At 40.7% G+C, this 123,814-nt stretch overlaps 2 protein-coding genes and 1 non-coding gene across 11 annotated transcripts; 2 read left to right on the top strand and 1 right to left on the bottom strand.

The window, feature by feature from the left end:
- Nucleotides 1-17,348: 17,348 nt before the first annotated feature.
- On the top strand, nt 17,349-114,222 carry CNOT1 (CCR4-NOT transcription complex subunit 1). 9 transcript variants are annotated; one of them, XM_020963517.2, is made up of 49 exons: nt 17,349-17,597; nt 32,716-32,990; nt 48,309-48,416; nt 49,274-49,372; nt 50,363-50,431; nt 50,516-50,570; nt 51,757-51,960; nt 54,435-54,603; nt 56,206-56,332; nt 56,469-56,579; nt 58,259-58,429; nt 58,868-58,995; nt 62,977-63,217; nt 65,337-65,456; nt 66,348-66,470; nt 66,708-66,859; nt 77,616-77,766; nt 78,926-79,127; nt 80,291-80,419; nt 81,794-81,918; nt 82,223-82,509; nt 83,078-83,156; nt 86,682-86,918; nt 87,018-87,158; nt 88,628-88,807; nt 91,157-91,273; nt 91,816-91,926; nt 92,381-92,458; nt 92,701-92,878; nt 93,744-93,874; nt 96,569-96,865; nt 97,349-97,489; nt 97,592-97,696; nt 98,441-98,560; nt 99,784-99,975; nt 101,236-101,378; nt 102,260-102,368; nt 102,481-102,650; nt 102,990-103,221; nt 105,665-105,913; nt 106,705-106,868; nt 107,116-107,233; nt 109,506-109,607; nt 109,961-110,134; nt 110,426-110,575; nt 111,329-111,509; nt 112,146-112,278; nt 112,636-112,770; nt 113,110-114,222. In XM_020963517.2, the coding sequence occupies exons 2-49, from the start codon at nt 32,889-32,891 to the stop codon at nt 113,186-113,188; spliced, it is 7,119 nt and encodes a 2,372-aa protein (XP_020819176.1). In that variant the 5' UTR covers nt 17,349-17,597; nt 32,716-32,888; the 3' UTR covers nt 113,189-114,222. The 9 variants fall into 9 exon arrangements, with proteins under 9 accessions (XP_020819176.1, XP_020819171.1, XP_020819169.1 ...); XM_020963512.2 differs by having other exon boundaries at nt 102,990-103,242; XM_020963510.2 differs by having other exon boundaries at nt 80,291-80,434; nt 102,990-103,242.
- Nucleotides 78,063-78,198, top strand: LOC144456061 (small nucleolar RNA SNORA50). Its single transcript, XR_013484967.1, has one exon. It is a non-coding gene; the product is annotated as a small nucleolar RNA SNORA50 (small nucleolar RNA).
- A 611-nt stretch (nt 114,223-114,833) lies between the features above and the next one.
- Nucleotides 114,834-120,600, bottom strand: SETD6 (SET domain containing 6, protein lysine methyltransferase). The gene is made up of 9 exons (XM_020963518.2): nt 120,506-120,600; nt 120,271-120,357; nt 119,828-119,972; nt 119,589-119,730; nt 118,142-118,336; nt 117,405-117,525; nt 116,207-116,387; nt 115,948-116,090; nt 114,834-115,809 (listed from the first exon to the last, which is right to left on the bottom strand). The coding sequence occupies exons 1-9, from the start codon at nt 120,530-120,532 to the stop codon at nt 115,495-115,497; spliced, it is 1,356 nt and encodes a 451-aa protein (XP_020819177.1). The 5' UTR covers nt 120,533-120,600; the 3' UTR covers nt 114,834-115,494.
- Nucleotides 120,601-123,814: the final 3,214 nt, after the last annotated feature.

Here is a 123,814-nt window from a genome sequence, read left to right as displayed (position 1 = left end):
TTGTAATTTAATCCGGGTGTGAGCTACTTCCCCCCATAGATGCCTGTTAACAGCCTCTCCATGTCCTCTCCTCCACTGGGATTCTTAGAAACATCTTTTATCTACCCAGTGTGCTAGAAGGCTTCTTCTGGTTTGATTGCTATTTCAAGGACACCAGTACAATACTGAAGCTCTGTGTGTTATCTTTGCCATTTGCTACATTCACAGCCAGCCAGACCCCTTTCTTTCGTGGTTACTTATGTCCCTCATAATATCTTTTATGCCACCTCTTTCCCATAAGCCATTGTATAGGCTATGTAGCCTGCCGACACCAACTGTCCATCTTTTCATTGCCCTTTGGGTCACCTAATATTTGTGATCTTCTGAGAGTGCAGAACTCACTGACTTGCTGCCATATTGTATTGTAGGGAAAATATTGGTATAGGATGTATACTGATTTGGCTGTTAGGGGGAAGTAGATGAAAGGTCATCAGCTACGCTAAGTCCTTCTTTTGTCTTCTTCCTAAAGTGATAGACCAAGAGCATGATGGGAATTGAGAGGAATCCTTATCACAGCTCCACTCAGTTTCTTTGTAATTTTACTGAGAACTCCGGGAATGATTTTCAAGGACCCAGGTGGGCAACCAGGGCAGCAGTTAAAAGGATTTTTGTCAAATAAGAGTAGAGTTTAGAATGGGACGATTCAAGTGGCAACAGAGGAGTTGAGTTCAAAAGACAGCTTTAAGTGACTAAGGCTTCTCTAGCTATTAGTGGGCAGGTTGGCTACTATCTGGCTAGGTGTTGTCGGCCGAGGTCTTCATCTCAAAAGAGCTAACAAAGCCCCTGGGGCTAACATACAAAAGAGCTGATAGACCCTTCCCCCAGGGGGAGAAATAGGATACAAAATAGCTGGAGAGTAGCAGCAGTTCAGCAGAGACAGCCAGCTGTGATCAGTAACAACAGCAGAAATTATCTCAGCCCGATTATATTACTAGAAGAAATCAGCACCACTTCAGGAAAGCTACCAGAAAAAGGATCATGGTATTTCCTGGCCACATGTTACCTACCTTTATGTTCTCTGGACAAGAGTATGCCTGATGTGTGTTCCTGATTTTGTGGTGACCCACAGGAAAGTGTACACCTGTATGTAAGGAGGAAATCTTTTTAGTCATTGATTAAATGTCTTTTGCTTTGAATTGATATTTCCTCTGTTTGAGTATTAAAGAAGTAGATTGGCAGAGGCTTGTAGCTATGATCTTTGAATGGATGCTGCCCTCCACTATTCCTTGCATCTGGAGTAGCTGTCAGGAAACTCACATGTGAAGGGAACCCCAAGTACTACACTGGTGTTAAGAAAAGAGGGATTTTTGTAGTATGGAGCAGTTTGGGACCTTCTTATGCAATTTTGGACCTTCTAGTTTCTGCCAAACTCATTTGTCAGTCATCTGACCTACTCATTCAGCAAACCTCCTAGGTTACCACCAAAATTAGACTCCAAAATTATCAGACACATAAGCCTTTCTTTTCCCAGTTGGGAAGACTGCAAACCACTCTCCTTAGGGCCCTGTTTTCCTGGCACTCTAACAGTCTATTATGTTTAAGAGTCACTTAGATATTCACTGCTTGTTCTTTCAAATGGTGGAGGAAGTCAGGAAGGAAACTTACGTTCTGGACTTAATATTGACCAACAAGGAAGAACTGGAATTTCTGAGGAAAGTGACCACTCTATTTCCAAATTTGTGACAGAAGAGAGGAAATCCAGGCATTAGTCAGATCTCAAAGGGTTCACAGAAAGGGCGGCTTGGATCTCATGGCCCGAAATCATATAAGGGAAACTAGCTGGGGGCGGGGTGGGATTGGAGGTTCATAAGATGATAGGAGCATAGCTTTAGATCCAGAGGTCATCTGGTTCACCCACGCCCATTTTACTGAGGCTCATGAAGGTTAAGTGACTTGTCCAAGGTCACATAGGTAGTAAGCATCAAAGGCAAGATTTGAACTCAGGTTCTCTGGCTTCAGAACCAAAAATAGAAATAATTCTGATGTGGAGGAAGAGGAACAGCCGTCCAAAGACCATGGCTGGCGCAGAGTAGGCACTTATTTGCTGAATCGAACTGAATTAAAGGGACCTCTGTATTTGTGCAGGAAATTCATCAACTAACTTATTTTTTTCAAGAGACAAGAATACAATACGGAAACAAAAATGAGAGGATGAAAATAAAAGTGTGTTACTTCATCCGTTGTGAGCTGCCTCTCCTCCCCAATTCCATACTTCAAGTCAACCCAACAGGCCATCTATTTACTCTGTCCTTGATCTGGTCTCAGAGATAAGACTTCTTCTGGAAAACACCAATCAGTCAATCAACATTTGTTAAGCACCTTCTGTGTGCCAGGCTCTGTGCTGATCACAGGGGATGCAAAAAGAGGCAAACAGAGCTCATAATCTATTGGATGGGGGAGGCCACAGCAAACAAATATATACAAGTACTCTATGTACAGGATAAATAGGGGAGTAATTAATAAAGAGGAAAAGAGGGACTTGGGAAGGGAAAAAATAGTCCTTGTGGGGAGACAACATAAAACAGATATTTTAAAAAGTACACTATATACAGAATAAGTAGGAAATAACTAACAGAGAGAAGGCATTAGAATTAAAAAGGGTTAGGGAAGGCTTTCCTTAAAAGATGGATTTTAGGGCAGCTAGGTGGCCCAGTGGATAGAGTACCAGCCCTGGATTCAGGAGGACCTGAGTTCAAATGAGACCTCAGACACTTGACACTTACTAGCTGTGTGACCCTGGGCAAGTCACTTAACCCCATTGCCTAGCCAAAAAAGAAAAAAGAAAAAAATGGATTTTACTTGGGACTTAAAGGAAGCCAGTGGAGAAGGGAGAATGTTCTAGGCATGGGTAGCAGCTGGAGAGAATGCCCAGAAATGGAGTGTCTTGGTGATGGAATGAACAAATGTCACAGGAGCTGAGAATACTTGTGGCAGAACAAGGTGTTAAGAAGACTAGAAAGGTGTGTGTGGGAGGAGGGAGGAGTTGGTTAGGTAGGGCTTTGAATGCCAAACAGAGCATTTTGTATTTGATCTTGGAGGCAATGGTGAGCCACTGAAGTTTATTGGGTAGGGAGGGAGGGCTGCTATGACCAGATTATTATTGGCGGGTGAATGGAGATTTGATTGACGTGGGGAGGGACCTACAGCAGGCAGACCTGCCTGTAGCTATTGCAATAGTCCAGGAGGTGACGTGATGAGTGTCTGTGCTAGAGTGGTGGCAATGTCAGAGGAGAGGAGGGGACATTCATGAGAGAGACCTGGAGAGAATACGCCTCGGCAACAGGTTAGATAAGGGGGATGAGAGATAGTGAGGAGCCCAGCCCGACTCCTACGTTTTGAGCCTGAGGAACTGGGCAGATGTTGACTCCCTCTACAGCCAATAAGGTAAGTAGGAGGGGTGAGGATTTAGGGAGAAAGCTAATGAGTTCTGTTTTGGAATTGCTGAGTTTGAGATGTCTACTGGACATCCAGTTGGAGATGTTTGAAAGGCAGTTGGATATTTGAGATTGGAGGTCACCGGGGAGTTTGGAACAGGAAGGGTGGTTTTGAGAGCTCTGTAGGAGCTGATGAGATCACCAAGGGAAGTAGTATAGTGGGAGAAGAGAGGAGGGCTCAAGACAGAACCAGGAGGGACACCAATGACTAGAGGGTGTAATCTGGATGAGGATCCAGCAAAGGAGACAGAGAAGGAGAGATCAGAGAGGAAGGAGGAGAACCAGTGGAGAGCAGTATCCTAAAAACCTAGAGAGAAGAGAGTATTAAGGAAGAAAGAGTGATCAACTGTGTCAGAGGCTGCAGAGAGGTCAAGGAGAATGAGGATGGAGAAAAGGCCACTGGAAGTGCTGGTGGAATGATAAGGCTAGAATCTCTCTACTTGTTCCTTAATCCTGTCTCCTCCAGGAATTTGTCCCTTCAATCACCCTCCCTCTCTCTGCTTGTATAGGCATCTCAAATACAAACATTTCCAAAACCAAGTTCATTGTCTTTCCTCCCAAGGGCACCCCTCTTCTGGGCTTTCCTATTTCTGACAAGGGCACCACCATTTTAAAAAAGGTTTTTGTTGTTGTTCAGTTGTTTTCAGTCCTGTCTGACTCACGGTGACCCCATTTGGGGTTTTCTTGGCAAATATACTGGAGTGGTTTGCCATTTCCTTCTCCAGCTCGTTTTACAAATGAGGAAACTGAGGCAAACAGGGTTAAATGACTGGCCCAAGGTCACACAGCTAGTAAGTGCCTGAGGATGGATTTGAACTCAGGAAGGTGAATCTTCCTGACTCCAGGTCCAGTGTTCTATGCACTATGGCACCACCTCGCTGTCCAAAACATTTATTTATTAAGCACCTACTATATGCAAGGTATACAGAGACTGTTTAGCTCAATGGAAAGAATAGTGTGCTAAGTCTGGAAGATCTGGGTTGAAATCTCACCTCTGACACTAATTATCTGTGTGGCCCCTATATGTGTCAGGCATCTCCCTGAAATCATCAACTCAGTCTGGTTGTGGTCAGCCTTTGCTGGAGGAAGTTATATTTGCTGAGAGCACTGATGCATTGTGCTACCATGGCCACCAGGTGGCACAGTGGATTGAGGACCAGACCTGGAGTTAGGAAATTCTAAATTCAAATCAACATGGGTGACCTTTGTCACTTAACCTTTGTTTGCATTAATCCACTGGAGAAGGAAATGACACATCACTGCAGCATCTTTGCCAAGAAAATCCCAGATGGGGTCACAAAGAGTTGGACACGACTGACCAATAATATTTGGAAGGCTAAACGGCGCTGGGCCTGGAGTCGGGAAGACTCATCTTCCTAAGTTCAAATCAGGCCTCAGACACTTACTAGCTGCGTGACCCTGGGCAAGTCACTTAATCCTGTTTGCCTCAGTTTCCTCATCTGTAAAATGAGCTGGAGAAGGAAATGGGAAACTATTCCAGTATCTTTGCCAAGAAAACCTCAAACAGGGTCATTAGAAGTCAGACATGTCTGAAAACAAATGAACAACAGCAAAGTTGAAATCAGGCCTCAGACGCTAGCAGCAAGCCACTTCACTTAGGTTTGCCTCAGTTTCCTCAACTGTAAAGTGGGGATCATAATAGCACCTACCTCACAAGGTTATTGTCAGGATCAAATGGGACATCTGTAAAACACTTAGCAAGGTGCGAGTATGCGGGTGAGCGGGTGTTTCTTTCCCACTCCTCAGGAGTCATCCTCAGTTCTTCCATACTTACTCTCTTCTCCCTCGGGTACCAGGTCTTTCTGATTCTACCTCCTCAATATCTCCCACTTCCTCAGGGGCTGCCCTTTCCTCTAAGTTATTGGTAGCTTGTATTACATTCCAGTCTGCTGCCTGGTTTTGCTGAAGTCTTTGGCCCAGGGATGTCTTTATTTCCCCAGGTACCTGTGATCCTGTGCCCTATCAGATCAGATCTTTGAAGTTATCAAAGAGGGACCTGACTTCTTTCTCTGTTAGGTTGGTCAATGAGTGCCCCTATCCCAATTCATTTCTTTAAGCCGTTAGGGTGTGATTGAGCCCTGGCATCAGGCTCCTACTGACTGCAAAGAGCCAGTTATAAAATTTTCAGTGTGAACATTTACACCTCAGAAATTAGCAAAGGCTAGTACAGGTTAGGGCTTGGTTTATTGTTTTGTTAATTGGTTAGACTTAAGAAAGTGATTGGAGAACCGATGCAGATTAAATTTAAAAGTGTGTCCTGGATACATCCCCTTCCCCCCCACCCCCAGCAGACTGTTAAACATTTACCACGACCCACATCCTCCTCTCTACACCTGAGTTCAGGTCCTCATCACTCTTGCCTCCACACTGAAGTCACCCTGCCTCAAATCTCTCCCACCACCACCAATGCTACCAGCTTGACCTTCCTAAAGCATAGAGCTGATCACATCATGCCTCTGCCCTAGAGCCTCCTATGGCTCCCTATGGCCTCTAGGTTTACACACAAAGTCTTCTGTCGGCATTGAGAGCCCTTCAAAATATGATTCTAAGGGCATCTAGGTGGCTCAGTGGATAGAGCACCGGCCCTGGATTCAGGAGGACCTGAGTTCAAATCCAACCTCAGGCACATAATACTTAACTAGCTGTGTGACCCTGGGCAATTCACGCAACCCCCATTGCCTAAATTTAAAAGAAATGACTCCAGCTGGTAGAGAGGCCGATTGAGTTGTGATCTATGGGAAAATTGTCCTAACAACAAAAGCTCTCTGAAAGGAATTTGTTGCCTTTGGGAAGTAGTCGGTATTCATTTGGTCATGCTATAGAGGGGATTTCTGTTCAGACAAAGGTCGGGCCAGATTGCCTCTTCCAAATCTGGGTTGGTCCCTTTCAGTTCTGAGGTTCCTCCCAACTCTGTGATTCTTTGGAAGGCAGAACCTGCTTCCTATGGAATGGATGAATAAAACTGTAGTCATTCCCTGAAGGAGCTTATAACCAGTTGGGTAGATGACTTTGGGTTACTAATAAACAAATGGAATGCTGCCCTAACAACCACTCATCAGAATGCAATGATGTCTACTTTCATATGATCATACACAAAAATACTGGCATAAATATTCCTTCTGGTCACTTGAGAGCATATCAAGGTTTTTCTAAATACTCTGATCCAGATGTTTCAGCAATAATCCATTTGCTGTAAGTAATCACGACCCAATTTTAGACAGTGTTATTTCTCAAACTACTAATCAGAGGAGGCTTTGGGAGGACATCAGTAAATCAGGGCGCTGCCTGAGACAGAGGCCCGTGAGTCAGTGTAGAAAAGAGGGGAGGGCCAGCTAGTTAAGGCAACAAGCTTTTATTAAACACCTACTATGTGTTAGGTACTGTGCTAAGCATTAGGGATACAGAGAAAGACAAAAGCACAGTCCCCACTCTCAAAGAGGTCACAGTCTAATGACAGACACGGTGCCAACAACTACAAACAAACAAGGTGTATTCAGGATAAATTACAGATAATTGCAGAGAGAGGTAACTAGTATTAAGGGGGAAAAGAAAAGGCTAGTATTTTAGCTAGGTTTTGAAGGAGGCCAGCGAAGTCTTATAGCTGAAATGAGGAGGGAGAGAATTCCAGGCATGGAGAAGACCAGAGTCTGGGGTGTTCAAGGAACCTCAAGGCTGCCAGTGTTACTGAATCAAAGAGCAGGTGGGAGGTAGGGCGCGTCATAAGGTGTGAGAAGACAAGGAAGGTAGAAAGGAGTCAGGTTATAGAAGGCTTTTTTTTTGTAAATAGTATTTTATTTTTTCCAATTATATGTAAAGATAGTTTTCAACATTCATTGTTAAAAGATTTTGAGTTCCAAATTTTTCTCCATCTTTCCCCCGTCTCCCTCCCCAAGACAGCAAGTAATCTGATATAGGTTATACGTGTGCAATCACGTTAAACACATTTCCACATTAGTCATGTTGTGAAAGAAGAAACAGAACAAAAGGGGAAAAGCTACTAGAAAAACAAATAAAAAGTGAAAATAGTATACTTCAATCTTCATTCAGACTCCATAGTTCCCTTTTCTGGATGTGGATAGCATTTTCTACCACGAATCTTTTGGAGTTGTCTTAGACCCTTGCATTGTTGAGAAGAGCTAAGTCTACCATAGTTGATCATCACACAGTGTGGCTGTTACTGTGTACACTGTTCTCCTGGTTCTGCTCATTTTGCTCAGCATCAGTTCATGTAAGTCTTTCTAGGTTTTTCTGAAGTCTTCTTGCTCATGACATCTTATAGCACAATAGTATTCATATACCACAACTTGTTCAGCCATTCCCCAATTGATGGACATTCCCTCAGTTTCCCATTACAGATGGCTTTAACAGCCAAACTGAGGATTTCATCTTTGTTCTTAGCGGTAATAGGGAGTCACTGGAGTTTATTGTGTGAAGAGGGAACAAGCATTTATTGAGCACCTACTGTGTGCCAGACACTGTGCCAAGCACTTTGCAGAGACAACGAGCAGACTATCGCAGTAGTCCAGATATGAGGTGATGGCAGTGTCAGAAGAGAGAAGGAAGCGTAGTATAAAGATGTTACAGAGGTAAAATCAATAGGCCTTGACAACAGATTGGATATGGGAGGTGAGAGAGTGAGGAGTTGAGCATGTTATACCCAGATAGCAGGCTTGGGGGATTGTGAAGATGGCAGTGCCCTCAACAATAATAGGGTCCTTAGGGAGAGGAGTAGTTTAGGGGAAAGATAATGAAGTCTGCTTTGCATGTCTAGTCTGGTATGCCCCAGTAGCCAGAGCTGGGATCAGAATCCAGGTGTCTTGCTAGCAGGGAAAGAGAGGGGAGGGATTTCTGGAGAAAGCCCTTTCTCCACTAAGCAGGCTGTTTTCCCTTTCTACATCTACACAGAATTTAGAGCTAGAAAGAACTGGGCAGGCATGGGGAACCTGCCCCCCTCGAGGCCACGATTCAGTCAAAGGGCCACACTGGAGGACCCTGAGGGCCACATTTGGCCTCTAGGCCACAGGCTCCCCACCTCTGATCTAGGCCAACACTTTCATTTGAGAAATTGAGATCAGAATGGGGGAAGGCCTTTGCCCAAAGTCAAAGAGCTGAAAAGAACCTTTGAGCATAGAATAGTAAAATGGTGGCAGGACTTTAGGCACACCCATCTTTTCTAGGGCCTTCATTTTACAGATGAGGTATCAAAACCCCCAAGAAGTTAGGGGATTTACCCAAAGCACTGGTTGAAAAAGCAGCATTCAAACCCAGTTCCTCTGACTCTAACTCTTGACCTCTTTCCTTGACCCCACTCTGCTATGTACCCCACTGTCCCCCTCTACAGACGAGACTAGTACTAATAATAATACTGCAACAACCACAGCAAGGACTTTTATATTTCTCCCACTTTTCTTCCAAGAATTTTTATGGCTTAGATCCTCACCTGAACTAAGAATTCTGCCATTAGCTCCGCACCCACCCCCTATTAAATAACAATTTGCTCCTCACTACTTATCTCCCCTCCCAGCTGTTGTGAGTAGCAATTAGTGAGGTTGGAAGGCACTTCTAGATCCTTGGATGCAAAACTAATTATTAAAAGAGAGACCGAGTGAGTAATTAACAGCTGGCTGACACATCCCGAATACCTTTGAACCTCAAGACACATAATAGGTGAGTTATCAAGTGATGCAAAGAACCCTGTGTATAAGCCTTGGGAAGAATGGTTGGTCTGGGGGTAAAGGGTAAGAGAAAATTTCTGCTACTGCTCTCTTTCCCTGGTTTTCCAGCTAGAGCTGAAGGGCCTTGGAGTCCCTAATAGTTAATCGCAGTATTCTCCCCACTGTCTTTTGGATCCTAAAGAAGTCCAGCTGTTTATCTAGTGGGCCCAGCTGGAACAGCTCAACTGGGGAGGCGTTAGGAAAAACTGGGGGGAGGGGCCACCAATGCTCTTTAATCTGGCTCCATGGGGGTGTGTGGTGTGGTGTATTGAGCGGATTAGGGAATGAGAATTAAGATGGGAATTCCTTTTACTCTAGACTCAAAACAATAGAGGCATTACTTCTAGCAAAAAAAAAAATAGGTTTTGAGTAGAGAAAAGTATCATGACTTATATTTAGGGGAACCTGGGTTTAAGACCTGCCTTCTTTGCAGACCTTTTAAAGTCATTCTTAAATCACCTCAGAAGACTTCCATTTTCTCTCTCTGTATAGTAGAAGATGGAGAAAGAAAGGACTGGGTAAAACTATCTCTAAGATCCCTTATGGGGTTAACATTTTATGATTCAATTACTTTCCCTCTCTGGCTCACAGTTTGGGAGATGGGAGGAGAAAGAACAGCAAATTATCCCAATTGACCTCATAGCTGCAATCCATTAAAAGGCAGAGTTCTTAACTTTTTTTTTTCCTGGACCCCTCTGGAAGTCTGGGGAAGTCTAGGGACTCCTTAGAATCATGTTTTAAAACGTGTACAATAAAATACATAGGATTACAAAGGAAACCAAAGGTTAGGGAAAATAAAATTATAATTTCTTTTTTTTTTCCCCCTTCCAAGTTCAAGGACCTTCTAAAATCAGGGTCCATGGACCCCAGGTTTAAAAAAAGGGATGGAGACAAATCACCCTCTCACAACCTCTGGTAGAATCAAGTGATGCTGCTGCTCTCTGTCCTGCTGCATGTTGGATAAAACCCAGGCCTGGGCTGAGAACCATCTTTAAACAAATGTTGGCCAGACAGGGGGTGGGTAGACCCTCGGAAAGAATAATGGCAAAAGTCAAAGGGCAGCTGACCTCAGGATATAACAATAATATTACCATTGGCTTCAGCCCTTTCCAGCCCAGGACCTCAAAGGTTTTAAGTGATTTTTAACTCATTCATCTCCAGTCCTTTTTGGATTAAGACGTGAATTCAGAAAATTTGATTCAACAAAAATGTATTCATGGAGCACCTACTTTATAAAAGGCACATCTTGAGATGCCAAGGATGCACTTTTGAAAAGCTAAAGTCTCTGCCTTCCCTCAGATCCTTGTCCTATCATTCTCACCTTTCCAAAAACAACAAAAATCAAAAAACAACCTGATTTAATCCCATGATCCCTCATGGTCCACTAGAAATTTATGTTTCATAATCTCAGCTAGGCTGTCACTGCAGCAAGGCAATTATGCTACTCTTACTTAATCAATTCTCTATTACGAAGCTATTACAAACCTTTTCATTTCTCCTCAATCTTCACTCCCTTTCCCCTTTTCAAGCGAGAACCTCACCTTTGCTTCACTGAGAAGACATAAGCCATTTGCTGAGAGCACCCTCTTTTCCTTTTCTCCTTTTCTCATTTCACTTAGAAATCTTCCCCCCACAATTTCCTCCTTTTCTCCAGTTTTTAATAAGGAGGTAGCCCTTCTCCTTGCCACAGCAAATCCCTCTGCATATGTCCTTGATCTCATCCCTCCTGCTTCCAATCTGTTCTCAACTGCTAAAGTAATTTTCCTAAAGCACAAGCCTGACCATGTCACTCCCTGTACACGCAATAACTTCCAATGACTTCCTATTATCTTCAGGATCAAATACAAAATCCTCTATTTGGCTTTTAAAGCCATTTACAACCAGGCCCCTTCTTACCTTTCTAGCCTTTTTACATTTTACTACCCTCCATGAATTCTCCACTCTAGCCTCACTGGTTTATTTTCTGGTCCTCCATCAGCCCTGCCTCTATAGCTTTGCCCTGGCTGTGCCCTGTTGCCTGGAATGTTCTCATCCTTACCTCTGCCTTGTAGCTTCCTTGGACTTCTGCAAAATTCAGCTCAAGTCTCTTTTCCCCCCACTTCTCCCCACTGGGGGGTGGGGGGAACAAAATCTTGATAAGATATATGCATGGCCAAACAAAACAAATGGTTGCATTTGCTATGTCAAAAATGGATGTTTCATTCTACATTTTGAGTCTAGGGAGCATGCTTGGAAATCAGTTCTATAGAATCATGGCTGGTCATGAAATCTTTCCAATTTCTTAATTTTTTTGTAATTTTATGATTACAATATAAATTGTTCTGCCGGCTCTGCTCACTTTATTCTGTATCAGTTCAGGCAGATCTTCCAGGTTTCTCTGAACTCATGCCTTTCTTCATTTCTTATAGCACAATAATATTCCCTCACATTCCTATGCCTTTGTTCAGTCATTTTCTCCTTGATGGACACCCCCTTGGTTTCCGGTTCTTTGTGACTATGAAACATAGCAGTGTAATCTTGGAGTCATACTACTTCTCTGAGCCTCAGTTTCTTCAGATGTTTTCTAAGCTCAAAATTTATGATGCTATAAAGTTCAGGTTCACACAAATGTAATTCAGTCTAGCAACAGGAAATCAGAATGAAATGACCAAAAGAATTAGCTTTTTGAATGGCTCGCAAAGATTCTGGTACTGCTTTTAAGATTTTTGTCCTGAGTCCTTTTGTTCCTTCTCCTTTTGATGTCAGTTCCAGAGGAAATCCTTAAAACTGTTCTTAGCACATAGCAAGTGCTTAATAAGTGCTTACTACATTTACCATAGATAGTATAGATTTTCCTGAGTGTATCTTATGCACAGCAAGCAAGAGAAAGAATACTGGACTCAGAATTAGAAAACCAGGGTTCAGTGTTCTGTCACTTTGATCATAGGCCAATCACTTGGTTTTTCTGAGGCTCTGTGGAGCAGTGGGTGGAATGCTGAGCCTGGAGTCAGGAAGACTTGAGTTCAAATTTGGCTTCAGACACTGTATGACTCCGGGCAAATCATTTAACCTCTGCCTCAATTTAGTAAAACAGTGATAATAATAGCACCTACTTCTCAGAGTTGTGAGGATCAAAGAAGTTAATATTTATAAAGTACTTTATGGTTCCTGGCACAAAGCAGGCTCTATGTAAAGGCTGATATTATTTAACAAACATTAGTTGTCAGTCAACAAGCATTTATTAAGTGTCTACATGGTGCCAGGCATTGTGCTAAGTGCTGGGGATACAAAGAAAGGCAAAAAAAATCAGTCCCTGCCCTCAAGAAGCTCATAGTCTTATGGGGGAATCAACATGCAAACTACTATATATATTATAAATTGGACATAATACTCTGTTCTATACAATTTCTTCCTAGACCTCCCCCTTTAAGGACTGAAAGGGCTTCTTTCCTGTGATTGATATGTTAATTCTAAAATGGAAAAGAGGATACTTGCCCTGGGTAACAGGTAATGGAGCCAATCAATGATTTGGGCTGGTTACTCTATTTAGATAGATTGGGTTAAAATAGATTATTAATCTTAATCCATTTCCCTAAGAAATTTTCCTTTGCTTTTGTACTGTCTACTTTCCCAAAGGGAAAAGTCTGATGAGAGCATTAGCCTAGAGAAAATATTATTTTTTGATATTTTCAGTTGAACTGAAAAGGTTTTGAATATGCTTCCACAACGTGATAATACTTGTACTGTCTATTTCACCATTTCGAGGCCCAAAGATGTTAAAGCGCTGTACAGCTGTGAGCTCTTAGTATCTATTGTACCATCCATATACTTGAAGGATTCAAGATATCCATTGTCAATGGTAGAGAGAAACAGAGTACAAAGTCTGGAGTTTGGAAAAGAACATAGACAGCCTTCTTCCCTCTCCTGCTTCCTCTCCTCAGCTCAATTCTGTTTGTTTGCACTGGATTCTCCCATCCACCATTAGTCATTAGTGTCCAGTTAGTGATTGTATTTAAACTTCTTAAATTTCAAACTTCCACAGAAGGAATCCAACTTCAATCACTATTTTTATGTGCTAACACTCAAAATCAAAGTAAAAGCTCTTAGTTAAGCTGATCCCAGATTATGCTCTGCATTCCCACAGGATGTTAGAGGGATGTATACATCTCTTTTATGATGCTTATTATGAAGTTATCATTAAGCAGGTAGGGGGCAAAGTGAATGGAGTTGTGGATTTGGTGTCTGAAAGACCTGAATTTGAATCCTACCTGAGACATTTAGTGTGTGTGAGCCTGTATGAGTCACTTAGCTTGTGACTTAGCTTACTCATCTATAAAATAATAATCATAGCACCTACCCGAGGATCAAATGAGAAAACATACATAAAGCACTTTGCAACCTTAATGCATTCTATGAATGCCAGATATTATTATTCTTTTGCCTGTTTCATTTTTTGCTGTAATAGAGTTACTTGCGTCTATCTATATAGCTGTGGGACAGCTAGGTGCCCTCAATGCATCACACTCCCTCCTGCCTCTAAGACTTTGCTCATGTCTTTCCGCACCTATGTTTGGAAGGCCACCCTTCTTTCCCCTCAGCATTTCTATCTCCTCTTGCTAAAATCCTTCCCATTCTTCAAGGACCTACCCAGCCCTGCTCGGATGCCATCTTCTCTATGAAGATTTCCTAGGCTTTCTTATCTTCCTATTAAATCTCATTATAGTTTAGACCCTTTCCTCCTGAAACTTATCTCACCTTCTGTGTGTTATAGCGAATTATAATTTATACTTTTCCTTTTATGAAGGGGATCCAGACTTGGTCAATATCTGCTATCTGTTGGCACTTGGAAGCCAGGTACGGGGTCTGATTTAAACTAACAGCTCTACCCAGCTGTGTGTTCCCTGAGGGCAGGGACCTTACCTTATTCTTCTAGGTTTCATTCTCCTACAATATTATCTATATCAGCAACTTAAATCTTAAACAGATGAGTCTTATCCTCTCTAGCATTTAGCTTATCCATCTATCTATCCACCCATTCTGGAATGGTCTCTTTGAGAAAGAAGGACAAACAATAACAATAACAACAAACATTCAACAGATATTTATTAAACATTTGCTTCATGCACAACACTATGCTAGTTGCTCGGAGATATAAAGTTGAGATTCCATGAGGTTTCTATTTTCATGGAGTTCACAGTCTACTACCTGGGTAAGACACCCTCTTGGGAAATTAGCTCAATGCTTTGCTCCTAGTATGGGTACACCACGGCCAAAAAATTCATTACTTAGCTGGTCATCACCTGGCTGGTGATGAGCCTCATCCTACTTAGCCAGGCTGGTCCTTGGACAAAAGACACTCTTCATCCCAGGGCTCAAATTGGAAACCTCTGCAACTTGGTAGAACTTCCCACAACTTATGTTCCATTGGTCTAGCTCTTGAGAAGCCGGGGTGTGGGGTGTGTGTGTGGGGGTCACATTCTGCCATTTAAAGCCCTTTACAAACTGGAAGCTAGGTAGTATAGTAGAGAGCACACTGGCCCTGGAGTCAGGACCTGAGTTCAAATTCAGCCTCTGACATTATGTGATCCTGAGCAAGTCACTGTTTGCCTCACTTTCCTCATGTGTAAAATTGGCTGGAGAAGAAAATGGCAAACCACTCCAGTATCTTTGACAAGAAAACCCCAAATAGGGTCCTGAAGAGTCAGACACGACTAAACAACAAAAACAATGACAAACGGGCACCTCGTTATTTTTTCAGGCTTCTATTTCATGTAGTTGGCTTCATGCAGCCGATGAGCTAGCTCCAGTAAGCTGCTTGCTGTCCCTTACAGAAGACAGTCCATCCCCTTTTTCTGTACCTCTGTGTCAGCTCTTGCCCTTGCCTGGAATGCTCTCACTCCAGGCAGCTCAATTCTACCTTTCGCAGGAGGCTTTCCCCTACTGTCCTAGCCGCCAGCGTCTCCCCCTCTGAGATTGCATTCCATTTCCTGTCCAGGTATGTTTTATGTATCTAGTTCTGTACACATGGTCCCCCCCATTGGAACGGAAGCTCCTTGGGAGCAGAGACTGTTTCTGCCTTTGTTGGTATCCTCAACATTTAGCATAATGACAAGTACACAGGAAGTGTTTAATAAATGCCTGAGGACTGACTCTTGCCTCTGCCCCGTGATGAGACATCAAAGAGTCATAGTAAGTACTTGATAAATATTTGTTGAAGTGACGATTGTGTACCAGTTGTCAATTAATGAATCTGCTAATTAATCTTGCCTACTTCTGAACTGTTTGTATATCTGGCTTATTGTATAGAACATAAGACTTGACGTCAGAAAGACCTGTGTTCATAGCCAACCTCAAGCATTTCCTAGCTGTGTGGCCATGGTCAAATCACTTCACTACTGTCTGCCTCAGTTTCCTCATTTGTAAAATGGAGATAACAACAGTACCTACTTCTCAGGGTTCTTCTGAGGATCCAGTGAGATAATATTTGTAAAGTGTTTTGCAAATCTCAAAGCACCACATAAATGCTATCTGTTATTATTATTGTTTCCAGACTAAAGAAACAAAAGGGGGTTGAAAGCAAATTTCAGGAATTTTCCCCAGTGAAGATGTATAATGAAGAGATTGTACCCGGACTCTGTGGAAAAGGGACTTTTGGAGTGAGGTTAGGGGTGGGCTGTTGGGAGGAAAGTCTCCTAAGATAGAACCCTCCGTGCTCAGTCCTGTGCCTTGTGCAATGGTTTGGGAATGGATGACTACAGCCACCCTCGCAACAAGGAGTGATTTCTACGACACTTCCTTCTCAGGAGCAGAAGTGTTTTGTGGCCGTTGGCTCGTAACAGCCACCCTTCTGAATGCCAGCTTTACAGAGGGGTGGAAGGCCGGCGGCTCATAAAGGAAGTGGGATGGTCAGGGAGAGAACCCAGGGTTTGGTGTTGGGGGTCTGGGTCCAAATCCTAGCTCTGGCTAACTCGCATCTGCCGGGACAGGTCACCTAATCTCTTCTTACTCATCTGTAAAGTAAAGGGACCAGTTGAATTGAATCGGATTTAGGGGGTCTCTGACGTCCTTTCCAGCTTTGAGGTTCCACAGTCAAAGGTCCCTTCCCAGCCCGGTGACTTTGGGCAGGTCCCTTCGAACCTCAGTTTCCTCTTTTAGAGAACAAGAGGTTTTGACCGCCTGATCTACAAGGCTTCTTCTGCCTCTCTCAGTCGGTATTTCTGAGGACGCTTGGGTTCCCATTACAAAGAGGAGGCCTTTACTGATGTCCTGCACCCCACCTACACCAGATACGGGGAAGACACGTAGGTCCAGGAGAAACTAGAGCAGCCTGGAACCTTTCTCTTTAAAGGCCAGGTGTAAAGCACAACAGACTACAGCTCCCAGCGTGCCTCGCTCCAAGGACTACTCTTCCTACAACTTTTAACCTCTGGGAAACTACGCCTCCCAGAATGCAACGCGCAAGCACGCGTTCTTCCACTCTCCCACGCCCGAGGTTGCGTTGCACTACGGGAAATGTAGTCCGGAGGTGGGGGGAGCAGTCAAAAGGAGGTATTTGTAATGGGGTTGCTTGGGAGTGGAGATGGCCCTTATCACTCCAAGAGAAGAGGAAGAGGGGAATCCACACTGTCTCTTGAATGGGGACACCTGAGCTATATTACTTTCGAAAGAAGGGAAAAGAGAAAAGCGCTATTGGTGCAGAAGAAATTCCCGCCTGTGGTCATTTTATTCTCCCCACATTCCGCCCGCCCCCCCCCTTCATTTATTGTTGCTCAGGGACGCAGCGCCGCCATCCTATTGGTCGAAGCTCTCTAGAGCAGGCGGGATGTCCGAGAAGCCCCAAATCGAAGCATAGGCGCACTCTCATTGGTCCGATTCACGAGCGCAGGCGCGAGCTGCCTGACTCCAGCTCCCGAGGGACGGGTAAGCGGCCATTGGCCAAGGCCCACGAAAGATTAGTTTGGATTGGTGGTTGATAGAAAGAGCCGGGCTTCTTCCTTACTTTCCTCGAGTGATAGCATGTGATTGGTTTAAATCCGCGGTCCGGGGTCGCTGATTGGAGATAAGTCACAGGTCTGGAACCGTGATTGGTCCAAGTACAGGACCTCCCGCCCCGTGTAGGCAGCGAATGGTGAAATGGAAACGGGGAGGGGAAAGGCCGCGACGTGAGCGCGCGACCTCCGGCGCCATTTTGTCGAGAAACAAGCGGAGTTAACCGAAGAAGAGAGAGAGAGAGAGAGAAGAGAAGAGAGAGAGAGGAGAGAGAGAGGAGAGGGAGGGAGAGAGAGAGAGAGAGAGAGCGAGAGAGAGAGCGAGAGGAGAGAGAGCGAGGGAAGGGGGAGGAGGGACAAGGAGAGGGAGAGCCCGGGACCCAGGAGCCTGCCTGTGTCCAGCGCCCCCGGAGCCGCCTGAGGTGAGCCCGGCCGGAGCGGGGCCCGGCGAGTCGCCCGCCGCGTCAGCTCCGGAACGCGGACGCGGGCTGGGGGAGGGGTGCGGGGGAAGAGGGTGTCCCGTGGCCATGGGAGGCGCCTCTTCCCGGGCCGCGGAGGGAGGCAGGCAGGCGGGCGGGGAGGGCTGGAGCGCAGGGCCGGGGCCTGGGCCGGGCCGCGCCACCGCCTCGGGCCCGGGACCGAGGGGGGCCGCCCCGCCTCGCCGCGCACGTTGTCGGAGCCGGGGGCCCCGGCGGGCCGAGTTACTCCGGAGAGGAGGGCGGGCCCCCGCGCCGTCCTGCTGGACAGCCGCACGTCCACGCGCGCGCGCGCGCGCGCGAACACATTCACACTCGCATATACACACACTCACACGTGCCGCCCCCTCCCCTCCCCGTTGGGGGCGCACCGCTGCTCCCCTCCTCCCGCCGTGCAAGCTGGACACTTGTAGGCCTCGTTGCGATCGAAGCCTCTTGCTGCCCCTCCTGGCCGGAGCGCCTGCTGGGTGCCCACCCTCCTGGGGCCTTCTGGACCCGCTCCACGGGGCGGGCCAAGTGCGTACTGTGCGCCGGTCCTTGAGGTCGCTCTCTGGACCTTGCTTTATAGTAGTCAAGCCAACTGGCACTTGGTGCCTACTGTGTGTGTTATTCTTCAGGTCTCTTTCTAGACTTTCTTTTTTATAGTAGGCAAGTGAGCTAGCACTTAGTAAGGGCCTACTATGTGCCAATCCTTAAGGTCCCTGAAGAGCTTTTTATAGTAAATAAGCCCTGGCACTGAGTCAGTGTCTACTGTGTGCCAGGCCGTGGGGATATGAAGAAAAGCAAAAAAGGGAGACCCCTTGGAAATAAAATTGCTTGTCATCTACTTGACCGAAAAGCAGCCTTAATTCCTTTGCCAAGAAACTTTTCCCCCCTTTCTTGTAATAAGTGACCCAGGTGAGGGGAATCTCAAAACCTACCCCCCCCCCCGAATCTGAGTGATAGCTCCTTTCTCTGCTTACTAGGCCCTCATTAGGTTACTTGGGTTTGTTTTAGATTTAAAAAGAAATAGTAGATACTTTGGTTACAGTGAGTAAGAATAAGAAAACTTAAAAAATTAAAACTGATAATTTTTGGAGAGGCCAGTTTTCTGTGATCCAGATTATAATTATTTACATTTCAGAAACTGGCCATACATAGTATATTAGCAGAGGTTAAATGTGACATAGTTACTGTTAATAGCTGGCATTTCAGACCGAAACTTGTTACAATGTTTTTTTGAGGAATACTGAAACTAAAACTACTTATCTACAGCTTCAGTAGGTTTTAGGCCTTTCATTCTTGAATATCTCAACTCTGATTTTGGTAAACCTGCCTTGAACGTATGGTTCTTTGGCAACAGCATTTTGGGTCCTGGACTCTTTATAAGAAGTTTAGTAAGTTTTGGGTACCAAAAGTGGAACATCTGCAAGGGGTAACTGAAGTTGTTCTCTTGACTTCCAACATTGTCAGCTTCAGATTGAAGGCAGTTGAAACACACACATCCCTTGAATTTTTTCAGCATTGTGAAAATGCCAAATTTGTTATTTAAGGTATACCTTAAATGAAGTAGCCACTTAACACCCCCCCCATATCATTAACTGAATTAAAAAATATAGCCTCTTTCTCTAAGTGTAATTGCAGTTTTCTTAAGGCAAATACTGAATTCTGGATCTTATTGCCTAGTTTTATACTTCCTAAAATTTGTGACCTCCCAGAATTTAGACAAGGTGTCAACCTGGAAGAAAGTCAGGAAATATGTAGCATTCTTTCCAAAAGAAGGAAATTTACTTGGTGTAATACTAGTACTGTGTTTTTAGGCAGCTTTTTTTTTTAAACAAAACTGAGCATTTAAAAATGCTTGTACTTCTGGAAGTACCAAGTGGTAGGCTGCCATTTTGAAATGACACTCTAGGAGCTTGGTATATTTCTTTATGGTAATAGAACAAAATGATTTTTCAGGAATCTTTAAAAAATGTATTGACTGATGTACTGACATTCTAAATTTCTGCATTTACTCTACATTCCTGACCTTATTCTAAGTCCTCAAACCAATCTGAATTTCTTGCTGGGAAACTTCAAAATGGCATCTTACTGAGACTTGTGATCAGTCTCAGCTATGAAGGTAGAAAAACCAGGAATGCTGTTTCTGCTTAAATCTTTAATCTCTGTTTAACTTTTTAAAAGCAAAGGTTAAGGATAAAATTGATAGAAGTGCTTTTTTTTCTGCTAGGCCATTAAAATCAACCAAATTTTCATTTGCATAGTCTCTCAAGTGTGCATCATATTTTAAAGTGAAACCAAATAAACTAAACTTGGCCTTTGAACAATGTTGTATGTAAGGAAGCTTGTAGTTATAAGTAGACTCGCAAGGATTTTTGGGCAAATGGCTACAATTGAAGAAAAGCAGGAATGTGAGGAAATTTTGTTGTGACTGTAGTATAGTTACTACTTAAAACTAGAGTAAATATTTCTGGATTCTTTCAGTACTTGTCACAGTTAATAAAAGTCTCCTAAAGTGTTAAATGGATCAAAGGATCTATAACTGTAACAAATTGCAGGGAAGCTTTTTTGGTGCAGAATTTCTAGCTGAAATTTATCTATGTATTCTCAGTTTTTACTTTCTGCAGCATTTACTATTCTGCAACAAATGTATTTAGGAGGCTTCAGATTAACAGCTAAACATTTTCTCACCCAGACAACTAATTTAGTTGTAGATTAGTAAGTGGTTATTTGTGAGTTAGTAAGGATGTAGTAGTATGGGGAAAGGCTTTTGAAACTCTTATGCCAATAGAAGAGGTATGAGGTTTGGATCAAGATAGACATTTGGTAGTTTTGAGATGCAGTGCTATCTTAAATTTAACTTAAATTTCATTTTTTTTGTGGTTTAAAATATGCTTTTAAATTTGTTTGCTTTAATTTTTAATACATATATTGGCACCTGAGACAAGAATGGGAGCCTTTACAATGCAAGGTGACTGGTCCATATATTATATTGGTACTTTATACTTAATATAATTTTTGCCAGATACTTTAGATTGTTTTGGAATACTAATATGCTTGTGACTTTTATATTGCTTTATAAATGAGTCGCTCAAAAAAAGATTCCCACCCCCATGGTCTTTCTGTCATTTTCTTAGGAGCAGACTGGTATTAAATTGTATTGCTCTCAGCCTTTATTACTGACCATGAATCTGTGAAGTTTTATCCATGTGAGTACTTCCTTTTATAGTGCAGATTGAAACCCTTTCCTGCCTCCACCTTCTTAGCCTGTGAAAGTCTTGTCCCTGTGCTCTGGCAAACCCTTCAAGAGAGGTTGAGCTGATGTGCTGGGGGCCTTCCTGTAGTTCCTTTGACTCTTGGGATGGCTCTTTTGGTTATCCCTCAGTTTTTGCTTCTCTGGGTACCCTCACCTTTTGGCGCAGTGCCCCCCACCTCACTAAAGGGCTTCATGACTTGTTGATTGATTGTCCTAGGTCTTCCTTTTCAGTCAGTGCTGTGACACCCTTAACGGTTTACACTAAGGTTCCCCCAGGATTCTTTGGTAATATGCTGCTGCTTACTCTCATCACGTGTCTCTCCATTACTGTTTGGATGACCTACAACTTTAATAGTTTTAAGATAGTGACTTTATTAGGGGCAGCTAGGTGGTGCAGTGGAAAGAGCACCGGCCCTGGATTCAGGAGGACCTGAGACCTGCGGTCTCAGACACTTAACACTTCCTAGCTGTGTGACCCCGGGCAAGTCACTTAACCCCATTGCCTAGGCCAACCCCCCCCCAAAAAAAAAGAGATAGTGACTTTATCATAGAATTGTATAGCATAACTGGAAATCTATTGATAAAAAGATGGGCCTTTGTTTAAGGAGAAGCTTGGGCTCTTTGAAATTGTTTGTAGTTTCCCAACTACTGTCCTGTTTATCTTTCTTCTCTTCCCAGTTCCTTCATTTTCCATATAGAGTGTTTGTCCCGGAGGTATATACTGCTCAAACTGCTCAATGAGTTGCTCATTATAATCTGGATAGTAGATGTCATCTTCATCTACATGTTTTTTCTTGTATTGATAGTTAGAACTCTGAGCCATAATGGATCTTAGGGGCTTTGAAATATTCTGGAGCTTGGCATAACCAGCCCGATGTGATTTTTGTAAACAGCCAATTGTATTCTCCCATTATATAGAATGTACTTCAATTTGGACTCTGCTGGGTATTAACTCTTGTTCTCTGTGGTGTTTTGTGTTTATTCCCTGAAATGCTGTTCTAGACTAATGCTAATTTCTCACCTTATTCCTCTCCTTGTTATTTAACTTCACTGGGCCCAAGTTTCTTTATCTGTAAAGGGAGAGGTTATACTAGATAACCTCTGAATTCCGTTTAGCTCTAAGTCTGATACTATGTTGTTAGCCCTTCATTCTCCAGGAGGACCAATGACATCAGGAGGGTGATGTTTTGATTTATATGTGAATTGGATTGAAGTGAGGCAGAGCTTTGAAAAGCCCTCAGCTTCACCCTCTCCTCCAGAGTCATCAAAGTCCAGTGGCAAGACAGAAATCCAGATGAATGGTGATAGCCAGCATGAAGTGGGTGATACTAGGATCCTTCTTCCCAATATATTGTCCAAGGTACCATTTTTAAGAACTGATATCACCCTAGTTTATGCTGTTATTGTTCTCGCCACTTCTCTTATTCAATCCCCCATTCCAATAGTCTTTTTTTTTTCTTGGCTAGGCAATGAGGTTAAGTGACTTGCCCAGGGTCACACAGCTAGTAAATGTTAAGTGCCTGAGGCTGGATTTGAACTCAGGTCCTCCTGACTCCAGGGCTAGTGCTCTATCCACTGAACCACCTGGTTGCCCCCCCAATAGTGTTTTAACTAGTGCTTGTACAGAAAAGGACAACAAGGTAGCAGGATGGATGTAGCACTGGGCCTGGAGTTAGGAAGCCCTACTTTCAAGTTCAGACTCAGGCACTTACTAGCTTTCTGTTGCTTAGCACATACAACCCAAATTCTACCTTGGTTTTTAAAGCAGGGGTTCTTAAAAATTTTTGTGTATGTTTGGGACATTGGCTGTCTGGTGAAATCTATGAACCCCTTCTCAGAATATTTTTAGATGGATAAAATAAAATACATTGGATTACAACGGGAGTCATTTGTATTGAAAGACAAAAAAGAAGTTCATAGACTCTGGGTTAAGAACTCTTTGCGTTAGCCCTCCTACAGATCTGAGCTGATCCTAATTCTGGGTTTCTCTCTCACTGCTCCCTTTCACACTCTGCTTTAGCCAAACTTTTTCCTCCTCCCTGTCATTGTTCATGTGTTGTTCTTTCTGTCTAACATGTTCTGCCCCCCCACCTGTTGAAATCCTACTGATCTTTCAAGGACCAGCTCAAATACAACTTCCATGACCAACCTTTCTTGTTCCTTCCTTGTCTCTTTCAAACCAGACATCAGCTCTCCTTCTATGGTCCTGTAGCATTTTGCTTGTATCTTTTGGCCCAGTCTATGTTATATTGTTTTGAGGACAGTTCACAACGCCTCTCACTGACCTCCTTGAAGACAGACTTTTTCCTTTTTCTGTGCCCATGGAGGCAATATAGAAACGATGGTGTTAACTTTACCTCCTCTGAATATTTCATACTACCTGTAGAGACCTTATTCCCCCCAGTAAGTGTGACTTTAGTTGGTACAGTGTCTGAGGGCAGGTGCCTTGCTTAGATCAAGAGCTCAAATGTTTGTTGGATGTCGTTCTGTTTTGGTGAGAATGGTGTTCTCTAGTAGGAATCAATGCATTTTTGTATTAACCTTTTTATGAATGGCTTTTCCTTCCCTCCTGTTGTGGTGGTGTAAATTCATTGATGGCTTTTGGAGTAGTATGACTCTGGAAGTTAAAGTGGGAGCAGTGACATATGAGTTGAAGGTAAGAAAGAGTTGAGTTGTTGAATGGTTATAAAACTGATCATAAGGCAATATGTCCAGGTTTCCACCTAGACAAGAACACATTTATCATCACTAAACTGAAAGATTTGGAGTGTAGTGGAGTGGGATGGTTAACTTGCCTTCAAAGCAAGTTTTGAAGATGATGCTTTTATGTTACTGTGCGCCATAATGCCTGGTATTATAACACATGCAGCCAATCCTTCTGTGTAGAATGGAGAGTAGAATTATCTGGCATTGTGTGCATCCTTAAAATAAAATAAGAATTGTATCTTGTTATTTCCCTTTTTGAGTTCTACCTTAGCCACTGATCTGGTGCTATCCCATATCTTGACTTATACTAGAAAAGTTCACAAACATGCTAATGTGTGAAAAGACAGTTTCTTAAGATGAGTATGAGCATTTAATGCTTAATTTTGTTGTAATTTGTGATTCCTCTAAGAAAGAAAGTAGATTTTCCTTTAAGGTAGAAAAGTTATTTAAGGAGAAAGGATTGCATTCAAATAATAATAGTAATGTAAGAACTTAACAGATAAGCCCTCCTGAGGCAAAGTCACTAATGTTTACTTGGAGTGTGAATTCTAATCCAGAGCTTCAGACTCTGTTATTTTCTATTGTTCTGCTCTGCTTCTCCCTATGTGGATTTCTAGGGTGACCACTCTCTTTTTTAAATTAATTGAAGAATGCTCTACAGTTATTGACAGCTTACAGTCTTAATACATATTATGTTGTTGGAAAATCTAGCTTAAAAAATAAATGCTGGAAAACATACTATTTAGATGTCCATTTCAATATTATAGTGAGGTCTTAGAGGTTAGAATTGTTGCAATTCCTCTCCCCCCCCCCATCCCCACTTATCTTAAGAGGCAGGCTTCTTAACCTTTCTGGTGTGCTCTTAATTTCTTAATCTTTAAAATGTGAGAGAACTTAAGTAAATTATCTACTCTGTTAAATAAAACTGATTCCTAAACTCCATTTACTATTGCAGATACACTGATAAGCCTTTTAGTCTTTCTTAGTTGTCTGCAGCACAGAGGTTGAGTCACTTGCTGACTCACTTAGCCATATATGTCTGAGGCAGGACTTGAACCCAGGTCTTGACTCTGAGACCAGCTGTGTCATCCTGCCTTGTGTTGTGCGAAATATGGTAAGATTCACAAAGCACCACTAGATTGAATAATTTTCCATCCAATTGTATAATCTGGTTTGGTGTTAGTAGAGCTTGAAATGAAAAAAAAATACTGGTTTGTAATTTTAGTTGAGCAAAGCAAAATGCTTAAAATGGCATATTCTCTTTGCTGTATAGAGCCATTTCTTGATTATTCACTTTAGTGGCATATTCCTGTCAAATTCTTAATTTCAAACTAACATTCCTGCAGCTAAGCATGTTTATTCTTTTTTTTTTTAATTCCTTTTTTTTTTTGGCTAGGCAGTAGGGTTAAGTGACTTGCCCAGGGTCACACAGCTAGTAAGTGTTATGTGTCTGAGGTCAGATTTGAACTCGGGTCCTCCTGAATTCAGGGCCGGTGCTCTATCTACTGTGCCACCTAGCTGCCCCCAAGCATGTTTATTCTTTATAGCTCCTTCCCTCATCTAGAAAAAATATAAGCTATTCAGTGCCTTTCGTGTATGAATGTAAATTATTTTGGCCAGCCATGTTTGAGTTATTCATAATTATCCTTCCATTAGTAATGGAAAGTTAAATCTAGGAACCACCTTGATAGCCAGTATGCATTTAAAAGGAAAAAAAAAAGGAATGGAAACTGAGGATTATAGGGATTTTTTTTTTGATTATAGGGATTTTTTTTTAAAGTAGTTTTTGTGCAGGACTAAAAAGTTGAAAGTGTCACAGTTATACCATTAAGATGACTATTTAATAGATGAGCCTCAAAGGACTCATACTGCCTTTTTTTTAGAGCTATTGTATAGTGCCATTTTTATTTTTAAAGTAGTAACTTGTTTTACACATTTCTAGGAATGTAGATAGAGGCCTTTTCTAAGTAGTCAATCTTAACTCCTCAACATCTTACATGTGTCTCCTTTTCTCACAGCGTAACCACCTTGGTCTACATTCTCATCACCCCTGCACTGTATCTTCCTAATTAACGTTCCAGAATCCAGTCTCTCTTTAGTCTCCATGTAACTACCACATTGTTATTCTAAAGCACAGATCTGATCCTGTCTACTCACCTGCTCAAGAAGCTTCTGTGGTGCCCTGTTTCCTCTAGGATAAAATAACACACTCCTGGTATTTAAAGCCTTTCAGGATCTGGCTGTAGCCTCTTTTTCAGACTGATTCCATATTTCTATCTCCCTCCAGTCTCCCTTCTCCAAACACACATGGGCACGGACACACACACACACACACACACACACACACACACACACACACACACACACACACACACACACACACTGATGCTCCTTGTATGTGATGCCCCCTCTCTTCTCAGCGCTGTTCCCCAGACCTGGAACACTTCGCTAGCTCCACTTGTAGCTTCCTGCAGAGCTTAATTCAGATATCACCCTAGTTTTAATAGTCCTTCTCCCCCCCAATCACTTTGTATTTATTTTCTATATATCTTATTTGAATGTATATCTCACACATTGTTTGGCTGTTTTCATTTTTGAATTTGTATGTCCAGCATCTAACATAGTGCTTGACAGATAAGGTGTTTTAAAAAATGCTTGTTTATTGATACTTTGTTTCATGTTGAGACCCAGAACTTTAGTGGTGATTGTGGGAATGAATGGACTGATTGAGAGGAAATTTTTGAAGAATATGGTGTATGAAAAGGATTAATCAATTAACAGACATTAAGCCAGGCATTAGTAGAGGCTGGGAATACAAATTCAAAAGTAAACTGAGCCCATGCTTTCGAGATTCCATTCTCCTCAGGGTGCTAGTGCAGGGTGGTGGTTGAAGAAGTACAGGATGTATACAAAATAAATACAGAGTGATTGGGGAGGGAGTCCCTAACAACTGGGGAGTCAGTAAAAGATATTCGCAGGAGTCAGTGCTTGAGTTACTTGAATCTAGAAGAGAGGCAGTAATTTTAAGTGAGACAGCTGCACTTAACGCCTGTGATGAGGAGGTAGCACATTCTAGCTGTGGGGAGCAGCTGGTGCCGATGCCTCAAGACAGGAGATGAAATGTTAAGTGCAGAGGGGAGAAATGGCCAAGAAGACGAGAAAGGCCATTTAGAGCCAGTGTTAAGTGTTTCTGAATCTCGAGTAGAGGAAATAGGGAGCTCCTGGAGGTTATGGAGTAAGGGAGGACAGTTTCACCTGGTGAAAGGTGCACTTCAGGAATATTCCTGGCACTTGTGTAGAGGGCAGGCACCAGACCAAGATTTTTGTTTTGGGGGATTAAGAGAATGGCTTACCATCCACTGACGTAGGCAGGGAAACTTGGAGGTGGTGTTTGGGGGTTGGAGAGAGATTAGAGTTAGAGATATTAGACATATCCTTAAAGTTGAAATATTTATCATCGACACTCAATGCTTACTGACTGACATTAGGAATTTGTTCTATCTGTAGCACCCCCACCCCAAATAACATTTTTGGATACATGAAAATCAGAACTGTAGATTAAATGAGACAGCATGGTGTAGTGGGTAGGGCATTGACCTTTGAGTCAGAAAGACTAGATTTAAGTCGTCCTCAGACACTAGCTCAACTAGCTTGTGATCCTGGGCAAGTCAACCTCCTGTCCCTATCCACTTCTCATCTTCTTTAAGCTTTTTATTCCATTGGTCTTCTCTTCTGTATTTTCTCCATTGATCATGTCAGTTTTCTTAATAAAATGGAGGATTGTATTTGATAACCTTTAAGGTCCTTTCTAACTTGAAAGTTATGATCCTGTGGCCAAACTTGAAGGATTTTATCCTAGATTTTCATCTCTCGCCCCAGCTGCAAAAGTGAGAGAAAGGAGAGAGATCTATTTCCCTGGATGAGTACATTTCTTATTAGCACATGTGATTTGTGAGAATTAGAACTTTATGAGCGATATGTACCCTAATGAGTTGTAAATGAAGCTTGTGAGCGAAATTCAGAAAATAGCCCGGACATTTAGGCTACAGGTGATTTGTGTGTGTGTGTGTGTATGTGGGGAGCAGGGTAGGAAGAGAGTTAAAATATAGGTGTAAGACCAACTAGATTTTGGCCTAACCAAGAGAGCAAACACAACCTGCTGTAACTGTTAACTGTTGTAATGAACTAGAGATATGTATAGTCCCTTTTACCTAACTAATGTAATTGTTGCTTCTGGTTAAGGAAATATTTTTCAGAGGTTTAGTCAGTCATTTCAGTCATTTCTGGCTCTTTGTGACCTCAGGGTTTTCTTGGCAAAGACACTGGAGTAGTTTGCCATTTCCTTCTCCAGCTCATTTTACAGGTGAGGAAAAGTGACTTGCCCAAGGTCACACAGCTAGTTAGTATCTGAGGTCAGATTTGAGCTTGATTCTTCCTGATTCCAGCTAGGTGGTGCAGTGGCTAAAACGTGGGTCCTGGAGTTAAGCTCTATCCACTGTGCCATCTAGTTGCCTTTTTCAGAGGTTACATCCATTCTTATGTTGAGGGCATGTAAGTATAGGTTGGGAAGTCCTCAGATGCAGTTTGCCAGCTGTCCCTTTAATAAAACATGTAGTCTGTTCAGGCATGTTGAGCATTTCACTGACGTATTTTAGTTTGGTGTGATGTAAATTTTATTTATGCAAATAGGATTCATTGGCTTGGGTGTTCTTGTTGAAAAGCAGACACATTTTCAGGTGATCCTATATCAAATCAGTTCCGAAACCTTCATGTTCAAGTTGAATGATAGCCGTCAGTGTCTTAAAAGGGTTATTTATTATTGTTTCTAGTGCCTGTACAGCCTGGGTGGCTGAGTAAGAGGATTTTTTAAAAAAATAGGTAAAGCTTCTTGAAAAACTCTCTGCCTGATGATTTCAGTGTCACGCCTACCTACTTTTGTTGCTAGTTGGCTTCCCTGCCCCTATCATATGCTGAAACTATCTCAGATATCACCAGTGAATTCCTAATCCCTAAATCTAATGATTCTTCAGATTTCTTCCTGATTTCTCTGTAGCTTTTGACACTGTTAATTATCCCCTTCTCTGAACAGTCTCCTCTCTTCTTGGCTTCAAACACATCATCCTTTTGGTTTTCCTCCTATCTCTAATCCACTTCTCATCTTTTTTAAGCTTTTTATTCCGTTGGTCTTCTCATCTGTATTTTTTCCATTAATCATGTCAGTAGCTCCCATAGTTTATTTATAATTTGTATACAGTTGATTGCTAAAACTTTTATCTTCAGCCTAACTTCTTTTCTGAGCTCCGGATAGATTTATCCAACTGCCTATGTAGCATAAATACTTGAATGTCCAAATGTCCTACCAAACTTACCACACTATTCATACTCTTAACCTCACTATTACTGTTACTGACAGGACCGTTCACTCATTTTCTTGTGTTTAAAACTTTGATGTGATCCTTTTCATGACCAGCGTGGGTTTTATTTCTTTTCATTCTGTTCTCTCTCTATTATTTGTCCCATCTTTTTCTCTATTCCCACTCTTAGTCCCTTCCTTTCCTGTACTCGGCTTCTTAACAGGTCTTCCTGCCTCTTCCCCAGCTAATTTCTTCCTCACGCCCCCATTGTACTAACCTTCCAAATGTAATTTCTAGTTGTTCTGCCGAAATATCTTCAGCGGTTCCTTTTTGCTTAACAAGTAGAAAGTTCATTCAAGGTCCGTGTCGACCTGAAGCCAACTTCCTAATACATTTATGAATTATGGTTGTATATGTCATTTTCTGTTAGACTAAGCTTCATTAGGTTGTAGATTGTCTTATCAAAACTCTGCATTTCCCTTGGTACAGTGCGGGTGCTTAATACGTGCTCTTTGAATTAAATTGAATAATAGCGAAAAAGAGCTTTGCCAGCATAACATAGGGATAGTTAGGTGGCACAGTGACTAGAGTGATGGGCCTGCAGTCAGGAAGACTCGTCCTTCCTGAGTTCAGATCTGGCCTGAGACGCTGTGTGTGTGACCCGGGGCAAGTCACTTTTAATCCTGTTTGCCTCAGCGTCCTCATCTGAGCTAGCACTTTTATCTTTCTCATACTCTCCATTCTATGGGATATTTATTTGTGGATATGGCTTACATTTACTACTAGATTGTGAGCTCACTGAGGACAGGGTGCATGCCTTAGTACCTTGTACGTAATTGAGTTGCAAAAATTAGGATGAGTCTGTTTCAATATAAGGAATCTGTTTCCTTGTCTCATTTTACAAGGCTGTGTTTTGGATCCAGTGAATTATATTGAAGGAGAAAATCTATATAATGAGTTTCATGAGTCTCCATTTAGTAATGAAAATACTGAGTATCTTTCCTTTGGCATGGTATTCCTTTATACAACAATTTTATTTTAATACCTGTAGAGTGGATGTCTTAAGAAAATGACATTTCGTTCAAAATCTTGAACTGGTGATTTAAAAACCTCTTTTGTAAGAATACTTCTTATCTGTAGATAAACTATCAAAGCAGTTTCCTAGCGCTGTGAATTATTTTGTAGGAGAATTGAGAGGTATATTAGAGAGAGCTGGGGAGCCCAAGACCATTTTAACTTGTAGGAGATGGCAAGATATTGTTTGGCTGGGAAAGATCTGATTTTAGTAATGTTGAACTCTGCGGGGAATCTTGGCCAGGTGGTTTCTTTGGCCTATCATAGTCTTTGCTTTGAAGTGGCTTGAAGCTTGATGTATTATTAGTTTGAAATTTCATGGGCCATCTCTGCTCCAAAAAATAGATCCCTTCTAGACAATATAGACCCTAGATTACTTTGAGCTGCTGCCATAAGCCTATCTTCATTTAGATGTGGCAATTTACAAAGCATACTATAGTGCACGTTGGTTTTCTGTTCATATCCTTGTGAATTCAGGAATCTGAAATACATTTCCTCTTCTCTACTTATTTAAAATAATCTGATATGAAGTTCCGAATGTAATTTCCCATAGAAACATTGTACCACACAGTAGTTAAGTTTTACTGGTACAATGCTTTATCCAGACTTTTGTGAACTGCTCTGAGAATTTAAGGTTTCCAGAGATATGCCTTTTTTTTTAAAGGCAGTTGGGGTTAAGTGACTTGCCCAGGGTCACACAGCTAGTACGCATGAAGTGTCTGAGGCCGATTTGAACTCAGGTCCTCCTGACTTCAGGGCTGGTGCTCTCTCCACTGCGCCACCTAGCTGCCCCTTAGAGATACGTCTTTAACGTTTCGTATGTAACGTTTCTAGAGTTATGTCTTTGAAGTTTCACAATGGGTCTAAAACCAATTTCTGAGCACGGCCTGTCTTGGTATTGCTAACTTAACAATACTGATATTTTTATATTAGGATGTCTTATTGCATTCCAGTTTAGAGGTAGCTAGAAACAGTTGGAGTATTTATTCTCTTAGGCAGCAATGCTTTGTACACCACCCTGCATTTATCCTTGTGCATATCCATCCCCCCCCCCCCAGTTTCCACCCTTTACTCTGTGTAAACAAACATTTGCTTTGTGTCTACTGAACAATGTACTCTTTCTAATGCAGCAGTAAGCTTCTATTATGAAGCTTGGGGATTCTTCAGAATTAGTTTGTAGGGATTTTTTTTTAGCTAATCCTCTACTCCCTCCCAACTTTTCATTTTATAGATAAGGAAATTGAGGCCTAGAGTGTGCAAGTGACTTGTCCAAGGTTAAACTGTTCATTAGTGATGGAGAGCTAAGTCTGAAACTCAGTTGTGCACTCTGCTTCATTGTCTGCATTTCTGAGTCAGCACTGGATGAGACTGCCCCCATCAAAGTCATTAAGACTGGATTCTACCTTTTAGTCTTTGAGCTAGTTGTATAAAGTAGTGTGTAAAACAAAAGCAATAAAGACGTGCCGAGTACTGTGGGAGCCGAGGAAATGGGTGGCTAGTGAATTCTCCTAGAACTTGGGCAGCTCTGTACAGGGCACTTTCTGTGATGCTTCAGGATGCTGGCATTAAACTGATGAGTTTCCTTTGAGTTTAGCTGTTCTGCTCTGTTCTACTGAATAGCTTCTATACGGTTAGAAGGAATGTGATTCTACTGTCCTACATGCGACTTTAAAGGAAACAACAATCAGAACAATCTGACTCTCAGGAAATGCTTTGGTAGCCAAGTACATTAGATTATATATTCTTTGCTTTGCAAGGTTGAAAAGAGGTTTAAGTAAAAGTGGAATAAATGGGTCTCTTTTTTTTTTTACCTCTAACAGATTAGAATAAATGTTTTCCTATTATGTGTAAATTGTAACAAAAATGAGTTAACTTGTTAACATCATGGAAAACAATAATCTTGGTGAATGGTAGGGCATTGTTTGGTAGAGCACTGGAATTATTACCATTATTCAATGATATTTCAAATTGCTTATGTCTCAGCTGAGTCCAAAGTGCTTAATGCTAGAAAACCATGCCAGACTATCATTCTGCAGAAATCCTTTTTATCAGGATTTGAAAAGAAAAGCTAATCTGGTTTCATTTCTAATTTTTTTTCCTTGTACCTGTCCCATCTTTGTTATCTTTTATCTAGATGTGTGAATTTAAATAGCATTTAAGTGTCGAGCACAGTACATGTGATATTGTTGTTATTGGTCCTTCATTCAGGAAGAGGATCATGACATCTGGGAGGTGATGCCATGACAGCAAATGAATTGGGTTTAAGTGAGGGAGGGCTGTGCAAAGTCACCAGCCTCACTCTCCTCTGGAGCTATCTGGGTCCAGTGGCTAGATATAGAACAGGGGATAAAGATACGTGTATAAAGGAAAACCTTTTCTACACTTACAGAGCTTAAGTTTTAAGAGAGGGATTCTACACATATAGGGAAGTGGTACCCAGGGGAAAGGCATTTTGATTAAGTTTACAGGGATGTTGAATGGAGTCACAGGGTAGTAGATTGACATATCCTTAGGAGGAGCAATGTGATCCTGATTCTGGAGCTGGAAAGGGGTCTGGGGAAACAGCTTGGTAGCTTGCTTTTGAGAAGCTGGCCAGAGAAGTAAAGTGTACTCAATTTTTTAAAAGATTTTTTTTGTGGGCTACTTTTATTTCTAAAAAATTAAGTCATTTGGAATTTTGAATCTGTTTCAGGTGCCATGTTTCAGAACAGAATAAGATCCTTGGTAAAGAAGAACTGAAGAAATTCTACAGAAATCAGATATAGGCTAATTACAAGAAAGAATTAACCTGTCTCTGAGGTGACTAAAGGGGAATAATGGTGATTTTGCGCCGGGCTCGGCCGCCTGCTTCCGCCCCAACCAGCAATGAATCTTGACTCGCTCTCGCTGGCCTTGTCTCAAATCAGCTACCTGGTGGACAATTTAACCAAGAAAAACTACCGAGCCAGCCAGCAGGAAATACAGCATGTGAGTAAATCCACAGGAGATTGTGCCATTTGACAAATGAGGGGGAAGCTGAAAAGCTCTTTGTGTCTGCTTACCTCACTGTTCTTATGTGTTGTAGGGTACCACTGCCAACTTTTTTCCTAGTTTGCTGCTTACAATTCAGACTGAAATTCAGTGATTGAATCTCCTTTTGGTTTCAAGGGCCAGTCTATTAACTTTGATTTTAATAGCAATTTACTTGGTAGTACTCTTAGTGGATGTTAAATCATAAATTATTTTTAAGGGAGTTCTCTCCATGTCCCAAGATGTACACATAATCGTTTTCTTCAGGTATACATCTTCTGAAACTTGTTTTCTAACTTAAGACTTTTGAATTTGCCTTATTCTGAATTTAAAAATCTTGAGATGACAATTTCTATTTTATGTTTGTTATGTAATTATTATAGACAAAAGTGCAAGAGCTTTTGGGTTTGGGTAGTTATTTTGGCTGCCAGAATCATTTTGCTCTTTGGCATTATATATGATGGGGTTGTTTCTAGCTAAAGCAATAAAATTGAAAAAAAGTTGTTGAACTATATTAGTTCCTAGAATTAGGATTAGTCACTATACCTGTATGTAGCACTACGTTTTCTGTATTACTGCATTTAATCACAGAATAAATTACACTATAAGTGACATTTGTATGAATATCCTGTTTTGAACCTTATGGATGTAGCAAGCAGATAAAGGTGAAGTGAATTGCAGATTTTGCTAATCTGACTAGCATTAGAGCTCATTTTGATTTTTGTGGCCTTTTCTTTGAATGATACCTATACAGTTCTGCTAATGAAAGTATTTTCAACGTGTTCTGTTTGCAACTAAATTTTTCTTATGGTAGCTGAGCAGATTATAGCTATATTTTCTTGATCCTGTGTATGTCTGGTATTAGGGGATGTGGTTATTCCAAGTAAGTGACAAATGAAATATTCTTTGAGTGCCAAAATATTTTTTATTGGAAATCTTCCTGAAACTTTCCTGCCTTAATATGTTCAGTGGGTGCTGGCTCATTTTTCTTCATCTTTTGGTTACGTGACTTGGAGTTTTCATAATAAATATCCATAATAATTAAACTGTCCTGTAATATAGTGATACCTTCAGAGCCTATTAAGATATACTTAGAAAGGCATGGCATTTCACAGAACCACAATATTGCAGAGTTGGAATTTAGTCCAGCCTGTACTTGAATAAGCATTGCCTCTATGTCTTATCAGATCAGTGATACCAAGCCTTTGCTGCGAGACACTGTGTGTGTGTGTGTGTGTGTGTGTGTGTGTGCGCGCGCGCTCGCACGCTATTTGGGACCATTGTATTTGTTACTAATTTTTTTTTAATATTAAACCTCAGTCTACCTCTTTGTAAGTTATTTATTGGGGCAGCTAGGTGGCTCAGTGGATAGAGCACCAGCCCTGGATTCAGGAGGACCTGAGTTCAAATGCGGCCTCAGACACATAACATTTACTAGCTGTGTGACTCTGGGCAAGTCACTTAACCCCAAATGCCTCACAAAAAAAAAAAGTAAGTTATTTATTGTTCCTGATTTAGCTCTGTGGCCAAGCAGAGCATAATCATTAGCTCAAACCATCTATATGAAAAGAAATCCCCATTATAACATACCCACGTGGTCATCTAGCCTCTGCTGGAAGTTCTCCAAGGAAGGAGAACCCACCACCCCTTGGCAGCCCTTCTTCTGGATGGCTTTCGCATCCCCCGGGGAGTCTTCTTCAATTCAGTATCCACAGGCCTTTCAACAGAATTTGATGGTGTATGATCACAAGGCCCTTTACCATCTTTTTTAACTTCTTCTCGATCCTTTCTAGCTTAATAATGCCTTCCTGACATCTGGTCTTACCACAGATCGATGGATGGTGAGATGTGGCTTTCTGTAATTTTGTGCCTTATGCCTCTTGCCATGTAGACAAAGACAGTATTTGGAATTTTTGGTTCATTTTGAGCTGGTAGTTGACTAAAATCCCTATTTTTCAGATGAGCTGATGTCTGTCTAGCTAGACCATCTCCATTTTGTACTTGTGAAGTTTATTTCTTATTTTGAAAGCAAATGTAAGGCTTTTTTATTCCTATTAAATTTTATTCAGGCCAGTATTTTAATTCTAGCATGAGTTTCCTGGGTTCTGTCATTGAATATGTGAGGCATTAGGGTAGAGGGGACAGTTTTGAAGTTGGAGGATCTAGGTTCAAATCCTGCCCTTGTTGCTTACTAGCTTATGTGATCATGAACAGATTATTTAATCTTACAGCCTATAAAAGTTATTAATATTTGATATATCTCTTACCTCGCATAATTGTGAGGAAGGTGCTTTTACAAGTCATAGTATTATAGAAATAAATCATCCCTTCTGGTGTCCTCTGTGATTTTGAGAAGCATATAACCATCCATGCCTTTATGCAAGTTGACATTGAGCTATTACTTAATAGTAATAAGCTAGTATTGATGTCTATTCTTTGGGTCTGGCTATTCAGCCAGTTCCAAATTTACCTTCTTCTGCTAGTCCTGAAGAAAGATGAAAAACTGTGTTAAATGCTTTGTTTGAATCTAGGCAGCTCAGCGTGCTAGAGTAGAAGGATGGCTAGAACTGTAGGGTTCAGGTACTAGTTTTCCTGATTATTAGCTGTGACATCAAACAAATCTTTACCTTTCTGAGACTCAGTTTACCCATCTGTAAAATGAGGTTATTGGACTAGATGACCTGAGGTTCCTTCTAGTTCTACACTTACAGTCATTTACCTACAGGGTACTTTTGGTTTACCTATCAAGTACCTTATTAAAAAAGGAAATGAAGTTAGTTTGACATAACCTTTTCTTGACTCTGCCATCATTTCTTCCTTTTTTGATGTTCGCTAGTCATCACTTTTATATGTGCTAGACTTATTTCATGAATTGAAGTCATGGTTACCAATCTAGTTCACAGACCCAGTTTTTCATATTTCGCTAGTTCTGTGGCACCTCTACATGGTCTTTTAGAGGTCCAGGACAAGGACCCAGCGGTCATGTTCAGTTCTCTGGGATACTGTAGTCAGGGCTTCATGATGTGAATTCATTAAGGACAACTGGATGCTCTCTTATACGTAGTGAGGTAGTCTGGAAGGTCATCTGCTGATGAGCCATTTTTGTTGTGTTCTTCCCATACCAGAGTAAGGGTTGAGCATTTGAGTACTTGTGCCTGTATTCTCATCTCTTTTAATTGTGCTGTCTGCTCTGAACAAGATAGCTCTTAAAACTTGTTAATGCTCCTTTGCCAGCCTCAGTTTGTTTTGAGCTTTAGTGCTTCTGATTTTCCTTGGCTTTGTTAATTCTCTGTTTTGTTGTAGCTTTTCTGGTCTGTCTTAGTCTCAGTGTTCATGTGTGTCTTATCTTACCACCTTCTCGGGGTTAGGAAAAGTCATTGAAGTGTGCCCTCCATCCTAGAAAGTGTGGTGGAGGCAGGAAGACTGTCGGTGAAAGTTGAAGTGCGTGGTTTGATGACAGTTATTGTGGCTTTTTGTCTGTTTAGTGGTAGAGCAACTCTTCCCAAACTACCACTTGGTACCCCAGCTGCCAGTCAGTTGCACAGAAAATAAATGGTATAGCTCATGCTGTCAGTGTTTTGCTTATACAGTTGTCTTTCAGGGTTTGGTTTTTTTTTTTATCTCTTTAGTCTATTTTTCCTCATTTGTAAAATAGGTCAATACTACTCAACCTGACAGGGTTGTTTTGAGGAAAATACTTTGTTGACCTTAAAGGGAATATTATTTCAAAAGGAACCTGAAGAGAGAGACAGACAACACTAGGCAGAGATTAAAAACTAACAAGACACAATTCCTTCTAACTTCCTCATCCAGAACGGATCTCATTAGGTTTCTCTTAAAATCTTTCCTTCTTCCTAACTTCCCCATACTGTTGAGTACCACCATCCTCCCAGTCAGCCAGGCTCACAGCCTAGGTGTCATCCTTTACTCTCCCCTACCTCCACTCCCATACCCAATCTGTTGCCAAGGCCCGTTGATTTTACCTTCCTGGCATCTCTCTTATATGTCCTTTTCTTTCCTCTGACATTGCCCCTATTCTGGTTCACCTCACAGCTGGACTATTGTGGTAGCTGCTGGTAGGTCTGCTTGCCTCAAGTCTCTCCCCATGTCTGTCCTGCACTCCGCTGTCAGTGATATTCCTAAAGTGGAGGTCTGATCATGTTATATCCCCCCCCCTTCCAAAAGTGAACTCCAGTGGCTGGTTTTCCATTACCCAGGATCAAATAAAATATCTGGAATTCAAAGCCCTTCATAATCTGCCCCAGTCCCTACCTTTCCAGCCTTCTTACATCTTTCTCCTCTCTCTTCCCCACCCAACACCTACACCTTCTGCAGTCCAGTGACACTTGGTCTCTTGTTATTTGAACAACATACCCATGCCTTCTGATTAATGGACATTTTCACTGGCTGTCTTCCATACCTGGAATTCTCTCCCTCTTATTTCTGTTTCCTAGTGTCTAAAAATCCAGCCTTTTGCCAGGGAGACTTTCCCAATCTCCCTTAATATTAATGCCTTCCCGTTCTTGATTATCTCCAATTTATCCTGTATATAGCTTGTTTGCATATAGTTGTTTTTGTGTTGTTTCCCCCATTAGATCTTGTGCTTGACAACAATCCCTTTGTGCCTTTCTTTGTATCCCTAGCACCTAGCATGATATGTGGCACACAGTAGGTGATTATTAAATGTTTACTGACTAACAAAACACCACTTCTGGTTACTACTTCTGTGTGTATTGTCTTCCCCTATTAAAATCTAAGCTGCTTTCATCAGTGTTTAGCGTAGAGCTTGGCACGTAATAATCATTTAATAAATATTTTTTCTTTCATTCATTCGATGCAGAAGAAAGTGTCTTATCAATTTGGCTTTTCTTGCCTTTGGACTTTATTCCATTTATTTATTCATTTTATTTATTTATTCACTCATTCACTTATTTATTTATCCATTCATTCATTCGTTTATTTTTGTTGCTTTTGGATTTTATTGTGGAATTGGTCACAGTGATCCCGAGATGGCATTTGACATTCACTTGGGTGGGGGAGAGCATAAAAAGAAGTAACACCTAAGCTTTATTGTCAGATAATTGTCCAGTAAAGACCAGTGTATAATTTTTGGCAGTCATTTAGGAACTGAATCTGAAAGAGTTCTGTGGTCTATTAGTCTGTTGATTAACTTCACCAATAAACCTGTAGCATGGCATCCTAAAGAGCTGTATACTCTGGTGTCCCATGAGGATGGTAGGAAGAAATGGGTTAAGGATAAATGAGATAACAGTTGTTTTTCTGCCAAGGCAAGTGGTTTAAGTGATTAAGAGAACAAAAGAATGATACACTCTTTCTAAACCATTTGAAAGTCTCTGAATGATCCTTGATAAATAGAAACCCCACTAACAGTTTTGAACTGGGTTCCTTTTTCCAGGAATAATTTTACATGTGTATCCCTAGGCCCTGGCCACCTCTTCCAGAGCTTCATTCAGACCCCCCAACCTCTTCATCAGATTGCTTTTACTTGCTACATAAGTTTTTAGGGTGGATGGAAGACTTCTGGAAGTATATCATGTTGAACACTTTGTACTTGTAGCAGTTAAAATCAAATTCAGCCAACTTGTAGGCAAATGGAAACTGGTAGGGAGTGCTCATTCTTAATATGGGTAAGAGTGAATGGTTAATGGTAGAAGAATGTATCCATATTCTGATATTGCCTATATTACTTGTTTGTGATGAAGGATATACAGTAAAACGTGAGAGACTTTAGTGCATTTTGTTAGGGATGATACATGGATTCACTGAGAGTCTTTAGTGAAATAATTCCCCTGGTGTTTTGGAAGTTACCCCTAGGTTTGCAAAGGCTATGCCAGTGGAGTATGACCCTGAGACACTGTAGATAATGGAGCTGGAAGGGGACATCTAGTTCAGATGCTTCATTTTATAGCTGTGAGATTGAGTCCTGAGGAGGTTATGCTCTTCCCAAGCTTACCTAAAGTAGCAGGTGACAGTGAGGATTTTAACTTGACATAATTGTGCCAGCACTGTGTTTCCTTCAAGGCTGGATGTCGTGTGCGTGCATACGTGCATGCGTGTTGTTCTAGCCACAACAATTTATGAATACTGTCTTTGTTCACGGTTTTCACAGATTTCGGGGGAAGCGTTGTACAGAGAAAATAGCACTGAGTGGAGACAGTAGACCTGAATTCATATCCCATCTCTGTTTGTTTTTGGTGAGGCAGTTGGGGTTAAGTGACTTGCCCAGAGAGTTACATGTCTGAGTCCGGATTTGAACTCAAGTCCTCCTGACTCCAGGGCCAGAGCTTTATCCACTGCGCCACCTAGCTGTCCCTCATATCCTATCTCTGACCCTCATTACTTGTAAGACCTTGAGTAGGGAACCTCTAGATCCCAGTTTCCTTCCCTGAAAAATGAAGGGGTGGGACTGGATGGCCTGAACTCTTCTAGTTGTGAATCCGTAATCCTTTGATTTAGAAGTGAAGCAGAAAGGAATCTTAGATATCTGGTTCAGCTCCTCTTCTTACATGCAGAGGAGGAAATTGGCTCAGAAAAGGTCAAGTGTCTTGCATGAAGTCACACAGGTAATAAATCTGAGAGAACATTCAGGTCCTCTCAGTCCCAAGCTGGAATTTTATATTTGACATTGAGTTGAATAAATTTTTGACATGTTCTTTAATTTTTCATCATGAAACTGCTTTTTAGCGTATTTGAGATTAAGCATACTTTGACTAGTCCATTTTCCCCAAGTTTAGCCTTGATTATATAATCTATAAGGTTTTCATTGGTGTTTAAACAAGTTAAGTTTCCATGGCCATTGAAGGAAGCTTTGCTCTGTCTCTTGGGTAACTTTCTTAACCAATTTATTGCCTGTGACTAGATCATGTTGCAACATTTCACTCCTTTTGGAGAGGTTCCCATTTGGGCTGAAACAATTCTGTTTTACAGTGTATTGGTGTATTTATTGGAGTTTATCATTCCCTCAATAGGGACAGGATTTCCATGCCAATGAAAGTTAAAAAAAAAAAATCTCCCAAACCACACACACACACACACACACACACACACACACACACACACACACACACACGTATGTAATATCCTGATTATACCTGGTTCTTAAGGACATAACTTGAATGAAAAACTGAATTTCATCAGTAAAAATCACTCTTTCCAATCATCAGTATTCTAGTCTTTGGTTCTTCTTACTATAAGGCTACATTGCATTGTAGAAGCACCAGTAACAATAACTGCAGAGGCCAGAGGCCTCTGAAGAGCCTTGCTTGTTTTCTGAGGATTAATTAGGCTTTTTGCAACAATAGTTTGTTCTTGGCACATTTTGTTTCATTTTCAACTGCACTTTGTGCTTTGGTGTGACTGATCCTGCTTCATTGTGGGCTTGAATGATCCTTGAAACACTTGACTTATCTCCACCAACAGTCAGTGTAACACCATGTCATTGAAGTGTGCTAACAGCTGCCACTACTTTTGCAGTAAAAATGCAAAAATTTGGAGTCGGAATTAAAACACATCACAAAAGAGAACAGTGAATGCTGGTTTGTTGCATGATATTCAACATTCATCTAACAAAATTGAGGAAAAGTGGGGAAAACCTATTCATTCTAGTCTCATGCCATCAAGCTCAAGCTATTCTCAAGCCTAGTGTCAGAAATACAGACATCATGATCATCATTTCAAGATAGTGAAATCAGAGCAAAAATTATTGTTTGGCCCAGGTAACTTGCACACTACATCTGAGACAAGGTACAGAGGGACAAGGTGGGTCCATTATTGATTAGAAGGAGGGGAATCAACTTAGGAAAATTGCAAGGCTCCTTTACTGACAGCAAGCTTCTCACAAAGTGAAGACCCATTTTTATTTTATTTTTTAAAAAATACTGACAGTCAACCACTTGATCTATGGCATTGAGATATGGAATACAACTGCCTCAAAAGAGTTAATGTGAGTATCCATACTGAGGGTGAAGAAGTAGGTGTGAACCGTATAAGCAGTGGGGAGCTCAGGAAAACATTTGTAAAAGATATTATCAAGGATAATATGAAAGGAAAAGAAAATGGTCAAGAATGAGGTACAGGTGGACAGCCAGAGTGCCCCATCAGTAACCTTCCAATGTTGGAAGAAAAGGATGAAGGCCTTCAGCCTATTGTATCAACTCCCTCTGGAAAACTTAGTGGGAAGCCTGAAAGAGTTTCTTAGGATTGGGAGTGCAGTCTTTTTTTTTTCTTTTTGAATAGATTAAATTGTAAATAAGCTCTAGCAAAATAATGAGTTTAGAATAACACAGTCCTCACGTTTTTCAAAGCCAAACTTCCTCAGAGCTAATTTTAAACTTTAAAAAAAAAGTTCTTTAGAACATCTATACTAGATAGGAGTGTTTATATAAATTAATGATTTATTTTGTGTCTATGGCAGAAAGCAGTAGTTTATTAAAAATTATTTTCCAAAAATTGAAATGCATGTCATTAGGAAGTAAATCATCTCCAGTTTAGCAGCTTACCTGTGAATGTTTGGGTACTATATTTTCTATACATAAGTCAACCTTATCAAAATGCAATCCCTATAAATAACACCACCAGGATCCATATACTGCTCCCTCCCCTTGATGAGGGTAGGGTAATATTTAAAGGCTCAGTCTAATGTCTTCTTAAAGAGGAAGAATGTCATGCAGGAGAGAGGGCTGGCACTGGGAGTTCAGGAGATTTGGGTTCAGATTCTACTTGTCACATAACTTAGGTATATGTCTATATGTGTTTTTATACAATGCCTTTTATTTTAAGCAATGTTTTTTCAATAGGCATCAATGGAGGGAGTTTCCATACTAAGCATCCTTATACTGATTAAATCAAAAGGTCAGCTTAAATATCTCTCACACATATACAGACTTTAAAAACTAAACATTAAATGTGTGTGTGTGTGTACCTAACAACTTGTTGAAATCTGTATTTGTTTTTGTAAAATGTCCAGGATATAAAAACTACTAAAGTTTTTAAAAACTCCAAACTTGTTTATATTTAATGGTCTTCATCCTACTATTCTGAGATTAGGAGGTACCTAAAATTTGCAAATGATTTCTAGTTTTAGAATGAACTAGTCCATTTCTTTTTTTGGTTAGGCAATGGGGTTAAGTGACTTGCCCTGAGTCACACAGCTAGTGAGTGTTATGTCCTGAGGCCGAATTTGAACTCGGGTCCTTCTGACTCCAAGGCCGGTGCTCTATCCACTGTAGTCCATTTCTTTAAAAAAAAAAAACTTTTTTTTTCTCAGTTAACATGTAAAAATAATTTTAACATTTCATTTACAAAATTTGAGTTTCAGATTTCTTCTTTCCTCCCCCCTCCTTGAGATGGCAAGCAGTTATTGTAGATTATACATGTGCAGTCATGCAAAACATATTTTCATATTAGTCATGTTGTGAAAGGAAACACAGACCAAAAAAAAAACCCATGAAAAAAATGAAGTGAAAAGTAGTATGCTTCGATCTGCATTCAGACTCCCATCAGTTTTTTCTCTGGAGGCATTTTTTCATTATGGGTCCTTCAGAATTGTCTTAGATCATTGTGTATTGCTCAGAATAGCTAAGTCATTCACATTGATCTTATACGGTATTGCTGTCGCTGTGTATGATGTTCTCTTGGTTCTGCTCACTTCACTTTGCATCAGTTCATGTAAGTCTTTCCAGGTTTTTCTGGAAGGAAATTCGTTATTTCTTATAGCACAATAGTATTCCATTGCAGTCATATACCATAACTTTTTTTGAGCCATTCCTCAGTTGATAGGCATCTTTTCAATTTCCAATTCTTTGGCACCGCAAAAAGAGCTGCTATAAATATTTGTGTGCAACTAGGTCCTTTTCCTTTTCTTTGATCCCTTTCAGACACAGACCTTGCAATATTTCGGGGTCAGAGAGTATGCACGGTTTTATAGTCCTTTTGGCATAGTTCCAAATTGCTCTCCAAAATGGTTGAACCAGTTTATTTCTATAGGTGCTTTTAGTAAACTAAATTATCACTTCTGTAATCCCAGATGAACCAAAGTATTTAAGGGACTTTGCTCAAATTCTTTTTTTTTTTCTTTTTGGCTAGGCAATGGGGTTAAGTGACTTGCCCAGCGTCACACAGTTAGTAAATGTCAAATGTTTAGTCTGAGGCAGGGTTTGAACTCAGGTCCTCCTGACTTCAGGGCCTGTGTTCTATCCACTGCGCCACCTAGCTGCCCCTCAAAACTCTTTGATACACATTTATTGAATAGTAACTTTCATGTTAGGGCAGAGTTGCTGATTGTATTTAGCGATAGGGATTGGACCTGTCATTTTTTTAATATAAGGGTGCTCCCCAAGTGATAAAATGCCCTTTAGCAATTCATATTTTTACCTCCTCTGCAATAGCAGGAACTGATTAAAATGTAATAGGGGGCAGTGAGAGAGAATATTTACCAAAATAAATAAAAATACTATGAATGTTACTATGTGGTTTTCCAAGTCAATAATTTGTGGCCCACAGGTACGTAACATAGAATTTAGTGACTTTGTTGCTATTTGAGTTTGACACCACTAGCCTAGACCATTCTGTTTAAGTGACTTGTCCAGGGTTACACAAGGCAGTATGTGTTAGAGGTGGGGCTTCAGTCTAGTTCTTCTTGGTGAGGCCAGTTCTCTTTCTACTATGAAATAGGTGTCCAACATTTTGGCTATTAAAAATTGGCCTTGGGGGCAGCTATGGTGCAGTGGATAGAGCTCTGGCTTTGGAGTCAGGAGGACCTGAGTTCAAATCCGGCCTCAGACACTTGACACTTAACTAGCTGAGTGACCTTGGTCAAGTCACTTAACCCTGATTGCCTCACCAGAAAAAGAAAAAAGAATTGACCTTGGAACTGCCGAGTTGTTGAGGGGATTAGCAAGAAGTAGTTTATGATATGTTGCAACCTATTTGCAAAATTTAACCAAAATTTGCTTGAACATATTATCACATGTAGTAAACATTAAAAAATTAAATTTTCTTTTGCGTGATGATATCTGTTCAACTTCATCATACCTTGACAATCTTCATGTTGGTTTTTTATTTTTATGTTTTTATCCACCCTAGCATAGTACTCAGCGATTATCACGTTAAGAAAATACTTGGTAGAAGTATGAACAAGCGACTTGTAATCAGTTCTGATCTGACTTTTAATTGCCCCTTTTGGAGCTTTGAATAAATTGCTTAAATTCATTCACTTGTTAAGAGTAGCTGTAAATGTAACTTGTTTATAAGTAGATGTAGTGCATTTGGATAATGAATGAAGGAGTTGTCAGCAGTCATTCAGTAAGCACTGGTTATGACATAGCCAGGATCCTAAGTGTTGAAAATCCTGAGAAGGCAGCAAAGTCCCTCCCCTCAGGGAAAGGGACTACCACTGGAAAAGGCCTGAAGAAGGTAGGGGGACTGAAGTGGTGGAGGAGAGCAGGGAGAACACTCCAGGCTGGAGAGTCAGCCAGGTGCAAAGGCAGATGGAGTGTTAAGGGATCATAGAGGCCATCAAGAGCGCTAAGGTGCAGAAGACTGCAGGGAGAGGATGGGGCCAGGTTACAAAGAGCTGCAAATGCCAAGCAGAGAATTTGATATTTGGTCCTGGAAGTAATAGGGAGCCATAGGACCTGATTGGGTAGAGGATGACACAGTCGCACCTAAACTTTAGGAACATTACTTTGGCAGCCAGATGAGTATAGATTGTAATGGGGAGTAACTTGAGAAAGAGGGACCCAATTGGAAGACTTCGGCAGTAGTCCAGGTGAGAGGTGGTGAGGGCCTGAACTTAGGGTGATGGGTATGTGAGTGGAGAGAAGGGGAAATGTATGCGTATGTATAATACATATATCTGTAATATATATGTGTATAATGCTTTGTATACACACATACGGTGTTGTATAGGTAAAAGTGACAAGATTTGGCAACAAATTGGATTTGTGGAGTGAGAGTGAGTGAGAAATTGAATATGATACTGAGGCTGATGATCTGGATGACTGAGAAAATGGTGACACTCTTGTCAATAACAAGAAATAAGTTGGGAGGGTTTGGACACATTACATTTGAGAGGCTTATTAGGGTGTTCAGTATGAGATGTTCAAGAGACAGCTTAGGAGGGAGACCAAGGCTGGATGTGTAGATATGGGGATCGTTTGCCTAGAGAAGGAGCTGATTAAATCACCAAATGAGGTATCATATAGAGTGAAAAGAGAACGGTCCCAGAATAGAACTTTGGGGTGCATACATGGTCTGAGATAGAGATGAAGAACCAGCAGAGGAGACTGAAGTGAAGTTAAGTGATTTGTTAGTTACTAAGGCAGGTTTCAAACTTGGGTTTTCCTGATTGTAAGTCAGCATTAACCGATATATCACCTAGATGACTCTCAGCAGCTTGTTTTTGCTGGCCTTGTAGTATAATATTTCTCAAACCTGTGAATGAAATATCAGTGGTGTCTTTGTCCAGTCTAAGCTTCTGGTTCAGCTGCTAATATATGAACAGTAAGATTAAAGTTTTTCTTTCCTTTTGTGATTTATTCAACTTTGAACATAGCACATCTCCTTTGAAGATATGATTGCTTATTGTACCAGTGATTATATTTTCCCTTTCTTTTATACCAAAGTATTGTAATGATTTACAAACTCATATTGTGCGCTCTTTGCTCATGATAACAGTGAGGTTGATATTGATAGTGCGGTTATTTCCCCTTTTTGGAAATGAGACAGTGAAATAGTAATTTGCCAAGGACACAACTAATAAGTGTCAGTGGGGGTCTCAGTTCCTAGGACGGTAGATTTAGAGGTAGAAGGAAATATATGTGTGTGTGTGTGTAGTTTAGTAGTTTTTTAGATTACAGTCCGACTCTGTGTGATCTCATTTGGGGTTTTCTTGGCAAAGATACTGGAGTAGTTTGCCATTTTCTTCTCCAGCTCATTTGACAGATAAGGAAACTGAGGCAGACAAGGTGAAGGGACTTGCCTAGGGTTACAAAAATGCTGCTGTTGTTTGTCCTTTGGTTTTAAAGAGGACCAATGAAATCAGGAAGGTGATGTCTTGACCTGCAAGTTAAGTGAGGCAGGGCTGTGCAGAGTCACCAGCCTCACTCCTCCAGAGCCATCTGGGTCCAGTGGCAGTATAGATCAGGACGACTGGAGATGGCCTCGCGTGCAGTGGGAGACTTTGGCCATTTTAAGCTTAGATTTCTCCCGGGTCTCAGCCTGAAATGCAGCGTAGTTGGTAGAACTTGGGTGAAATCTAGTGCTCTTCCTATTTAAGGCAGAGAGACTCCAACCGATCTTTCTGAGGAGATGAAGTGATCAAAGAACCTTTGTTATTGGCCTTTACAACTAACTTGAATATAGTGCAGGCTTTACTTGTTGAACTTGAATTTTTAGCTCCCATGTTTTACAGAACCATACAATTCACATCTAACTTCATTACGTTTTCTATAATAAATAATGGGAGTGTTTATTTGGAGACTAGAAGCAATTAATGTAAATTGGTTGTTAGAAGGGAAGAAATAGCCTACTCTCTTGTTTTCCCAAGATCATTTTCCTTGATGTAGAAAGACAGGAAAAACAGGTGTGTAGTTCAGCATTCTCTTGGTGACTTGTTGACCTTGGAGATTGGAATTCTAGAATTGATTTAGAGATTTGCTAGGTTATTTTCCTTTTTTGATATTTTTATAATATAGTTTGGTCCTGGTTAACAGATGAGAAACTTATGAATATATATAATATGAAATATTTCTAATGTGTTGAATGTGAGCTAGATGGTTACTCTCCTGTCATTGTATATTAGGCTGGATTTCTTTGGAGGGAAGACTAAAATGAGACAGTCATTTAATGTTAGGGTGAATGTAGTGTAAAGGTCAGCAGTCATTTCAGAGTGGGGGGGGGAGAGGGGAGAATGACAACTAATTTGCATGCACACAGCTTGTCCTGTTGGTAAGTTTCCTCTTGCCTTTGATCTTCTTCCAGTCTAAGTTCTTGGAATAGATAAGTCTCTTGTTCTCTCCAAACCTGATAGTAGTTGACTCGGGAGCTTTCTGAATATTAAAGTTCAGTGTTCCCCTGAACTTGGGTAGAATAGCTGAAAACTTCTAGGAACAATGTTTTTAACTGCCTAGGTACTAGTGGCACTAGGGGTGCTCCCCCATCCCCCCAAGAAGAAAGAAAAAAAGCTACTCATAGACTGTTAGGGCTACTTGCCCTCTCAGATGGCTGAGATGAGTTGGGAATCAACTCTTTTCCTTCTAGTGGAGTGGAGGACTACCTGAGGTTCTTCAGGTCTTACCATCTTCCATGCCTCTCTCTACCCTGCCCAGACCCTGGGCACTGCCATCTGATTCACAAATGCAACTTGTATCAGCCTTGACATTGGCCTCACCACTGCACCCTTAAGGCCCTGAAGCCAAACTTCCTTTTTTTTTTCTTTTTTAAAAATTTGTGGTCTCTTCCAGTTTAGAGCATGAGCTTCTTTTTTTCTCTTTGTATCTCCAAGTGCTCAGCTTAGTGTTTGGCACATAGTAAATGCTTAAATGCTTTTTAATTCATTTAAAACTGCTATATTTGGACCAATAGCTTCTTTCTTGAGGTTTTTTGTTTGATTGTTTTTTAGTTGAGCCTGACTCCTCATGATCCCATTTAGGATTTTCTTGGCAAAGATACTGAAGTGGTTTGCCATTTCCTTCTCCGCCTTATTTTATAGACGAGAAAACTGAGGCAAATAGGGTTAAGTGACTTGCCCAGGGTTGCACAGCTAGTAAGTATCTGAGGCTGGATTTGATCTCAGGTCTTCCTGACTCCAGACCCAGAACTCGTATCTACTATGAAATCTATTTGCTTCCCTTTTTGAGGTAGACAATTAAAAAAGTTAGGACAGATTACAGGGTTGGGAAGGCATTTAATTTAGCCCGATTTAGAAAAATTATGATATTATTTAAACATGGCCCATGTGAAATGTTGCTGGTTTAAAGTTTCCTTTACCTTCAAGATTAGAGTAATTGTGCTATACCTGTTTATTAAAATGATTTTAAGGTTGTGTCCTAATTAGCTTTTTCCCCTTTTGTCAGTGATAATTGAATGATTTAAATAGATTTCATTATTTATAAAGTCAATAGGACCTTCAACTCAGCTTCTTCTATAATTGGTAATTTATTGTAGATTAGGAATTGTTTGTGACTTGAGTTTTTAAGCAAAGAAATGTATTCTTTTTCCTCTTCTAAACGAAGGCATGTTCATTGGTTTCTTCAGATTGTGAATCGACACGGCCCGGAGGCAGATAGGCATTTATTACGCTGCCTATTTTCTCATGTGGATTTCAGTGGCGATGGTAAAAGTAGCGGCAAAGATTTTCATCAGGTACTTTTTGCATATAATCAAATTGTATATATTTCTTTTAACCACACAGTTTTCAATTTGGGCAGAAAATATTCAGTGACAGTGACAAATCAAGTAAATGCTTTGAAGATAATCCTCTTTAATAACTGGGAGGGGATTGGTAGGGAATTTTAGTTCATATACCTCTAAGACGGTGGTGGTAGTGGCTAAAGAATAGACAGTGATCTTGTCTTGGATATTTTCAGGGGTCCTGAATCTAGTTCAGAGAAAATATGTTCTTTTGGGGCTTTTCTTACCTGAAAGTAGAGTAGGTGCTAACTGATTCTGTGGGATCATTCTAAGGAATGTAGGACTCTTCCCCCTCCCCGCCCCCCCCCATCACAAGTTAGGAATCTTTAACTCCTCTTGTTGAGGATAGAGGGAAGGCCCTGTTAAGGGAAGAGGAGACTTTACCTACTTGAGGCCAGAGACCTTCTGCCTCTGAATTACCTTTCGTGATGAATCTGAAGTGTTGTTGTAAATAATCTTTTTGCTTAATAAAAGTATTATTGCATGGACTTACTGGCATTTGTACTGGTTTGTAAACATTACATGTAAATACTAAAGATTTGTCCCTCATCTCTGTATTAAGAGAAACGTTTGCTCATCTGCTTAAGATTAGTATTGGTCATTGCATTTATTTAGCAGCCTTTATAGTTTTGTTTTTCTAGTATAGAGTATGTTTTAAAGTTGCTTTAAGTAATGAGGAGAAAGTATTCGAATAGATTTATATACCCTTTATTTTAAAAAATTGTGAAAAGATCAGGTGCTTATATTATATAAGCATTTGAATAATAATTTAAACAATTTGAATAGTTACTAATTATTCTTTTTTTTAGACTCAGTTTCTGATTCAGGAGTGTGCATCTCTGATTACAAAGCCAAATTTTATCTCGACGCTGTCCTATGCCATTGATAATCCATTGCACTATCAGAAGGTTTGTAGTCCTTATAATCTTTATCCTGTGAACTGGATAGTAGGTTTTTCAGAAGAGCCATTTTGTCTTTCTCAGATGTTCTGGTTCAGAGTTGGGGAACCTTCGGCCTCCAGGCCACATGTGGGTCTTCTAGGTCCTTGGGTGTGGCCTTTTGACTGAATCCAAGTTTCACAGAACAAATCCTTTTATTAAGGGGATTTGTTCTGTGGAGTTTGGACTTAGTCAAAGGGCTGTACTTTGAGGACCTAGAGGGCCACATGTGGCCTTGGATCTAGTTTATTATCTCGATGGTAAAGATCTTAGTAAAGATTATAATGAATTAGCATTATGCTGTTTTTAAACTCCAAGTGATACAGGATTTTAGAATTTTGATCTTAAACATGACCCTTAGGGGTCATGTGGGCAACCCCTTAATCTTCTAGACTAGGAAATTTTATTCCTGGACAATAATGATTCATGTTCCTGAAGTCACACTAGTTCTGAAAAGACCTGGGATTCAAACCCAGTTTTCTTATTCTACATTCAGTGCTTTTTCCCCACAACTTTCTTAACTAGCTTTCGTTGTGGTTTAACTGTTGCCATTGTGACTATGCCCCTCTGTAATGAAATGCAGGCAGTTTATGTGATAAGTTAGACTTCTACAAAGTTTGGATCATGCTCTGCAGTCACTTCCTACTGTAAAGAGAAGAGGAAACTTGACTGGCTTTAAAGAGTTTTGAACTTCTTGCCAGAAGACCTGGACTCTAACATTTTTTTAAGTTTGTGACCCAGGGCCATATTTATTACCTTCATAGTTTTTTGCAGAAGAAATGTGACTGATTGAAAATTAAGGATAGTAGGCCGTAGATATGAGTTGTGGTGTGTTTTGCTGTGGGCAGGCCCTCTGTAGAATTGTTTTGCTTATCTTCACTGATACCCGGATCAAGGAATAGATAGAAGTTTTGGAAAACTTAATAAACTCATTTATGTGTCACAATTTATTGGTTTCAGAGTCTAAAGCCTTCACCCCACTTATTTGCCCAGCTGAGTAAAGTTCTCAAGTTAAGCAAGGTTCAAGAGGTAGGTGATTTTGGACTGTAAAGGTGGGTTAAGTTGGAATTAGCATGTCAAGGTTTTTACCTTAATCTCATCTTCTTGTTTCAGGTCATTTTTGGTCTTGCTCTCTTGAATTCTTCCAGCTCAGATCTACGAGGTTTTGGTAAGTTCAGTAAAGTCTTCAAAATGCTTTAATGAAGTTAGAATTCACACTCTTTTAAAGTAAAATAGAACTTACGTAGGCCCAGGTAACCAGGTGTTTTATTTTCTGTCTAACTTTGGTTGCCTGTTGGATGTTGAAATAATAAGTAGTCACCTAATTGTCACCTTGTGATAACCCTGGTTCTTAGCAGTAGCACTTTGAAAGGAAGTTAGGCTGTAGAAAATGTGGGAAGATGATTTTGAAAACACATTTCCACATGTGCTTGCTGATTATTTGGAGCCATGGTACTTAGAAATTTTTCTTTAAGTGTGATAGACTGCTTCTTATAATTGGTGCTTGCATACTTTGAAAAGCCACAACCATGACAACTTTTTTTTTTTTTTTTTGGGAGGCAGTTGGGGTTAATTGACTTGCCCAGGGTCAGACAGCTAGTAAGTGTTAAGTGTCTGAGGCTGGATTTGAACTTTGTCCTCCTGACTCTAAGGCCAGAGCTCTATTTACTGCTCCACCTAGCTGCCTCATGACAACTTCTAACAACAGTTTGAATATTGTTTAATTGATATTTTTTTGTTTTTTAAATCAGTCATTCCCAGATATCACCTACCCCTCCACCCTTCAGTAAACTCTCCTTTGTGATCGCTAATATCTGTATAGTGCTCACTGTGTGCCAGGCACTGTGCTGAGTGCTTTATAGTTTTTATCTCTTTTGATCCTCACGACAGCCCTGAGATAGGTGCTCTTGTTATCCCCGTTTTACTTGTCCAGGGTCACAGCAGCCAAATTAAAACTCTAGTTCAGTCTTCCTGAATCCAGGCCAAGCCCTCTATCCACTGTGCCATCCAGCTATCTCAAAAGAAGAAACAATGAACTACAATCAGCCAACACAGTGACCCTGTCTCATGATAACCTGCCTTTTCTTTTCCTTTTCTTATTTTAGCTTGCAGTATTTGTGTCTGTGTGTGTGTGTGTGTGTGTGTGTGTGTGTGTGTGTGTGTGTGTGTGTGTGTGTGTGTGTGTGTGTGGACAGAGGGGATGGGGATTTTTAAAAAGTATGAGTGACTGCCAGGCTCAGACTGTGGACGTTTTAACATAGCTTCATTTTAGAGTGGGGTGCTTTTTAAAATTGAATTGGTTCTGTGCCAGTGTCAGGTTTGATTAATGGCTTATTGTTGATTTCTCCTTCTAGCTGCCCAGTTTGTCAAACAGAAGCTTCCAGATCTTCTGCGCTCTTACATTGACGCAGACGTCAGTGGAAATCAAGAAGGTGGCTTCCAAGATATTGCCATAGAGGTCCTGCACCTGCTCCTCTCCCATCTCCTTTTTGGGCAGAAGGGAGCTTTTGGGGTTGGACAGGAACAAATCGACGCTTTTCTTAAGACACTGCGTAGAGGTAAGACCCTTCCCTCTGTCTGGTGGACTGCTATGAATGGCAGTCTTTAGGCACTTTCACTTTAGCTGATTAAAAAGAATGTATTTCATAGGTGGGCCCTACAAAAGGAGACATTCACCCTTCTGCTCTTGTTAAATGTCCTGTTGAAAGCATTGCATAGCATTTTGTGCTAGAAATTCTTGATGGTGTTGTTTCATCTTCTTTACCTATTTTGTGATTCCCATTCTGGGGTCTTTTCACTTGGAGAAAAGGTTAAGTGATCTAATGAACCCTGTGTTGGAACTAGAATTCGTATTTTAGCTGGAGGAATGTGGTTCTCCAGTTAAATCTTTTAGGATAAGAGCAGCAGAGGTCTTTGAATAGGTTTAAGAGTACTTGATGTGATGTGAACATTGGGAGCAGCTGTAGTTAAGCCCAAACAAGCCCGACCTGGAAGTGGAGTATGAGTGCAAGCTGAGAGGTCGTCATCAGTTCTGAGGCTTTCTGCGCATTGTGTTTTTCTGTTAGTAGTTTAGGATAATTGAAACTGAAAGTAATAGTTTTAAATCTCAGAATATGGCCCTGAATGCTTCTGCTTTGGAAAAGAGCCTCTTGGTGACGGGGCATAGGTGTTGTCATTGATGTTGGCTTTTCTTGGTGTCTCTTGGGGCTTGTAGGCTCCATTTGACTTGTACTATTTCATCTCCTCAGTTAAAGGGAAGCAAATAGGAGCATTCATAGTTCTCTACCAGCTGTTGAATTGGAAATCGATTGGTAGTTCTCTTATGGGGAAAACCAAGTGATATCTTAGTTTTTGTGAATGTTATCAAACTAACACTGACTGGTCATTTTTAATCTGATTAATGTGAAAGCTCTATTAAAAAGTACTGTTAGGCTAGAGTAGTGCAAAACAAAGTCATATTTCTTCTCCAAATTGTGCCCTCTCTGAATTGTCACAGTCCTCTCGAGGACTACCATCCTTCCATTAACTCAGACTTACAACCTTAGGGTTATCCTTAGCTCCTCTCTCTCCTCCACATGTGCAGTGTAGTCCCAGATTTTAACATTTCTGTTTTCATGGAACGCTGTTTTTACAGCATTTTTCACACATCCTTCTCTTTACTCTTTACCTCCTCAGTTTAGGTCGTTGCCACCTCTCATCTAGAGCATGGTCATGGTCTAACTGGTCTGTCATCTACCCACTCAACCACCAAAGTGATTTTTTTTACAGCATGGCTTCCTATTTACCTCCAGGATCAAATGGAGACTCTTTTATTTGGCATTTACAGCCTGGCCCTTTCTTACTTTCCAGTCATCTTAGACTCCCTGCTGTGTGCTCCAGCTTATTTGCTGTTCCTCTTTCATGCTGGTCCATTTCCCATTTCGATGCCAGGTGTCCCCATTCCTAAAATGCTTTCCTCACCTTCACCTCTTTTTCCCTGGCTTTCTTCAAGATTCATCTCAGATCCTGCCTTCTTCAGGAAGCCTTTCCTAGGCCACCTAGCCTGGGGCCTTCTCCATATACTCCTATTTATCTTGTATTTACCTGTTGTCTCCCCCATGAAAACATATACCATATGAGGGCAGGGCCTGTTTTACCTGACTTTGTACTTTTGATCACAGTAGCTATGTACCATCACAAAGCAGAACCGTGAGGAATGCGTATGAATGCTTAACAGGGTGCTTGACACATAGTAAATGCTTAACAAGTGCTTTAGAACTGACTGACTGACGTGAAGCATGGAAAGTAGGAAATAAGGTATGAAAATGAGCTCAGTAACTCATCCTAGGATTGATCAAGACAGGGCCTTGCTTTGACAATGAACCTGTGAATGACAAGAGCCAAGTTTTTGTGGGAAGTGAAAAATGGCTTGCTTAATATTTGATTAACATAAAAATTCTCTGGTGCTGCAGCTAGGTGCCACAGTGGATAGACCTCTGGGCCTGAAGTCAGGGAGACTCAACTTTATAAGTTCAAATCTGACCTCAGACACTAACTGAGACCCTGGGCAAGTCACTGTTTGCTTCAGTTTCCTTTTCTGTCAAATGAGCTAGAAAAGGAAATGGCAAACTACTCCAGACCTCAGACGGGGTCACAAAGTTTTGTACATAACTAAAAATGACTGAACAACGACAAAGCACTTGTCTAAGGTGGCTGGGTGGCTCTGTGAGTAGAGTGCTGGGCCTGAAGCTAGAAAAACCTGAGTTCAACTCTAGCCATAAGCAGCTAGCTGTGTGATCTTGGTCAAACCCTAACTACTGCTTGCCTCAATTTCCTCAACTGTAGAAATGGGGATAATAATAGCACCTGCCTCAAAGGTTGTTTTGAAGGTCAAATGAGATAGTATTTGTGAAGTGCTTAGCACAGTGCTGGTCACATAGTAGGTTTTATATAAATACTAGCTATTATTATTATTATTATTATTATTTATTATTATTATTATTATTATTATTATTATTATTATTAGTTTTTAACCATCCTTCTTCTTGGACAGATTTTCCCCAGGAACGTTGTCCCGTGGTGCTTGCACCACTACTTTACTCTGAAAAACGGGACATTCTAATGGACAGGATCCTGCCTGATTCTGGAGGGATAGCTAAAACCATGATGGAGAGCTCTCTGGCAGACTTCATGCAAGAAGTAGGCTATGGCTTCTGTGCAAGGTTGGTAGTATTAGTATTACTGTAAAAAAAATTGCCTAGAAATTTCACTATGGGTTTCTTCTTTTTTTTCCCCAGTGTGGCTTTCTGAAATGTGTTCCTGCTATTATATAGTTTGCCACCTATGTCTTTACTTTGATCATATTTTTAAAAAACAAAACCAAACCACTGATACCTTTTCTATTTCTAAATATATCCCTTTCTATTCCAGAGAGTCAGCCTTTATAATAAAGAATAAAAAAGGGGGGAAAAGTTTCGGCCAAACCAACCAGTCTCTGAACAAGTCTGACTTTATTTGTGTTATTTCATACGCTTAATCTAACTCCATCTCTGCAAAGAAGCGGGGAGGAGGTGTCTTCTGTCTCTGTTCTTTGGTGCCAGATTTGTTATCAGTTCACAACGTTTAATTGTAAATATTTTGTTGTTGTAGTTTCTGTTTGCATTGTTTTAGTCTGTGTGTGTGTTTTTTTCATGCTTCTGCTTCTCTTTGTGTCAGTTCATGTGAGTCTTCTTTGTATTCTTGAATCATTGCTTATAGCTAATAATAATAATAATGATATAATAATGATAATAATAATAACTAATATTTCTATAGTGCCTACTGTGTTCCAGGCACTTGCTATGTGCTTTACAGTTATTACCTCATTTAATTCTCACAACAGCCCAGATAGGGGGATATCATTCTCCCCATTTTGCAAATGAGGTAGATAGTGTGGAGGCTGGATTTGAACTTAAGTCTTCCTGACTCCAGCTTGGTGTTCTTCTCTCCATCGGCCGGCTGCCCCCCACCATAGTAATGTTACATTATAGTCACGTACCTACCATAATTTGTTTAGCCATTCCTGAATCTGTAGCTGGCCAAAGGATTTCCGGCGGCCCACAAGTTGTGCAGGCCTGGTCTCTGAGCATCTACCTTTTTTTTTCTTTTTGAATGTCCGTGACCTATTTCATTCCAGTGTATACAATGAAACCTTTGGGTAGAGGTTATGAACAAGTTAAACAGCTTCTTTCCGTTTCAGATTGTTTTCTAGATGTCCACCAAGGGGGGCAGGTAGGTGGTGCAGTAGATAGAGCTCAGGCCTGGGAGAAGGGAGGACCTGAGTTAAAATCTGGCCTCAGACACTTGAAACTCACTAGCCGCTTAACCCTGATTCCCTCACCCCCCCCCTCCAAAAAAAGAAAAAAAAATAGATGTCCAACAAGAGTACATCAGTATCCCTCTCTACCTACGATAATTCCCAATGTTAATTATTTCCATTTGTGGTTATGTTTTCTCTCATGATGAGTTCAGTAGATTTTGTACTCCCAATCTAGCAATATTAAAATAATATAAAGTGGTTCAAATTACCTAGGCTATGTAATGTATGCTAACATCCTTCAAAAATTATTGGTCATGCTTTTTCATTTATTTGACTATTACAGAATTAACCAAAAAATTCCATGGTTAGACTGTGCCACTTGAGAGCAGGGGCTGTCCTTTACCTTTCTTTGTCTCTCCAGCACTCAGCATCATGACTTGCACACAGTAGGCAGTCAACAAATGTTTATTGACTAGCTCGCTTTTTAGCATGCCATCCTGTTTTAAAGGTAATGTTTTTCTTTCAGTATTGAAGAATGTCGCAATATAATCATGCAGTTTGGTGTTCGAGAGGTCACAGCTGCCCAAGTTGCCAGGGTTTTGGGAATGATGGCTCGGACTCATTCAGGGTTGACAGATGGCATTCCATTACAGGTGAGTGTCAGAGACCAGACATTTTACCAAATGACTTGTAGTAGTCTAGCTTCTTCATTGTAATTAAATTCTTCTGTGACTATTATTGCCAATCATTTCTTATATTTGTTTGTTAACGAAAGTCCACCCTTTTCAGTCTATCTCAGCTCCTGGCAGTGGAATATGGAGTGATGGAAAAGATAAAAGTGATGGAGCACAGGCCCACACCTGGAACGTTGAAGTCTTGATTGACGTTCTCAAAGAGTTGGTGAGTTTGTTGCCATTCTGCTTGTCAAGTGTTGTGCGAAGTCGATTCCGAAGGGAAGCGATAACCAGCTGTGTTCCTTCCCAAAGCAAGTTTTCCCTTTCACATTTCCTTTACTACATTCACCTAGCAAATGAAATAGAAAAAAAGTCAGGTAACAATAGGTAGGACTGTCAACAATGGAATAAGTTTGTGGAGCGGTGATTTCAAAGACAGTTGGATAGCAGTGATCCCATTCCTTCAGTATTATAGACCTTTGCAGACTTCTTTTGGGCACTAGAAGATAGTGCCCAGAAAAGAGGATGAGAAAGAAACAGAAGCAGTCACCTAGGGAAACCTTCAAAGGAATTCATTCTCTGAAGAAAGATTGAGGTTTTTGAGGATTGAGGTTTTGAGGATAGGGATGCTGAAATTAAAAAAGGTGCTAGTTTGCCAATATAATAAACGTCCATTTGAAGATAATTGAGGATGTGAATGGAGTTTTCTCGAGGATAATATCCAAAGTTACAAAACCTATACTTCAGTTTCCCTATTAGGTTAGCCACAGACTATATTACTATACCTTGAATAGTCAAACTATGCTGGAATGTAAAGGACCTAAACTAAATGGCATTTTAAGTATAATTGAAAGGAACTATTGAACTACAGGAAGATTTTGGACTTCTTGGCACCAAAAAAAGTCAGGATGATGGTTTTAGGTTGTATCTTAATTTAGATTTATATTTCAATTAGGTTCTTCTGTCTATCCCTTTTCCCTCCATTACGGCATACACCTGTTGGCCAGCTTTTTAAACTTATTTCTCAAAGTTATCAAACAAACTTTTCGTTTTCATCTTGTTAGCTGTGTAGCAGCAGTTTTCTTGTAAATTGAGATGAAAAATAGTCATCTGGAAAAAAGGCCAATTTCACATGAAGAGTTTGTACTTGAATTTTTGTTTTTAAAAGAGTATTAGTTATTACTCAGATTACATTAGAGCCTTAAGCTTCTGTTTGATATGACCATCATTTAATTCAATATAATATATGCACTTATTTAAATGCTTGTTATAGTCTTTGGTTAGAAGGATTATGTAATGTGTAATTTATACCAAATGTTGACTAGATCTAACACCATCATTTTGGCCGTTGGAGAGCTTTATGATATGGTTAGTCATCATAGATGTCTTGAATTTTTTTATTCTTTGTATCCTTCTGCTCAGGGTAGAGGTGGTAGATCTTTGACACGGAGAAAATGGAGGATGCTCAAAGCATGTGAATGGGAACTATGAATTGGAGAGTCACAGCTTTCCTATAGCCTATTCCAGTAATTTGAAAACTATCTCCTACTAAAGTTGAGGGCTCCCTCCTTTAGCCTCTCTCTCTTTTTTCTTTTTTTCTTTTTCTTGCAAGGTAATAGGGTGAAGTAACTTGCCCAGGGTTGCACAGCTAGTAAGTGTCAAATGTCTGAGGGCAGATTTGAACTCAGGTCTTCCTGAATCCAGAGCCAGTGCTCTATCCACTGTGCCATCTAGCTGCCCACTAGCCTCCCCTTAGATTGAATTCACTTGGTCTGGTAATACTGTTTTAATGTTACTACTATAAGAAAAAAATACCCTGCAAACCTCCCCCAACTCCAATTTCAGATGGTGGTAGCAAGTTGTGTTGTAGGCTTATTTGTTTATATCTTTCCCTCCTGGTTTTAGAATCCAAGCTTGAATTTCAAAGAAGTAACCTATGAATTAGACCACCCTGGATTTCAAATTCGTGACAGCAAAGGACTTCAGAATGTGGTATATGGCATTCAGAGAGGTCTAGGCTTGGAAGTCTTCCCAGTGGACCTTATTTATAGGCCTTGGAAACATGCAGAGGGCCAGGTAAGCCTATATTACCTAATTTTTGCAAAGAGAAAAGTAAAGGCAGTATTTAACTGATGGATAAAGTATTATGTGCCTATATTACTTGATTCTTGTTATAAACTAGAAATGACCTTTCTTTACTTTAAGAGAATGTGATAGCATTTCTATATAGCTTCAGTTTGAATATAAGGCATGCTCAATCTAGATACAACCATCTAGTTGTTTGCACAAGAATCCCAGCAGCAAATCACCACAGGGCTTTCCTTTGGACATCATAGCTGGGTTATTTGTAGAAATGTGAAGAGTGTCTGGAGAGACGCACATTTTTCCATTTTCTTATACTGTTGAGTATGGCATTGTGGTGCTGCATTTCTGTAAAAGACACTTCACTTTGGAAGAGTTCAGTCAGCAAGTCCTAAATGAGGTACCATAAAGTTTGTGTTTTTCTTGTTCTAGCTCTCCTTCATTCAGCATTCACTGATAAATCCAGAGATCTTCTGTTTTGCTGACTATCCCTGTCACACAGTTGCCACTGATATCCTCAAAGCACCACCAGAGGATGACAATCGAGAAATTGCCACATGGTAAATCTTATCTCTTTTTTTCCTACAATGGGGATTGGATCTCTCTCTCTTTTGAAATGGATGTCTTTTTAATAGCCAGCAAATTCAATGCATTGTGTACTGGCAGTAATGAACCGACATAACTTTGTAGTCTGTCTGCTGTTATATGCTGTTTGTAAGATGGGCTTTGTAATGAGTGTTCCTTTTGGCTGTTTCTTGCTGGTCCAAGAGACAAGTTGTGTGATATTTCCTTCACATTTCCTCTTTTGAGCTTTGTATCCAGATCTTTGTTCTTGAAATACCTGATGTCAGGCTCGTTCCAAAGTTGGGAATTTGAGGATGTTTACAAGTGGTTATTTAGGTGTGAAGCCAGGATTTCACTTCCTGAAATAAAGTGTTAATTACTTCTTTTCTCCTTTTCCCTCTTTATTTGTTCTCCCCTCTCTCCCTTCATCTTCCCTTCTCTTTTTTGAGGTGAAGACAGAATAGCAGCAATTCTCATTTGATTAGTAGTAACACATAGGTTCACTTCAGCTAAAAAGATGAAGCTGCTGATTTATCTTCTATGGAGGGGTTGAGACATATTTTCTGCTGGTGAAACATGGATTGTTTCTCTTGTCCTGCCACTTAATTATTTCTCAACTTACAAAAGTAGCTACATTTTCTTGCTTGCTATGTTTAGAAAGGTAGCTTCTCCCCTCTTCCCCTCCCCCCCCATAGGAAGAAACTTGTGTCTTAAGGGTGTGTATAAAACTAACCTTTTAGGAAGGATTTCTTTGTATCTACTAGAATCTTCTTTTAAGTTAAAGGGGTTTTGAAACTTAGGTCATCATTCATTTTATAAAATGGATGAATGGGAAACTACCTTCCTTTTTCTCTCTTTGATGGAGTTTGTCATTCACTCATATCTGTGTTTAAAGCTGGTTTTTAGGTCAAGTCTGCTCAGCTTATATGTGTAGTGTCCTGTTCCCTCCCCGTTTTCCTGTAACGTTCAAAAATACCAAGGGCCACATAAATAAAAGGCAGCGCATAAGGGACAATTATTTATAACATAGCAACTTTTTTTTTAAAGCAGTTCTAGATTTTAATCACTTGGGGATAGGAACACTTATCTCCTCCCTACCTTCACTCCCCAGGAAAGATAATAATTTCACTGTTTCTTTGTGGAAAAATATAGGACCAGCTTAAAGAAATGGATGAATATTGCAGCTTTTTTTCCCCCCATAAAATTATTAATTTAAGTTTGAGAGCAAAGTTTCTTGAAATCTTCTTTTTCCATTTTCAGTAGAGATGCTTTACAAAGTTGGAACTGTCATGTCATATTTTACAGAGGAAAAAAGGTTTCATAGAGTTGTGTTTTCATCTTGAAGTTGTTAGGATGCTGACCTGAAGATTTAAGCGCTGTTATGGGTATAAACAGGTGTCACTCCTTTTGGCAGTGAAACCTGTGTGATAATGCAGTAAAACCAAAAGATTTTCTCACCTTGGATTTAAAGTTTGCTTTGATCAGTCTGTTTCTTGGATTTTTGCCTACCACCCTGGTTGATTTTAAATCTGAGAATGCCATGTGGATTTTAATAGGTACTTTCTCTATAAATTCATCATAAATCATTGAGACTTTGTAATCATATGCTTTAGATAGAGGTTTAGAAGCCATGCAGAAGCTTATATTTTTGGTTAAATAGGGTCCAGTTCAGTGCTCATATATAATTCAGAAATCTTTGCGTCTAAAATTTGAAGTGATGTTTTCTCAATTGTGAAGTTTAAGTGTTCCTGGATCTTTCTTTGTACCATCAAAATTATATTTCCTGGTGTTGTTTACTATTCTGTCTCTGCTCTTTGTCAGTACCCAACATATTAACACTTTCTGTTACCACTACATTTTGTGTTTTGACCTTTTGCATTAGTTTCTTAAAGTTATGTGATTAAACAGCGTGCTGCCAAAATGTTTATAGCCAGAAACACAGGTTTATTGAATTGCAAGGAGGCTAATGCTTTTGTATTAATTCAGTATCATATGAAATAATAAAAAATGCTGTCTTTCATAGAAAATTAGAATGGATTCTGGGATAAAAACTATGGGGTTGTTTGTTCCTAAACTCAGGTCTCCAGAAGAGAAAGTACAAATTTGATTTTCTTATGCAGCAATAAATGTAAGAATTTTAAAGGGCATTACTGCAGCCAAGCCCTTCTAATTTAGAAGTTTATCATTTCTTATAGAATAGAATATGAAACTTAACTTTGCTGTGATGAAGAGATTTGCTCTCCAAATAGTGTTTAAAAAAGAATAGTATTGCTGCTTATTAGAAAAACCTTTTTATATGTGTTAATTTTTTTTTGTCCTTTTTATATATGTAATATCATTTTTATAACTTCAGCATATCTGCCAACTAAAAAAATCATTAATCATAGCCACGTAAATTATTTTATAAAATTATCATTAATGTTAGGATAGGTCTTTAGTGTATGTACATGTTAGTATAAGTACTTAAAAATTTTTACAGTTACTTTCCAGTGATAAGATGCAACATGATATAAAGAGAGTGCTGGACTTAGAGAAAAGAAGACCTAGGTTCATATCTGGTCTCTGCTGTGTGAACTGGGCAAACCACTTAAATTGTCTTAAGTCTCAGTTTCCTCTTCAGTATAATTGTGTGTGTGGGGAGAAGATGGTGTTACAAATCGATGAACTCTGAAGTTCCTTCCACCTCTAAATCTGTGGTCCTATAATTCTATCATAACTTGTCCTTTGTTATTAGTAATTAAAGTCAAGCAAAACAAATGACCATAATCCCATATTCACGAAGTGCCTGCTGTATGCCTGGCACTGTGCTAGGTGTTAGGAGTGCGTATATATAAAATGAAAAGTTCACTCCTTGTAAGTATCTTACATTCTAATGGGGGAGACAAGTACAACAATATGTATACAGAATAAATAGTAAGAGAAAAGTACAAATAAACTCAAAGCACTTAAGTATAAGGCAGTTTGGGAGGGTGGGCGTTAGTAGTAGAGGTATTGGGAAAGGCTTTGTGTAGCAGATAATGTATGAGCATGAGGAAAAAGGTGACTCTGAGGTAGAGATTCAGATGGCCTACATTCCAGGGATGGGGGACAGCGAGGGCAAATGTAGATGAAGGTAGCAAATGGAGTATTGTGTGTGAAAGGCCAGTTTGGCTAAATTGTGGAGTTTGCGAGTAGAAACGATATTGATAGTTGGGGGCTAGGTTGTGTCACATTTTAAGAGCTGAGCAGAAGACTTGATTTTTTCCTAGAAACCATAGGCAGCCACTGGAGTTGGTTGAGCAGGATTTGCATGGTTAGATTTGCAATTAAAGTCACATTGTTAGCAGTGTGTAGGGAGAACTGAAGTGGGAAGAGACTCAAGGCACTGAGACCAATTGGAAAGCTGTTGCAAGAATGTAGGTGAGCAATGATGACAGGCTGAACCAAGATGATTATTCTAGGAGTGGAGAGAAGGGGTGGGATTTGGGAAATATTTTGGAGATAGAGAGGGCAAGATATGGGGCAACAGAGAGGTTGAATAATGTCAAAGTCAGAAACTTGGAAGATGGGAAGGATATTGGTAGCTTTGACTGAAATAGAACAGCTTGGAAGAGGGACGGGATTTGGGAGAAAGATGTTGAATTTGGGTTGTCTTTGGGATGTCCAGTTTGAAATGCCTAAAAGGCAATTTCTGATGAGATACTGAAGCTCAGGAGAAATGTGGGGCTCATAGAGATTTGGGGATCGTTGGTATAGAGATGATTTTCATGCCGTCTTTCAGTGGTGAAATGTTAACGTAGGTTTAACCAAAATAGTTGCTTAAGAAATAAGGGATTTTGGCCACTTATTGAATAAATGAATGAATAAACTTTAAGGAGAGTAATATTTTTATACCATAGAATGTTGATTTGAGTAGCTGAAAAATGGTGGTTTTAAATTGGAAAACTAATTTTTTATATGTGAATTCTCATATGCCATCTAACTTCTGTTTTGGTTAGGAAGAGCCTGGACTTGATTGAATCTCTCTTGCGACTGGCAGAGGTGGGGCAGTATGAGCAGGTCAAACAGCTCTTCAGCTTTCCCATCAAGCACTGTCCGGATATGTTGGTATTGGCCTTACTACAGATCAACACTTCTTGGCATACACTGCGCCATGAACTCATCTCTACCCTGATGCCAATTTTCCTTGGAAATCATCCTAACTCTGCCATTATTTTGCACTATGCCTGGCATGGGCAGGTAAGAATTCACTACTTTGCCAATCTGTTTCACTTAGTTACTTTTTCCAGAGGAAAAATTCTCCTTATCTTTTAAAAGGATTCTCCATTCATGACCTGAAACTTGGTGGTACTAAATGACTTAGGAAGACTTCCTGCATTCACAACATAGACTTCCAGCTCTGTGATCCTGGGCAGGTGGCCCTGTCTTTGCTGGGTCCCTACCACAGCTCTAGATCCGATGTCATTTCTCTGATGATAGAATATTTTTCAATATGTTTGATAGGCAGAGCATTTTCTTGAATATTTTCTTCTGATTCATCCTTAATAGTCCATGTTTCTGGTATTTGTACTTGCTTCCAAAAAGCTTGTACCTCTTTCTACAACTTGTACCAACTTCCTTGTGCTAGCTTATTACCAAATAGGACCCACCCACAGTTCTAAAACATGTGTTGTGATTCTACCTGTTACACATGCATGCACGTTTTAATTTTTGAGCCCATTTCTGAAAACAAGATTGTGTAGAGTATGGAAGTCATGTATACGTTGTTGTTTTTTCATAGTAATTACCTAAAAAAAAGAGCATTTCTCAAAGTAGCCAGGAAATCTTGTTACTATTAGTCAAGCCTCTTAAGCTATTTTTGTATGACACTTCTACTTTGAGACACTGAAGACGGTCTTTATAAAGATAATTTTTTCCAGAAGTACATTTAGTTTCATTTAGTTTAATAAATAACTACTGTTTCAAGGCACTGTAAATAATTATGTAAACTTTAGTTTGCTTACTGCTTTATAATCAGTGATACTTTACCCTTAATGTGTCTGCATTCTGGTGAAAAAGAAGTACAAGATATCTTTTTTTTTTCTTTGAAAGTCGTTTGTTTTTACAAAATTGTCATTGTATTAATTTTTCTCTTCATGTTCCACTCACTTCAGTCTGCATCAGTTTCATCTGAAATTGTGCCCTTCATCATTTCTTACAGCATAACAGTATTCTATCATATTTGTGTGCCATAAGTTGTTCATCTGTTTCTTAATTTACAGGCTCCCCTTAGTTTCCAGTTCTTTGCAACCACCAAAAAAAATAATCTGCCATAAATGCTTTTGTATATATGAGTCGTTTTCCTTTTATCTCTTTGGGGTGCAGCTTTAGTAGTAGGGTAGCTGGGGCAGAGGTAGGTGCAGTTTAATAGCTTTATGGGCCCAGTTCCAAATTGTTTTCCAGAATGGATGGACCAGCTCCACCCGGAATGCATTCACATGCCTGTTTTCCCATGGCCCCACCAGAATGTGGTGTTTTCCTTTTTTGTCAACTTCATCAGTCTGATGGGGGTGAGGTCGAATCTCCTCAGAGCTATTTTAATTTGCATTTCTTCTCTAAGTGATGTAGAGAATTTTTTAATATGGCTTTTGATAGTTTGGATTTCTTCTTCTGAAAACTGTATTTATAACTTCTGACCATTTATCTGTTGGAGAATGGCTCTTATTCTTAAACATCTGAATCACTTCCCTGTTATCATAGAAATGAGGGCTTAATTGGAGAGAAAAAAAATCGTTACAAATGGAGTAGTGTCTTCTAGGTCAGTTTAGACAGGTTAACAAAGTTTCAATATAAATAATTAAGGTATTTTTTATAATTTAAGAGCAAACACTTTAAAACAGTATTAAGAAATAATATAGACACTATTTGGACTAGCTTTGATCAACCTTTAATTTTTTTTAGATTGAAAAAAATTTTAGGTTGTATTTTTCTGGTCGTTGAGAATTAGAAGTTTGTTATCCTGAGATTTGTGGTACTTGAGTGAATTTACCCCAGGTCCCAGAATTTTCTGTGCCTTAAAATTGCTTCTGTTTTACTATTGTAGTAGGCTTCCTTTTAGTTGAGTTGAAACTTCTTTAAGTAGAGACTCGGCTAAGATGATAGAATTTATTGTCTTAACTAGGTTTGAACCAGTTTCTCATGATTCTACTAAGTTTCTGATTTTTACCAGACTGTTCATGAATTCTGAACTCTTTATTGGGCTGAGTTATCCTGTGCTCATGGTTTTAACGTGTAAATGATCTCTGGTAAAAACTGAAATGGAGCTGTGTGATAGTGTTGATTAAATGGCCTTGCTCCTGTGCCTCTTCCCCTCCTGTAGGGACAGTCTCCCTCAATTCGACAGCTTATCATGCACGCCATGGCAGAATGGTATATGCGAGGGGAGCAGTATGACCAGGCCAAATTGTCACGGATTCTTGATGTGGCCCAGGACTTGAAGGTGAGTTGGGGGTGATACTCTGTCATTGCTTTTTTTTGGTTTATTATACTACTCACATTTGTTACTCAATTACAAACAATGCCTCTAGGAATAATTGACAACATAACATGCTTTGACCATATCAGGCTTTAGATTTTTTTTCCTTGTTAGGTCAGCCAGCTTGTTAATTTTTCTCAGCAGGTACTGCACACTTAGTTTTAGCAAACTTTTCTTAATTGTCTTCAGGTGATGGTAGTAGTGTGCCTCTAGAAGGTCTAAAGTTTTTTAACCATTCATTGTATTATAGCCTCTGTGGTCTTTAAGCCATCTGAAGGTTTTCAATTTTTGGCTATTATTATGTGTGATGTTTTTGTTACTGTTTCTTTGAGGCGTCTGTCATCTTTCTATGGACTTTCATTTATTTGGGATGCAGCTTTTGGTAGCATAGCTGGTCTGATAGGACCAACAGGGCCTTCTGAAAGGTAGTTATATTTGTTGCATCATTATTGCTCTCTGGGTGTGCTTTATACTTCTGATGTTTTAGTTGAGCTTTTGTTAGAATAAGCTTGTGCAGAGATGTTTTAGATGGGATATAGATTATGGCTTCAATTTATCATTTGAGTAAAAAGTTGTCTTATTACTCTATGCTGTCAGCTGCAGGTTTTCAGGTATTTTGGAAAGCACAAGGTCAAGTTTAGTTGGAAGGTAGTGTCATGCTTTCACTTTTAGAACGTTAGTTCTTATTGTAAGCAAGACAGTGCTATACCACTAAATAGTACCAAACTATTTTTGTTGTTGCCAAGAAAATAGTAGCAGCATGCTTTAGACTTGTTTGTGAAAATTAGAAAGAATAAGACAGAGAGGGAAAGTTACTGATCTTTTGACTGGTAGTCTCTAATTTTTTTTCTTTAGGCCTTGTCAATGCTGCTAAATGGTACTCCATTTGCCTTTGTTATTGACCTTGCTGCACTTGCCTCTCGTCGGGAATACCTCAAACTTGACAAATGGCTCACAGATAAAATTCGGGAGCATGGGGTAAAGCAGGATTTTTTCTTTCATTTCTGAATTTTAATTCTGGTGATGAAAAATTGCTAAAGAAGTGATCTAGTTATGTAGCACTGAAGATGTGGAAAATGTTTTTGGTCTGATAGTTCAGTCCCCCATCCCTTGTCCCCCTAAAAGCTATTGAGCTGTTGTAGCTTAGCGCATTATCTTTTTGTCTGATAACAATTGAGATGAAATTCAAATAGACTGAGACTTTCTCTTCCTCAGGAGCCCTTCATCCAGGCGTGTATGACTTTCTTAAAGAGACGGTGCCCTTCCATCTTGGGTGGCCTTGCCCCAGAGAAAGATCAGCCGAAAAGTGCTCAACTTCCTCCAGAAACACTGGCAACAATGTTGGCTTGTCTGCAAGCTTGTGCAGGGTAAGAGTGTCTGTGGAAAATGTATTTGAAATATGGAGATGTAACAGGTTGTAATGGTGGTTGGTTTTTATACATCAGTCAGTCCTGAATATATTCCTGCTCTCTAGGTATGAACTTGTTAAACCATTTCTTGTAATGGAGACTAAAAAAGAGCAATTCAACAAAGTTGATATACACACTGATAATATCTGAGTGTAGCTGATAGTATTCTACATCCTACTCTTCTGTGCCTAACCATGATTATAATAAGTGTTTAGTATTTCTTTTTTTTCTTTTTTACAGTGTAGTAGTAATATCCATTAAGTTAATGTACAATGCTTTGTATAGACATTCCCCAATTTTTAAAATTACTTTGATATTTTGTATTAAAAAATGTTTTGTTGCGAACGTTTTGGTTTACGTTGGAACTTTTGGTCTTTGACTTCCTTGGTCTGTGCTCTGGGTCAGATCTCTTTGGATCAGTGAGGACAGGATAGCCATATTGTGCAGAATCATTATAACACCTCATAGCTCCACCAGCAGTGTGGTAGTGTGCCTGGGGTATAGCAGTCCTTCCAACAAAAATAATAGCTTTTCTTGAAAAAAACTTTGTGTAAGCAGTTTTATTATACTAAGGTAAAACCTAGTCTTTCTCTGTACTACATTTCCTTTTGTCTTACTACTTCTACAGTTTGAAAGCAAAGGCTGTTCTTATAAAATCCGAGGAATGAATTACTGTCTTCATCCAAGATATATTAATAATTAAATAGTATTTTGACTTTTTCAGGGCTGAACTTCTTTTACTTTTTTTTGCATTATGTCTAGGACTATTTTCAAAATAAATCATAAGTTAAAGAGAGAGAGAGAGAGAGAGAGAATGTGAATGTGTGTGTGTGTGTGTGTGTGTGTGTGTGTGTGTGTGTGTGTGTGTGTATGTGTGAGAGAGAATTGGGGTTAAGTGATTTGCCCAGGGTCACACAGCTAATAAGTGTTAAGTGTCTGAGGCTGGATTTGAACTCAGGTTCTCCTGTCTCCAGGGCCAGTGCTCTATCCACTTCACCACCTAGCTGCCCCATAAGTTAAAATTTCACAGTGAATGGGGCAGCCAGGTGGCGCAGTAGATAGAATGCTGGCACTGAAGTCAGGAGGACCTGGGTTCAAATCCGGCCTCAGACCAAACACTTGACATTTACTAGCTGTGTGATCCTGGGCAAGTCGCTTAACCCCAATTGCCTAAAAACCAAAAAACAAACAAACAAACAAACAAAATTTCACAGTGAATATTAAACAGACTTTTTGAGGACTTCGGCCAAATCTCTTGAAAATGATGATTATCAATTAATCCTACATTCTCATTGTAGTAGGCTTTGCTTAGAAAACTTTGATCAGTTCTGTTTATTTAGTTTATATTTGGAAGTAATAAGATCTTTTTTAAAGAAATCTATAACCTGTGCATTTCATCAGTTTTTGAATATCTCTTTACCAATTACTCTGACCTTATAAGGGTTCTATGTCTTAAAAGGTTCTTGCTTCTTATCCTTCTCTCCACTTACGCCAATTAGTGATCACCTGTCATCTAGAGTTTTGTGTTATCTTCCTCAGTTGGTCTCTGCCTTTTGTCTTTCCAGCCCCATTGGATATTATTCATCCTCTCACGTTCTGCAGTTCAGCCAGACCAACTCACCCCCCCCCCCCCCCCCCCCCCCCCCCCCGTTCTTGACCCACAATGCTCTATTTGCTGTCTGTCTGCATTAGCAGTGGCTGCTGCCCATGCCTGGAATGCAGGTCCTTACTCTCACTCTCTTTAAGACACGGTTCATATATTACCTTCTACATGAAGCCTTTCCTCATTGCACAGATGCTAATGCCCATACTTATAAACCACCTTGTATTTAACTGCTTTTGGTTTATTTGTATTTTTTTCTCTTTTTATTCTTTATACACATATATGTACTTGTCTTGCCCACTAGAATTTAAGATACTAAGGAATAGGGAATGTTACATTCTGTGTACTTTTATCCCCAGCTCTTAGTATGTGTAGTATGTACTTTATAAATGCTTGCATTGATCATAGATTTGTAGCTTGAGGGAACCTAAAGATCATTTAGTTTAGCTGAGTTCCAGAGTCATTCAGTGGCCTGCCAGTGATTAAATGGTCAAATTAGCATTCAAATTCAGATCCCTGGCTTGAGATTTAGCACTGTTTCTGGTACATGTTCACAGTTACTACTTATGGATCATAGCTCTGGGGACATTCGGATGATAGAATCATAGATTGAATTGTAGGGGACCTTAGACATCATCTCTCTAACTCTTTTTTTTTTTTTTACTGATGAGGAAGCAGGCCTGGGAGGGTTTAATTGATCTACTTAGCTTCTCACACATGACCAAAAAGCAAAACCAAGATTCAAATTTAGGGGGTCTTCTCCAAATCTTATTTTTTTTTAATTTTGTCATGCATGCTGCCTCCTAATATAATTGATTTTTTTCCTCATTTTGACATGCTGTGATTGGGTAGAAAGTATTTCTACTATGTTATTTTGGCCAGTCATTATGCCTTTTTTTTTTTATCCTATATGAAAACACTAGGGACCTGCAATATGCATAATTGAGTTTGTTGATGTAGTTACAGCACATTTATTTAGCAGTTTGAACTGAATTGGAAAAGGATTCAGGAATTGCCAATATTGGCTTGAAATGGTTCAGTTTAGGACAAGCGATAACATTCATGTTAATTTTACATCTTTATTTAAAAAGATGACTTGGTTTTGCTCTGTTACTTTGTTCATATTTATACATTTGGATTGAAGAACTCAAATTTAGTACCTGAAATTCAGACACTTTTATGTTAAATGGGACAGTGGATCTGTCCAAGGCAGATCCCAGATAGAAATACTTAATTTTTTAATGAGTACCTGGCATGAGAGCATCCTCTAACACATATTGCATATTCCCTTCTCTTTCCCATCTTCCCTTCAGTATGGTCTGGTGCAGCACTGCCACCTTTTGGGCAATGTAGGAAGTTTCCTCACCTATTAAAGCCTCTTCTAAAAATGGACTATTAATCCCATTTTTATTTTAAGGCCACAACTCATTCCCCTCTTGGCAGTCTTCCTCAGGAACGTTGGTGAAATAGGAGAGTTGGAAAGTACCTCATTGACCATTCTAGTCCAACCCATATACGAAACAATTCTCTACTCTAATATACCTGACAAGTGGTCATTGTCTTCTTGAAGAGCTCCAAGGAGAGGGAACCTACCACTCCTCTAGGCAGCAAATTCTGCTCTTAGACAGCTGTAATTGTTAGTAAGATTTTCCTGGCTTTGTCTTTTTAAAATGTCCAACCATTATTACTGCTTGTGCCCTCTGAGGCAAACAAAAAAACCCCCTCGAATAGTTGGAGACAGCTGTGATGTATCTCCCCACCCCTCTTCTTGGGGCTAATATGCCCAATTCCTTCCACCCATTCTCAAAAGACTTGGAATTCTGGGCCCTTCGCCACCCTGTTTAAACCCTAATGCCCAGCTCCTTCTGCTTCATATTTCTGTTTTTAAGAAGCAGAAAGACTAAGCAAGGCTAATGATATGCCTTCATTGCAATAAGGAGTAATTTGGGGGAGGGGGGCAAGGCAATTGGGGTTAAGTGATTTGCCCAGGGTGACGCAGCTAGTAAGTGTCTATGTCAAGTGTCTGGTCTGATTCTGGATTTGAACTCAGGTCCTCCTAACTCCAGGGCTGGTGCTCTATCCACTGTGCCACCTAGTTGCTCCAAGGAGTAATTTTTGAAGTAGAGTACTATAATGGAGAATGAGTACTATAAATCTCTAAAGCCCATGAAAGTATACAACTTCATAACACAAAACTTAGTCTTCTTTGTAGATGGGATTCAAGAGAGTTAAACCTAAGTTCTATCGTTGGAAGACATATTCTGTATTTTCATCCCTAATTCACAGTAATTTATCTAATGTATGGGTTAAATAGGCCTTTATGGATTAGCCTAGAACCCTAACTACCATTTCATAATGTTTCTGTAGAGGAATTTTCTTGCATGGTGTATGTGTTGTCTCCCCCATTGAGATGTGAGGTCTTTGAGGGCAAGGTTTCCACTGCTCCAGAAGACCTGAGTTCATATCCAGCCTGACACTATCTGTGGGCAAATCATTTAATCTCTTGTCTGCTTCAATCTCTTCAACTGTAAGATAAGGGTAATAATGGTACCCTCCTCCCAGGTTTTTGTGAGGATCAAATGAGCTAAGGTTTGTCAAATGCTTAGCACAGTGCTTGGCACATAATAAGTGCTGTACAGATACTAGTATGGCTGTATCCCCTGTACTTAATTATAAGCACAATGTCTGACACATAGTATTACTTAGTAAATGCTTGTAGACTTGACTTGAAACAACTTAGAAAATTTTAAGAAACAACAAAGTCTGAAAGTTAGAAATTGTCTGTATCTAGTAGATCAGATTCTCTTCCACTCCCATTACTTTGTTTTCTAATATATGATACTAGACAGTGAAAGTAGACTTGCCATAGAGCAGGAAGGCCAGATAGCGTTCTTATCCACAAGGTTCCAATATGTGGTGTCACTGTACCCTTTAATTTTGGAGCTAAAAAAACCAAATGCTAAATGATTTATTGGTCCAAGGGTTCCCTTTTAAAAGACATACGTTGAGCTTCATGTATCAAAGAAATCAAGAGTGCATTTTTCTCTTCCTTTCTTTTCCTGACTTCTGTCCTCCTTTTCACATTTTTCTGTGGAGAGCCAGACCAATAACGGTTGACACACAGTCTGCATTCTTTATGACTTAAAAGCCCTAAACATAAGTTGATGTGAGTTCTAGCTTTTCTACCTAAACCCCATCCCCTTCAAGCATTTACAAGAACTGATATTTTAAATCTTAACTCCCTGTACAAGGATGTGAAGTATAGTCTATGTAAGCAGTTTCTAGAATGGTTTTTAAATAAAGAATTAGTGGAGGATTGCCTGAGTTTTAGAAAACAAAACAGTCTTAGGGTTTTGGTGTTCAGCATTTAAGAAGGGAATAATAAGAAGGACTTTTCTCCTTCCAAATCTACCAGTCATATGTTTCATATTAGAGTTTTGTCATCTCTCTGTCATGATAACTCATATTTTGTACTCATACAAGGAAGAAAGCATTTTGTAATCTGTTAGGCATTATTAGCTACTACTCTGCTATAACAACAATGGTAGCTAGCATTTAGTTAGCAACTTCAGGTTGGCAAAGCTCTGTATTTGTGTTAATTATTCCTCACAGCAATTCCATGAGGTAGGTCTGTCACCCCTGTTTTTCAGATGAGGAAACAGATGGAAAGAGGTTTAAGTGACTTGCCCACTGAGGTGGGAGCTGAACTAAGGTCTTTGTGACTTTGGTTTCAGTACTCTTACTTACTTAGAGAGAAAATGGCAAACATTATGTCCCATGTATGAGACAGATTCATACCTGCTATCTTGATTTGCTTAGGTGCCACATTCTCATAGAAAACAAAAAGTAAAATATTAATGTTTAATTGTACTTTAGTTGATTTTAGGTTTTTTTATTTTCTAAATTTTCTAAAGCTTTCTAAGCTCTGTTCTGGTCTAGTCATTGTGCCTTTTTATTTGATTATGAAATATTTGGTATGTTTTTTTTTCTTTCGGGTAAGGCAGTTGGGGTTAAGTGACTTGCTGAGGGTCACACAGCTAGTGTCAAGTGTCTGAGACCGGATTTGAACTCAGGTCCTCCTGACTCCAGGGCAGGTGCTGTATCCACTGTGCCACCAAGCTGTCCCTGATTGTTAAATATTTGGAGCAAATTTCTATAATCTTCTAAAATTTTTGGAACATTTGTGTACTGAACTTTGCTTTATTCTCATTTGTTTTAGCTTTTCTCAGTATAATCTTAAAAATTTTTTTCTTTTTCTTTTTTTTAAATTAAAATCAGAAATGTTTCTTCTCTCCCTCCTTCCTGGACCCCCACTAATTTAAGAAAAAAAGAAAAAGAAAACCTTTGTTGCAGAAATATAGAGTCAGGCAAAATAAATTTCCAGTTGACCATTAAAAAAAGTTCTCATTTTGTACTCTTGTATCTTTTACCTCTCTGTTAGGAGAAGGGTAGCATATTTTATCACTAGTTCTCTGGAATAGTAGTAGGTCATTAAGCTAATCAGAGTTCCAAAGTCTTTCAAAGTTGTTTGGCTTTACAGCATTACTGTCTTTTTTTATAAATTATTCTTGTGGTTTTGGTCCCTTCGCTTTGCATCAGTTTATGCAAGTCTTCTAGGTTTCTTAGAAATCATCACTTTTCTCAGTTCTTACAGTACAGTAGTATCCCACCACATTTGTATGCTGTAATTTCTTTTTTTATTTTTAGTTTTCAACATTCACTTCCATAAGATTTTGAGTTCTAAATTTTCTCCCTCTCCCAGATGGTATGCAACCTGATAAAGGCTCTACATATGTATTCATATTAAACATTTTCACATTAGTTATGTTGTAAAGAAAAATTAGAACCAATGGGAGGAACCACGAGAAAGAAGAAACAAAACAAAAAGGAGAGAGCAAGCAGTATGTTTCGATCTGCGTTCAGACTCCAGAGTTCTTTTTCTGGATGTGGATAGCATTTTGCATCATGAATCTTTTGGAGTTGTCTTAGATGCTTGCATTGCTGAGAAGAGCTAAGTCTATCAAAGTTAGTCATCGTACAATGTGGCTTTTACTGTGTACAATGTTCTGGTTTTGCTCACCTCACTTTGCATGAGTTCATCTAAGTTTTCCCAGGTTTTTATAAAACCATCTTGCTCATCTCTTTTGGGGGGGGGATTTTTTTAAAAAAATTATTTATTTTTAGTTTTCAGCATTCACTTCCATAAGATTTTGAGTTCTAAATTTTCTCCCCTTCCCAGATGGCATGCAGTCTGATAGAGGCTCTACATAGACATTCCTATTAAACGTATTTTCACGTAACTCATGTTGTAAGGAAGAATTAGAACCAATAGGAGGAACCACAAGAAAGAAGAAACAAAACAGAAGGAAAAAAAGAGCAAATAATATGCTTCAATCTGCATTCAAACTCCATAGTTCTTTCTCTGGATGTGGATAGCATTTTCCATCATGAGATTTTTGGGGATGTTTTAGATCCTTGCATTGCTGAGAGGGGCTAAGTCTATCAGAGTTAGTCATTGCACAACGTCGCTGTTACTGTGTACAATGTTCTCCTGGTTCTGTCATTTTGCTCAGCATCAGGTCCATACAAGTCTTTCCAGGTTTTCTTAAGTCTGCTTGCTCATCATTTCTTATAGCATAATAGTATTCTATTACATTCTTATACCACATCTTGTTCAGCCATTCCCCAATTGATGGGCACCACAAGAAGAGCTGCTATAAATATTTTTGTACATGTGGGTCCTTTTCCCATTTGTATGATCTCTTTGGGATATAGCCCCAGGAGTGGTATTGCTGGGTCAAAGGATATGCAGTTTTATAACCCTTTGGTCATAGGTCCAAATTGCTCTCCAGAATGGTTGGATCAGTTCACAGCTCCACCAACAATGCATTAGTGTTCCAGTTTTCCCACATCTTCTCCAGCATTTATCATTTTCCTGTTAAGTGTGGTGTGGTACCTCAGATTTGTTTTGATTTGCATTTCTCTGATCAATAATGATTTAGAGAATTTTTTCATATGACTATAGATAGCTTTAGTTTCTTCCTCTGAAAACTGCCTTTTCATTTCCTTTGACCATTTATCAGTTGGGGAATGACTTGTATTCTTATAAATTTGACTTAGTTCTTTATATATTTTAGGAATGAGGTCCTTATCAGAGACACTGGCTGTAAAAGTTGTTTCCCAGCTTTCTTATGCTGTAACTTCTTCAGCTATTCTTTAATTGATGGGTGTTGACCCCATCAGTTTCCAACTCTTTGCTACTACCAAAAAATCTGTGAATATATTTCAACACTTTGTACAAAGTTTGTTTTACTTAGGACTAACCCTTTCCTTAACATACTCTTCCTTTAATTCCCCATTGTCCCCTTTCCCCCTTCTATTTCCATGTTGAGTGAAATTATTTCTGTATCTAACTCTGTGGGTATTTTTGTGTTCTTTCCTCTTCAGACCAGTTCAGATGAGGGTAAGATTCAGATGTCGACCATACTACTTTCTTGGCGTTTGTATAGACTTCTTTTTATGTGCTCCATTTATGTGAGATACTTTTCCCTAACTTCCCTCCCCTCTTCTTCCCATTGTATTCTTTTTTATCTCTCTTTCCATTCTGCTTTTAATATCAAAACATAACCATTATTAGTCCTTCTAATTATACTGCCGATATGATACAGTAATGATAGTAGGTTTCAGGGGGGACGTATGTTTTGTCTCATCCTATTAGAGTATAAGCAGTTTATCCTTGTTTAGTTCCTCATGACTGCTAATTCATGTTTCCCTTTTTATTTTTTCTTGATTCCTCCATTTGACCTTCATAGTTTCTGCTTAGCTCTGGTCTTTTCACCCGGAAGGCTTGGGAGTCCTTTTTCATTATAGGTCCTTTTTTTTTCCTCTTTAGGATTTTGTGCTCATTGTTTCTTGATAAGTGGTTCTTGGCTATAAGTTCTTATATCCTTTGCCTTCTGGAATATTGTCTTCCTAGCTCTCTAACTCCTTTCTAGTGATGGCTGCTAAATCGTCTGACTGTTGCTCCTTGGTACTTGACTTCTTTTTTTTCTGGCTGCTTGCAGTATGTATTCTTTGACATGGAAACTCTGGATTTTGGCTATGATGTTCCTGGAAATTTTATTTTAGTGTTTCAGGGGGTGACTGATGAATTAGTTCTTTCTAGTTTGCCCTCTAATTCTAAGAGATGTGGTCAGTTTTCTTTTATGATTTCTTGAAACAGGACATTTAGATGCATGTGGCGTGCCCCCCCCCTTTTGTTTTTGGTCATTTTCAGGTAGTCTGATGATTTTAAATGCTTTCTCCTTGATCTGTTCTCCAGGTCATTTATTTTTGCTATGAGATACATTACATTTTCTTGCATATTCTCAAGTCTTTTGACTTTGTTTAATATTTCTTATTGTCATATAAAATCATCAGGTTCTATTTGGTCCATCGTAATTTTCAAGGAGTTTGTTGCTTGGGACAGATTTTGTACCTCTTGTAAATTTCTAATTCTAATTCTTCCATAGCTCTCCTTTTTTTCCAGTTTTTTCCCTCTAGTACTCCCATTTCATTTATACAAACATTTTTAAATGGTGTATTAGCTCTTGCTTTATCTCTTCCAGGAATTCTAGTTGAATTTGTGCCCAAGCTATATTTTTCCTTGAGGCTTTGCTTGTAGGTGTTTTGGAGTCATTCTCTTCTTTTGGGTTTGTGTCTTGAGTGTTCATCTTCATGGTAATAGCTTTTTATGGTGAGATTCTTTTCATTTTTTTGTTTGCTTGCTTGTTCTTCCAGCCTAATTCTTGATTTCAGACTTTATGGTTGGGCCAGTTTTTGCACATGTATGGCAAGAATGTTTGGGCTGATCTTGTTGCTGCAGGTTCAGAGTGACTGAGCTGAAAACACCCTTTTGGTTTGGGATTCCCACCCTGGTTATTCCCCTGCAGGATTCAGATTGGATTAGAAGCTGGAGTCAAGTCCATCCCCGCACTGTTGTTTGAGTAAGCCCACGGTTATGGCTGACTTCTGGACTCATTCCTTGCTCAGCACAGACAGCTAAAGCCTGGCTTGCTCTTTGCCCAGGAGTGTCCTGTGTGAGCTCAATCCTCTCGTAGCCTGCCCAGCATCTGGCCTGTAATGGGTAGTGAGGCTGCCAGGTGGTACTCATTAACACCACTTGCACTTGTTGGGGCAGCTCCTACCTGCCCCAGTGCTGCTTGCTCCTGTGGACAGCCTCGGTCTTTTTTCAGGCCCTGGGCTGGGACACTGGGTCATTGGCTCACTGTGACTTGTTCTTGGATTTCCCCATCAAGAATGTGGCCTTGTGCATTTCTAGATCTGTCTGGAAGGGCTTTGTAGAGGGAAGCTTGCTCTGTATTTTCTTGCTGTTTGGGCATCTTGGCTCCACCCCCTTTTAAAAAATGTTTAAGGTCTTCCCTTTATTTTGTGGAATTATTTTTCATGGCTAATGCTGCATTTGGAAATTAAAGTATCTCAAAGGTTCATGTAGTTTAAAGTTTTGATAGCCATTAAAGGTAGTTTATTTAATACAGCAGTTTAAGCTAATAAAGCTTAAAACTGCAGTAAAGCTTTTGGGTCCGTATTGTTACACCCCTCCTGCCCCCCATAACATTTCTTCTCCCCCGGGGCATCGACCATAGCTAACGATCCCAATTCTCCAGAGAAGGGAAGGCATTGCATTTTTCTCAATTATAATAACGTCCTCTTCAGTTTATTTTTATTTAAAGTATCATCATTGTTTATGTTGTTACCTGAACTGTTTAACTTCGCTGAAGTAGCTTTGGAGACTCAGAGGGCTAATAATAGGCAGACTGCCTCACAGGTGTTTGAATTTGTTATTTTAGTCATAGAATCTCCACTACTTTGGTTCCATTGTCTTTATACTTAAATTATAAAGGTCAGTAATTTATTGATATCTCAAGAAGAAGTGTAGCTATGACTTGTTTTTCATAAATCTCCTTGTACTGAGTCATAGGCAAGGCCCATGCCAGAAACCCATTACTTGATCCACTTATTCTTGTTTTTAGTGTTTCAGGAAACCAAAGAAGTATATAGATGTGTTTGGAATGTTATGTGTTGTATTTGACTTTTTTCTTTCTTTTTCAGGAGTGTTTCTCAAGAGTTGTCAGAGACTATCCTGACCATGGTTGCCAATTGCAGTAACGTTATGAATAAGGCTCGACAGCCACCACCAGGAGTTATGCCAAAAGGACGTCCCCCTAGTGCAAGCAGCTTAGATGCCATTTCTCCTGTACAGGTAGATAAGTTTTGAAAACATGCTACCATCAATGAAGGTACTCTTTTTGCCAGCAGCATTGGTTAAATAAAGTAGATTTTTAAAGCAACAAGTAATGATCAAAGTGGGGGAAAATTCAATTATAATAAATTTAATTGCATGTCAAGCAAATTTAAAAGTAGATCTGTATGGGGGCATAGTTAAGCATTGTTTTTAATCTTTATAATATGACTGCAAAATTTTGAGGTTATTTTTAGATAAATGGATAAAGTTCTTTTTTTTTTTTAATAAAGAAATTGCTTAGACTTTTGAGGAATGAGCACTGCCTTTGAACCTGATATGTCTTGTTTGTAGCTTCTCAGGCCAAGCAACAGTGCTAGAGCATAAGGACTTGTTATAACTGGGGCTCTTCAGGTTTCAACTGAACTGCTCTTTTAAAAACAAGGTACATTTAAGTTACTCCCTGCCACTGACCACCCTTCTCCTCTGAGAGCAGCATACTTCTTCTCTCAGCTACATTGGGGAGACTGGGGCTAAAGAAATTTTTCTTGAATGAATGACTCACTAGCTATCAAACTCTAAATTCAGAAGGAAGGTGTAGGATAGTGTGGTGATCACAAACCTCTCCAAGCTGGAAAATATTCTTATAGATATTCTAAAATACCCACTGGTACTAGGTTAATCGAAGCCTCCAAATTTTTATTAGATTTGTTATTTTTTGAATGAGATTCTTGAATGATTTCTTTACTTTTTATCAGCAAAGGTATCTGTGGCTCATTGACTACCGCAAAATTTACCTTCTTGCTTGTGCTTGGGGCTAAATAGAGGGCTCAGAATATTAGGTTGTTTTTAAGAATTCCTTGGTGTTAAATATAACAGCATTTCACCAAAGTAACAGGTGAAATAATAGTCTTGGTGTGGTCAGCTTGGTATTCTGTGTGCTTTATTTTATGGTTTTGGAGTTTTGGTAAATCTCTTCTAAGATAAATGCCTCATAGTCTCTACTTTTGAATATTTAGACTTTAATAGTCGTAAAATGTGTGTCTGCTTTATTGTGTGTTTGGGATGTTTAAAAGCAGTTTTTTTAAAGTTCTGAACAAGGTTGCTTTAATTTGCACTAATGTCAGTTTGTTAGCTCTCTTGGCTGAAGCACCTGGTGATATTCTTTTGTCTTTTGTAGATTGACCCACTTGCTGGGATGGCATCTCTTAGTATAGGAGGTTCAGCTGCCCCCCACACCCAGAGTATGCAGGGTTTTCCTCCAAATTTGGGTTCTGCTTTCAGTACCCCTCAGTCACCAGCAAAAGCCTTTCCACCTCTTTCCACTCCAAATCAGACTACAGCCTTCAGTGGCATTGGAGGACTCTCTTCACAGCTTCCAGGTAAAGAAATATTTATAGAAACAGTGTATTTCTTATTAGTACATGGTGAGGGTCATGATCACATGGAGTTACTATGGTGTGTAAACTAAGTAAACTTGAGAACCAGAGATTCCAAGTGGTTCCCTGACTTGGTAAGATAAAGAGAAAGAAACTTCTAAAAGTATCTTAATTCAAATTAGCCTCTTGAGAATCAGGATGGCTATACTTTCATAATACCATTTTTAGTTTGTGAAGTTCACATTTGAGTAGTAGTTTTTCCCTGAAGGTTGACTGAAACAAAAATTTCATGTCAACTTGAAGTGGTATGCAGTCAGTGCCGAAGTTAATCTTTTTATTGACTCATCAGTAATAGTCCGTTTATACATATTTAAGAGTCTGTTAGCTGGGCTATAATTCTCTCTTTCCAATATGTGTCTTGGCATTGAGGTAGGATGTGTATGTACGCATGGGTATATGTATACATTCACCTTCCCACTTCTTGGATAAGCAAAAGGTCTAGGATCTCAAGGGAAATAATGAAAAAGGAATGAAGGGTAATGACACTTCAGTTGTCAAATTGTCCTATAAAGTAGTAATTGTCAGAATTGCTTGGCACTTCTTAAAAAATTATGGAACAGACTAGATGAGGAAGAATCCAAAAAAATTAATTTTAAGAACAAACTTATATTCTCTAAATCTGAGAACATAAATTACTTGAGGAGAAACAAGTCTTTGCCAAAAACTGCAGGTGCAACTAGAAAGCTGTTTGGCAGAAATTGGGGTTAGACCAGTGTCTTATACCATATACCACAATGAGCTCAAAATGGATGCATCAAACCTTTGATTAACTTTAAATTCCAGAGCCTTTTCTCGGCCGTATCCTCGCCATCACCATTCTCCTTTTTCCTCCCCCCCCCCCACCCTGGGTGTTTGTGTATACTTGCATTATTTGTTTAAATAGCCTGAGAAGGTAACAGGGTAAAAATAATCTATTCTTAAACCAAAATACAATATGGTTTATTTGGGTCCATATTGTTCTCAGTAAAAGGGATCTTTGAACTGCTTACACCTAAATTTAAAGGAAAAATCCACAGGAATGTGACATAACCTGAAATTTAAGAAAGGTGAATCTAGTTAAAAGCACACACCACTTTTCTTGTAACCATTTGCCTGATTTTTAGTAGGTGGTCTTGGCACAGGCAGCCTGACTGGCATAGGAACTGCGGCTCTGGGACTTCCTGCAGTGAACAGCGATCCGTTTGTGCAGAGGAAGCTGGGCGCCTCCGGACTGAGCCAGCCTACATTCCAGCAGAGTAAGATGAAACCTCGTAAGTGGTAGTGTTGTCTGTGGCTGTGACTGCGACTGGACCATAGTCAATTTGCACGTGGGAGGTTGGGTCAGTTTTATTGGACCTAGCTAGTTGGTAACAAAATAGTTGTTAATTGATAGTGCTTCAGAGGGGAGGACATTAGTGCTACTGAATTTGGTAGGTGTATAAGTTGCTAAATTAACCCTTTGTTATATTTTTCATTTTTTCTAAAAGTAAAAATTTGTAGACTAAAGTTAGTGGGTTAGAGCATAAAGTAAATTTTAGAAATAGATGAGAAAAGGCTAGGGTTGGGATTTTTGTTTTTTAAGTTTGAACTTGGACTGCTAGGTGGCCTAGTGAAGAGTCAGAAGATCTGAGTTCAGGTCCTGCCTTACTAAGCAAGGACTTATGGGCAAGTCTCAAACATCTCTCTCTGCCTCAATTTCTACATCTGTAAAATGGGGATAATAACGGCAGCTATCTCTGAGGATTGTGGTGAGGAGAGAAATGAGATAAACTACATGAAGGGCATTGCTAATGTTAGCTGTTACATTGACTTCCTTGGAAAAGTTCAGTAGATTTAGTTACAACTTTAGGTGCAGAAAATAGTCTTTAAGATTTTAACTAGTAATTATTCTGTTGCGTGGGAGTTTGATGTAGTTGTACCCAGTTTTAATTGGATTTGAGATGTACTGATATATTAACCAAGCAGAGCATCTTTTCCACTTACATCAGTGCTACCTTCCTAAAATTAAATGCATCTGAAGGTGGAGGAGCAATTACGTGACACTGTAGACCCAAACAAGATATGAAATGAACCCTTGCCTCTTTAGACTGAACAGTATCAATGATTTCATGTGAGAAGTGCTTTGCATCAGCTGGCCGCTCTGGAAGCTGGTGTGAAAGATGTCTGCATGTCCGTGTTGTGTGGCATGCCCGCTTCTTATCCTGCTCTGTATTGCCTAGAGGGTAGATATCTGGATAGACTAGTCTCTGCTTGAAGGCATCAGAGGGAAGTCTTGACGTAAATTTGTAACTTAGGCTTAAGGGTAAGTATCTTAAGAATGTGAACTTAGTGACCCAATAATAGAACGTAAAATGTGCTCATGAAAAAAGCTGACAGTTATAGGAATAGGATTCGGAATAGACTTTTCCAGGTGAAATCCTTGAATATCCTCCTGAATAGCATAAGGTTTTATATGGCTATCATTGTGCTTACATTAACATAACCACATCATTCTTCAGTTTAGTTACATATTGGTCTGTTCTTTTACCCAAGTTTTAAATTCTCTTTGGTGTTTGAGGGGCAGGGGGAGGGGCGGGGAGAAAAAGTTAGGAGAATCTCATGCCCAGAAGTTGCTTTTCATTTTTCAATAGCGGACGTGTCCCAGGTATGGCCAGAGGCGAACCAGCACTTTAGTAAAGAGATCGATGATGAAGCAAACAGCTATTTTCAGCGCATCTATAATCATCCACCTCATCCAACCATGTCTGTGGATGAGGTGAGTACACGGAGCAACCCGTGCAGCCGATGGCACGAGACCGGCAAGCTCCTCACCGTTAGTAAAATGGATGTCACTTGACTAGTTCCAGCAGCTCCCATTTGATCCGTTAAAACTTATGCATTTTGGTTGCTTTTGTCTCTTTTCTCAAATTGTGTGTAGAAATTCTTAGGAACTTTTGTTACTGCAGCACAAATTGTCACCAGATGTTGTTTCTTGGCCTCAGTGTTACCTATTGCAAAAAATGTGAATTTATTGAGTAAAGCTCTAGGGGTAACCAACCATTTGGTTTTTGTTTTTGCAGGTATTAGAGATGTTACAGAGGTTTAAGGACTCCAATATTAAAAGGGAACGAGAAGTGTTTAATTGTATGCTGAGGAACTTGTTTGAAGAATATCGGTTTTTCCCCCAGTACCCTGATAAAGAGCTGCACATAACAGCCTGCCTGTTTGGTGGGATCATAGAAAAAGGACTGGTTACTTACATGGCACTTGGCCTGGCCCTGCGCTATGTTCTTGAAGCCTTACGCAAGCCTTATGAATCCAAAATGTATTTTTTTGGGATTGCTGCACTAGATAGATTTAAAAATAGGTAAGTGTTCTTTTTGTTTTGCAGTTTTCTCCCTCCTATTAAGGGTGTTTTAGAGAGTACATAGAAGGCTTGCCAGGAAGAGAATTGGTCAGAAAGATCTGGATTCAAGTTCTGCCTTAGACAAATACAGCTTGTAAATCTATGAACAGATCACAGAATTTCTCAGTGTCTCTTCACAGTAAGTTAGTGAGAAGTGGCTGATTTGCCTCATGAGAAGGAGTTTTCACACCAAGGTGGAAGCATAGATCTAGGTCAGAAAACCAGGTTCTTCCTGCATATTGCCATCTTGAATATATTCCTTTCTGTGCCTATTCCTGACCAAAATCAGTGTAATGTGAAGATTATAAATAGTCTCTAGCCAATTGAAATTAAATATTAAATTTTAATAACATTCTGGGAAGTTACCGTATTATGATTATGATGATTTTATTGGTAAGAGCAATAGAACTAGTTAGTTGGTATCTTTTGGGTAGGTTTGGGGTCCTGGACTGTGGTCATTGTGTCAGCTGAATTCTTTTCTTTCCTGCTCCTTGTTTCCTTTAATGAGGTGACTCTTCTTCTTTGACAGATTGAAGGACTATCCCCAGTACTGTCAGCACTTGGCCTCCATTAGTCACTTTATGCGGTTTCCTCATCATCTGCAGGAGGTAAGTGTGTATTTTAAAGGGCTTTCCTGCTTCAGAATTGCTAATGAATGTTTTCCTCAGCATCTAAAATTCTGAAAGGTTGGGGCAATATTTCAAGTTGACACGATGTGTTGATCCCTTTATGTATAGTTTATGTGTTATTCACTTGTAATCTGTTTCTTTCCAGTCATGTGCAAATGTCTCATGGCATCTTTTTTTCAGGGTTATGATATTTTATGTGTTTTTTTTAAATAATGCAATTTTATGGTGGGTCATTAGCCTTGCTAATTAAAAGCACAAACTAGTCGGTATCTAATTTATTAGTGCTTATAGAATCCAGTTATGTGATCCAGTTTGCAAATGGATTATTCCATTTTAACTCAATACTGCAGTGGAATAGCAAAAGTTTTAAAATATCAGCAGTCTTTAATATATTTATGTAAAAGTAAGTTTCAGATCAGGTAAAATTTGCTCTCCTTTGTCTCTTCTCTCCACTGTTGCCCATGGTGACGTTATCTATTCTTACTGTATTCAGTTTTCACTTCTATGCACAGGAATTTTCCAGTGTGTATCCTGAGCCTTAACTTGTCACAAGCATAATACACACATTTCTAATTGCCGGCTGTCCATTTTGTTAACTCATCTAGATGAGTTAATTCTCTTGGACTACTCTTCTACCTACTTGGCCCCTTCTGTTTTCCCCATTGGAATCATAGAATTTGAGAGTAGAAAAAGACCTCAGTGCAATCTAGTCCATGTAGTCCAGTGAAAGGGCTCCCCTGATAAATGGCCATCTAGCTTCTGCTTGAAGGCCTCCAGTGAAGGGAGGCCTAGGAGCTCTTGAGGCAACCCAGTCACTCTTCTGGACAGCTTTCATTATTAGGAAGTTTTTTCTTGACATCGCACCTGAATTTGCTTCTTTGCCACTTCATCATGTTGTATGTCACATGCACACTCACACTTCTGCACTCCTGCAAGGTTTCCTTTTCTTAAGGCTATACGTCTTCCAGCACCTTAAATCAGTTCTTATAAGATATGGGTTCAAAGACCTTGACCATCCAGGTTACTTTTCTGGGTGTTCTCCATCTTATCAATGCCTTTGGTATGGCTAGGGGTGCCATAGTGCATAGTTAGGCTTGGAGTCAGGAAGACCTGGTTCATATCTAACCTCAGACACTAGGTTTGTGACCTTGGGCAAGTCACTCAACCTGTCTGCCTCAGTTTCCTCAAATGTGAAGTGAGGATAATAACAGCACCTACCTCCTAAGGTGGTTGTTAGGATTTAATGAGATAACATTTGTAAAGTAGTTAGCCTTGGCTAAGGGCTGTTATGTGAGTGCTCCTTATGCTTCTTTCCCCCCTTTCCTAAACTGTGGTGCATAGAACTAAAATATTTCAGGTCCTCTGATGAGGGTGGAGCACAAATGGGACCTTCTTACTCTTGGGAGCGGGGCCTTTCTTAATCCAACCCAAGGTTACATTATGTCTTTTGGCTGCCATGTTACACTGTTGCCACTTCGAAGTCTACTAAAAGGGCAGCTAGATGACGCAGTAGATAGAGCTCTGGCCTTGGAGTCAGGAGGACCTGAGTTCAAATCCTGCCTGAGACACTTGAAACTTACTAGCTGTGTGACCCTGGGCAAGTCACTTAATCCCAATTGCCTCATCTAAAAAAAATTTTTTTAAAAAGTCTACTGAAAATCAGTCTTGTTTTGAATTTTTTTTTAACCATCCTTCGCAGTCTTGTACTATGAAAGGCCTCCATTGTTTCCTTCCACGTAGTACGAGATCACTTTATCAAATGCTTTCCTCTCAAGAAGCCCATGCTATCTCTTTGTTATCCCTACTAACTTTTCCATATTTTCACTGCACATCTTTTTAATTATATGTTATAGAATTCTCTAAGGACTTGAAGTCACTGGCAGAGTGTCATCATCCATCTTGTGTGTGTCTCATTCTTACCCCCCACTCCCACCCCCAGTATCATTGATTTAACAATCACATCCAGACCTTCAGTACTCAAGGATGTAGTTTATTTCGGCCAGGTGACTTGATTTCACCAAGGCCTGCTAGGTGATCTTTAAACACCTTATTTATTTTAATTACGAACTCTTTGTTAGTCATTTTTGTTTTGGATTTTTCAGTGTAATGGTCTTTCTTCTTGGCAGAGAAAACAGAAGCGATATAAAGATTGATCCACACTCTGCTTTTTTTCTTTTGTCTGTATGTACAGTACACCTCAAGCAATGGTCTTTCCATCTTTCCCCAAAACTAAAAAAAAAAATTAGGTTGTTTTTGGTTTATCTCCAGCTTCAGTCCTGCTGACAGTTTTAATAGGGTTACGGCTTGTAACTGTCTGACAGTATAGGAACTATTTTGTACCTGTCTTCCCCACCTCTGGGGGAGGAGGTTTGTGGGGTGTGTGCAGTTTTTGTTTGTTCTTTAGCACCAAGATCTGGTCATTGTGATCAATCTCACTTTGGCTGGATATGAGGTTTTTGAAGGAAATCTTAAAGAGAAAGAGATCTTAATGACTAAACATTTTGATTAGATTGCCATTTTGCTAAAAGTTCTAATGTTGAACTTTGTTTCATAAGCAAAAAGGATAATCGGTTTGAAAGGGTTATTCTGTTATGTGTCAGTACTGTATTAACACCGGGTTTGAGAGAGCTTTTCATTCCTCTCTTTCTTAGCAGCATTACAATTAACCTTAGAGGGAAGGACATTATGAAGTGAAGGTAGAGTCATATTCTGAATGGATCTAGATGGCTCAGGAAGTGAAGGGGGTAGAATTGAAACACCCTAACATCAAATCAACTCAAAGATATATATGTAGTGCTGAATATGCCTGGGTGCTAAGTGAGGGAGGTTCAAAGAAAGAAAAGGACAATGCCTGCCTTGAAGAGGAGCTCACAATCTAATCAGGGGAGACGACATACAAACGAGATATAGACAGGGTAAATTGGAGGTCATCTCAGAGGGGGAAGGTATTAGGCATTCAGGAGGACTGGCAGAAGCTGGAGCTTTAGACTTGAAGGAAACCAGGGAAGTTGGCAGGCAGAAGCAAGAAGAAGATTTTAGGAATGGGGGATAGCCATTGAATCAGGAGATGGACTGTCTTGTAAGAGGAATAGCCACATAGACCAGTGTCACTGGATAACTACATAGAAGGAGGAGTAAGGTAGAGAAAGTCTGGGAAGGGAAGAGGGAGCCAGGTTATCAAGGGTCTTTAAATCTAGGGCATCTTGTATTTGATCTTGCTGGTGATAAGGAGTCACTGGACTTTATTGATTATAGTGAGGAAGGGTGACATGAGCTTTAGGAAAAACACTAGGTGACTGACTAGAGGATGGATTGGAGCGGGGATAGGCAGATCCCATAAGCAGATGGAGAGAGACTTCACCAGCACGTGGTGGTAGGGCCAGAAGATAGAAGGGGGCTAATTTGAGAGATGTTGAAAAATGTTAAGATTAACTGGTCTTCCTCTTTTCCTTTTCACTCTCATTCCCCAACCTAATGCATTCTTATTTCTTGTCTTTTGAAAAGTACATCGAATATGGACAGCAATCTAGAGACCCTCCTGTGAAAATGCAGGGTTCAATTACCACCCCTGGAAGTATTGCACTTGCCCAAGCCCAGGCCCAGGCCCAGGCCCAGGTTCCAGCAAAAGCTCCTCTTGCTGGTCAAGTCAGCACTATTGTAACCACCTCAACAACTACTACTGTGGCTAAAACCATCACAATCACCAGGCCCACAGGAGTCAGCTTTAAGAAAGATGTGCCAGTAAGTGGAATTCTTTCTTTGTTAAGCTGTGAAATAGTTACTTAGAGGAATTGTGACATGAATTTCTATTTTGCGTGCTTTGCTTCTTTTGCCTTCTAGCCATCTATTAATACTACAAATATTGATACCCTGCTTGTGGCCACGGACCAAACTGAGAGAATTGTGGAGCCTCCTGAAAATGTTCAGGAAAAAATTGCTTTCATCTTCAACAACCTTTCTCAGTCAAATATGACACAAAAGGTGAGTGTGCTCTGGTTCTTTGGTCCATAGTGAACATGAATCTTCCCTTAATAACTTAGCCTCTTAGAGGAAGGATGTGTGAGTACTTTTAGTTTCTGGTTCTGATGTCCTATATTGTAAATTTGTTATTTAGGCAAAATAGTTGGTAGACTAAGAGATGTGTACTCAATTTCATGTCATGGGATCCTAACTCTTAAACTGATAGGAACCTCAAAGGCCCTCTAGGCTTATTTTATATGGGATAAGAGGTAGGCTCGAGGGGATGTAAGGTCACACAAGTAGGAAGTAGGAGAATCAGGATTTGAATGGCACCCCAATTCCTTTTATTCCTTCAGTGTCATTTTAAGTCTGCTGACTTGACATAGGTTTAAAACTTATTACACACAAGTCTGTCAAGGTCTGTTGAAATCTGATTTTACTTTTCATCTACAGATGTCATCAATTTCTACTTTATTCTCATCAAATATATTTATTGAATGCTTTGTCATATATACATATACATATATATATATATATATACACATATACATATATATATATATACATACACACATATATATATGTGTATATATATATGAAATTCTCAATTTTAAGTAAAATACATACAGAATATTTTCATCTCTGAGTTTACACTTGGGGCCAGCATTACTGATATGTATTTTATGTAAATAGGGGGACCTGATTGAATTGTTTTATGTTTAGAACATAATGTTAATAGTATGTCAACCTACAAACAAGTAGATTTCAATTCAAAAAGATTTCTAGAACTTGAGATCTCAAACTCTGTATTTCAGGTACAGAGAGTTCTCCAGTCATCTCTAGCTGCTGTCACCTTCTTTTCTAAGATTGCCTTCCATCCACTATTTATATACAAGGTGACCCAAAAGTCTTAGTGTAATGTTAAGCTTGTGTTATTTTGATGTACCCAATTACTTGTCTTTCCTGTTAGAATGTGAGCTTCTTCAGTCATCAGCAAACAGTAAGTGTCTGCTATGATCTGGACACTGTGCTAAGTGAAAGTGAAAGCAAAGACAATCCTTGCCCTGAAGGAGCTTACAATCTAATGGGGAAAGACAGCACAGAAAAATTGAAAGAGCTAGAAAGGGAAAGGTACCTGACAGGTGTGTTTAGAGACGTCCCAAAGTGGTGCAGAAAAGGAGGACAGGAACTGTTAAAGCCTTTAACTTGTATTCCCAACACTTAGAGCAGGGCCTGGCATACACATAGTAAGCTCTTACGCTCTTGTTGACTAATCAGCCCTAGTAGTATTACAGTTGAAATCTTTTTGTATTAAATACATTTCTTATAAACACGGTGATAATAGCATTTAACTATTTAACCATTTCCTATCAGAAAATGGCTTCATAGTTATTTAAAGGTGACAATTGAGTTTTCATTTGGTCACTTAATAATCTAGTTTTATTCCATTTATGCTTTAAACGTTTTTCGTATCAATACTCTTTGCCCAGGTTGAAGAGCTGAAGGAAACAGTGAAAGAGGAGTTTATGCCTTGGGTTTCACAATATCTTGTCATGAAGAGAGTCAGTATTGAGCCAAACTTTCACAGCCTTTATTCAAATTTTCTTGATACTCTTAAGAATCCTGAATTTAATAAGATGGTTCTGAATGAGACCTACAGAAATATTAAAGTGAGTAGTAGAACCTTTATAATTTCTTTTAATTAATAAGTGGCTGTTCTTACAATACTGTTTTAAATCAGAAAATGTACTTTTAAAATATAGTTTGTGTTTTAAGTGAATAAAGTGTTCCTTGTTTCTCTAGCTGAAATAGGCTCAAAATAAGAATTATATAGTTTCTTAGAAGCCTTCTTTGTATCGTCCCCTGGTGGTTAAGTACCAACCAAGGTGATGTGAAATGTTGACTGTCATCTAATATAAACAGGTCTCCAGAGGTCTTGCAGGACATAGCAATTATCATAACCTCTCATGTATATTTCTTTAGTATAATGAGAATATTCAAGGATATCTAATAATTTTCCTAGGTACTTTTTACATCCCAAAATTTGTCTTTTGTTCCTTTGAGTTAAGTGTGCATTTTTAAAATTGGTCTCCTTACTTTTGGTTAGTTACTTTGTGTTTAACATCCGGTTTTGATAAATCTTGTCTATACTTTCCCAAGATTAAAGTATTAGAAAAATTTTTTCTTTTTTAGGCAATTGGGGTTAAGTGAGTTGCCTAGAGTCACACAGCTAGTAAATGATAAGTTGATCTGAGGCCGGATTTGAACTCAGGTACTCTTGACTTCAGGCCCGGTACTCTATCCACTGCACCACCTAGCTGCCCCTAGAAAATTCTTTACAATTTTCTTTCCCCTCCCTAAAAACTAAGCCTGCTGTTTAAAAAAATTATTTTCTATTTTTTTAAAATTAGTATATTTCGATTTATAATTTTAATATCTCAAAATCAGATAATGGTTAGATTGAGGGAAGCCTATTTTCAGTTATGTGCCTTACAACTTTTCTTGATTTAACATTTTTTGCTTATAACTAACTTTGTTCCTACTAGCCCAAGGTTTGCTTGTTGTGCTTTTAGCAGTTGATTTAGAAAGTAGCCACATGATAGTTTTACAGTTTAAATATCTTGTATAAGCTCTTAGTACTTTTAGCTAAAGTTTAAAAAGTGTTCATGGGGTATCATGCAGCTGCCTATCTTATAAATGCACTTAAATTTTTTTCTACATTTAGGTTTTATGAAAGCATAACTGGCAGGATATTTTACAAACATATCTTGAATCTGAATTTGGAGGGAAATGATTATAAATTTTCTAGATGCAGTGAGTCTGATGCTTTTAAAAACCTATTTTACTGTAGTACTTAACTGGCTGTTTTTCCAAGGTTTTCAGTAAGGAGTCAGAGTCATCAATTGAGTAGCCTTTTCTCAGTCTTACCTGCCCTGCTGCTTTCTGAGTTTTATCAAGCCTTTCTCGTTTTCATTCAGCCACTTCATTTTAGATGGTGCTGTCACAGACACCAAGTTCCTTTTTTCTTCCCCAAGAACTTGTGTCAGTGGAACTACAACACAGATGTGTGTCCATCCAGGAGACCCTAAGCTCTTCACCTTGTGTGAATCTGGTCGTTTGCAAGATTCTTGTTAGAAAATAGTTTGGGAGCGTGAGGAAGGTGTCAGCTTACCAGTATTGCTCACGAAACACAAGTCTGTTTATTTCATTTCTTCGAGGGTGCTTTTGTCAGTCTTAACGCACTATATTTTAAACCTATTGATGGAAATTTTCACCACTGTAAGTTACGCTGTAGTGCCACAGAATCCCTTGGTGCCTGTCCTAGCACAGCTGATTGCCCGTACAGCTCGTGCTCTGGCGGTGGTGTCAAGGAACATGGCTGCTGCACGCAGCTTTTAGAGCAGGTGTAATTTGGTTCATTGAACACCCAGATAAAGAACAAAATAGACACGTCTGAAGCCACTAGGAGCTTTGGTAATGGCAGATAGGTCACAACTGCAAGGGTTGGGGAAAGGATGGGCACAGGGCAAGCAACTATGCACTTTGTTGTATAAAATCCTCACTGTTGAGGGAGATTGTCAGAATCCCTGGAGAACAGTAGAATGTCCTGGATAACTTGAAGTGGCGTTGTTCTAGTTAAGTTTTTCTGTATTAATTTTTTCACCCCACATGTTACTCAGGAGGTTTTGTTGGCACCACTCTGTGTTCAGGAGAATTGGCTTTGGTTCTTCAAAATAGGTTTGAAGTCAGGTCACTGTAACAACTCTGGAAAGTTTTCAAAGCATAAGATTTTCCTCTTGAAAGAAGGAAATGTTTCCCTGATGCTGTGTAAAAATATTAGGTGGTAGAGAACTTGATTTGGGGGGGTGGATTGTCTGAAACCCTAGTTCTTTATTTCACTTGGAGCCTATAAGACTAAGTTCTGAATCCTTAGTCTTTTAGGGTAGAGAAGTAATTATTCTCATTACTCCATGTTTTATCTTCAAGGCTATCTAAATTCTTAAAAAAAAATGTTTTAGGTGCTTCTGACATCAGATAAAGCAGCAGCCAACTTCTCAGACCGCTCCTTGCTGAAGAACTTGGGCCACTGGCTGGGGATGATCACCCTAGCCAAAAACAAACCCATCTTACATACAGTGAGTTTCCATTAAAAACTGTGCGTGTAGCACTTACTTCTCAAGCTTGGGCATAGAGGCTTTATCCTGGGGATTGAGTCCCTTCTCTCCTACCCTGTGAGTGTAGGACCCCAAGAGAATTAATTTGCCTTTCTCACCTCATGAAAAGGTGGCATTCACCTAAATGATTGCCAAATATCTTTTGATGTGTTATCATGGGAATTTACTGGTTTAGTTGCTGCCAGTGACTTTTTAGTCTAAATTATGGTTTATTGGGGGGTTTCTAGGGCAAGTAGACATTTGGAATTTCAAGGTCTGGGCATGTGCTAACAGTCTCTGCCCCGTATTCCACATTATAGGTGAGGCTACAATGCAGTTTCATCCCGTGGTTATGTTGTCTTCTGAAAGAAGACCAGTAGGTTGTAATAGATGTAGAAAAAAGTTCACCCCATTTTATTTCCTATGGTGTCCTGTTGATGGCTTTCAGTTGTGTGTGTGCTGGATGCATACTTAAATGTGAAGTATCTTTAGGCTTTTAAATATTATTTTCTTGTTTGTTCCAGGACTTAGATGTGAAATCTTTGCTGTTGGAAGCTTACGTTAAAGGACAGCAGGAATTGCTGTATGTGGTGCCCTTTGTTGCCAAAGTCTTAGAATCCAGTGTTCGGAGTGTGGTAAGAAGAACTTTATGTTTTTTAATGGAATTAGCTACAATCATAGTCATTACCACCTTGCAACTTTAGGTGCTGCTGACATCACAGTTGATTCTCTTTCCATACAGAGGGATGAAAATACGATTTAAAGCCTCTCTTTTTAATATCCAGTATGCTAGTAAGAACACTAGACTCAATAATCAGGGTGTCTGGATATGTGTCTTACACTTGACATAAGGTGTATGACTTTAGGCAAATAACTTCTGATCTGGCCCTCAGTCTCTCCTCTGTCTTATAATTGAGGGCTTAGACCTAGGCAGTGACAAGTTTCTTTATTTTTTCATATTTGTTCTTTTTATGATATAAAGAGGACTTGGAGACTTTGCATATAATTATGACTTTTAGATGCACATGTACAACAGGGTAGATATTTTAAAGTAAGGTTTTTTTGGTCAACTTACTGCTTTTTCTTTAGGTTTTCAGGCCACCAAATCCTTGGACAATGGCAATTATGAATGTACTAGCTGAACTTCACCAGGAACATGATTTAAAGGTAAATGTATTTGTTATTATAATTATATTGCAAACTGTTGTTCTCTCTTGGGACATTGTGCAAGAAACAGATGCTTTTGTGTATTGTATACATAAAGGGGAATAAAATCCATTGTTTTGTGGTGTACAGCCCTGCCTTTTGAAGGCAGTCTGCCAGCGCTGTAAGAGGGGAGACAAATTAGTGGGTTGTGAGAAAAGCTGGCAATTAGATGTTTGAAATCTAACTCCATTGTAACGATGCAGCTAAACTTGAAGTTTGAGATTGAGGTGCTCTGCAAGAATCTCTCCCTGGACATCAATGAGCTAAAACCTGGGAGCCTCCTGAAAGACAAGGACAGACTGAAAAACTTAGAAGAGCAGCTCTCTGCCCCCAAAAAGGACGCCAAGCAGCCGGAGGCACTTCCTCCCGTCACAACCACCAGTGAGTACAGTTAGTGAAAGTGCAGTTTTCCTGCTTTTTATACTAGCCAGAGTAGTCTTCATATCTGAAGCCCGGTGATCCATGGTGTTAATAGTGATATTCAGGGAATCCTGAAATCCTGATGGGCCTTCAGAATATTCATGGAAAGATTCAATTGTGTTGATTCTATAGATTTCATTTGTTTTTTTCCACCAAAAGTTGAAAACATGCATGTGTACTTGTGCATGTGTATACATACAGCAACAACCTAAAATACTTGACTGACTAGAAAACCTAATACTGTTACTGTGTTGAATTAGAGTTTACCGTCTGTAAGAATTTAGAAGTCATAAGTGGATCTGTGTTGTTCCTCAAACTGTCTGGGGCCCTTACTCTGTCCTGTAGTGAACAAAAGTGATTTGTTTCTGGGTTAGGATGGTTCTAGCAGGCAGGACAGATTGAGTATCCCCTGGGGGCCTGGGGACTCCTTGAAGAGAATATCGTTATTCCCAGTGTAGCTCAGAGCTCTTCAACTCTTGTGTCCTTGTTGAACCTCTCAGCCCTGGGGCCTAACTAACTATGTGGCATGATGTAATGTGACTCCAGGGCCTTGAACTCTTCTGGTGAAGTTATTAGTGTTCTCCTGAGGGGCATCTAAATCTAGGCACCGGTTTGTGTGTAGGAGGCAGGATTCCTGAGAATGGGTCAATACCCTGGAGGCAGATTGACTAGATTTAATGATATTTTATGGCTTTTTTCCAGATTAGAAATCCAGCTAATTAATTTACTCTGACTATTCAAATTCAGAGCTACTCAACTTTTGTAAAACACTTGGTCTGTTTTCTAAGTAGCTCTAATTTTAGTTTTTATCCCTTTTTATATCAAGCTACTTCTACCACACCTGCCACCAGTACCACTTGTACAGCTACTGTTCCTCCACAGCCTCAGTACAGCTACCATGACATCAATGTCTATTCACTGGGAGGTCTGGCACCACACATTACTCTAAATCCTACGGTAAGTTGCCAGCATTACACCTCTTTGCATTTTAAAGGTTTTTCTCTCCCCCCACCCTTGCGTGGGGTCCCCCCCCCAAAAAAAAAAAACCCAAAAGTCTTTGGAAACATACAATATAGTTCAGTACCCTCCTCTCTTTAGTCTTCTCTTTTACCCTTTCCTTCCTGAATTTCTTTTTTAATACTGTCTGCTGATAGGACTCAAGAACTACAGAGTGTGGAGGGATGCTGTAAGTTTTGATAATGTTAATAGTAGAAGGCTAGGGATTAATTTATTTGGGGGAGGGGGCCTTTTTGTTTCCCCCTATCCCACCTCCTTTCCTTGTCAGCTCAAAAGGTACTTAGGACAACCTAATTCATCTGCTCTGTTTTTCCCTTTCTAACCCTGATATGGCCCAAGACATTTTGGGGGAGTGAAGGAGAAAGAAAGAATTTAGGGATGGGAAAGAGAGATGGGGCTTAAAGGAAATGGAAGGTAGGGAGAGACCAGTTTGCTCAGTAGTCGCTGAAGTATTTATATTCTCTTGCTGTATTTCTTGTTACCTTGGTGAGTGCCCCAAAGGGTCAGAATGCTAGGTCATTCATCTCTGATTCAGAAAAAGGTCAGATAGATTAAAGAGGAGTCCAAGGAGCAAGATTGAATTGGGACGCTGGTTTGGGCAGAAAATTGGTGAGTAAGGTAGGCCATGTTCTCTTTGGCTCCCCAGTGTGAATAGTTGTATATTATCTGTCTCTATACTTAAGGAGTTTGAGAGGCACCAGCAATTGTGTGACCTTGAGTGACCCTGTCAACTTGTTCCTTAAGGGAATTAAATTGAGAACCATGAGAATTTCTTTAAAAAAAAAAAAGACTTTTTTCCAAAAGGCATCTTAAACTTGGTTATATTATTAGCATAAATGCAATTTTCCTCTCCTTTTCTACCTTAATTCATAATCTGCTGAAATACAGAACAACTAGAACATTTTTTAAAAAGCCATTATAAATTTAAGACACTAAACTAAATCTGTTCTTTTGTGTATGTTTGGGTAACTAGCTTTTCAGTAAATCTGGTTTCTATCTACTTTCCATTTCCTTTGCACTATTCTACCAGAAGCGTTTTAGCTCTTGGCATAGCCCGTGAATGTTCAGTCAGCTTACTTCAGTCTCATCAGTTAAAATTCAGAGTTGGAAATCATTCTATGCCCTTGTGCTGCTTTTGAGCACAAATTCTTTTACATTTCTGTACTTTAAAATTTAACGAATAGTTAACATGGATTGTGGCATTTTAAATGCTTTTTGCAAAGGTGAGTCCCAGGATGAATTAAATTATTACTTAATGTTGGTTCTTAGGTTCTCCTCTCCCACTTGGCTCTTCTTGGCAAGCCAAATCAGAAGGTCTTCTGAGCCTGGTCTTAAGTCTCTACCTCTTCTGGCAGATACCTGGAACTGAGCTTATCTTTGTATATATTCACCTTAAAATTTTCATCCTCATTTTGAGGTAGGGGTTAGTGATTTCAGCTTCTAGCTGGAATCCTAAATGTAAAGTTTGTTTGGTAGGCAATCTGTAGATTAGGACAGTCACACAAGCTTATGGTCATGTTCTGTTCACCCCTTTCCTCATGCTCATGCACACATGCATTCATACACGCAAACATACACACTCTTAACTACTTCATAGATATTGCCATATTATGATAAAAAGTACTTATTTTTCTGATTATATTATATGGAGTTGTCCTAATCATCATGGGGAAATAAAAATGTTCCCGATGAAAGGAGCAGTTTGAATAAATTGTACTTAAAATATATCATTCCACTTTCCCCCAGGGGCCATACTTAGAGTTGTATATAGAACCTTCAAGATCAGCTAGTTTAATCTTATTTTACAGAATTGGAAATAGCCCCAGAAAGGTTAAGGGACTTATCTAATGTCACACAGCTAGTTAATAGCAGAGCAGGACAAGATAGAGCTCAGGTCACCTGACTTTTAATTCAGTGCTCTTGACTGTCTCATAGGTTGAATTCTTCTACATCATTTCCAGAAGTGTGGGTATTTATGTGTTTGTTACAGAACTAAATTGAAAATGGCTTTCATTAGCAAGCAAAAATTTAATAAAGGGGACCAAATTTGAATTATTATGATTTGAGAGTGAGCTTTCAGGTAATGATGCAAAAGGCTTAAAATAGAAGCGTTGGTACATGGCACATTTGCTCTCTTAAAAGGATTGTCTATCTATTGTAAGGCTAATGAAGTATGAAGGTCCCAAAAAGAAGAGATAACTGTTTTCTGCTTTGCCTTTTGTTTAAAAAAAAGAAAGAAAGAAAGAGAAAAAATCCTACTGGTCAAGTCCCAAATTTCAGTAAGGCCAAAGGTAGAAAACGTTGCTTTATGTGAATTCAGATTTGTCTCATTATAATTGGAATTTGGTTTAAATGAAGACTTACAACTATGGCATACCAAGGGAAAACTGTTTTTTGTTTTGTTTGGATTTTTTGGTTACTGACATCTCAAGCATTTTCAAATGTTTCCTAATGTATAGTTTGATGTAGAAATATACCAGTAATTTTAGTTACAAGTATTTTCAGTTGCTATTTGTTAATTTGATAAATTTAACTTTGAAAATAATAATTCAAAGAATGAGTTACAGTTATTTGTAAATAGGGTTTGATTTTAGTTACTTAACTAGGAGTTGATTTAATGTTTCTTTGTTCCAGATTCCATTGTTTCAGGCTCATCCCCAGTTGAAGCAGTGTGTACGTCAAGCGATTGAACGTGCTGTCCAAGAACTTGTCCATCCAGTAGTGGATCGGTCAATTAAGATTGCCATGACTACTTGTGAACAGATTGTCAGGAAGGACTTTGCACTGGATTCTGAGGAGTCACGCATGCGTATAGCAGCTCATCACATGATGAGGAACCTGACAGCTGGCATGGCTATGATAACTTGCAGGGAACCTTTACTCATGAGTATAGCTACCAACTTGAAAAACAGCTTTGCCACAGCACTACGAGTAAGTGTAGAAATAAGATTATAAAAGCTAATAATGAGTAATATTAATGTTGGAGAAGTAAGACTTCTCTTTAAATCTAAATTGAGATTCATTTTCTTTTTAAAAAGGTTTTGTTTTGTGTGTTTCACAATTGATTCTTTTCTTTATTACATGTTAAAGGCTAGTTTTGGGGCTACAAGGCTTGGGGGCTCATCTCGGCTATGTTTTGACTCTTATTTAGCAGTCAACTTCAACCAATCTTGAAATTTACTGTTGGCAATTGCAACTTTGATTCTGGGTTTCTTCATGGAAGTTTTTTTACTGTTTAAAAGATTGCTTAATTGATGGTTGAGGATTTTTAGTTTTAAACTATTTTCTTAGTGTAAAGTAACTTTTTAAAAAATATAAATAACATAAATGTTTTGACTCAGTTACTTGAGCAGTTTCTACATTCAGTGGGAAAAATGCCAAGAAAACGGTTTTATCCTTTTTTTTTTTTTGTAGGCTGCATCCCCCCAGCAGAGGGAAATGATGGAGCAAGCAGCAGCACAGCTAGCTCAGGACAATTGTGAATTGGCATGCTGCTTTATTCAGAAGACTGCAGTTGAAAAAGCAGGTCCAGAAATGGACAAGAGGCTAGCAACTGTAAGTGCTTTGGCATCTGCCTTTTTAAGAGCTCTCTGTGAAGTAATACTTCCTTTAAAGAACCTTCTAACAAAACTAACTTAGTAAGACTTTTGTTTATAGGAATTTGAACTTCGAAAACATGCGAGGCAAGAGGGGCGCAGGTACTGCGATCCTGTTGTTTTGACGTACCAGGCTGAGCGGATGCCAGAGCAGATCAGACTGAAGGTCAGAATTCATAGCCGTGTCTCTTTCCCCTAACGCACTTTTCTTGTAGAAGTAGAATGGTCATTTGGAATGGGAGACGGGAGTCTAACTGCCCTCTTTTAACTTGAATCACCTGCTGTGCTCAAGCAATTTGTAAAGGACTTAACTGTCGGCAGCTTTGGATGGTATTGACCTAAGTTCTCTCATAATTAGAAGAGTGTTGAAGTTTTTAAGTCACCCACCTTTTATATGTTTGTTTTTTAAGGCAATTGGGGTTAAGTGACTTGCCCAGGGTCACACAGCTAATGTCAGTGTTTGGTGTGAGGCCGGATTTGAACGCACGTCCTACTGACTTCAGGGCCGGTGCTCTATCCGCTGAGCAACCTAGCTGCCTAGTCACTTACCTTTTAGAGTTTATCTTCTGGTTTGTTCCTCTTTTGTGTCCCTCTAAGCATGTCTTCTAGTGTTCATATGTTTTTAGTGCTGGTTGCCTGTTAGTCGTGATAGCAAGGTGAGAATGTGGTGACGTCGAACAAAATTTTTTCCCCACTGTCACCAGAGTAGATTTACTGCTTTTCCTTTAGTATAACCATTTGTTAAATTTGTGGGTAGGTAGGTGACTCAGACTAGTAAAGATGCAGAATCTTTACTTTTTCGAATGGTAACTTTTTTAGCTTTGACTTTAGTAATTTTCCTGGCTGAGAACGCTTTCCATCTTATGAAGATGTGTTTATCATTATCTTCATTATTATTTTTTCCAAAAAGGTTGGTGGTGTAGACCCAAAACAGCTGGCTGTTTATGAAGAGTTTGCACGTAATGTTCCTGGCTTCTTGCCTACCAATGATTTGACTCAGCCTACAGGATTTTTAGCTCAGCCTATGAAGGTAAGTTGTTGACTATACTTGAATTGAAACTTTAATCGTTATCAACATTAATATATTCCATTAGCTAGTTCTTGGATTACTTGAGTTCTGGAACCTTAATTTTGATGATAAGGAAATTTCTTTTCCATGACTTTGTTGTCGTCTGGTTGGTTCAGTGGCGTCTGACTCTTCGAGACCTCTTTTTGTGGGGTTTCCTCAGAGATACTGGAGCGGTTTGCCATTGCATTCTTCAGCTTACTTTACAAATGAGGAAACTGAGGCAAAAGGGGTGATGTGATTTGCCCAGGGTCACGCAGCTATTTGAACTCAGGTACTCCTGACTTCAGGGCTGGTGCTCTATCCACTGTACCACCTAGCTACCCTGGGTATGCACATTTTTATAGCCCTTTGGGCATAGTTCCACATTGCTCTCCAAAATGGTTGGATCAGTTCACAACTCCACCAACAATGCATTAATGTTCCATTTTTCCCACATTAGAAGTTAATGTTTCTAATCTGAAATTAATGGATGTATCACTGGACTTGAAGTTATAATTCATACTTTCAAGTCCTAGCCACTAACTTTTTTTTAAATTAAATTTTGTTGAAATATATAATTCTTTAATTTAAAATTTTTTTAACATTCATTTTTTAAAGTTTTGAGTTCCGAATTCTCTTTCTCCTCCCAGTTTTCCCACATCCCCTCCAATATTTGTCATTTTCCTTTTCTGTCATAATAGCTAATCTGGTAGGTGTGGGGTGGTACCTAAGAATGGTTTTAATTTGCATTTCTCTAATTACTGGTGATTTAGAGCATTTTTTCATACGACTACGGATAGCTTTGATTCCTTTGACCATTTATTAATTGGGGAATGACTTACATTCTTATGCATTTGATGCGGTTCTCTGCATATTTGTGAAATGAGCCTAGCCTTCAACTCTTGACCAGCTCTGTGACTTTGCGCTGATAGGCTGACTTCTGTGTGCCGTGGACTTTTTATCTGTAAGAATGGGAACAGTAGGTAGTATTACCCACTTACTCTCAGTACTTTCTGAGGAAAGTGCCTCATAAATATACTGCCATTATTTCTGGTCATAAAACAGTATTTTTCTTTCTAATTAGATATGAGTAAGATAAGCCATCTTTAAAAATAGGTGTCAAGGCAGCAGATATGTGTATGCTGGGACTGTCGTACAGTTAGGGCACGGTCATTCATGAAGGTTTCCTGCTTCTCTTGTAACAGCAAGCTTGGGCTACCGATGACGTAGCACAGATCTATGAAAAGTGTATCACTGAATTGGAGCAGCACCTGCATGCCATCCCTCCAGCCTTAGGCATGAACCCCCAGTCTCAGACTCTCCGGAGCCTTCTGGATGCTGTCGTAATGTCACGCAACTCTCGGGATGCCATTGCTGCCCTGGGCTTGCTGCAGAAGGTCAGCTACTTGGTGTAGTCAGACAGGCTTTGTCCTGTTGAAAACTTTTCCTGGTTATTGACTTCATAGTGATTACACATTTGAATAAGATTCTCGAAGTTTTCTCCTGTATAAAGTCAAGCATTAAGTATTCCATATCGATTTCTAAGGTAGAGGTCAGCTTTGGAGATATATCGGTACACTTAGGGACTTCAGAATCTTCTCTTTAGGAAGATTTGTGGAGTATACATACGGAGGGATTAGTCAGACAGTCAGTAATTTGGCCAGAGCTTTAGGCATGAGAGAATTTAGACCAGGACAGAGGACAGATGGCTTTCTGACTGGAATGAAATTAATCTACAGATTTTTATTGGGGAGCTACTGTGTACTAGAGTCTAAGGATCTAAGCACAAAGAAATAAGCCTTAGTCTAAGGTGCTTCCTTTCTAACAGGGAAACAAATACATCTCTAAGTGGATGCCCAGTATAAAGAGAATACAGAGTAGGGAGGGAGAGGAGGGCTGTGGCAGTTGGGGGTTCAGGAGAGGCTTCACACAGGATTCCTCGTTTCCTTCAGGTCCCAGCTCAAGCATGACCATTTGTGGGGTGGAGATGAGGAGAAATCTGGGGGGGGGCAGCCAGTGCAAAAGTCAAAGAGATGAGAGAAATATGTGGAGTGTTGTGTCTGAGGAACAGTCCAGTTTGGCTAGATCACAAGGTAATAAGAGGGGAGAGAGTGTCTGACCAATCTGGACAGATAGGTTGGGGCCAGGTTGTGAAGGGCTTTAAAAACCAAATAGAGGAATTTGGATTTTATCTGAGTGGTGGGAGGGAATCACTGACAGAGTGAGAGCTTCTCTAAAGGGAAGCTACTCTGGCAGCAATATTTCGGTTGGATTGGACTGGGAGAGACTTGAGACAGATGATGCTCAATTAAGATGCTGTTGCAGCACTCCAGGGAAGTGGTGAGGAGGGTTTAAATCCAAGTGGTAGCTGTATGAGTGGAGAGAGGATTGGATACATGAGGTGAGTGATCGAGGAATCCAGAAAGATTCTAAGGTCATGAATGTGAGGGACAGAACAGATGGGAGGCAGATATTGTTTAAATTGATCCGGCTGGAAACGGTATTTAAAGGTCAAACACAAGGCGTGCACAAGGGAGTTAGGGAGAACCTTGTGACTCCCTGATAGACCAGCCATTGGAATGAATTGTGGTTTGAGGGGAGGGTTTGTTTGTGGATGTAAGTAGATGTGGCGTGCTGATTTTATTCCTGTTCCTTAGGCTGTAGAGGGCTTGCTAGATGCCACGAGTGGTGCAGATGCTGACCTACTGCTGCGTTACCGGGAGTGTCACCTCCTCGTACTGAAAGCGTTGCAGGACGGCCGTGCGTATGGGTCTCCGTGGTGTAACAAGCAGATCACCAGGTCAGTAGCCGGGTAGTGAGAGAAGAATTTGAACTGCACTTGTTCTTCATGGGTCCTCTCGATAGCCCTCTGGTACTGGGGGAGATGGAGTAGTTTACAGACTAATTACTGACTTCTCTTTCAGAAATGCTGAAAAGGGAAAAAATAGACATTTTCACACAGGGAGCACGTTGTAGCTTGTTTAAGGATGAACAAACGCTTTGACTGTAGCATTCCGTATTTAAATAATTTTATGCAGAAAGTCCTGGCATACAGGGCTTGATGTAAAGTCATTCTTTGAACAAAGATTCCTTTTCTTACCATGGGTAGAGTTTTGTTAGGTGCTGGGGTGAAAAGAGCAATACAAAGATTAATTGAGGCACAGTCCTCCTTTCCTTCATGGAGCTTATGATACCTATCACAAGGGAAAAAGTAACAACATAAATGAATTAGCACATGGTTTTGTAAATATTCTGTATCCTGTGTCGTACACACACACACACACACACACACACACACACACACACACACACACACACACACACACACACACACGGGGGGGGGGGGGGGGATATTTGCTACCCAGGTGGGATCAAAGAATTCATTAAGGAGGATAGTATTTGAGGTTGAGTTTAAAAGGTGAAGAGGAGCCCAACAAATGAAGAGCATTGCCAGAAGGAAGCCATTCCTGGTATAGAGACCAGCATGAGCAAAGGTGGCCTGAATCTGTTGTGGTTATACAGAGTTACCTAAAAAATGGCCATTGTTGACTTGTTGGTACCCCAAGTTTCTTGAATTTGGAATACGTTTCCTTTTAGGTCTAAAAGAGGTCCTCGTTTTGTCTCTTTTTTACCATCCAGTATCCTAATTTCAGGTCAGTAAAAACAAATTTAACTTTTTAGGTGCCTGATTGAGTGTCGGGATGAGTATAAGTATAACGTGGAAGCAGTGGAGCTGTTGATTCGCAATCACCTAGTTAATATGCAGCAATATGATCTTCACCTGGCTCAGGTAAAGGGGGGGGGATGTGTCTTACCTGAACTAAACTGGAGAATTTGTTTCTTGGGAAGCCTTTCTGCCCAGACTGCTGCCTTGCTGATTTTTGTGGTTTCCTTATTACCAGTCAATGGAGAATGGTTTGAACTACATGGCTGTGGCATTTGCTATGCAGTTGGTGAAGATACTGTTAGTGGATGAAAGGAGTGTGGCCCACGTGACTGAGGCGGATCTGTTTCATACCATTGAGACTCTAATGAGGATCAATGCGCACTCTCGAGGAAATGCCCCAGAAGGGTGAGGACCACACAGTTGGCTTCTGATTATGTTATGATGCTTTATTTACATTTAGGTGGCTTCAGAGCAGGGGATCCATATTTCAAGGGGAAGAACCTTGATGCCAAACAGACTCTGTGCCTTATGTTGGTCCCTGATCTCAATGGCATAACTGGTGGGTCTGGTGTCACCAGTGTGTGACCACCCAGAGAACATAGAGGCAGTAATGTGGAAGAACTATGCTGATGATCAACGTGTTGGAAAAGAGATGGCCGCTGCCTTTGGGAAATCCTGTGGGGCACTGTGCTTGTGGGATCAGAAATGCTTCATAAAACCCTCACTCTGCGTTTCTTGCCCCAGGTTGCCCCAACTGATGGAAGTGGTGCGGTCAAACTACGAGGCTATGATCGACCGTGCACATGGGGGTCCCAACTTCATGATGCACTCGGGCATCTCGCAGGCCTCCGAGTATGACGATCCCCCAGGCCTCCGGGAGAAGGCAGAATACCTGCTGCGGGAGTGGGTGAACCTCTACCACTCTGCAGCGGCTGGCCGAGATAGCACCAAAGCCTTCTCTGCTTTTGTTGGACAGGTAGAGCTTTTGGAGAGAAAGGTGCTTTTTATTCGGCATAAGTGGGGTGTGGCTCTTCCGATGTCACTGATGGCCAGGAAACAGCTAGTGTAGTCAAGGAATGTTGTTATTTCTCTGTTTATGTGGATACTTTCAGCATTGTTCTAGTTTGTTAGGGGTAGGATATGACTAATCAGATGCTGGCTAATGAGACTGCTGAATAATCTCACCACAGGTGTGCTTTATTGTGTGATCCTTAGCAGCCCTGAGCACATGAGGAAAATAGGGCACTTAATGGGGTTATGGGCTAATTTTAATTTTCTGAATTAAAATTTTCCAAAGCAAAACCTTAACCTGTGCACTCACTGAAACAAAACCAAAATACTTAAGATTGGCAGTGCATTTACTGGCATGCAAATTACCTAGCTTATTCCACATTACATTTAAACAGATTAGTTTTAGGAGATGATTTTTGATCATGTCAGTCAGATCTGTTCTAAATTGGGACTCTGAAATGGAAGTGTCAAGAATAGGCACTTCCTGAGGGCAGGGCTAGCAGATTGATTGATGATTGAGTGACAGTGACCAGTGACAAGGAGAAATGAAGTTCATTGTGTTGCCACAGTGTAGCAACACAAGTTTCCATGTTACTTATCCCTGTGGGGTACTTCTAACCATTTTTTTTCCCCAAGGGGCCAAACTGCCAAGTTAGTCTTCTCAGCCTTCATGTTAATTATGTTGCCCAGTAACAGTTTGTTAAGAAGGATCCCTTTCCTGAGAGATCCCTGCAGGTTCTGGAATAGAGCTGTCAGCTTCCTTTCTGGCTTCTTATTCTACTTCCCAGGTTAAGAAATCACACCACCAGGTAGAGGTCAGATGAGGCCACGTGTTGATTACTGACAAGGCATGTGGTAGCTTTACTTTTTAATATATTAAAAATACAGTTTATTTTACAAGGTTAAATGCCAATACTACTTTGTAGTAAACTTTATTCTTCAAACCCCAGGAAGGGATCGTGTATAAAATTTCCCCCACTCCAGGGGATGAATAAAATGGATCTCATGAGAAGCTGTTGTTGCCAAGTTTATGGCTTTCAGTATGGATAGACGCACTGAGAATCCATTTCCCTTGTTATATTTCATGAATATGACACCTGTCACGTGTTTTCACTGACTTGTTCTATTTTTCTAAAAGACAACACCTGTGGCATTTAAATTCTTTCAATGTCATTTCCTGTTTACCTTATTCCTTTAATTTTAGCACTGGTATCTTCTTCCAAAACACTCTACTTCCTCTGCCTCCCTCCAAACAAAATATACACAAAACCAAACACTTTTTATGTTACCTGCCTTCTTACGTGGTCAAGTTGCAATATGGTATTTTGACATCTGCCTTTATTCAATTTTCTTGCTTATCCATTTGAAATATATTAAAAACAAAATCCAGTCCCTGGGGTTTTTCTTTGTTGTAGCTGTTGCTTGGGGCAAAAGTTGTCCTTTATTGGCTGAATTAATTTAATCTGATCCTGCTTCACTTCTAGCCTGTGTAGCAGTATAATTTGTAAGCCCCTTTTCTTGTTTGAGTCAGTTAGAGTTTTCTTTCTTCCTTTTTATTTTAGCTTGTATTATGTGCTTGTGATTGTTAATACATATCTAGTTGTATTAATGCAATTTTAAAAATGAACTCTCTTTTCCATTGGTGCCTCCTACTTTCGCCAAAGTCATTTTGAAATTAAACTTTGTGAGGTTCCTAAAAATTGCTGCCAACTAAGATACTTTGATGATAAATCAGTAATAATCTCTAAGAAGTTTATATTGTTAATCTGAAATTCCTGTAATCCTCCCAGAATGACAGGACTTGATTTAATAAGCTGTTAAGAGTTGATTCTTGGTAATTTACATAGCCTGTTGGGCAGGTAACTGTCATTCTAAAGATGCCATATTTGCCTACTCTTTAATTTCTATATTTTCTGTGCCCCATTAAGTTTGGGCTGGTGGCTAGAAGAGTTGGTAACTCGGCTATTCCAGGTGGAAAAACCTTTCCCTTGTGGAATCTGATACTAACTAAAGTTGGGGATTTTTATGTAAGAAGAAATGACATTTCTTAGTTTTGAAAACTGTAAATCTGAAGTCATTCCAGTGTTTGAAATTGTGGTGCAGAGGTGACCTTGGATTCTCAGAGGCTGTGTCAGGGAGTTTACTTTCTGGCAGATCCAGCCAGTTTGTGGAGGCTCAAAGTAATACTGACAAAGGGCTCTCTAGCTAAACTCAGGCTGGCCTCCAGGTGATGAACAAAGGCCACCTCAACTATTGGAGAGAATTTATGGAGAGGCAGAGAGCTTGTGATTGTCACCTGTGGATCATTAAGTCATCAGACTTTTTTGAAATGTTTGAAACAGTCTAAAAAGCTGCATTTTGGATTGGGTTGTCTTGTATTTAGGTCTTGTTTCTTGTCCCCGTAACAGATGCACCAGCAAGGAATCCTGAAGACTGATGACCTCATAACAAGGTTTTTTCGTCTGTGCACTGAAATGTGTGTTGAAATCAGCTACCGGGCTCAGGCTGAGCAGCAGCACAATCCTGCTGCCAACCCCACAATGATCCGGGCCAAGTGTTACCATAACCTGGATGCGTTTGTACGGCTCATTGCACTGCTGGTCAAGCACTCGGGGGAAGCCACTAACACAGTCACCAAGATCAATCTGTTAAACAAGGTTGTCTGTCCTTCTTGGCCCATCAATTGACATATACTGTTTGCTATGGAAAAATGTTCTTTATCTTTGGCTACTTAATGAATGTTATGGTAGTCATCTGACAGTTACTGTAAGGAAAGTGCATAATTTCTGATGGATTCGATCATTTCCCAGCTCTTAATAATTTCACTTGTTCTCCAATAATAGTCAAACCCTTAAGTGAGTAGATAGATATTCCTTAAAAATGAGGCATTTATAGTGGGAAACTGATCTCTGAAAGTTCAGATTTCACATTTCGCTTCTAGATTGGAAATTATTAGACTCAATATATATCGGACATTTGATTCTCATTTCACAAAGGCCAGGTTTAGGAATTCTGTGTGGCTCTTGACCTTACTGGTTGTATAGTTAATGAATGTAGGTTCATTAGCTCAAACAGTGTTAAGTGTGTTTAGCCAGATAGAAATCTGTATCCTGAAGTAAAATCCCTCCTGTTGCATTTAATTTCATAGGTTGTTACTAGTATATAAAACCCAGGTAGTCACATGTCATTGAGTCAGTGTTTTGTTTTGTTTTTTGCATCTATAGAAGAGTTTAGGGAAAATCAGTTTGTTTAATAGGTGGTTGCTATTCATGAGGAATATATAGCAAGTTGTTTAGTTGAAACTTAACCAAGTTTTGTTGTGTTTTTTTCCCCCACCCTATGGAGTGCAAGTTCAAGAATGTACATTTAAAAAAACTGGCTCTTGGGGAGAAGTATATGTAGGAGACTTGTTCTGTGATTAATGTACTTATGTGCTTGTCCTCTTTAGGTTCTTGGTATAGTAGTGGGTGTCCTTCTGCAGGATCACGATGTTCGACAAAATGAGTTTCAGCAACTTCCGTACCACCGAATTTTCATCATGCTGCTCTTAGAACTAAATGCTCCTGAACATGTGTTGGAAACCATTAATTTCCAGACACTGACAGCTTTCTGGTAGGTGCTTGATGATAATGTTTAATAGATCCTTTTGGTTATGTCTCTATTTTTGTACGATTTTTTGGTAGTATTTATCTTCGTAGTTTGTCATAGATAACTTGCAGAGAGGTGAAACCACATTTCCATATTAGCGGATATTCTGAAATTAACTTTTGAGGGTACCACTGCAGAATTTATTTTGAACTTTTTACAAATTGTGCTTGTAGCAAAGGTGTGTTAATGAATATATTTTTTTCTCTTCTAGCAATACATTCCACATCTTGAGGCCTACTAAAGCCCCAGGCTTTGTGTATGCCTGGCTTGAACTGATCTCACATCGGATATTTATTGCAAGAATGCTGGCACACACACCACAGCAGAAGGTGTGGCTGTAGTCTGTCTCCTACAGATGAAGACAATAATCAATTATGGGGCCAGGACTTAGTGCAGATTTCTCTTAGCTAGTTAGTTGGGGGGTGGTGTTGGCAGAGTTTTCTTTGAAGGGGTGTAGGTAGAATTAAGTGGTTTTCATTTTATTTCATTGCATTAAACTTAATGTAGTCTATGTAGGAGTAGTATTTATATTTTACAGATGAAGAAATGGAGGCTGAAAAGTGGTGACATTAACCCAAATTCACTCAAATAGCAATTATTTGGATTGGAACACAGTTCTTCTATCTTCAAGTTTAGTTCTTTTCATCATATTGTTACTGGCCCTCAGTTGTCTTTAAACAGAAGATTGTGTGTACTTCCTCTGTTCAACAAGGCCCTTTTGGTACATACAGAGTAGTAGGACAGGACTGGGACTGTGCCTTTGGAAAAGTGAACTAGTTGGGGAGACACGAAAACAGTTAAGCTAAATAAAAGTACAAGGCGGAATGGGGCCGAGTGCTAAATCACTCATGAGGTGTTCAAGTTCATAGAAATGTGGCTTCATAGTGAAGATTGAGGAAGGATGAGGTTTCTATCCTGGGACCATGGGATTTTTAGAATTAGAGAGGATGTTAGAGATCCAGTGCCATTTTATGTATGAAGGGGCCTGAGGCCTAGAGGAAAGTGACTTATCCAGGGTCACCCAGGTACTTAGAAACACTGAGGGTCTCCAAATAGAATGCTCTTTGGCCAGGGCTTTCAGATGATAGCAGAAATTTCCTTCAGGATATAGAAGTAGGCAGAGCTTCAAGAAACTCCTTTGTTGTATCTGCCTTTGTTCTGTAGGATTTAAAGATTTTAGAGTTGATGAAGATTGAACAGGTATCATTTCAATAGAATGGGAAGAGAGAAAAGGGCATTTTAGGGAGAAGTACGCACAAAATTCTGCAAGAATGGACTTTGCATGTCCGTTCTGTCTAAGGGAGCAAGGGAGGAGTGGTAGTCAAGCATTAGGGTTGGACTTTGGGGGCATGGCTGGGGCAGGTTCAGTCAGAGGATGGAGCAAGGAGGGACTTTTCTAGTGATCCAGGCATGGATTAGGGCTGGGAAGGAGTATGTTGTCTGGGTGAAACATAAAGGGAGAGCCCAAAGCATTTACCTGAATGTATTGTGTAGTGCGAGGAAGAAGTCAGATTTAAGTCTGGCTAAGGAGGTGACTAGGATGATGTTGATAGGATTGAAGGTTTAAATATGTTTTATTTTCAGGTTATAAGACATCCAAGTGGAAATGCCTAGTTAGACTGACAGAGATACTGTGTTAAGAGGTTAGAAGAATTATCTGGGCACCAGGGTAAGGTGCATAGTAACAGAAGTTGTGACTATGAATCGGCCCCCCTGTGACGGAGGGAATGTCAGTGTTTAGGGAACTGAGACTGACTGAAGTTAGTGGCAGAAAAATCAAGATGGTCTTCGAGAAACTGTTAGGCCACTTCAAACCTAGGAGATCATCAGTGGTTAGACCAGAAGGACCCTGACTTGACGTCCTTGGTTTGCTTCAGAACATCAGCCTAGTAGTTCTGATGTGGAGAGTGGTAAGGAAATAGATAAAAATGCAAGACTGGACAAAAGGAAGTAAGTCCTATTTCCTTTTGCCACAAACAGAATAGCACCAAATTGTTAGCTTAGTGTGGTAGGTGAAGTCAGGTTTCTGGTTGGTTTGTTTTTGAACGAGATCAAGGGAGGCATGTAAATAAAGGCAGTCTATGAAGAGGGGAGTACCCATGATGGAATGATGAGGGAAATTAAAGATGCTTGCTCCTGGAGCTTGGCTGAGAGAAAATGGCGTTGACAGCCTAGATTGAGAGGTTAGAAGGTGAGATGGTTGCACCATAGTATTAGGGGGAAATGGGACTGGGATTGGAAGTTGCTTAAAATAGTCTGTATTTTCAGTATCTCACTAGTCCTTAGTTAAAGTTAAAGGTCAGGCACTTGGTTGACCAAGGCTATTAAAGCTATGTGCTAGATTTTTTCAAGAACAGACAGTGGGACTTCTTAAGACCCTTTGGAATCACCTTTTTCTTTCAGTGTAGTGAAAGTTATGGAAGCAGCCAATAGTTTATGGTAGACAAACAAATCAAGTAATGGTTCTCTAGTTAGTAGCCTTTGAGTGATCCATCTATAACTTGAGAATCCCTTTATAATGCTGATAAGCTGTCTAGTCAGGTGGGTATTTTGGCTTTGCATAGTTAATCACTCTTTTCTTTATCTTTCTTTGTCTCCTAGGGCTGGCCTATGTATGCACAGCTATTGATTGATTTATTCAAGTATTTAGCTCCCTTCCTTAGAAATGTGGAACTCAGCAAACCTATGCAAATCCTCTATAAGGTAATTTATTTTGATTTGTCAATACTTTTGAATCTTCTAAAGACTTGGTTTAACCAGTGGGACCTATAGAAATAGAGAATCTTCAAAGTGAAAGAGCAGCCTATTTTTAATGATTTCCAGATGTGTTATGGACATGTCATCAGCTTGGTGGCAAAACAGTAATATGCCTAAGTTATTATTCATCTCTTTTGAGTGAGATTATAAGCTCTCATTCTTTCATCTGAATCAAATTTGGAATAGGAGTAAATGTTTGTGCGTGCTCATGCCTGTGGCTCTCTCAGTACATGCCTGGTGCTAAAGCTGCTGACCTTTTCCCACTTCTTCCTCTCCCAAATCCTTTTCTAACTATACAGGGTACTTTACGAGTGCTGCTGGTTCTCCTGCATGATTTCCCAGAATTTCTTTGTGACTACCACTATGGATTCTGTGATGTGATCCCACCCAATTGCATCCAGTTAAGGAATCTGATCCTGAGTGCCTTTCCACGAAACATGAGGCTACCAGACCCATTCACTCCCAACCTGAAGGTAAAAAGCCGTAATGGTGGCAGCTCACAAGTAGGGAAGAGGCACCTCTTAACTCTTCTACCACATCCGGAGCCGGGTGCTCAGTGAATGAGTGAAAGATGATGGATCGCAAGTCCTTGAGTCTTCTCGCTCTTGGGGTGCTGTGTGGTGGGAGGCTCTTTGTACTCAGTGTCCACAGACAGCAGTGATTTTAAGAGTTTAATTGTTAAGATGGGTCCATTTTAGAGCTGCTTTGTTTTTCTTTATAGCTGAGATGTCAGCATTTAGTCTTTTTGCCTCTGTCCTCAACAGGTGGACATGTTGAGTGAGATCAACATTGCTCCTCGGATCCTCACTAATTTCACTGGAGTGATGCCTCCTCAGTTCAAAAAGGATTTGGATTCCTATCTGAAAACTCGATCGCCAGTCACTTTCCTGTCTGATTTGCGCAGTAACCTACAGGTTAGATTTTCACAATTCTTCAGTGTTTTCCATTCACTCCTCAGTGATTATACCGTGCAGTGATCACGATTGGTGCTTTTTAAATTTCTTCACTCCTGTATTGCCTGGCAACTTGCTTTTAAATTAGTACTTTGACAGAATCACCTGATCTAGAGTTTGCAGAGACCTAGAGGCCACCTAATCCCAGTCATATTTGAACCAAAAGCCCCCCCTTATAACAAGTGATTATCAGAACTTTGCCCCTAATCAGGAGATGGGGAGCCCCTTTGGTCCTAGACACAGTTCGTTCCCCTTTTTGGCCTTGATTAGAAAGACTGATTAGATTTATTTTCAGTGTTGGTCAGATGAGATGTACATGAGCATTATGCCTATTTAAGCATTTGTACTAGCTCCATAGGAGTGAAGGAGGCACTATACCAGTAATACACCAGCATTCAGCGCCTGCCTTCCAGCTTTGTGAGGATACGCTAATTTGCTTAATGGGATACCTTGACTCTTTGTCTCTTGTTACCCTTCCTCTGTGTCTTCTCCCCCCTTTTTAGGGGTTGATGCCAGCATTTGGAATGTTAACATCCCCTTAATTCTGTTGTGGCTTACCCTTGAATGAATGACATCATTCAGGGATAGGGCTTTGATCATGTGGACCCTCTCTCTATATGCCTCAAAAATAAAGAGACATTTGGAAATTTTCGCCATAAAGTGGCCTGATGAGAATACTTAGGGGGAAGGCTTAACTCTGGCTTTGCTTACTAGGTATCAAACGAACCTGGCAATCGCTACAACATCCAGCTGATAAACGCACTGGTGCTCTATGTCGGTACTCAGGCCATCGCCCACATCCACAACAAAGGCAGCACGCCGTCCATGAGCACCATCACTCACTCGGCGCACATGGACATCTTCCAGAACTTGGCTGTGGACCTAGACACGGAAGGTAAGTCAGTGGTGGGTGAGAGAGTCAGTCACTATTCTAGTCACTGATGACTGTTCGGCAGTGTGGAAACGGGCTTCACGTGTCTGTGAGGAAACTCAGAATTCTAATGTGGGAATGTGTAGGTGTCCTAAGGAAATGTTCTTCTTTAATTGAGCATTGTTGACTGTAGAAGAAAACAGGCCTTCAGGTGTCTGAGTCTCCATCCCTTCCCAGTACATGCAAGCAGGCAGATGGAAAAGAAAGTTAGGCCCCTTTGTTGTGAATGACAATTTATTTAGCACCTTCATTGATCAGGCATTTACAAAGTTTGAGAGCTTTCCTCACAACAATTCCCTAAGGACAGGTAATCTGACAAGTTGTCCTACTTCTACAGAGGAAGACTGAGTCCTTGGCACGTTGTCTTATTTGTGGTCACATAACTCGTAAATGCTGGAACTGTAGCTCAAGTCAAGGCTTTCACTAATGCAGTACCCTTTTTATTTCCTGCCATGATTCCACCTATGGATTCACATTTTAGCTGGTTTCTTTAAAAGCTTTCTGTAAAGTGAAATCAGAAGACCAGGTGCCAGCATGCCTGGCGTCTCATCCTTGGCCCTGCGGTTAGCACAGAGTCTTCAGTCTCATTGTTGTTTCCAGGTCGGTACCTCTTCTTGAATGCAATTGCCAATCAGCTGCGGTATCCAAACAGCCACACTCACTACTTCAGTTGTACCATGCTGTACCTTTTTGCAGAGGCCAACACTGAAGCTATCCAGGAACAGATCACCAGGTGAAACTCAGTGCAAGTTTCTAGAGTGGGTTTTTGACTTGAGGTCCATGGGTGTCCAAGGGGATTGATAAACTTGGATAGGAGAAAAATTGTATCTTTAACTTTTAGTTATTTAAAAATCTTAGTTTGAGAGGTCTATGGGCTTCGCCAGACTGCCAGACAGTTCTGTAACACAGGGTTCAGAATCTCTCTTCTAGACCATCTTCCCTCACCCTCACCCCCGATCCACTGCTGTGTGAAAGTGCAAATTAAGTCTTACATGACTCCAGTTGTAGAAATGGTAACTGAAAAGCTGAATGAGTCTGTGCTCTCTTTTGGTTCTGTAACGTCTTCCCTTACCCCCATCTTCTATTACAGGGTTCTCTTGGAACGGTTGATTGTAAATAGGCCACATCCTTGGGGTCTTCTCATTACCTTCATTGAGCTGATTAAAAATCCAGCATTTAAGTTCTGGAACCATGAGTTTGTTCACTGTGCCCCAGAAATTGAAAAGTGAGTTGCTTGTGTGGTGTGATTTCTGAACTGGGGAGGGAAGCTTGACTTTTTAGGGTTGAGCAGGGAGGTGTTCATGCACTCATTGGGAAGTTCTCAACATTAATAATATATGTTTTCAAACCTTGGAGATGTATATAAACCAGGATCAAGATTTCTGTTAACACACCCTGTTGTACAAAGCAATATTCAGGCTGTAAGACATTCGCACTGGGGCCAGGACTCCTTGGTAGGGGGCACACTGCACATGGGCGCTGCTGGGCCGCCGCGGCGTGTGCGCGCCCCCCTCCCCCCACCCTAGGAACCTGACTTCTTAACGTTTTGTCCCCCTTCCTCTAGGTTGTTCCAGTCAGTTGCACAGTGCTGCATGGGACAGAAGCAGGCTCAGCAAGTGATGGAAGGGACTGGTGCCAGTTAGACGGGCTGCCTCTTGCATTGTAAGCGTGCCAGCCTGAAGGGCCCCCATGCCACCGAGTTTCACAAATTGACTGAAGAATCCTTTTGGCTCTTCCTGACCTTTCCAGCCCCCTTGGTTTTTGGGTATCCACCCTGGCCTCGGGGAAGTCTCCCATCTTTGTGGGCACGTTCCAAAGTTTAAACACATTTTTTTTTGACTCTTGGCCAAAATTTAGAAGATGCTGTGAATATCATTTTGAACTCGTGTAAATACATGGAACCGAAACCTTTGTCTGGACTTTTTGGGTTTGTGCAAATTGTGTGAAAGGCAGGTGGATAAACTGGCGCCTGTTCAGCTTGTAATAAAGGGGCAGCTGCTGATGCCAAGCACTTGTCTAGGGCAGATCTCCTTGTCCTGACATTCCCGGACTCCCAAAGAATATTGAAAAGCCAGTTTAATATTATGTAACTTATTTTTTCTTTATGTGGACAGGGGACCTTTAAAATCACTAAGCTGTTAAAAATGTGGATGTGTTGGAATATGGGGTGCTATGGAATGGGGGTGGGGGGTGGGTTTGGGATTAAGGTCCAGTTCCCCCCCCTTCTTTATCTTTTCTCCCCCCCCTTTTTTTTTCTTTCCACCTAAAGCTGACAGCAGGGAACACAACAGTTGGAATACCTTCCATGTTCTTCTTGGAAGAAGACATACCCTGGGCCCTATGGGACAGGGTCAGCTCTTTATCAAGAGAAACCAGACCAGGTCTATAGCATTTTCCCCCTCCTTCCTGACACTTGTAAATTGTGGGGGATGGGAAGGGGAAGGGAAACAAATCTATGAACTGCCCCCCACCTCCACCTCACCCCCAGTGGCCACACAGTCTAAGTTTGTAAAAAGAACAAAGGACCAATACAGCCCATTTTGTAAGGATTTTGAATGTTTTGTAAATGTATTGGTCCGTGTGTTGTATTTTGTAGCCTTTATAGTTCTTGGGCTTTAGTTCTCCCACTTGTATGTATATGCATACTGTAGTTATACATTAAAAGTCATGACATGCACTCTAGTCCACGGTGGCTTTCTCAATAGTGAACAGATGGTCCCTGCCCTGAACAGCCACAAGACGCAGGACGGGGCATATTTAGAATAGGATCCTGGCTCCATGTTGCATTTGAGAGATTTTAAGACTAATAACCTCAAGTGAGCAGTCGTTTTCAAGTTAGCGTCTCCCTACATACATGATTTGTCACTAAAAATAGAGACACTGAAAAGAGAGGTAATGAATAGTCTCTCCTTTTCTTTTCTTTTTTTTAAAGCTTTTACTCTGGCAAAGCTCCTTGGCATGTTCAGCTTTATTTAGAAGGCAGGCAGTGCTGCTGTGTCTTTCAGTATCCAGAAAGGACCAGACGGTCCACTAGTACTCAACGTTTGTCTGCACATCTTCACCCACCTTAGCAGCCTTTTAGGTATGGATGGATTCATTGCAGGACATTGTAAAAAGGGGAAAAAAATCTCGTCTTAGGCCTTATGTAAAATGTTCCTGAGCTGATTCTGCTACCATCTAGACATGAAGAGGTCCTCTACTTTTATCACAGTTGGAAGCCGAGGGCAACTGTGAACTAAAGTTTATTCCTGCAAATCATGCGAATTTAGAAAAAACAAAACACAGCAGTGCCAGAAACATAATTTCATTACTTCATGGTCTAGAATTGGAAGATGAAGGTAGACGTGACCTAGGAAAATTAGGATTGGCTGTAGATTCAGAAGGCCTGGACTCAACTCCTGCTGCTGATCCTTAACTACCTATGTACCTTGGACAAGTCACTTAACTTTGCTAGACCTAATTTCTCTTGTCTCTAAAATGAAGGGAAGGGATTGGACTGGATGGCCCCTGACTTATTCCAGCTTGGGATGTAAGACCCTCTAAGGTCTGATTCTTTGACCTGACCCATGAAGTCTGAGGAGGTGAAGCCAACCCCTGACTGAAGCTTGAATTCCAAGCAGTCACTTTTCACTAAAGGCAGTTAACATTCACTGGCAGAGAAAGCACTTTTTGCATACCAACCCTGTAAAGTAGGTAGTATGATCCTGATCTCTTTATAATTCCTTGTTCTCTCTCCTGTGCTCCACAGCACAGCACTTCGGCTTCCTCATTCCCTCGAGTAAGAGCTGAGTCATTACATGAACTAAGGAAGTTTATAGAGCACAGAGATAAAGTCAACCAAAAAACAGAGCAGTAAAAGTCCAGACTTTGGGAGCTGGACCCAGCAGGCCCCAACAACTGCAGGAGGAGCAGTTTTTGCTCATCTGCTTCCCTCGTTTGAGGCCAGAGGTTAGGAGCTGGTCAGTTCCAACAACTGATGCAAGATCCTCTTCTGCCCATAGCGCACCTGCAAGGCTTGCTCTTCCCTCCAGTTGAGTTTGGCCCTGGTCTCCTTGTTTCGAAGTAGTTCTTGGTCGCTTTTTAAGTCTGTGGCATAGGCCTGCAGGGTCAGCAGAGCACTGTTTCGGAGAAGTGTCTTCCATGAAGCTTTAAGTTGGGGGATAGTCTTATTTGTCAATGTTAAGCTGTCCTCCTCACCATCATCTTCCTCCCAGCCATCTTGTTCCTTAAGTTCCCTGAATTCCTTAGCTGGCATGCAAAGCACCTGTAATCAGAGTATAGAAAGTTAATTTGGATTCTTTCCAGCTTAAGAACCATACTTGGTTTTCAGATTCCTAAAATTACTAGAAGGCAAGTCCAATTCAAAACTGGGTCAGCAAGTTTGACCAGTTGTAGGTTTCACCTTGAGTGTAGCAGACAGCTCCTCCTCCGTAAGCACCTCTTCTCTGCCAATTACAAATGCCCCCTCCTCGCCCACCATCTCCAGCCGGCACAAGAAATCCCAGCGCTCACACACCAGGTGTCTCTCTGCCTCAGTTGTGGCTCCTATGTAGAAAGTAGAGAAAGTATTTTCTTAGATACCTTTCTTCCCTTCAGTATTTGTATTTGGGAAGTGGGAATCCCAGTAGCCTAGCCCCCTCGTTCCCAGAACGGGTACATACCCTGCAGGGCTGCCGCACGCACTGTTGTCATCTGAATGTCAGCTGTATCATCTGTGTTCCCAGGATAGGGTTCAGCAAAGCCATACATGTGCACCAGTTGCCAGTTAGCCATCTGGCCATAGGTGTTGAAGATCTCTTGGCCTCTGGGGATTGGCTGGGTAGCTACCATTCTTAAATATTCCTGCAGAAGAAGCGGAGAGCTGAGGGTCCGTACCTGTTCCATCACCTCCCTCTTCTGGGAACCAGACCAGATGACAGCTCGATTCTGTTCCTCTACTAATTCTGTTAATCTAGAGGAAAACGCCAATTTAACTATTCCCAAGATTTGATAGCAAGAACAGTACTGGGGAAGGGTAAAAATTGGAGTTGGAAAGTCCAGGTGCTACGTGCCAGATGGGGTTTTGGACAGACCATTCCCTATCTACAAACTGAGAGGAGGTGGATCCCTCCTCACTGGACACTTGGACAGTTTTAGGATTAAAGTTCAGTTTGCTTTGGTTGCTGTTTGCTAATGCTTGAAGAAGCTTCTCAGCCTTTAAAAAAACATGAGCTGGACAAAAGAGGAATGAAACACAGCAGAGCAAGAAATGACCGAACAGGAGGAATACAGTGACCGCCACAGTGGGAGGCCAGGCAGCCCATTTACACCTTTTCTAAGAAAGCGAGACAGACGTAATAGCTCCCATTTATATAGTGCCTACTGTGCTAAATGTTTTACAAACAGGCATTGCATCTTGCTGGCTGCAGGTCCGTTGCTGTGTGCACTGTGGCGTCCCCCTAGCTACCCCAGTATGTGTCAATTAGATACAGCAAGAAACCGCAATGGGACCTAGCCCTAGGAACACAGGTTCTGTATCACTGTCGACAGCCAGCGTTTCACTTGAATCCCAAGTCAAAGCACCCTACACCTAGAGCTGGAAGGATGAGGCCCAGGAAAGTCATGCTTATGCCTGAAGTTTCTGAGCCTTCCATTCCTGCCCTCTAAAGTCCCCCAGATGAGCCAGTGGTGGTGATTCTACACTTCAGTGCTATTTTGTTGACCACTAAAGTGGTGATGCCTCTGTAAGACAGGCTGTCCTATTCCCTGGGTCTTTACTACAAAGGAAGTCAGAATTTCAGACTTGGAGCCTCAGAACTGTCAGTGTGCACAAGAACAGTAATTAGGTTGGCCCATCTAATCTAAAATGTACCCACTCACTGGGGAGTATTCCAGATTGGCATTGTGGTTGGCCACATGGTTCAGTATATCAGCAGCTGGTACCATCATAGGGGGGTTGGGCTCCTTGTCATCCTCCTCTTCTTCGAGGGGCTCCTGAAAACTGCCATAAAGAAGGAAGAGCTGAGAAAGTTGCCACAAAGGAAGGTGAGGCACAGGCCTACTCCGCGTTTTTCATGGGGAACAGGAAGATGAGCTACTGTTCCCGTCACCTCTCACCTGATCAACACCTCTAGGGCACAAGAGACACAAGAGCTTATCCTTATGAAGAGAGGCTAGCCCTGGTCAACTTCTTGGCCTCAGTCTAGACAAGGAAATGGTAAGCTTTTTATTATGAACCCCTTTGGCAGTCAGTTTGGTCAAGTGTATGGACCCCTTCTCAGAATCATGTTTGTAAATGCATAAGATCTATAAGAGCACAAAGGAAACTAATTATACCAAAATAGTTATAAAATCATTAAGCAGGTTTGTTGACCCTAAGGTAAAAACTCCTAGGATACAGGCTGAACCCGAGGTCAGTCAACAAGCATTAAGTACTAGACTTGGAGTTGGAAAGTCCAGGTGCTACTTGCCAGAAAAGAAAGATTTTAAACAATCCCTGACTTCACGAAGTTTACATTTTATTGTGGGTGGTTATCAAGGATGGATTCTCCCAGATACCTTTGTGGCCCAATCTCGTACGTATCCCCAAAGTGTGAGCTCCCCAGAATGCTGATCACCTGTAGGCCATGACCATTGCCACGAGTTGGTGGTAGAGCTCCAGAGACTGGGCCTGGAGGGGAAAGATGTCTGGATGGGCCTCCAAGAAGGGCAGGACAATGGTACCATACTCATGGCTGATACTGGCCAGGTCCTTTCCCACAGCTTCAGGCACACCAGTACCCTGTAGGAGCTGTTTCCGTTCCTCCTCAGACCTAAGGGGAGAATGGGTCAAGGTCACACCTTAGGCCCACAGGCCCCTACCACGAGGGGTGGGTGAGAATGCCAGAGCTCCAAAGGTCTTCGGAGGTCATGGAGTCAAGCTACCTTATTTTACAGACGGGGAAATGGGCCCAAAAAGAGCAAGTGACTTGCCCCCGGTCACAGACTAAGCTAGTTATACTTACAGCATGGTACAGTGGAAAGAAGCAGACTTAGGGTCAGAGGTCCTGGGTTAAAATTCTGTTTCTGCCATTTGGTACCTGTGTGTGCTCAGGAAAATCACTTAACCTGTCAGGGCTTCAGTTGCCACATCTATAAAAATGAAGATCACGGAACCAGATGACTTCCAAAAGTTCTCTAAAACCTCTAAATCTGTGATCCTGATTCTCGGCTCCAAGTATTAGAGGGTATGGGCTTGTTTCTCCAGAGTGGCCAACCAGCTACAATGCGTTTGGTCCCCTTCCTCCAAACATCAGGGCAAAACACTGCTTTATGAAGAATCAGGGGGCATGGAAATTACTAGTGTTTAAAAGCAGGCTGCTCTCCACAGTAATAGAACAAACACTGATCACTGAATTTGAGCAGAGCACGTAGCAAGTACAGAGTTTGGCTAAGGACCAGGCCCTTGACCTTCATGGAGCTTACTGTTAGAGAAACAGACTGTATTATACGCTAATTGTAGTAGTGAGGGTCTGTGGGGTTTCCTTCTCCTCTGAGCCTCCGTCTCAATCTCTATTAAATACTGTTGATTGAATGAGCGCCAAGGTCTCTTCCAGTTTTAATATTCTTTGGTCACTTCTCACCAAGAGTTACTTTTACCAGAAAAATATAATCGTGAAAACAGAAGAGGAGCAGGAAGGGGAAAGCAAGAAAGGAGAGGAGAGGGGGGGAGAGAGAGAGAGAGAGAGAGAGAGAGAGAGAGAGAGAGAGAGAGAGAGAGAGAGAGAGAGAGAGAGAGGAGAGGCAGAGTGAGAAAGATTAGGGAGATGGGGAGATAGGAGAAGGGAAGTGAGGGAAGGGGGAGAGAGGAGAGACAGAGAGTAGGAAAGAGGAGGAAAAGAGATGCAGAGATGGGAGACAGGAGAGATACAGGAGACACTGGATAGAGTGAGTGTAAGGCAGGCAAGACCAACTCTTCACACTGGGAGGTCTTGGCACTTTCAGGGGCTTTGGAACGGTGGAATTAAGTCCCACCCCCTCCCCACCGGTGCTTCTGGTTTGGTGCCCCCCCCCCACCGCTCTCACCAGAACATGGGGTGCTGCAGGCTGCCCAGGTCCGGCCACAGGGCGAAATAGCATCTCCAGGGGGAGTCCTCCGCCAGGTACTCGTAGAGGAGGGCCAGAAGAAGGGGCACCCAGCCCGACTGGCTCTGCAGGGCCCCGTGCTCTGCATGACAACCAGGACCCCGGTCACCCTGGGACGTTGGGGACCCCTGCCCCCAGCAGGGAGCCTTCTCCCCGTCTCCCCCCAGGCTCCCTACTACCTTTCTCCAGGAGCCCCCGGATGGTGCTGGTGTTTTGGGACAGGAGCACGGCCCGTGGCACCACGAAGAGCAGCTCCCCGCGCTGCACGTCCTCCAGGGCCACCATCCCGTAGCCAGACACGGTGCCCTCCCGGCTCACCGAAACCTAAAACCCGCCAGACGCTGGGACCCGAGGATCAGAGGCTCCGCCACCACTCGGGTCCAGCCCGTTCCCGCAGCTTCCAATAGGCACTTGCGTCCGGCGCCCGCCCCCTCCCTCAGCAGCCAATGGTCCGCCCGGAGACCTGAGCCTCGTCGGTCGCAGGCCTCGCCCTCCTCCCTACTCAGAACTTGCCCTCGCCAGCAACTTCCAATGGGCGCTAGTGCGCGGGCCCCGCCCCCTGGTTAAAGTACCAATGGGGACCCACGTCTCCGCCCAGAAATCCCGCCCCCTCCGGGCTCACCTTGGGACTCAGCTCCAGTCCGACCGTGCGGCACCAGTTTAGGAAGGCCGGGACGGGGTTGTCTCCGCCTCCTGAGGCTCCCTCCACCTAACGAGAGAGCGCCAGGGCTGGAATTCCCAGGTTCCTTTGGGCACGGAGGCCTCGGGCGCGTGCCGGTCCGGCCCTGGGCTCTCGCAGATGAGTAGGGGGACGCTCCCTCCCTGCCCCTCCCAGCTCCGAGCGCCCCGTTCCTCACCCTCGGCCGCTTCGCTGCCGTCGCCATTGCTTTGGCTCCGCGTGGCCGCTGGGTTTCCTCCCTTGGAGGCCCGCCCCCTTCTTAAAGGGCCCTCGGAGCACTCCCGGTACGGGGGCCGGAGAGGGCCAAAAGCGAAGTCCTGAGCGCGCTCGTCCTGCAAGGCCTGCTTGTCCTGCAAGGCCTGTCCGTCCCCGCCAGTCCTTGTTCTGCGCCAGCTCCGGGCGGGGCCTCACAGGCAGAGTGGGAGTCGTGTGTCCGCGTGGAGTGTGGAGTGGCAGCGAGCTGCGGGACTCCCCATTGCCACGGCCGCCGCCCACCCCAGCCCAGGCCCTCGTCCCACGGAAAGGCGGGGCAGGGCGGGAGAACAAGCACCGATTAAGCGCCTACTATGTACCTCGATCTGCGCAAAGCGCTTTGTCTCACTTGCTGCCAAGAGCCCCTCGTGTATCTCCCTGCCCCCACGCCCAACGCAGCAGTCTAGGGGACCTCGCCTCAAGGCTGGCCACAGCCCCCTCAAATTATGTGTGTGTGCACATATGCACACATATATGTATACGTATATAGGTATGTGTGTATCAGTATGCAGATACATATATGTATGAAATCACATATAAAATAGTTGTACACAATACTGTTACATAACATGAAACATAAAATATTTTGATATATATTTCTCTATGTACATATATATTCAAATTGGGCATTTAGCTGCTAGCTGTGTGACCCTGGGCAAGTCACTTGACCCTGTTTGCCTCATTTTGCTTATCTGTAAAATGAGCTGGAGAAGTTCATGGCAAACCACTCCAGTAACTCTGCCAAGAAAACCCCAGTGGGGTCACTGAGAGCCGGACACAACTGAAGGACAGCAGAGCTCCGTATAGATACCAGCCACCATTATTTACCCATGTTCTGCCTCGCTGGGTGCCTTGTCTTCCCTCGGATCTTCAGCTCTGAAAGGCCCTCTGTGATTGTCCATCTCTGCCTCTGCTGTGCATCTCCTACATCTCTAGGCCTTCTGTCCCCTCTCTCTTTTTGTCCTATCATCTCTGCAGCTATTTCTCTCCCCATGACTTTCTTGCCTTTACAGTTTTGACTCACTAAGTTAACTATTTAATCTTACAACAACCCTGGGAGGTAGGTGCAATTATTATCCTTATTTTATGGATGAGGAAACTGAGGCAATTGGTTAACATGAATTAAGTGACTTACCCAGGGTCACACAACTAGGAAGCAAAATTCAAACTCGGGTCTTCCTGACTCCAGGTCCAGAACTCTGCACTGCACCACCTATCTGCCTCTCTCTCTCTCTCTCTCTCTCTCTCTCTCTCTCTCTCTCTCTCTCTCTCTCTCTCTATATATATATATATATATATATATATATATATATATATATATATATATATATATATATATATATATATGTACATCTATTTTTTTTCCTTTGCTTTTTGGTGAGGCAAAGGGGTCAAGTGACTTGCCCAGGGTCACACAGCTAGTAAGTGTCAAGTATCTGAGGCCGATTTGAACTCAGGTTCTCCTGACTCCAAGGCCAGAGCTCTACCTACTATCCCTCTGCCTCTTTTTTTAAGGATGGGGGAGACAGAAGCATCTTTGCAGGCAGCAGGGAGAGATCTGAAGATTAGTGAGTGGGGATGATAGATAGGAGCTCTCGGGGTCCTTTGTGCACATAGAGGGGTTTGCCTTGGCAGAGAAGGTCCACGTCTTCATGGGAGATGAAGGTGCAGGAGGCGGTGTCAGAAGGTATCGGGGTGCTGTGAGATGAGGAGCAGGGCAGGAGGGATTTTTTCAGTGAAATATTGAGGCGAGGTCCTCAGCTGAGAGGTAGGCAGAAGGGGAGCCGTGGGAGGTTTGTAAAGGTTTTAAAAAATGACAGTGGTGAGGAGGATAGTGAGTCAATGAGGTAGGTGTAAAAGCATCATCTTGCAGCAGTGAAGGCCTCGTTGAAAGGCAAGTGGGTCACAAGGTAGATGAGGGCTGAACTTGGGGGAACATCCTGCCTCAGACACTGACTAGGTATATGGAGGAAGGGAATAAGCATTCATATGGCACCTACTATATGCCAGGGCCTATGCTAAGCCCTTTACAATTATTAACTCAGTTGGTCCTCATAATGATCCTGCCAGTAGGTGCTAGTATTATCCCCATTTTACAGATGAGGAAACTGACAGGTTTTAAGTGAATTGCCCAGGGTCACATAGTTGTGTCTGAAGTTTACTTGAACTTGAGTCTTCCTGACTGCAGTCCTGGTGCACTATCCCTGGGGCTGCCTCACTTCCCCAGGAATGACCCATCACAAATCACAACCTCTCAGCCTCAGTTTCTTCATCTGCACCGATCTTACAAACTTCAAGCACTATAGACATGCAAGTTCTTTCTGAGATTATGTAACCGTGGTTCAGCAGCCTGTGAACAGGAGCGTGAGCAGAGAATGGTTAGGGCTCAGCAGGGCAAGAGTGTTGGCAGGGGTGATGGCCTGGGAGATGACGGCAGCATGGAGGGATTGGGGAGTGGAGTTAGGAGTTGCAACGCAGAGGATGAGCTCCTCAGATGTCAGAGGTCACAAACACAGCTGATGACAAGATCCAGGATACAGCCATCTGTGTGTGCGACGGAGGTGGTGTAAGAGAAGGTCACGAGAAATGGGTAAACTGAGGAACCGGGAAGTTAGGTGTTGAGGGAATATCTGTCTGTCCAAGAGACTGTGAGCCAGGCACTGATCTCTCATTGGGGAAGGAAGGAGACTGTCTTGAGGGTCAGGACATAAGCTACCACGTTTTCCTTGCCAGTTACGTGATCTTCAGTAATTTCTGGTCTGAGCCTCACTGGGAGGTGCCATCAGTTCTGTGAGTCTTCTGATAGCCACCGATTCCTGGAAAAATGGCTTCCCTGATAAGCTGCCCCTGTTGGTAGGCTAATTGGTAAAATGTATTAAGCGCCTGCTGTGGGCCAGGGACTGTCCTAAGTGCTGGGGATACAAAAAGAGACAAAGTGAAGAGGGTTCTCTGCTACCCATCGCAGCAAATTATGCCTGGACTATAAGAAAGCTTCCAGATGTTTTCCTGATACTTCTTATTGATGGAGTAGGCAAGATCAGAACCTGCTTCTGAGCGTGATGGCAGTCTATTGTGCCGTAGGTTAATGAGTGTGCAAGTGTGGCAGGATTGTGTTAATGCGGTGTGTGTGTGAGAGAACTGGGGTTGGTTGTGTGTGCATTTTTTTTTTTGGCTAGGCAATTGGGGTTAAGTGACTTGCCGAGGGTCACACAGCTAGTAAGTGTCGTGTCTGAGA

The sequence above is a fragment of the Phascolarctos cinereus genome, unplaced genomic scaffold, assembly GCF_003287225.1.
Source record: "Phascolarctos cinereus isolate Bilbo 61053 unplaced genomic scaffold, phaCin_HiC Scaffold_2;HRSCAF=192, whole genome shotgun sequence".
Lineage (NCBI taxonomy): Eukaryota > Metazoa > Chordata > Mammalia > Diprotodontia > Phascolarctidae > Phascolarctos > Phascolarctos cinereus.
This window is presented reverse-complemented; position numbering and strand designations above follow the sequence as displayed.

Coding starts and splice junctions, on each gene's coding strand:
- CNOT1 (XM_020963509.2), top strand. CDS start 32,889: ATGAATCTTGACTCGCTCTCGCTGGCCTTGTCTCAAATCAGCTACCTG. Junction 56,333..56,468: donor CAGATGGCATTCCATTACAG/GTGAGTGTCAGA, acceptor CACCCTTTTCAG/TCTATCTCAGCTCCTGGCAG. Junction 105,914..106,704: donor AGATCAATCTGTTAAACAAG/GTTGTCTGTCCT, acceptor TGTCCTCTTTAG/GTTCTTGGTATAGTAGTGGG.
- SETD6 (XM_020963518.2), bottom strand. CDS start 120,532: ATGGCGACGGCAGCGAAGCGGCCGAGG. Junction 120,358..120,505: donor CGGCAGCGAAGCGGCCGAGG/GTGAGGAACGGG, acceptor CTCTCTCGTTAG/GTGGAGGGAGCCTCAGGAGG. Junction 118,337..119,588: donor CTGCAGCACCCCATGTTCTG/GTGAGAGCGGTG, acceptor TTCTCCCCTTAG/GTCTGAGGAGGAACGGAAAC.